General features: G+C 43.5%; 5 protein-coding genes across 13 annotated transcripts in view; 1 reads left to right on the top strand and 4 right to left on the bottom strand.

The window, feature by feature from the left end:
- The window catches only part of LOC135556527 (transcription factor E2-alpha-like), a 31,748-nt gene extending 818 nt beyond the window's left edge, over nt 1–30,930 (bottom strand). Inside the window, exons 1-21 of one of the 9 annotated variants that reach the window (XM_064989805.1) lie at nt 30,391–30,930; nt 27,070–27,171; nt 25,546–25,618; nt 16,771–16,844; nt 16,233–16,305; nt 15,600–15,640; nt 15,200–15,335; nt 13,129–13,175; nt 7,808–7,907; nt 7,503–7,660; nt 7,223–7,364; nt 6,973–7,031; nt 6,779–6,857; nt 6,524–6,600; nt 6,208–6,414; nt 5,934–6,045; nt 5,623–5,764; nt 5,266–5,328; nt 4,463–4,698; nt 4,044–4,195; nt 1–3,952 (exon numbers count right to left, since the gene is read on the bottom strand). The exon at nt 1–3,952 is cut by the window's left edge and continues 818 nt beyond it. In XM_064989805.1, coding sequence (XP_064845877.1) covers nt 4,050–4,195; nt 4,463–4,698; nt 5,266–5,328; nt 5,623–5,764; nt 5,934–6,045; nt 6,208–6,414; nt 6,524–6,600; nt 6,779–6,857; nt 6,973–7,031; nt 7,223–7,364; nt 7,503–7,660; nt 7,808–7,907; nt 13,129–13,175; nt 15,200–15,335; nt 15,600–15,640; nt 16,233–16,305; nt 16,771–16,844; nt 25,546–25,618; nt 27,070–27,150 — 2,046 coding nt within the window. In that variant the 5' untranslated portion in view covers nt 27,151–27,171; nt 30,391–30,930 and the 3' untranslated portion in view covers nt 1–3,952; nt 4,044–4,049. Of the gene's footprint in view, nt 3,953–4,043; nt 4,196–4,462; nt 4,699–5,265; nt 5,329–5,622; nt 5,765–5,933; nt 6,046–6,207; nt 6,418–6,523; nt 6,601–6,778; nt 6,858–6,972; nt 7,032–7,222; nt 7,365–7,502; nt 7,661–7,807; nt 7,908–13,128; nt 13,176–15,199; nt 15,336–15,599; nt 15,641–16,232; nt 16,306–16,770; nt 16,845–25,545; nt 25,619–26,207; nt 26,264–27,069; nt 27,172–30,390 lie in introns of those variants that run through there. The other 8 variants (XM_064989804.1, XM_064989807.1, XM_064989806.1 and 5 more) reach the window with 8 other exon arrangements.
- Nucleotides 30,931–45,284: 14,354 nt separating this feature from the next.
- On the bottom strand, nt 45,285–68,333 carry LOC135556526 (zinc finger and BTB domain-containing protein 7A-like). Its single transcript, XM_064989802.1, is given in 6 exon segments — nt 45,285–49,243; nt 54,753–54,947; nt 54,949–55,679; nt 56,370–56,921; nt 62,654–62,709; nt 68,182–68,333. Coding segments are annotated over 5 exon segments (1,917 nt in total). The 5' UTR covers nt 62,675–62,709; nt 68,182–68,333; the 3' UTR covers nt 45,285–48,825.
- Nucleotides 68,334–70,104: 1,771 nt separating this feature from the next.
- Nucleotides 70,105–82,394, bottom strand: LOC135556525 (dual specificity mitogen-activated protein kinase kinase 2-like). Its single transcript, XM_064989801.1, has 11 exons — nt 81,560–82,394; nt 81,074–81,284; nt 80,799–80,945; nt 80,315–80,392; nt 77,907–77,958; nt 77,026–77,150; nt 76,612–76,831; nt 76,356–76,420; nt 76,194–76,255; nt 75,748–75,793; nt 70,105–71,419 (listed from the first exon to the last, which is right to left on the bottom strand). Exons 1-11 carry the CDS (start codon nt 81,646–81,648, stop codon nt 71,309–71,311), a joined length of 1,206 nt encoding a protein of 401 aa, XP_064845873.1. The 5' UTR covers nt 81,649–82,394; the 3' UTR covers nt 70,105–71,308.
- Nucleotides 82,395–90,780: 8,386 nt separating this feature from the next.
- LOC135556524 (E3 SUMO-protein ligase PIAS4-A-like) lies at nt 90,781–102,072 on the bottom strand. Its single transcript, XM_064989800.1, has 11 exons — nt 101,971–102,072; nt 100,605–100,983; nt 98,807–98,891; nt 98,664–98,705; nt 96,101–96,191; nt 95,858–95,986; nt 95,578–95,683; nt 95,388–95,461; nt 94,817–94,977; nt 94,074–94,219; nt 90,781–93,893 (listed from the first exon to the last, which is right to left on the bottom strand). The coding sequence occupies exons 1-11, from the start codon at nt 101,995–101,997 to the stop codon at nt 93,652–93,654; spliced, it is 1,482 nt and encodes a 493-aa protein (XP_064845872.1). The 5' UTR covers nt 101,998–102,072; the 3' UTR covers nt 90,781–93,651.
- A 2,336-nt stretch (nt 102,073–104,408) lies between these two features.
- Nucleotides 104,409–106,153, top strand: LOC135556885 (forkhead box protein A1-B-like). The gene is made up of 2 exons (XM_064990299.1): nt 104,409–104,843; nt 105,791–106,153. Exons 1-2 carry the CDS (start codon nt 104,409–104,411, stop codon nt 106,151–106,153), a joined length of 798 nt encoding a protein of 265 aa, XP_064846371.1.
- The last annotated feature ends 38,026 nt before the right edge of the window (nt 106,154–144,179 follow it).

Here is a 144,179-nt window from a genome sequence, read left to right as displayed (position 1 = left end):
TCTTTTACACAGAAATGGTAGTTCTAGTGACAAAAAGCTCCAGTTGTCATGGCTCAAAATAACACAGCCCCCCCACTTCAAAGTTGAAGCCATATATATATATATATATATATTGACAGTTTGAGGTGCTTCGAAAAGCAGATCACAAGGGCAGAACCCATCATATCTTAGAACCCAGTAGTGTTGAGTGGTTTATCAATAGGGGGGCAAACAGACAAACAAAACCAGGACTTGAACCTACAGCCACAACATAACAGTAGTATGGTCAAATCCAGTTGAATAAAAAAATTAAAATAACAAGAGATCTACATAAAGTTCAAATGTTTATTTATCTAGATACATAAATGTTTTTTTGTTTTTTTTAATGTTCAACTTCTTCCTGAAAAGTGAAAAGGGAGGGGTGGGGTGGTTCATCAGATGTACCTCTAATCTTCGCGATACATGAAATGTTATGGTTTAAAAAAAGAACTGTCTTTATAGTTAATGAAAATACAAGTTCAGGCACTGATAAGGCATCACTCTCCAGTAATGACATCTTTAGTCTTGAGAATGAAAAGGCCACACTATTGATTTGAAACTGTCTTTTTCTTTTCTTTTCCTCACTTTCTACAAAGTAAACTTAAATCCTTCTCAATACTATGACCAACAAGTAACAATGTACATTTCTGCCTCTGTGGTTAGAGGTCGGTGCTATACCATGTCTGAAGCCATGATATTAACTTACAACAGGAATTAACACTTGTTTTTTCAGACCATCCAAACACAAACTCCAAAATAACATGTCAGGACAATGTAGCTGCACATTGACGACCACTTGGACGAATGCAGAGTATAGAATGGAACGTTTGAAATGAAGAGAAAATAATAACATTGAACCAACGGACAAAACCTGGATATGTACTTGAAAATGAAGGCAATCCACATTTGAATGTTACATTCAAAACCAGTTGCATAATTACTGTTCGAGACAGTGCCCGTCTTCATAGACTTTGCTTTGTGAAGCCACATGACCATTCAGTAAGAACACTTCAATTGGACAGTCAGTGGCATAAATTCCATCCACACGTTCCCATTTGAAAAGAAATAATGAATCTGGGTAATGAACAAAAACTTCCTTACTCATATATATATATATATATATAAAAAAACAGGAACAATATCAATATTTTAGGCCACTGTACCCCTTTGTCAAATGTTTCAATCTCATCAAAATGGGATGCACCAAAGACTGACAGCTTAATGGCCACTAAATACATAATGATAATTAAGCCTACAACTGACCCCATCGGTCTTCGTTTCTTTTTCTGAGCCTGTGTTCTTGTTTAAGTTAAGCTTTCCTCTCTCATGGCAAATCTGACAGTCCAATTTGAGTTCATTTTGAAAATACATTAAGATTTAATATCAGCTCTTAATTCTGCTCAACTACGATACACTCTAAACTTCAAACTAACATTGTCATGGATTTAAAATCTACAATGTATAGACAAATATATTTATATGCATTTAATTTTGCTCCATTTGAAACAATATCCTTAGTTGAATGTATGCTTGAGGTGGATTTACAAATCAGATTGTCTCATTATGCAGACATTTTAACAATATAGTCAAGACAGCATGAGCTCTTACTACACTACATCGCCAAAAGTATGTGGACACCTGCTCAACGAACATTTAATTCCAAAATCATGGGCATTAATATGGAGTTGGTCCGCCCTTTGCTACTAGAACTGCCTCCACTCTTCTGGGAAGGCTTTCCACTAGATGTTGGAACATTGCTGCAGGGACTTGCTTCCATTCAGCTAGAAGAGCATTAGTGAGGTTGGGCACTGATGTTGTGCGATCAGGTCTGGTGTTCGATGGGGTTGCGGTCAGGGTTCAGTGCAGGCCAATGAAGTTCGTCCACACCGATCTCAACAAATAATTGATTCCAGACTTTATCACAACCAAGCATTATTGGGAGTCCCATAGGGCTGCACACAATTTCCCAGCGACATCCGGGGTAAGCCGTCATTGTAAATAAGAATTTGTTCTCAACTGACTTGCCTAGTTAAATAAAAAAAGGTCAAATAAAATAAATGCTGAAGCATTAAGATTTCCCTTCACTGGAACTAGCGGGCCTAGCCCGAACCTTGAAAAACAGCCCCCAGACCAGTATTCCACCAATGCACTATGCATTCAAGCTGGTAGCTTTCTCCTGGCATCCACCAAATCCAGATTGGTGAAGCTTCACTCCAGAGAATGCTTTTCCATTGCTCTAGCCCAATGGCAGCGAGCTTTACACCACTCCAGCTGACGCTTGGCATTGTACATGATCTTAGGCTTGTGTGTGGCTGCTTGGCCATGGAAACCTATTTAATGAAGCTCCCGATGAACAGTTTCTGTGCTGACGTTGCTTCCGGAGTTTGGAACTCGGTAGTCAGTGTTACAACCCGAGGACAGAATATTTTTATGCACTACATCATCCTGTTCTGTAAGCAAATACGGCCTACTTCACAGCTGAGCCGTTGTTGCTCCTAGACGTTTCCCCTTCACAATAACAGCCCTTACAGTTGACCGGGGAAGAAATTTGATGAACTGACTTGTTGGAAATGTGGCATCCTATGACAGTGCCACATTGAAAGTCACTGAGCCTTTCAGTAAAGGCCATTCTACTGCCAATGTTTGTCTATGGAGATTGCATGGCTGTGTGCTCAATTTATATATGTCAGTAACGGGTGTAGCTGAAATAACTGAATCCACACACTTTTGGCCATGTGGTGTAGTTCATTGGGAATGCTCAATGCTTCAATTTTAAGAATAGACAACTGAACTTCTAATAAATTGCTTGTCTGGTATTAAGAGGATATTTCATTCCATTAGGGGTATCAATGGTTGATCCTGCAAATGCACATTGGCGCCTAGTGTTAGTTTTTTAAGAATGACAATGCATGGGGCATGAGTTCAGGGTCAATTGATTTTAAACTCAAGGGTGGCACTACACAATATGGCCATAAGATGCCCATCAGAGTATTCCAAACCAAGCCTCCAGTCTCATGACTAGACGGAACAGAGTGGCTGGTTAACGCCACAAGCTTTCCAGAAAGCTTCTCTAGTTTCTGATGGCATCAATAGTAACCAATGGGTGAGACGCAGGATGAAAAATTACTGTTAAACTGCTTTTCTACCCCTGGCCAGGTGTCTCCCAATTAACCTACACCGAGGGGATGCTGAAACAATACTGGAGTCTGAAATACTATTATTTTGTTTATGGCAGGGAAGAAAAGCCTTGGAGTCTTCTACAAAAAAGCCTTCTACAACCCTGAACATGACAACTCGGCAGGTGAGGTTCCTCCCCCTTCTGCCTCATCTCATGTTGGGCCCAGGGCCCACAGAGCTGGGGTGGGACTGCAACTCTGTCCCACGATGCAGGTCAACTGCCCTCTCTATCACATGGATTTGGTTACATAACATATGTAAGACTGTACCATTAAGTTGGGAATGACAAATCTACACTTGCTTATACATACAAGCAACCCCGAAACAAAAAGTTCCACACATTTGCTTAAATGTTTCATAAAACATGTAACAATTAGGCACAAATCCTTTTGTAAATTTGTAGTTTGTTATGCTTCTGTCTTTCACAGAGCACCTCTCGGCAGTGTTTTAAGTCCCATTTGTGGCCGGACACTAGTACTCCGGTGATCCATCATGTTACGGAAGCAAACAAAAACATGTATAAAATAAAAAGTACAAGGTTCTTCACATTTGCGCTGGTAGTCATGGTCAGGAGTGCGGCAAATTGGCTGTGTCAGTTTTGGCAGTATGCATGTGTGGATAAGGGTGTGTGAATGTGTGTCTTGAAACTGAATTATGACAATACACAGACACATCAGTATATGTACACACTGAGAAGAATGGGTGGAAGAAGAGATCAAGGCCACATCTTCCGAGAACCAAAGGAATTCCACCAGATCTGCAAAGGAAAATACAATAGTGTCAGTCTTCTAAACTTGAAAGCACTACAATTACTGACAAAGATGAAATATGGATGAAGAAATACCTACCTGGTATTACATATGGCTGACTGGGTTATGGCCATCTCCCCCCATGCCGGGGTGGCCTCCTGAGAGCTGCATGGGGGACTCCCCCACCACCCCAGAGACTTTCTCCTCCTCCCGTCGCTTCAGACACGCTGCTTTAGGGTTCAGGTTGCGTTCTGACAAGAGGGGATAGCAGGGAATATGAGTTTACATTGCATACAAGTCATTTATCCAACCTTCCACTGTGCTATAAAAACTCAATCCTTTATTAAAAAGACACATAAAACAGATTTTTCTGGTGTGAAAAATAGCTGGATGAAATATTCGGGATGGTTCTCGATGGTCCACTGAGAAAAGAATATACACAGGGGACAAAGTAATACAGAGGTCAACATGTAAAAAGGGACAATACAAGAGATATGGCCACAGTAGCCCTGCGTTACCTCTGACTTGCTGCTCCAGGTTGAGAATGACGTTGACAGCTTGATGCAGGATGAGCAGTTTGGTCTGAGGTTTGTCGTTGCTGAGGTGCAGCTGGCACATGCGGCCCAGCTCCTTGAAAGCCTCGTTGATGTCTCGCACTCGCAGCCGCTCGCGGGCGTTGTTGGCCACTCGCCGCTCTTTCTCACGCTCTACCTTTACCTCAGGAGGAAGGTCCTCGTCATCCTCATCCTCTTGACTAGAAGGCGGAAGACACGGAGAGGAATGAAGCCACGGGAGGACGGCACTCACAAACCAAGCAACTAGACTTTCAAAGAGTTGGGCCGCATGTGCCAGCTGCACCTCAGCAAAACATGCGAAGCAGCATAGACACCTAAGCATTTAGCTGTCATTCTAAAAGAATCCTGGGTAGCACCAGGAAGTTATGTAGTTCTGAAAGTAAATGTATTAAAAGGAAGCTCCAGATACATTGTTAAGTCATACAATTGATCAGAATAGAAACATTTAATTTAGTCAAGACTAGGAAAATAAGTTACCAATTGCAGTGAAACGCATTATAAAGACTATTTGGTAAAAATACTAAACAATAATGATTTATCCCACATGGGTTGGAAATGTTGTTATCTTTTACCATTATGCTATTCAATGTTGCTTTGTTTTCCAACTTACATCTATTACCATCAAACCAAATGAAAATGTATGTGCTAGGCTTTGCAGAACGGTAGACTTTGATATACAGTATTGGCTCCCCAATTGTGTGCTTTCAGCACACAAAGCACTATGGCCTATGGATGGAGAGACTTACTCATCTCCCGGGTCTGACAGGCCTGAGAGGCCAGAGAGGATCTGGAGGGTCAACGCCTCCTTTCTGAAAACAATGGGACATGAGGGGAGGGCATTATACAACTAGCTACCAATGCAATTAGTGACCAACTCAACTAACACAGCTAACTAGCAGTTGAAATTGTGCATCTAAATCAGGGCTAATGTTATGCATTCCTCCTCATATTTCTTTCACTAAGATAATTTTACAACATTTCCACCTATGTGGGATAAAATTGTCTACAGTCTGTTCATCAACCAATGGTAATACACAGGAATGCATTATCTGACAGTTGCCAGTGTCAATCGTCGGGGTGGGAGACGGTTGGTGATCACCAACCTTGCTCTGATGCGTTTGGTTTCTTTCTTCTCGTCCTCAGACTTGTCAGCGATGGAGGAGTTCTCGTCATCCTCCTTGTCCTCCCGCTTGATGTCCGAGCCGCTGGACGAGTGTGTGGAGCGGGCCACACTTCCTGGCAGACCTGTGTTGCAGCACAGAAACGCACCTTCAGTACGTCCGATTTAGAGAACAATTAAGTAGCCCCATTATCTTAACGGCTTGCCATGTTTTATACATTAAATCAGGGAACAGGAGTAAAGGTCACAGGTCATGTGGGGGATGAGCAGTGAATCAGAGTGTGTGTGACTCACTGGTGAAGCCCTCTGGTTGTCCAGTGGACTGTGGGGGTCCGGAGGCGTGGTGACCGTGAAGCAGGGTACTGCTGGGAGGAAGGCCTGTGGGCTCCTCCTGGTGGTTCCCTCCCTGGAGAACAGTAACAAAACATGAGACATCAAACACAACATGCAACGCGATGGCAAAAGCTTTATTAAATCTATTGCTTGGAAAGTTCAATACAAATCATCATCATAATCTCTAATGTAAGACAACAGGGGGCGAAGTCTTGGCGTCAGAGGGTGTGTTCACCATGGTAGGGTGTCTGTTGCTGAGGGCAAGGCCAGCATTGGAGAAGGCCTGAGAGAGACCTCCCAGGCCACCGTTGTGTACAGAGGACACAGCGCTCAGCAGGCTGTGCATGTCAGAGTGGGCTCCTCCTCCCAGGCCGGGAGGGCCTTGGACAGCGTGGCTACGCAGCACGTGGATGGCCTCCTCCAGGCGGTCCTCCATTTTGTTCTGCTGCAAGGAGACAGATGTACAGGGCAAATCTCAGTCACTATGTTGACTACTATACGATCACGTCAAATAATAGATTTTGGAATTATTTGGAGTGAAGAGGGCGCACCAGGGCATGCAGTTGCCCTTCATAGTTGGGTGACAGGGCAGACTGCCCTGAAGGTCTTGGCCATTGAGATGCAGCTCCTGCAGAGAGAGAATAGAAGAAGTTCCATATTTACACAGAAAATCCTGTTGAACAAAATGACAGCTCTGATTTCCAACAGTAGATGGAGCTCCAGAACCATTTTCAGGGCTCCAGAGATCCAGTCAAACCCTTTACTAATACAAGCTACCAGATGCAGATATAATCCAGTATGTATACCTGCAATTCCCTGGGGTGAGCCCACTGGGGTGGAGGGTGTGGAGGAGAAGTTGTTACTGTTGTGGTCCGAGGGGTAGATCTAACCCACACAGGACAAAGTGTCTTTAGACAGTGAACAGCAGAACACTGAAAGAACACAATGCAGTTCAATCAAAAGGTCTGTAGGATTTTTTGTTGTTGAGAGGATTACTCACTGAAGCAAGAGCCTTCCCAATCTCATCCCCTGAGCTCCCTGCAGTGGTGCCTCTATTGGCTGTGGAGAAATGACAGCTTATTGACCTCACCCATTATTTAAAAGGCAGCAACTACTATATAAGAGGTCTCCAATAAGCTAGTGAGACCACTTTAAAGACAATGTTAAACCGAGGGGCAACACAACATGTTTATCAGGAGAAGGACAAGGTAATTAACAAAATGCAGTTGTCATGTGAGCCTTTATTGTACCCATGATGCTGTCTGCGCCATTGATGGAGGATGTGTGGTTGTAGCTCCCAGACCCAGAGTGGAAGCCGGGTGCGAGACTGCCGTTCACCTCACTGCCGTGGAGAGGGTAGTTCTGTGGGGACAGAGGCAGGGGTTGACGCTTCTAGAGGGAAGACAGAACAGCTTGGGTTAGAGCAACTTGTATGGAAGTTGGATTCGTCAGAGAGTAGAAATAGCATTAAAAAAAGAACACAGAACTCAATACAACAGTTACTTGAATGTAAATTATATGAATTATTACATAGTGTGGGGTTGTCCTCACCATCCTGTCCTGTGGGTTGATGGCAGAGAAGGATCCGGGCTGGCCGATGTGGGGAGAGTTCCCCAGCATGGCAGAGTAGCCAGACTGACCCAAAGGTCCTGAGGAGGCCCAAGGGTCAGAGGAGGGGTGGAGTCCCTCTGTTAACAACAACAGGGTTAGGCAATGGACATACTCACTCCAGTGCATTTGAACTCAAAACACATTTTCATATACCTTTAAATCATTAAGTTATAAAAAAAAAAGAGGTTAGACTGTGTCATCACTCCAGCGCTTAACATAGTTACCTTGCATGTAAAAAGAGCCTGGGTAGACAGAGCCAGGTTTGGTGCCAGGATATCCTCCGTTATCACGGGCATACTCATCCCCGGAGGAGGAGGCATACACCTAATGGGTCAAACAAATTTCCCATTAGCCGTCATTTCAACAAAACACAAAGCACACTTGTGCCATGATATAGACCTACAGTCAGCCTCCCCTAAAATAAAAGGTGTCTGCACCTTACATCTACAATTGCCAAGATAACAAATGCACAACTGCCACTAATCAATGGTTTTAACGTTTAGCTAACAGTTGCAGCACTAAGCAGCCAGGAGGTGGCGAGGGTGAGGCTGGCATGCCTCCCTTGCCTATGCCGTATGCGAGAGCGGCACAGTATGGCCATGCCATGCTGGGCACAGTGACGGTTACAATCCCACAGCACAGCCAGCACTTCCTCTCTCCCAGGAGCCCAGTGACATAGCAGGGTTAGTGCCTGCAGCGCCTGCCCTCAAGCTATCCTTTCACCAGCAGCTCACACACTGAGATATGCACAAACGCACAACATTGTCCAGCCCATTACTTCAAATAAGCAAGGGAATCACATTTAAATAATTTCTCCGATTTCTATTGTACCAAGACCGTGGGTTTGAACTGAAGGGGCATAGATAATACGCATGTATTGAATTAGGGGTGATATGGGTCCGTGACCCAATACTCTAATAGCCATTTGGTTAAACGGCCCTTCAAGGGTCCTATCAAGTTTTTCCGAACCACAATGAATGCTACATTGAAAATGGCAAGCCATTCCAAACCTTTTTTCCCCTGCATGTGTCGGAAACGTCAAATCACTCCCCTAAAATTCAAATGGACACAAAGATCCCAGCTTCCTGACACTATAACCCATCACTCACGCTTTCTGGCATGTACGGGGTGAAAGAGGGAAGAGAGGGGCTATGCTGCAAAGAATGCTAAACCAGAAAACAGATTTTTTTTCTGTAATTTGATTTAACAGAGAGAAGTGGAAAGGGAATGGAGAGATGCACTTCTAATTACAGAGCCATCTGCCTGTTCCTGGACCTGGTCCAACTCCACAGGCAGCTGGGCTGAGGAGAGCCGAGGAGAGGGAGAGGGCTGAGAGAGGCGGGGCTGGGTGCCAGTCAGTGAGAGAGAGCGAGGTTGCAATGGAGGGGGCGGGGGCAAAGAGTAGGGAGTGTGGGGGGGGGGGGGGGGGGGGAATTAAGGCGCTGATGATTTATGAAATAGGCAGAGATAAGGCTGGGGTGGGGGACAGAATAAGGTAATCTAAATGACTTAAACAAAGCATGATATGGCCAGGGAGTCAGTGTGTGTGTGAATAGGGGCTTTACTACCATCACGGCTAATTTGAGAGAACAAGGCGGAGATGGCTTCATTTAACAATAGGCTTGTCTTTCAGGGGAAACAATGTTGAGCAAATCCTCTGCTCTAGATAGATGTGTGGGGGAATGAAACAATGATTGCGGGTGGATAATTGTGTTCTTAGGAAGAAAGAATTTGAATTTCTGTGGAAAATTCTCACTAATGGGGGTTTAATGTAATTCAGGTTCTGACTGTGTGAGCATTTGTAAAACAAGTGATATATGACAATAGAATGGACCTAGTAGAAAGCAATATCAACTTAGAGAAAATATCCTCTACATTAATAATACAACCACTGTAGGTCTGTATTATTACCACTGTGTGGCGCAGCGGTCTAAGGCACTGCATCTCAGTGCTCGAGGCATCACTACAGACCATGGTTCGATCCCTGGCTGTATCACAGTGATCGGGAGTCCCATAGCGCGGCACAAAATTGGCCCAGCTTTGTCCGGGTTCGGGAAGGGTTTGGCCGGGGTAGGCAGTCATTGTAAAATAAGAATTTGTTCTTAACCGACTTGCCTAGTTAAATAAAAGGTTAAATTACGGTTTCCCAAACTCGGTCCTCGGGACCCTAAGGGGTGCAAGTTTTGGTTTTTGCCCTAGCACGCCATAGCCGATTCAAATAATCAACTAAACCAAAACATGCACCCCTTGGGGTCCCAAGGACAGACTTTGGGAAACGCTGGTCTAAGGAACTACATATACACATAGCAACAGTCAAAGATTGACACACCTACTCATTCTAGCATTTCTCTTAATTTGTACCATTCTACATTGTAGAATAATAAAGATATAACACATAGGAAATCATGTAGTAATAAAATTTATTCTTATATCAAAATATATTTTACATTTGAGATTCTTCAAAGTAGCCACCATTTGCCATGGCGACAGCTTTGGACACCCTTGGCATTCTCTCAACCAGCTTCATGAGGTAGTCACCTGGAATGCATTTCAATTAACAGGTGTGCCTTGTTAAAAGTTCATTTGTGGAATTTCTTTCCTTCTTAATGCGTTGGAGCCATTCAGTTGTGTTGTGACAAGGTAGGGGTGGTATACAGAAGATAGGACTATTTGGTAAAAGACCAAATCCATATTATGGCAAGAACAGCTTTATTTAACTAGGCAAGTCAGTTAAGAACACATTTTTATTGACAATGACAGCCTAGGAACAGTGGGTTAACTGCCTGATTCTGGGTCAGAATGATAGATTTTTACCTCATCAGCTCGGGGATTCGATCTAGCAACCTTTCAGTTACTGGCCCAACACTCTAACCACTAGGCTACCTGCCGCAAAGAGAAACAATAGTTCATCATTACTTTAAGATGTGAAGGTCAGTCAATCCGGACCACTACAGGAAAGGAAGACCCAGAGTTACCTCTGCTGCAGAGGATGAGTTCAATAGAGTCTCAGATATTGCAGCCCAAATAAATGCTTCAGAGTTTAAGTAACAGACATCTCAACATCAACTGTTCAGAGGAGACTGTGTGAATCAGGCCTTCATGATCGAATTGCTGCAAAGAAACCACTACTAAAGGACACCAATAATAAGAAGATACTTGCTTCGGCCAAGAAACACAAGCAATTGACATTAGACCGGTGGAAATATGGCCTCAGGTCTAATGAGTCCAAATTTGAGATTCTTGGTTCCAACCACCTTGTCTTTGTGAGACACAGTAGGTGAACGGATGATCTCTGGTGGTGTAATGGTGCTTTGCTGGTGACACTGTCTCCAATTTATTTAATAGTTGATGTCTTCACTATTATTCTACGATGTAGAAAACAGTAAAAAAGAAAGAAACCTACTCATTCAAGGGTTTGTCCAAACTTTTGACTGGTACTGTATGCATGTATTAAAGAACGTATGTGGACAACCCTTGAAATTAGTGGATTAGGTTATTTCAGCCACACCCGTTGCTGACAGGTGTATAAAAAAAATTGAGCACAGCCATCAATCTCATTAGATAAACATTGGCCTTACTGAAGAGCTCAGTGACTTTCAACGTGGCACCGTCATAGGATGCCACCTTTCAGTTTGTCAAATTTCTGCCCTGCTTGCTGCCCCGGTCAACTGGAAGTGTTATTGTGAAGTGGAAACGTCTAGGAGCAACAACGGCTCAGCCGCGAAGTGGTAGGCCACACAAGCTCACAGAACGGGACCGCCAAGTGCTGAAGAGCTTAGTGCGTAAAAATCACCTGTCCTCGGTTGCAACACTCACTACCGACTTCCTAACTGCCTCTGGAAGCAACGTCAGCACAATAACTGTTCGTCCCGGAGCTTGATGAAATGGATTTCCATGGCCGAGCAGTGACTCACAAGCCTAAGATCACCATGCGCAATGCCAAGCATCGACTGGAGTGGTGTAAAGCTCGCCACCATTGCACTCTGGAGCAGTGGAAACGCGCTTCGCCATCTGGCAGTCCGACAGACAAATCTGGGTCAGGCGGATGCCAGGAGAACGCTACCTGCCCCAATGCATAGTGACAACTAAGGTTTGGTGGAGGAGGAATAATAGTCTGGGGCCGTTTTTCATGGTTCAGGGCCCTTAGTTCCAGTGAAGGGTATTCTTAACACTACAGCATATGACAACATTTTATGATTTTGTGCTTCCTACTTTGTGGCAACAGTTTGGGTTAGGCCCCAGTGCACAAAGTGAGGTCCATAGAATTCACACCTTTGGGAATTGGCCTAATCGCCCAACATCAGTGCACGACCTCACTAATGCTTGTGGCTGAATGGAAGTAAGTCCCTGCAGAAATGCTCCAGCATCTAGTAGAAAGCCTTCCCAGGAGAGTGGAGGCTGTTATAGCAGTAAAGGGGGGGACCAACTCCATATTAATGTTGATGATTTTGGAATGAAATGTTCGACAAGCAGGTGTCCACATACTTTTCATGTAGTGTAGATGGCACCATATTAAGGGGTAACAATACGCCTGAGGAATGGCCTGTGTTGTGTGTGACATGGAGGTTAGGGGTTAGGGCAGGCCCTGATGTACAGGTATTGGAAGTTTAGTTGAGGGGTCTGGCAGTTGGGTTGGAGAGCTAGAACTAGGCTACCACAGAGCTGAGGGTACAAAGGGAGAGGGAGAGCAGGGTGAGAGAGCAGGGAGAGCAGGATCATCAGCAGTCATTAATCTGGGCTCAGACACAGGCTAAGAGGACTTGCGAGCACCACGCCTCACAACTGGGTCACTCATAGGGGGAGGCCTCCCAGACCATCGTGAGGCGAAGCGTAAGCGGACGGGTTGAGGGGGGCAACCAGGGGTTTTACATTAATTTACAGTAAAAACCACATGGCCATCGCTCAAACTGTGGGAGCGGCTGAGAGACGGGCCTCAAACCCAGGCGGTGTTTAATATTGCCTATGTGGTGCAGTCACGAACCCTGGCCACAGAGGTTTCACTATGACAGTCTTCGCTGCGCTGTCATATATGCATATATGAGAGCGCAGGAGAGTGAATGTGCCCATGGTTTGGGTTACAGAAAATGTTTGTGTAATGGCAATATATCATTTTAATGATCCCTGGCAGGGGGGCTTCCACTATTAGTTAAAAAGGAATCAGGCACCCTGAACCATCTTACAGGGCATGGTAAGCAAATACCACACGGCATGCAATCTCAAGCATTAGTTCAACAAAAACAACTCTACAGTGTTATTTACTACTGTTGGTTATCTGGAGGCTTGCTCAGCATCTGTAGCATTTGTCAGTGGAGCACAATGTAGACTAAAGTTATTCATTTGGTACTCCGTCAGTAGTCTGAGCCCAGTGTTGTAGAGACTAAATGTTTGTTTGGAAGCTCTCTCACACGCCTGCCAGTTGTTTGTCTGAGTGAGCAGAGGCCCTTTGGCCTTGCCTGTCTGTCTGTCAGAGAGCTTCTGGAGCAGACAGACAGAGTGGTAAGTGTTAGTGTGGAGAGAAGTGAAGGGGAGCAGAATGAACACTCACCGAGGAAGGCAGGCCAGGGGGTTTCCGGATCTTCTTCGGTTGGGTGTCTACAGGGAGACAGAAGGTAAATCAGATAGCACGCTTCATAAAGGTTGACTGTTATGGCTCTATTTTCGGCTGGTGTTAAGACAGCACAATTGTCAAACGCACGCTCGTTGGAAATTTTGACCCGTTAAATCCGGCGCTCTGCTATTTTCCAGCCCTTGCGCCAGGATTGGTAATTGAACTGTCTTACATGAGCTCGCTTGCGACAAGGTGGGAGGGGTGGCAATATCTGAGGCATGTTCTTAAAAACATGTGCCAAAGTTCCAATTTCAGACAGCGCTGGTGGGAATATTTAACAACCACCAAAACCTGGCCTTGATGGTAACGCTGCTAGTTATGGCATGGATTTTGACAGCGGAAGCACAGCCTGTCCAGGTGTGCCACACAGTTTCCTATGCACATGGTACAAGGAACATGTGTTTTTTCTTCCCGTAAACCTCGTATTGCGAGACATCAAAACAATATTTTCCCACTTGACTAAGGCATGTTTTTTTGTCTGTCCCAATGCATTCGCCAAGTAGTCAAGACCCTCGATAAAGGGTTAAGCTCGTGACACCACTTTGAAATAAATTTCAATCACCAAAGCTTTATTAAAAGAACACGTTCTGAAGCAGAAAAACAGTGAGCGGACATCCCCTTTGTATCTATGTACGTTATTTTAGCCAGCGCCTGTTATTATTTTGGATGTGTGTAAAAAAACACTCAATGTAGGCTACATGTCCATATGCCCATAATGGAATGAGAGCTGAGATGATGCCGGTGACCATTGTATTTAGAAACTTACAAGTTAATTTCCTGTAACAATTGCTTGTTTTCTCTTCCATTTGATAACAAAACAAGCAAAGTAGGAAACCCTTACCCTACTAGAATTAGAATAAGCTGTTTCAAAAGCAATTCACCAGGTGTTTTTCCTGGCCATGCATTAGCCAAGTAGCCTATCCATAAATTACTAAAACATTTACTCGTGATGCTTTTGCATTATTCACATAGACCTACCTGCAGTGAATACTCCATTCAGGTTGTATCCATCCTCATTTCCAAAGAGCACCTCGTCTAGTTACCAAAGAAGCCCATTTCCAAACGTATTCAAATTATTTTGGGGCCGGCAGGGTAGCTTAGTGGTTAGAGCATTGGACAAGTAACCGGAAGGTTGCAAGTTCAAACCCCCGAGCTGTCGTTCTGCCCCTAAACAGGCAGTTATAACCCACTGTTCCTAGGCAGTCATTGAATATAAGAATTTGTTCTTAACTGACTTGCCTAGTCAAATAAAGGTAAAATAAATAAATTCAGTCCTATAACGCCATATCAACGGTAGGCCAAGGATGTATCTTGCTTATTGAGAATGTGCCTCACACAGTACAATTTACAGTAGCGTAGTATTCTTTGTTTGAGAAGAAAGAGCGAGGCCTATACTTTCAACACTCCAAACACAATGTTTTTTTTACAAGTATTACCAGTTTCTGTAGCCTATGCTATTTAATAAACTGTAGCATCAATCCACAATGGGCTAGGAGGAGAATATTCCTGCCCCCAGCTAAATTGAACAACAACGCAAAGACCATCAATAACCTACAGAATTTGAGACAATGGCATGCAGTATTAAGCCATGAAACACGTCAATTGGCCAGTGAGTGGCCAAGCCCTTGTCACACCTACAATTAATTTATTCATCAAAACCCAGTCCTTTCGCAGCACCGCCAGTTAATGCGCTCATAATTCCTGCTGTCAAAATAGTACAAATATTTCTGGCACACCCCAGACCTATAGCGCTACCGCCAGCACTAATATTTGCCATTGTGTTAGGTTTATTAAACTTAGAGCCGTTAGTGGTCTTGTTTGAAAATAAAATATTATTTGACCATATTAACAGTATTATTGTGTATTGTTAGCGTTTTTCACCCAGTTAAAAAGGTTAAAGCTACACATATTTGGCTGAGACAACTTGTTCTATAATCTGACATAAAAAGGCAAGAGCCTGAAAAACATTTCTACAAAGAAAAGCTTTTCACGAATCCATCTCTCTTACCTAGCTGGCCATCGGGAGGCCTCCTCCTGGGGTTGTTGGGGTACGATCCGGGGTAGAACTGAGAGGCAGACTTTAGCCCAGAGGGGGACATGGAATCTGGACTGGGCATGGCGATGTCACTGGGTAGGAAGCCAGGCTGGCAGAACACCACAAAGAGCAAGGGGTTAACAAACAACACATGCAGGAATGCATACAAAAACACATGAATGCACAGTTCTGGGAAATCCAGAATGCTTTAATTCAATGTGTTTCGGATGAAAGGAGAAGTGAGAAAACAGGGTCTTCCTTATACTGAAACTTGACTATGAATTTTGCTCAAGTCAAGTTAGAATTGGTGATGTGTGCAACCTAAACTATGATCATAACAGGGTCTAAGCAAAGGGGTCAGCAGTACTCTTACCTGGCCTCCAAACGAAGAGTATGGTACCCTCTCATTTTTACCTGCAAGACGAAATGTACAATTAGCGGGTTCGTTATGGAATGGAAGTTACACATTGGGTATACAGAGTAATTTTTCACAATGACAAAGTAAAAACTTCTTAGTAGCCATTTAAAATACAAAAGTAGTGATAAAAGCGGGCTCCCCCTTTCAGAGCGCTCAGCTGCTAGCCAGACAAACCCCAAGGGAGCGTTTCTGCTTCCGTGCTCTTAACATCCCCAGCACCCACTAAATACACATTACACACACAGTTTCTGGCACTTTGTCACTCAGATAACAATTTCATGGCCATAACAAAATATGTACACACCAACAGCAACCGCCACTACTTATTTACAACCAATCCCCATTACAACAGTGGATCCCAACCAGGGGTATTAGGACCCCTGGTGGTACTTGGCCTATCCACAGGGGGTACTTGAAGACTTATGAGACCACAGCCCTACTGGTAAAAATGTACAAGGGGTAACTTCAGGGGTATCCGGGCAGAGCAAAATTCAGTTGGTGGTACAGTAACTGAAAAAGGTTGGGAACCACTTCATTACAACAGTGATAGACACAAAGAGACAAGCCAGCAGACTGAGTGTAGCCTACCTCCGATTCCTGAACTGAGGAAGGGAGATGACAAGCCCTCATGCTCATTGTAGTGGGAGCCATCTCCGTAGCCCTGTGGGAAAACAGGAAGAACACATGAGGACTGGAGTCCAAGTCAGCAGAGTTCACTGAAGTCCTTCCATGCCATGGCCAGTGCACTGGTTCATCCCAGTCTGTAAACTGTCATGCGAGCTCAGGAAATGTGCAGAATCCAGGCTCTAGAAATGTCTTAATCATCAAGTTGTGGTAATCAGTAATCACAGTTTGCTGCAGCCAATCTTCACCCCCTATACCCCGTTCCTGAAATTTACACCGAAATGAGCCAAGACAGTTACCGTGGCTGTGAAGCTGCAATTACCGTTGGGCTTCCACAGATGTAAAGTTTAGCGCAGAGCTTGCCAACACCTGACACTGATCCAAGACATTAGGTACAAAGTAAAAACTACCAGTCTGAATCTAAAGTTTGCCAACACACTCAGCTGTTATCGTGTATGAGTGAGAGTTTGAGAGCCTGTGAGGAGTCCCTGGTAATGCTTACCCGTCCTTGGTTGAAGGAGGGGCTGTTCTGTTCTCCAGGGCCCCAGGATCCAGAGCTACTGCGCTCGTCCAGAGCTGGATGAGAGAAACGGCGGGGTTACTCACTGACTGGTATAGATAGACAGCTTTAAAAACACACATTAGGTTGGGTGGACCATGGAAGAAACAACTTCCATTAAACTATTAGATCCGGACAAATTATACTAAGACCAGCAAGATACTAGCTGGTACTAGCGCAAGTGTTCATTTGGTGTAAGCAGTGGGATCGAGTGGCAGCAGGGCAATACCGTCGACCAACAGTGAAGTTAGGGGTAGGGTCCTATAGCTCAAACCTATCTGTAAGCATGTAGCCATAATACAAGCTAGCACCCATCACTCAGGTAAACTTGTCAGCAGTACAGGGCCCTGAGCCAATGTATGTCATTCACAAGAGTTAACTGGTTTAAAGGCAAAGCCACTGGGACAACAGGTCATCTTTAAGAGAATCTGCCATTGTTGCATTAAAGGGATAGTTAACCCAATTTACAACATGGCATTGGTTTCTTCAACTTGTAAGCAGTCCAGAGACAAGGTATGATGGAAATCCATGCAATATCGGACCCCTGGCACATTTTCTCCATACAAACATTTTCACATTTGTGGCACAAATCCCATTTAGGTCAGGGGACCAATATTAGCATTTTTAGCACCTCATTTCCAAATAATCCGAAAGTATTAAAAATTGACTGTGAAGCTCAAAGTCACCTAGAGGTTTTGAACATAATGCTAAAAGGTTAGCATTTGTGCCACAAATGCTAAAATGTTAGGGAAACTAAATAAAAGCATGGATTGCTGTCTTACCTTGTCCATAGACAGTTTTCCACAAACAATGTAAACAATCCCAAAGATCTAGGCAGAGACTAAGGTAGGGTAAGTAAATCAATATGCATTTGTACATTTGGGTGAACTACCCCTTTGAGGAAAAATTCCATATATATCCATGTGAAAACATCAAAGTGAAAAATCAGTCTAATAGAGGGGTCATTTCACTGATTGGCTGAGAAAGCAAACTATAAAACAGAATGCGTCATTGTCCAGCTTCTCATTGAAATTCATTCCACAGCAGTTTTGCAGATGCCATCATACGCTAAGCCATAAAACAACCAATAACATACATATTCAGTACACAAAATGTATATGAATATGTTAAATTATTTCACAAGTGGTGGCTGTGGCATAGGAAAAACAAGAATTCTAAAGATTGGCGGAGCAGAAATTCCAAATACCCCCTTCTCCCATAGTCTTATCCGTTAATGCTACCAAGCCTCTCTGGAGACACAGGGCTTAATTGCATACTAATTTGCATAATTGTGCATATTAATGTAGTTGCCTTATGAATATTCATATTTCTCCTTTGATTTTTGCCTAATTAAAAAAATGTGTGCTTGAGAGGGAGAGTGTGAGGAGAGGGAGGGAGAGGGTCTGGGTGAGATGAGCGACTGACGGGTGAAAATGACTGATTAGGCTAACAGAGTGGTGCAAGCACCTACACACGCTATGACAGCCATGATCTATGGAGCTGATGCCACTGGCATGGAGAAGCAGGGGAGCAGGACCTCCAAAGATCAGCCTTACTCAGTCACTGTCAGTGGGCTGAAAGGCCACACTCCTAACACAGCTACATATAGTCACAACAGCACACAGGAGTGATGGGCAACGAAATATGTAAGACAGGCTTTGCATGGACACCACTTCATCTAAAACAGCCTTGCTGGCAGAGTTAGTTTACTCAACACTGAGACACGATCAAATAAGAGGAACCCCAGGTCTATAAAACAAGCTTTTCCATTATCCAGTGTCTACAATGGCTTTGGTCCAGCAGCCACTCAATAATAGTATTTGGTGCCCACCTAGACCTACGCCACTTAAAAAGGCCTCCATTTGAGGGGTGACGCAGTGGTCTACGGCACTGCATCGCAGCGCTAGCTGTGCCACCAGAGACCCTGGGTTCGCGCCCAGGCTCTGTCGCAGCCGGGAGGTCCATGGGGCGACGCACAATTGGCCTAGTGTCGTCCGGGTTAGGGAGGGTTTGGCCGGTAGGGATATCCTGGTCTCGTCGCGCACCAGCGACTCCCGTGGCGGGCCGGGCGCAGTGCGTGCTAACCAAGGTAGCCAGGTGCACGGTGTTTCCTCCGACACATTGGTGCAGCTGGCTTCCGGGTTGTATGCGCGATGTGTTAATAAGCAGTGCGACTTGGTTGGGTTGTGTTGTGTTTCGGAGGAAGCATGGCTCTCGACCTTCGTCCCTCCCGACCCAGTATGGGAGTTGTAGCGATGAGACAAGATAGTAATTACTAACAATTGGATACCACGAAATTGGGGAGAAAATGTAACAATTACAATTTTTTAAAAGGCCTCCATTTGACGAGTGAGTAGTGTCTGAGATAGAATCGCCTTACTGAGGACAACTCTGACAACATTGTTCACACTTTGTGGAGTAATTAACTCAAAAGCAATTAAACAAGGTGGGGAGCTGCTGAGATGGCAATGACACAGCCAGCCATGTTAAGAAGTGGGAGCCAAACACTGAGCCTACTGCCACAATGGAGGAAGGGAGGACAGGGGTAAAGAACTGAAGGAAAGGAGGAGAGGGAGTAAAAGGCACAGGGAGGAGAGAAGGACAGGGGTGAACGACTGGAGGAACAGAGGGAGTAAAAGGCACAGGGAGGAGAGAAGGACAGGGGTGAACGACTGGAGGAACAGAGGGAGTAAAAGGCGCAGGGAGGAGAGAAGGACAGGGGTGAACGACTGGAGGAACAGAGGGAGTAAAAGGCACAGGGAGGAGAGAAGGACAGGGGTGAACGACTGGAGGAACAGAGGGAGTAAAAGGCGCAGGGAGGAGAGAAGGACAGGGGTGAACGACTGGAGGAACAGAGGGAGTAAAAGGCACAGGGAGGAGAGAAGGACAGGGGTGTGAGACGAGAGGACAGACTTCATTGTTCCATGTTCACTCGCCATTCTTTTGAAAATATTAATTTAATTGTTTGTGTAATGCTGTTATAAGTGTGAGTGCATTTTATTCTCACTTTCTACCTGTTGAAACGTTGCGCCTCGACTTTATAACCCGATTCAGTAATGAGAATCTAGTGAAGGCCATGAGGGCAATTCTAACACTGCACAGGAGCAGCCAGCCACTGAATAATCATATTTTGAGGCACAAAACCTTCTCACATGGCAAAATCTAATATGCCACCAAAAGGCAGCCTGGATCGTTTCTTGCGTATGTCTTAACAACAAGATATAGACCTAGTAGAGCAGCCATTTTCTGGTGTCAGCAGTATAGGGCATATCAGAACACCCCATGACAATCATCTGAAAAAATATTAGTGTGGGGGTGTGTGCACGAGCATTTGTCTGTGCGTGTGAACGGGGGTTGTTTGTTGTGGTTGGGGGGGGGGGGCTGTCCTGGGTGGGTGACGGGGGCCAGCAGCTGCAGAGGTGAGTGAGGGGACGCCTGATAGAGCTCCCTTTGCAATTAGTACCCCTCTGAGTACTTTTGTGTTGGTGAATAGCTCTGCTTTTGCCTTTCCCGCGCTGTGTCATCTACTAGTAGAGGCACACTGAAGCCATGATGTCACGGGATACAGTTGGCCCAGGCAAACAGGAAGTTGACGCAAGTTACCAGGAGAACAATAAAGAACAAAACAGGCTGCTCTTTGTTATGGCCCTGTGATCCTATCATAATGGAGAAGGGAAGAAATGAAAAAAAAAGTAAAATATTTTTTTTCCTCAACAGTACACACAAGTGACTCCATGCAACTTTATGAGACTTGTTAAGCAAATTTTCACTCCTGCACTTATTTAGGCTTGCCATAACAAAGAGGTTGAATACCTCAAGACAATTCAGGTAAAAACAAATGTAATACATTTTTTTTAACATTTCTAAAAACATCCCACTTTGACATTAAGGTATTGTGTGTAGGCCCGCCTCTACATATCCTAATAAATCTAATCAAGTTGTCATTTCAGGACAAAGTGGAAGAGGTGGGGAAATATCATGGGGAAAAAAGTTAACATGAATCACAAACATTGCCTACTTCAATAGAAGTCCACTGTCAGGAGGAAAAACTGATGTAAAACTGCTAAAGTTTGTAATTTTATCCCTGTATTGAGGCTACTCCCTTTTGTATAGTGCCTTCAGAAAGTATCCCACCCCTTGACTTTAACATTTTGTTGTGTTAGAGTCTGAATTTAAAAATGCATTACATTTAAATGTTTTGACACTGGCCTATACATAATACCCCATAATGTCAAAGTGGAATAATGTTTTTAGATTTTTTTTTTTTTTTTTTTTTTTACAAATGTCTTGAGTCAATAAGTATTCAACCCCTTAATTATGGCAAGCTTAAATATGTTCAGGAGTAAAAATGTGCTTAAGTCGCATAATAAGTTGCATGGACTCACTCATGTGCAATAGTGTTAATAACATGATTTTTTTAATGACTTCTCTAACCCACAGTTCCCTCAGTCAAGCAGTGATTTTCAAACAGATTCAACAACAAATACCAGCAAGGTTTTTCAATGCCTCGCAAAAGGGCACATATTGGTATACTCGTTAAAAAACGCTGACCATGAATATCCCACTGAATATGGTGAAGTTATTAATTACATTTTGAATGGTGTATCAATGCACCCAGTCACCGCAAAGACAGAGGCATCCTTCCTTACTCAGTTGCCGGAGAGGAAGGAAACTGCTCAAGGATTTCACCATGAGGCCAAAGGTGACTTTACAACATGTTCCAGAGTTTAATGGCTGTGATAGGAGACATTGTAGTTACTGTATAATACTAACCTAACAGACAGAAAAGGAGCCTGTACCGAATACAAATATTCCAAAACATGCATCCTGTTTACACCAAGGCACAAAGTGATCCTGTAACAAATTACATTTATTTTATGTCCTGAATACAAAGAGTTATGTTTTGGGCAAATCCAACACATCACTGAGCACCACTCTCCATATTTTCAAGCATAGTGGTGGCTGCATCATGTTATGTGTATGCTTGTAATTGTTAAGGACTGGGGAGTCACTAAGCACAGGCAAAACCTGGATCAGTCTGCTTTCCACCAGATTATGGGAGATTAATTCACCTTTCAGTAGGACAATAACCTAAAACACAAGGCCAAATCTACACAGGAGTTGCTTACCAAGACAGTGAATGTTCCCGAGTTAGTTTGAACTTCAATCTACTTAAATCTATGGCAAAAATCTGAAAATGATGTCTAGCAATGATCAACAAACAATTTGACAAAGCTTGAAGAATTTTGAAAAGATGGGCAAATGTTGCACAATCCAGGCGTGGAAACCACTTAGACTTACCCAGAGAGACTCACAGCTGTAATCGCTGCCCATGGTGCTTCTACAAAGTATTGACTCAGGGGGGGTAGGGGGGGGGGGGTGTATATACAGTATCAGCCAAAGTTTGGACACACCTACTCTCATTCAAGGGTTTTTGTTTATTTTTATTACATTGTAGAATAATAGTGAATACATCAAAACTATGAAACAACACATAGGGAATAATGTAGTAAACAAACAAGTATTAAACAAATCTAAATATATTTGAGATTCTTCAAAGTAGCCAGCCTTTACCTTGATGACAGCTTTGCACACTCTTGGAATTCTCTCAACCAGCTTCATGAGGTAGTCACCTGGAACGCATTTCAATTAACAGGTGTGCCTTGTTAAAAGTTAAATTGTGGAATTTCTTTCCTTTTTAATGCATTTGAGCCAATCAGTTGTGTTGTGACATGGTAGGGGTGGTATAAAGACGATAGCCATATTTGGGAAAAGACCAAGTCCATATGATGGCAAGAACAGCTCAAATAAGCAAAGAGAAACGACAGTCCATCATTACTTTAACCTTTAAGACATGAAGGTCAGTCAATGTGGAAAATTAAGAACTTTGAACGTTTTTTTTTTTTTTACAAGTGCAGTCTCAACCATCAAGCACTATGATGAAACTGGCTCTCATGAGGACCGCCGCAGGAAAGGAAGACCCAGAGTTACCTCTACTGCAGAGGATGAGTTCAATAGGAGTTAACAGCCTCAGAAAATGCAGCCCAAATAAATGCTTCAGAGTTCAAGTAACAAACACATCTCAACATCAACTGTCACTGCGTGAATCAGGCCTTCATGGTCAAATTTCTGCAAAGAAACCACTACTAAAGGACACCAATAAGAAGAGACTTGCTTGAGCCAAGAAAGACGAGCAATAGACATTAGACCGGTGAAAATCTGTCCTTTGGTCTAATGAGTCCAAATTTGAGATTCTTGGTTCCAACCGCTGTGTCTGAGACACAGAAGATGAACGGATGATCCACTGTCAAGCATGGAGGAGGTGGTGGTATGATGGTGCTTTACTGGTGACACTGATTTATTTAGAAATCAAGGCACACTTCAAAAGCATGGATACCACAGCATTCTGCAGCGATACGCCATCCCATCTGGTTTGCGCTTAGTGGGGCTATCATTTGTTTTCAACAGGACAATGACTCAACACACCTCCATGCTGCGTAAGGGCTATTTGACGAAGGAGAGTGATGCATCAGGTGACCTGGCCGCCACAATCCCCCGACCTCAACCCAATTGAGATGGTTTAGGATAAATTGGAGCGCAGAGTGAAGGAAAAGCATTCCAGGTGAAGCTGGTTGAGAGAATGCCAAGAGTTCACAAAGCTGTAATCAAGGCAAAGGGTGGATTCTTTGAAGAATATGAAATATAATTTGATTTGTTTAACACTTTGTTACTAAATGATTCCATGTGATATTTCATAGCTTATGTCTTCACTATTATTCTACAATGTAGAAAATAGTAAAAAGAAAAACCCTTGAATGGGTATGTGTCCAAACCTTTGACTGGTACTGTATGTAAATTAGATATTTCTGTATTTTATTTTCAATAAAATGTGGGGTATTGTGTGTAAATGGGTGAGAAATTCAGGCTGTAACAAATATGGAATAAGTCAAGGTGTACGAATACTTTCTGAAGGGATGAAAAAAAGAAAAAAAGACAGTAACACATCACAATATTATTGCGATACTTGACTCCAATTTGTAATTTTTTGGACGAGGTAGCATTAACTAGCGCTAATCAGCTGTAACTGCAACAAAACTACTTTTTCATCCTACAACTTGTGTTTCATCTTTTTAAATAGTGAGCCAACATGTTTTCAGCACTTATTTCCATGACTGATAAAAACATCAAAGTGCAATACTTTGCAGCTTACACACAAGCCTGAATTGTTGTTTATGGACACCCTGATTTTGCTCCATGGATTGATAGGCTTGTCTCAATCTCATATAGATTCTCTAGAGGTTGGCATCTATGGAGGTTTGTGCTGTGGCACTCAAATGCTATTACGAGATACCTGGAGTTCTCTGAAAGTTAAATGTGACAGCATGAAGTATCACATTCGAATGGTGTCAATGACCAAGGGGCACACTTAGGACGGGGGCAGGAATTAACTCCTCACTGCTAAGTAATTGCCTGCTGTAATAGAAACAAACACTGAGTCCTGCCACTGATCCCCATTCAGAGGGCTCCTACTCTAGCCAGCGCTCCATGCTGGGCCAGTTAAGTGCCCCAGAGCTGGGGGTGAGGGGCATTGTCTCAGGCTCAAGCCATTTCCTGTGAACCAGTGGGGGGAAAAGTCCTGTGCGGAGTTGGGGGAGGAGTGTTTTACACTTCGGGGTGGGGGAGTCGTTTCAAGTCCATAAGCCCTTTTCCGTCTTTGTTCCTCTGTGGCGGAGTTTTCACTCTGGGGGCCGCGCAGTGTGACTCCATTTCACACTGCAGGTTGGCAGGGTGACAGTGGGAAGGAACATGACTTACTAATAACATTCAGCAAAAGCTACTAGCTTACACAGGGGTTTCAGGTGTTTAAGGTGGGAAAATAGAAGCAAGTTTTTGTATATTGGTGCTAGAAAAAGATGCAATGAAAATAAAATATATAGATCTCATTTCCTAAATTGAGATATTGTCATCAATTAAAAGGGTTACCAAGATAGCTTGTTCATCACCCCATCAAAAAAAGATGGGTCTCATTCAACAACCATAAATGAAGACATTCTGCTGAACTCCAGAAAGCTTTTCTCTTAAGTGTCATCCAACAACACAGCGCTCAAAGGCACCAACAGTGTCCTGAAGTTTCAGCACAGATGAATAATCTTGGTTAGATCAAAGAGGGGAAATGTGAACACATGGAGAGACAGAGCAGGCTCTCACGTTTCCAGAGGAGAACTCGGATCAAAGTAACTAGATCTGGCCAACTTACTACCAGCACTAAAAGGTGATGAAATAGTGTCCGCACACAGAGGATGTAAGAGGTCAATCCCCCAAAAAATCTATATTTTTATTTTACTAGGCAAGTCAGTTAAGAACTGCCTTGTTCAGGGGCAGAATTACAGATTTTTACCTTGTGAGCTCGGGGATTTGATTTTGCAACATTTCAGTTACTAGTTCAACGCTCAAACCAATAGGCTACCTGCCGCCCCATATACAGCATCTTTAATTATATAACCAAGTGAATGGGTGAAGGCATAGTGCAATAGAACCAAAGCACTAACCACTGCCCTAGTACTTCCAGCCAAAATATTTGTTGTTACATAACCATTCTCCATTACTTAATGACCTTATCAAAAAAACTAAAGCTTCATACAATACAGTTTAAGTATGGCCCTGCAGGATATTCAAGGCTCAGGATGACAGGATCTTGCATTCTGAATAGAATCTTACCTGATCCACCAAACTGACTGCTAGCGAGTGTCGTCGGTCTGTTCTTCCCATTAGCCACAGGTGGTGCAAACATCTAGAAGAGGTGGGAAATAAATTCATAAATACACCTTCATTGAACATACAGTAAAGCTAGATCATCTGTGATATGAAATGTGGGCTGGACACGGATAAGAGTGATGTATCCTAATCACTGGTTACAGTGGCTTTGTTTAACATGCCATCTCATGAGCCACTGTATGTTTCTGCCTCTTTGGCATCTGGGCCAGCGACAGCTATACTGCAGCATTTTCAGCCAATCCTGGCATAGCACGGCACGGTACATACACACACACACACACACCTTTGTCTCTAGTGGGTTTAGATTCCTTCCCTAGCTACTACTTATAGAACCATGGACGCGTTTATGATTTGAGTGGTGGCTACACAAATGATGTGCATAGCAAACCAAGGTCTTGATTGAGGGCATGATAGTTGATACTCCACACACTAGTGGCCCATTAACTGACAGGAAACAGAACCAATGGAATTTCCCAATGTTACACATCATAAGGCTAAAATAATGGAGAGGAAATCAAATACATGGGCAGATCACATTAGTAAGCTGTGGTTAGTGGAGAGATATCAATTAATGTGGGACATCAAGTCTGATGACAAGCATTTACCTTAATTAGAATTCCTGGTCTTGAATCCATGAATGTCCCCCGTATAAGGTAATTTTCTATAACAATGGATTTACTAAGGATATTACATTTGTTTAGAGAGAAATACTGACATGAATGTCAACTCAAAAGCCCAAGACAGAAATCATATGGTAAAAATGAATGGGGGAAAAAAAAAAACAGGCCGATGCCAGCAAGTGGATAAAAATCCTAACCAAAATCCCATTCATCTGACCATTTATAAAGACCTGCTATTCAAGAGACACAAATGACAGGGCTACCCCATTTCACACGGCATGTATTGAGTTGAATATGATGTAAGGTTTTTCAGCTGTGTATACTTTGAGAGTGCCAGAACCACTCAAGAGTATGGAGCATCCCTTTAAAAGTCCTGGAACTTATCAGCAATCAAACTATTGCAAGGTTGTGCACAAAATAAGATAAACCAAACTCGGAGCAAAATATAAACATAACTGCAAACATAGGAATAAAATGCATCTAGTCTAAATAAATCTTCAGCATTCAGGTCAACCCAAACCATAAATCAACCTTACTGCAGATTATGTTCTCTCATGTTCAAAGACTGATTTAAAACCCAATGAATAAACACCTTGGACTTGTGTTGTATTCAGGTGACCTTACTTTGATGTGGGATGGGGTAAAACACATTTTTTCCCCCCAAACGACATCTGGGGGGAAATTAAGCTACTTCTGCCATGCAGGAGTTAAAGTATAAACAAAAGCATGAGGTGAGCGATGTAACGGGCCCGTCCCTCCCCATTCATCTCTCTCGTCCACCCTACCGTCCACCCGGCCCAGCAGCCCTTATGACCTGGCCCCAGACCCCTAGACCACTCTCTCTTACCGCACTGAAATCCAGGAGGTCGTTGAGTTCCTTGTCTTGTGTTCCCACTGCAGCCATTCTCTGCTGCGGCTGCTCGTTCATGCCCCTCAGTCTCTAACAACCCTACGAGAGAGATTCGCAAATAGGATAGACTGACTTTTAATGGAACCAGACTAGAGAGTACAAACACATTGAATGTGACTGAGAAAAAAAATATCACACTAGATATTACTGGCTGATATTACTAAAGAATTCATGAGTTCTATCACTTGTGAAAATGAGTGAACATACAGACGGTAACATACTGCTTTTTCGGCCTTGTCATTGACCCTTATCTACCACTATCTATGGACACAGATGAGTAAAGAGTTGGCGGAAGTTGAGTACCCAGACTAATAGTTAAAGATCCTTCCCCTCTTACTAAATGATTTCCCAGAAGCCCTACAACCTTAACACTGCCGCCTGATCGCCTCTGACTTTTTCATGGTAATAATTGTCGTCAGACGTGGGTGATGAGTCAAGGCTATTTTGGCATATGGGACACGGTTGTTCAAACAATAGACCGGAAAAATGGGAAACACTTCTGTTGTAACAGAGTTAAAAGTTAGGCCAGTGCATTCATTAATTGGTAATAATAACATATGAACAACTACAACCTAAAGAACAACCAGAGAATGTCAACTCCTTTGGGCATGACCAAATAAGCTACTAGTGAGGCTCACTACACAGGCTGCAAAGAAGAGAATCAGACGTTCTATGTGAAACATATAGGCCTGTTTAGTTTTTGTATCCCTTATCCAACCTTTAGCAAGAATAATCACACTTCTGAGACCATGTCTTCCTTTCTGATGCTTCCACAACAAATCACACGCACGTCAATCATCCAATTCTATATGAAAGTAAAGTATATTAGGTTTACAATTAGACATAATTGGGACCATTGTTTGCACTGGGTAATAGGGGTGAAAGGCAGAGCTAATGGGTGTATGCAAACATGTCATTACCAAATTACCATATGTCAGCACAGAGGAACCTTGTCAAATGAAAAAAATATATATAAAAAATAAGCATGAATACTGGATTTACCCTGTGTTTTGCATTCCAACATGCGCCTGAGGCACAAAGGGTAGAGCTTGGATGCTCAGCAGCAGCAGTACATGCCACAAAAACACTGCCAGTGTAACTGGAAAGAAGCACTAGGGCACCAACAGGTGGTGTACTTTTACCACATTCTTTGTAATCCATTACTAGTGCAATTTGCTTTAATCAACAATATAGGAAAATTATCGCAACTTCTCAGAAGTAAAAGGTAAAAGACCAGATTAGTAACAATAAATCAATTTCAAAATGAAAGCTATTCTTACTTTCTTCTTATTTGTCACACATAGGGCATAGTTCCTTAGAGCTAAGACCACACTGTGGGATCAAGGAATTTATGTGTTTGGAGTTTCAGACAATGATGCTTCAGCATATTGAAACTTGAATATATTCTTTGAAGGCTGAGAATACCTGTGTCAAGAAAGATTCAAAAGGAGATCAAATTTGACCATACAAATGGCTATATACCATGCAAAGGATCCATCAAGAATAGGCCTTTGTATTAAAAGTGAAGGCAGTTTAGGCCTACATAACCTAACCTTGAATAAAACGAATTTAATGCCCTAATATAACACTAGGCCCAAGCGTAAATAAACCTAATGTTGTTTTGCCAGACTTTCAGATAAGGTGGTAGGCCAAGGATACACAAACCTTGCCAAACATAAACCATAAAAACATTTACTGTTCCAAAATGTTGTGGGTATGTCTTGATAGTTAAAAGGACTTTGTGGATACACACATTTTGTAATGCAGAATTGCATATTTTGCTACTGACCGTACAAACAATATTCGGTTGCAACAGATTACGTCTACGGTTGCCTTGTACACATGCGAGACAGACAAGGAAAGAAGTCCTCCAAGTGCAAAACTAGGCCTATAGAATGTATTTCTAAAGGGAACACGTTTTTCTAAAAATGATTAAATATAAATATATACACACGTTCGATAAAACGGACCTAATAGCCCTCAAATATTTGAGATCTAACAGCAAAATAAAATCCATTGGGATAATGTACTTCGCAAAATATTCGAGCAAATTGAAGCCAAATCACCAACTAGAATGTGAGCTTTGGACAGTTGTGTTAATATCATAAATTGCGTATGTTTGAGTTTAAATAAATAAAATTAAACTGTTGCTTCTTAGAAACAGAATATATAATGTCAATGTAGCCAACCAGAATGTAACATCGACAGAAATCGAAGCAAGCAGTGTGGACATCATGATCAAATGTATAAAAACAAATCTGCTCAGTCCAACGATAGTTCGTTACAATACATTTTACCCCACATTGTTCCGCGTAGTTTCCAAGACTGAAACAACGTAAATATTTATTCCAGATTATAAACTCTTCTAAACAGTCAGCTTTCCGTTTCCAATGATAACAGGCCACATCTAGGTCCTATACAGCTATACTGAAAAGGGATGCTTTTCAGCCGGAGGATATTCAGGTTCAAAATGCTCTATGTAGTGGAATATCCAGCTACACAAAGTTTAAAATAATGAATTACCTTTATGAAAAGGGCTTCTGAAAGATACTGAAAAAAAGTGGCCTCTGAATAACTGCGAAAGACCTTGAAATAATGCAATAAATATGTTGCTTCTTTTGAAATATTACAAAATACAACTCAAGGTTAGTTTGCATTTGAGTTCGTTCAGAGAGATGGTGGGGGCATAAGGAATTTCCTGCCAAATGTGCAATAAAATAAATTAATGTCTAGCCTGTGAACAGCCGCTTAACCACTGTCATTAAATTAAGGGGTGGTGGTTTTGTGTATTATTGGTTATAGAAAGGTTTGTTACTTGCTTTACATTTGTTATGAACCTTTAAAATGGCAGGGTGAACCAATGAAAGCAGAAGTTTATAATGCCCCTCAACATTATTTAGGCTACAATCAATTCGTTTTTCGTCATAACCACATAACAGGATTCTTTATTGGAAAATTGAGACTGGCAAACGCATCAAAATTAGTCATATTCAGAATAACCTTACAATATATTTATGGTGAACAAAGGACTAATTTCCCTCACTACACGGTTGGTGCGGAGACCATCACACACTTGATGGCTGAACTCGCCACCTTACTAGAAACCAGACAAAAACTTACACCCCCCTGCTCCAACCACACATTCCCAAAACTTTTGATAATTGTAGAGTCATACGTTCTACAATTGGCCTACATTAGGTACAATGAATTCGTGCATTTTAACGACTACATGCGAGTGTGAAACAGAAACATTTTTACCTTTAATCTTCAAATGTCTGGCATCCAACAGTAAAAAGAAAGGCTGAGTATCGCAGGGGGAAAAAACATAAAACTTCAAGAGAATTTCAACCTCAGCGCGTGAAACACATTGGATCGCTGTAGATGTCTTCCTTATTCCTCTTGAACCTTGCTCTGTTACACTACCCACATCATTAGTACAACGTAACCAGTCCGAATCCAAACAATATCTAGTTATTAATCTCACGTCTTCCTTTTTGTTGTTACAATTAAGATGATTTCATTCTTCTAGTAGACATCTTAACCACCTCCGTCCACATTGTCAAAAGCAACAACGTATCCCTACGCATGAAATGAGGGCCCCAACGCCAGCGGTGTCCGATTTCAAACGCCTATAGAAAGACAACCTATTTGCTCATAGGACAATAAAAAATATTAGATATAACGATCTACATTGATGTAACAACCGCATATGTTAGTTCGTTGGTCAACAGTTCAAGGTGTCCTCTTCAAAATAAAAGAGATCTAAAGGACTACGCCTTTCAGCGGAAGGTTATTGTAGGAAAGTTCACTGTGATTACACAGCAGTTTCCCGAGATGGATTGATAAATCCGTAAGAGCATAGCCAATAGAAAAGCAGGTATGAGTGACAAGCAGACACAGAAGCCAATAGCCGTCCGGAAATACATTTTGGAACCTCCCTCTTCTTGACGCTTGCTTTTGCTGTGTGATAATGAAGGCTGTGAGGGGGGCTACAGTGTAAACTCTGACATCATTTTAATGCTGTGGTTATCGTTTTTTTCTCGCTCTACATTTTGAAAGCTTAGCCCTAGCCTACTCTAAGCGGATGGGTGAAATGGTCAAATAAATAACATTCATTGCCTATGTCAACCACACACTATACTAGTTGTATTGGTTTATAGGCTATGTGCACCGTAGTTTAACCAAATTGTTATGTCAGACCTTATGATCTAGCCTTTAATCAAATGAAATTCTATTGGTCACACACATATTTACCAGATATTATTGTGGGTGTATTGCAATGCTTTCTCAGAGTAATAGGCTGTTCTACATTATTATAATTTTTGTCTTTCTTTTTTAAGGTCAGATAGACACCACATGTCTAACAGTATTACAACGTTAGAACCATTTTTCGTTTGACAATTTTCTTACCTAAATCAATTGTTTCCCTCTCAATTCTCACCTTAAAACTGCTCACACCATTGATAAGCCTATCTATCCCGTTTTTGCTAAATGTTTCCCAATCAATGAATAATATATTTTTTAAAGATAATAGATAACTATGTTATTATTGGGCCTGAGTTTATTATTGGACCTGGTGATATGAACAGAGAAAACTCTCTAGACACTAAATAATGTTGATTGATTACGTGCTATTTTCACTGTGGACACAATATTTATTGACAAAAGCTGAACCTTAACCATAAAACTAAACTTCCTTGGTCTTCTCCACTGAGAGAGGAGGGAAAGAAAAGAGTATGGGATCACAGAGTACAGGATTTTAACAGAGCATGAATGTGGGGGGAGGGGAGGAGGTCTGGCTGCAGAGAGAGCGCGCGCGAGAGAGAGAGAGAGAGAGAGAGAGAGAGAGAGAGAGAGAATGTGTTGAGAGACGAAGAGGCATATATTGAAGTCTACGTTTTGGTGATTAAGACGTTAAGAAAAAAAAAAGATATGACTTAATAGCTAGGTAGTTAGATTATATCTTTCTATAAATTACCACAAAAGATACACAGCTTTGGAATGTCAATTACTTTAAATCAACCTCACTTCCCCTAATAAAACAAAACAAAATGTTTTTACACTGAAGGGCAATATATATGTAAACTCTAAGCGCATCACACACTATTGGAAATATATGTTTTAATCAGCTTATATGTTTCTTATAGCATGTCTTATGCGTTGAGACCAGCTGACCAACTCCAGCTGGTCTTATGTTATTCTAATGGCTGCTTTATAACTAATGTCAGAGGCTCCGCCTTAAACCTTGTCATAACAGGGTTCTTCAACCCTGCTCCTGGAAAGCTACCATTCTGTAGGTTTTTGCTCCAACCCTAATCTAGCACACCTGATTCTAATATTTAGCCAGTTGATAAGCTGAGTCAGGTCAGTTTCAACTGGGGTTGGAGCGAAACAGTAGGGTAGCTTTCCAGGAACAGGGTTGGAGAGCATTGCGTGTAGAAACTACAAACCCTTTAGATCAACCATGAGGCAAGGATGCGATAAGGAATGCAATGACCAACATCAAGTTCAGACTGGCTAATGGGTAGATAAACATGTGATGATGATGTTTATGATGAGGATGATGACAACCATTTGTCTTTGTGGTCCAAGTTGTGGCCAAAGTTTTCAGTTGGAAGCAAAGATTTTGTATGGAAATTATTAAAAGCATCAACTAAATATCTAACTGTCCATTCACTTAGGATAGCCAGGAGAGAATGAGGGATTGGCTGCCAATAGAATATATAGGTAAATAATCACGGTGTCCCCTGGGTAGGAGAGTCTCGGCAGCACAGTGCATTAATTAGTCCCAGGGACCATCTGTGGAATGGAATGGGGTTATTGCCTACAAATGCACATATGGGCCATAAATACCTTTACTAACACACTGAACATATTGACGGAAGGCAGGGAGAAAAAACACAGAAAATGATCCCTGCTGTCAAAAAAGGACATCTGATTCACTTATCTGACAGCCACTTGAAAAATCCAGAATTAAGGTATCTATTCATCAAAAATAAAAATTTGAACAGATGGAAACATCTGTTTGAAAAGGAATTGGCAGAAGAAAAAATATATTTGTTCCACTATTGGGCCCTTGGTAAGAATTTTGCTGTTGTCAGTGTTAGCAATGAGGCTTGTAAACTCTCCAAGTAGTTTGTATTAACAGCTGGGCCTGACATGGAGAGCATGTACAAGGGCAGCCAGAGTGAAGAGGGGGGGGAATAAAACAATTGTCTGAAAACCTTTAACTAAAGGATCAAAGACATGAATTCATAGAAAATTGGAGTGGGTAGTGAACTCCAATAAATAAAGGTGGAGTGGAAGATAAAAAAAATGGACATACATAAAATGGAGTATTGATTTAAGTGTACCTGTAAATGTTGTATCAATAATGTGTGTGCCAGGGAAATAGACAAGTAAGATTTAAAATCACATAATTTAACCATCCGTCATATTGCAATGGTTGTTTATGATTAACAGGTTGCAGAATGGTAGCCTGGCAGCCCCAGATCATGATAATCATATATCATTGTCACTGGAAGAACAAATGGATACCAAAATACTGTATATTTAATATACAATCTTCAAATGCATTAATAGTACAATAGACAAGACAGAATGTATTTGGAGCGAGAAACTGACATATTTGCCCTCATTACTTCCTTCAAGCCATTCCCTGCCTCCTCTCTGTAATTAACCCCAGATGCACGTAGAAGAATTAACATATATTTTGCACATTGCCGCTAATCGGTCATATATTTGGGCACGTATAAAATATTCAAATGTATACAAATCTTTGAATATAGACCAATTCATGTAAGTAATAATTGTGTACTAAGTGTACAAATAATGCAATATTAGATGTATTTATCAAATTAATTATGTAAAGAACAGAAACAAATAAACAAAGGGGGATTCACCACTCCTGGGAGAACAAGGAAAAAAGCTTTGTGGGCCAATGTTCTCTTATTTCCATTTTACACTGAACAAATGGCATCATGTACCTTTCCTCTTTATGTTTTGTGGTTTGGTGCTACCTGTCTCAACAGTCTCTTACATCTTTTTTTCAAATCCAGCCCTCCTCCCCAGCATCCTCTCTGTTCAGTCTATAGAAAGCCACTCATGCAAACCACATCACCAGGTTATATCACACAGCAGTGAGACAAGCTGCTCACTACACTGAGCCCCTAACAGTCAATGACTGAGTAATGGTAGAGGCTTTGGATTGGTTGTGGGGGAAGGGCAGAGGTGCATAGGATTCTGATCACACAAGAAACTAGGCCAAGACCGACAACACTTCAAACGCTAGCCCCTCCCATCACTGCAACTTGTTACAGGATCAAGACAATCCCTTGAGAGAATGTCATTAACCAGACATAAAAAAGCATTTGGTCCACAACATGTGTATTTAGAGAATAAACCTTATGTATCTGGGCAATGATTCATATTTCCGTACCCCTTGAAAACATTGTTCCAATGAAAGGGGCTGAAGGTAGCAGGGGATAGATTGATAGCGTTGGCTGGATGCCTGTATTTTGAGTCTATCTCTGCAGAAGTAAAGGGGGAGGGGAGGAGGACCTATCTGTTGTGCTCTCTGTACTCATGGTAAACTGACCCCCACAGAGCAGAAACTATCCAAGCTCAGATGCCCACCTGTGTAATATCAGCAAGGTGCACAGAGAAGAGTGTTTAACAAGCTACAAGGCCAGCTAGCTATGAGGAAAGACAAGTTTAAGACTGTATGTGATGTGAAGACACCTCAAATTCAAATAATTCATAGATAACCTCATGGTACATAAAGTACCCTTATGGTACACAAAGAATAAGTTAAATGTGAATACAAATGTGTTCTGTATTAAACTTCCAATATAGTATATTGCATTTGACTGAAACTGTAATTCCCAAAGAGCTTTCTGGATTGACTTTAAAATGAATCTCACAACCATCCCAAAGCTAAAATGAACACAATGCTGAATGTCACAGACAAAATCAAATCAACTGTGTATTAACAAAGCCCAACAAACCCTATTGTCCCATTTTAACATGAGGTGGATTCCTGACCACTACCGTTCTCTTGTGATTTTTGACACCCCTCCTGCCATCTTGAAATCCCATTATTGCGCAGTAATTCCATGGGTAGCCCCTGTTCTGCAACCCACACTTCAGGTACGGTGAACAGAACACTGTCAGGCAAGCACATTAGAACCCCCACCACGGAACAGACTTGCGGTCCCATGAGTGAGAAGGAGAGCAAAAATGTGGTAGTGCAACAAAAGACGGATAAAGAGACAGAGAGAGAGAGAGAGAGGTCCCTGGCAATATCAACACTTCCCAATCTTTGGTCGCTTGACATTTTGTAAATATAATGTAATAGTCACATACTGAGTAGGAAGTGTGGGAGGGCAAATTCATATGATTACAATCAGATCAAGGTTTGAATTGACTCTAAATCAATTGGAGCAGGCATGTCAGGCAGATCCAGGACAGGAGGAGGAAAAGAAGGAGAGAAAGGGAGATAGATGGGAGTGAGTGGGGGAGGGAGACAGAGATTGTTGGTGTCTTGGGAGCACTGGAACAACAATAACAGCAGTGTGTGTGTGTCTGTGTGAGTGAGTGCCTGTGTGTGTGTGTGTGTCCGTGTGTGCATGTGTCTGAGCAAGAGCATAGAAGAGGGGGGTGTTATTGCTTGCAAACGTGATGAAATGACATCTCCTCTACTCCACAACACAGCTGCTGAAGCAGTAGAACATATTCTGCCAAGATACCTGACCTTTTTCTGTTTTCTCACTGACACACATCAGGCCATAAGTGTGTTTATCCGTGTGTTCTAATCTGCTTCAGTATGTCTAACGTTCTCCCGTTACACTGATACACTATTGTTTACCACAACCCTTTCTGTTCAAAACATTATCTCTCTTTAGGTAAAAATTACATCAGCAAAATATAACAATAATGCCTAGACTATATTTCTTTATTTTGAAAAGAATCAAGTATATATTGCTATTCTCCCAAAATGTTTGTGACCTATATCTACCATTTTGTTATTGGCTGAAATGACTAGGGTCATTTTTAAGCATATGACCTCAGGTAATAACTTTGATTTCTAAAGTTATGAATGTAAGAAATTCAGGTATTGGACCCTCTTTCATTATATCTCTATATTCTTCCATCCTTTTTTGCATCCCCTCCCCCTTTCTTTGCAGATTAGAATTAATTAGCAATCAAAGAGCCTCCAGAGAGCTCAGGCTCTTAATTACCTCCTCATTTGCATTTTTGCATATTAATGACTGCAGAGTTTTGGTAGGGTTTTTGCCGCAGTGGTTTAAATGCACCTCAGTCCTCTCCTCTAGGGAGGGGAATGGCCAGCGGCGAGGCTCCAAGCCTCCCCGTCCCCCAAAATACTTCCTGGTGGGAGTTGGGCAGAGTGGGGGTAGATGCAGAGGGTGGCAGGGTTCAGGGGTCAAGGGTCACTGTCCCTGATCAACATAAGAAAGAACACATGTCTTCTGTGTGCGTTCATTGTGAAAACAGCAGGGTGCCCAACTACCTCAGGTCATAACGAAGACGACACACACACAAAGTGGTCACCAGAGACGGTAGACAACAGCTCCCAGGCATGTCTTACCCCCCCAGTGTTACTGTGCATCTTATCCAATATGTTTAGACTACAACACATGGGCCTAAAGCTGGAAAATAACACCACATCCTACTGTGTCGGAGATACCGAACACATTTATTCATTGTGTCAAGCTTAAAGACATTCTGCACTTCACTGTAGTCATGTATAATGTAGGTGTTCTCCATTCATGATGTTTTGTTGTTTGAAAATAGATTGTTAGCTTCAAGTATTCACCAAAAATACTAGATTCATTATACTCAAACATGCACAAATAGACGTTATCTCAGTGAAGATGAAGAATAAGTGGAGATTTGGACACTTTCCCGACAGTATGCCTTCTCATCACAGGCTGAGCTAGGAAACATTTATAACCACATGGATAACACACGAGAGAGCACCCACACACACCATTTGTGGGAATATGCAACTCACACAGTGGACTCTTAGTCTGCTTAACTGTCATTAGTGGAGGATTAGATGTGTGTGTGTGTGTGGGGTGGGAGGGGGGGGGGGGGGTGGTGGGAGGGGGCAGGCTGAGCAGGTCCTGAAGTGAGGGGAGTGGAGGGAGCCGTCACGTGACTCCGTTCACCCCACAGGACACCCTGAGGGAATCAGACGTGCGCACACACACACACACACACACAACTGTGTAAGTGGACACGGCAGAGTACAAGACCTTAGCAAAAATGGAGGAATTAAAGTTAAGAGTCAAAGTGCACACATTTCAGAGTAGGTAAGAAAGCATCAAGAAGCATAATGGTGGTGTGTTTATGAATTTGCTTAAGTGGGTAAAAAAAATATAGTACTGTTCTTGAATGTTCAGCATGGTCTGCTTAGCATCTATAGCTAACCATGTGTACTGGACCAATAACAATGTATTTGATTTGATGGCTGGGCCGGCTTCCGCTGTGGTGGATTCAGCAGAATGAATAGCAGCAAGTTTGTGTGTGCAGTAGCAAGTTACTACTGGGAGGTAGCTTCAGTATTCAGGTCATTCTAGAAAGGATACTGCCATCTTGAGGCGGAACTGATGTCCTGAGTACTGCATGTGGAAAATATATAGTTGAGGTGGGAGCTCTTAATACCAGAATATCCTATTTATTTTTCAATTGTTCATTTATTTGTATTTTTTTCTTCTTTTGACTAAGTACAACACAAAATCATACAACCACTTTTTTCACCTAATTTAACCTCTATGGGATCAGTGTCCAGTTGAGCTAACATAGGCTAATGTGACGAGCATGAGGTTGTAAGTAACAAGAACATTTCCCAGGACATATACATATCTGATATAGGCAGAAAGTTCAAATTCTTGTTAATCTAACTGCACTGTCCAATTTACAGTAGCTATTACAGTGAAATAATACCATGCTATTGTTTGAGGAGAGTGCACAGTTATGAACTTGAACATGTAGTCATAAACTAATTAGGCACATTTGGGCAGTCTTGATACAACATTTTGAACAGAAATGCAATGGTTCATTGAATCAGTCTAAAAAGTCTAAAAAGTTGCACAAAGACTAGTGGCCAGAATCTAAATGGCGCCTAACCTGGAATAGTATATTATGGCCTTTCTCTTGCATTATCTTTTATCAGATCGAATGTGTTATGTTCTCCTAAATTCATTTCACATTTCCACAAATTTCAAAGCGTTTCCTTTCAAATGGTATCAAGAATATGCATATCTGTGCTTCAGGTTCTGAGCAATAGGCAGTTCGATTTGGGTATGAGATTTAGGCAAAAATTAAGAGTCCAATCCTTAATTAATCAGTGTTTCGTCTAGGAATACATGTTTTACATTGCAATACATTTTCATATAAAATGATTACCTTTTACAATGCAATGCTCATTTTACTTTTGATGATTCTCTTCTCATTTGTTAAAATAAATGTTACTATTACTTAACCGCTTGGTGACCCTATTTTAAACCGGTTTGTCTACTAAAGATTTTGAGAAGTACATAATGAAAATGTAGGTCTGTAAAGTAGAAACATATAAAGTGTGATATATATACTGTAATGTTCTATTATGAGGATTATTATAATTTTACTTCACAGTAAATTAAAATAAATCTGATATTGACAAGGTCAGAGATGTACTGTATGTAACAATGCATCCCCAATACAGTAAACATGTATCCAAAATTAAGCTCCTGGGGTGTGATTCACACTGCTTTACTATAAAATTGCATTGGCCAATACAGTCCTGTAATGCCATTTACATAGCAGATGCTTTTAGTGTGAATCCCACCCCAGCAACTTCCTTTTGGATACATGTTTACTGTATAAGGGGTGCATTGTTACATGAAGTGCATATCTGATGTTGTCAATATCAGACTTTTTAAAACTTACTGTGAATTAAAATAATAATAGTTATCACCATAATAAGCACATTACTATATATAGCATCATTTCGTTACCAAAAAATGGTTTAACAAATTAAAACATATTTTAGATTCTTCAAAGTAGCCACCCTTTGCCTTGATGACAGCTTTGCACACTCTTGGCATTCACTCAACCAGCTTCACCTGGAATGCTTTTCAACAGTTTTGGAGTTCCCACATATGCTGAGCACTTGGCTGCTTTCCTTCATTCTGCGGTCCAACTCATCCCAAACTATCTCAATTGGGTTGAGGTCAGGTGATTGTGGAGACCAGGTCAGCTGATGCAGCACTCAATCACTCTCCTTCTTGGTCATATAGCCCTTCCACAGCCTGGAGGTGTGTTGGGTCATTGTCCTGTTGAAAAACAAATGATAGTCCCACTAAGCACAAACCAGATGGGGTGGTGTATCGCTGTAGAATGCGGTAGCTATGCTGGTTAAGCTGGTCAAGCCATGCTGGTTAATGTCTTTCGGCACTGTATATACAGTGACTTCAGAAAGTATTCAGACCCCTTGACTTTTTCCACATTTTGTTAGGTTACAGCCTCATTCTAAAATTGATTAAATTGTTTCCTCCCCCGTCAATCTAAACACAAGATTTTTTTTTTTTTAATTTAACTAGGCAAGTCAGTTAAGAACAAATTCTTATTTTCAATGACGGCCTAGGAACAGTGGGTTAACTGCCTGTTCAGGGGCAGAACGACAGATTTGTACCTTGTCAGCTCGGGGGTTCGAACTTGCAACCTTCCGGTTACTAGTCCAATGCTCTAACCACTAGGCTACCCTGCCGCTTCCCATAATGACAAAACAAAAACAGATTTTTTTAAACATTTTTGCTGATTTATAAAAAACACATAAAAAAGTACATAAGTATTCAGACCCTTTACTCAGTACTTTGTTGAAACATCTTCGGCAGCAATTACAGCCTTGAGTATTTCACTACAAGCTTGGCACACCTGTATTTGGGGAGTTTCTCCCATTCTTCACTGCAGATCCTCTCAAGCTCTGTCAGGTTGGATGGGGAGCGTTGCTGCACAGCTATTTTCAGGTCTCTCAAGAGATGTTCGATTGGGTTCAAGTCCGGGCTCTGGCTGGGCATTCAGAGACTTGTCCCGAAGCCACTCTTGCGTTGTCTTGGCTGTGTGCTTGGGGTCTTTGTCTTGTTGGAAGGTGAACCTTCTCCCCAGTCTGAGGTCCTGATCGCTCTGGAGCAGGTTTTCATTAAGGATCTCTCTGCTCCATTCATTTTTGCTTCCTGACTAGTCTCCCAGTCCCTGCAACTGGAAAACATCCCAACAGCATAATGCTGCCACCACCATGCTTCACCGTAGGGATAGTGCCAGCTTTCCTCCAGACATGAAGCTTGGCATTCAGGCCAAAGAGTTCAATCTTGGTTTTATCAGACCAGAGAATCTTGTTTCTCATGGTCTGAGAGTCTTTAGGTGCCTTTTGGCCCTTTTCCAAGCGGGCTGTCATGTGCCCTTTACAGAGTGGCTTACGTCTGGCCACTCTACCATAAAGGCCTGATTGATGGAGTGCTGCAGAGATTGTTGTCCTTCTGGAAGGTTCTCCCATCTCCACAAAGGAACACCAGAGCTCTGTCAGAGTGACCATCGGGTCCTTGGTCACCTTCCTGACCAATGACCTTCTCTCCTGATTGCTCAGTTTGGCCGGATGGCCAGCTCTAGGAAGTGTTTTGGTGGTTCCAAACTTCTTCCATTTAAGAATGATGGAGGCCACTGTGTTCAATTTAGTGATTATCAATTAAGAGCTAACAGATTAAGTAATAAAATGTATTTTAACAAATGAGAAAATAATCATTTATTTATTTTACTATGCAAGTCAGTTAAGAACAAATTCTTATTTTCAATGACGGCCTAGGAACAGTGGGTTAACTGCCTGTTCAGGTAGATTTATACCTTGTCAGCTCGGGGGTTTGAACTTGCAACCTTTTGGTTACAAGTCCAACGCTCTAACCACTAGGCTACCCTGCCGCCCCAATAATAACAAAAGTAATGTGAGCATTGCATTGTAAAAGGCAATTACCTTTTTTGAACATGTATTGCAATGTGAAAACTGTATTTCTAGGTCAATTTTGTACAATAGTTCTGAAAACTGACCACATACTTGTGAAAATTGCACAAAAGCGATTGAAAAAAACAAACTTGTTAAAAGAAGAAAAACATTTGAGAAGATATCATTGTTTTATGCTCATGGTATTCCACAGTAAATTTATATTTTGGTTCAATAGTGAAAAAGTTTTGAATATGAGACTTGCTGCATTACAAGTGTTACCAGTTTGGAGTTTTGTACTAAGAGTTTTGATAATACACAACATACGTGTGAAAATAGCACCAAAGCGATTTGAAAAATATTAATTGCTGTATTTTTCAGTGGGACGATTTTAAAGTGAAGCAGATTTAGACTAAATAATGAAATACAAAACATTCTGAATGTACAAATACATATTCATTAACTATGCAAACTATTGCAGTACTATTAGCTGTTTTTAGATAATAATTGATGAGAAACTTATACTTGGGAAGGCTATCTGATGTGGTTTTAGTGTGTGGGCAAAATAATAGAGACAGAAACCATTTGCCTGACATTCAAAATGACAATCGCCAGAGGCTTGCTCTTGAATCATTTGCTCGTGTCCATGCTTAGTTAAAAACAAACATGTGCAGACAAAAAAGTCACAACCATTGTTTTTTTTTAATAGAAAGTTCGTATTTTCTTTCAACCAAGGACGCAGACATTTTGGGATATATTACAAAGAGAAAAACAGAACAAAACAAATGGAATTATATGGTTTAGACGGTGTGGATTTAGTGGTCTCATATACAATACAATTTATTTTTGTAGCCAAAAGTGCAAATTCTCCAGAACCACCTATCCCCTGCATAGCCCTGCATAGCCCTGCATAGCCCTGCATAGCCCTGCATAGCTTCCAAAATACACTGACAGACTATGTTAATGAAAATGACTTTTCTGAAGAGGACAGGGTTTTTAGCATCCAAGCCTGACAGACAGGGAATACTCTGCTGCCCCAGCGTTTTAAACTAGAATGGATGGATAGTGATTTTTTACAGTTAGAAATCAATCTACAATGGATAAGTCACTCTCTTCTCCCTCACACTTCTGCTACATGTCTGCATACTACTCTATTTTGCTAAAACAAATTTTGATTTGACTGAAAAATTTGGTCGTTCCTATTTTCATGTCTCAGAATGATTTGAGGATACCAGATCCAGCAATTTAGTCTAGCTACACAAGGGGCACTATTGTACAGCAAAGAGACACCACATACATTAATGAACCAGTATGTGTAAGTGACGTGAGAGATACAAATAAATGAGCTTTAAACCTACAAAGTAATGCATGTTTGACATTAAGTAGAACTACCCAGTTAGCCTTCTCAGAAAGCTTCTCAACTGTTATGGAAGTTTCTGTGCAGCGCAACTCTCCCAATGAGATTATATGACTTGTTTTCCAAAGAGATTGTATGTGGAGATGAAGGAGACCTTGCCTTAAAACCCTTTCACTCCGAGTGTATCCCCACTGAGCTGCATCTATTAGCTTAGACTGTGTGTATGCCAGAGGTGTATGTATGGCCTAGTGGGGCGGTAGCTCGAATGGACTTCAACCCAAATATCAAATATTCAAGTTCTCATTTTCATGTAGCTTTGCATTTAAATAAAATCCATAATGAAATAAAAAATATCAACAAGAATAAACAATAATAACAATAGTAATAACCCCCAAAAAACAGCAAACAATATTCTGGATGGCCTTTCGCAAAGTGCTTTGTTACAATCGCAGAAGCTGAGACATTCAGGCAGTCGGACGGCCAAGCCTCGAGAGGCCGAGCTCACTGCCTGCCTGTCTGTCTGTCTGTCTGTCTGTCTGTCTGTCTGTCTGTCTGTCAGACTGGGGGTGGTAGGAGGTGGAATGGACAGATTGAAACACTCGGCTGTAAAACGCTGACTGTTCCTCTCCCTCCACCCCCTCCGTCTCCCCACGCCAAGACTCAAAAGCGGGAATTACTGTATGAAGTTATGGAATGTATCCTCTATTGGTTGGTGGCTTTAAACCACAAGTGAGTCTCTTTTTCCCTCCCTCCCTCAGCTTCCCCTGCTGAGGGCCTGTGATCTCTAATCAAAGGCCTGTCTTTAGAGATATGGAAACCAGGGTCTGGAGAGAGAACCCACCCTTCTCCCCTCCCCTCTGTGCTTCTCATACCCAGATACTTTTATGCATGTTTCAACCTGATTAACACAGACTTCTCAACACTCTCCCTCCCACAGACAAACCATTGAATCAACATTAGGTAAAGCAATAGGGGTCACAGTCACATGGCAATGGGGAACCAACTGTTTCCCCGCTCTGCGTTCTGGGAACCATTTTGTTAAACATTGGTACAATTTGGCAATTGTACAAATGGATGTTACTGGGGTCAAATCACAAACTGAACAGAAACAGAAATTGAAACGCAATGCACTGCAGTGTTGCTTTCCACCTGAGAAGCACTAACAGAAAAGTAGATAATCAACATTCCCCTGTAATTTCCCCATCACCAGTTCTGTGACTCCCCTATATCGTCCACCATTTTGCTACATCATATAATTCCCAGTGAAACACAACAAGAAGGGGCAACCTGAACCATTGCACAGCACAACTTCCCTGATCTGGTCTCTCCCACTTTTTGCAAACCATTGTACCCCACTGACGTAGATAGTGACTCCCACCGTAAACTGGCCGACCAACCAGCCAATAGCCTCTGATAGGCCCCAGGGATAGCTGTGCCAGTGCCACGCTGTGCATTGTGCCATACTACATATGTCATCCTCAGCTTGCTGTGCTTCACCAGCCTGGACATTCAGGTGTGCAGCACCACTAACAAAACATATCCTCCACCACCATTACCCACTCCTGTTCTATGATTATTACAGTTATAATTGTTATCAAATGTTTTGCGTAGTTTTTAATGCTTTCAGACATGTTCTTTTCTTTTTCTTAATAACTTAGGAACAAAACATCAGGACGATTTGGATAAACACCAACAATAAGTCTTCTTGAAGGAGTTGTGAGACTACTTGTCAGTGTAGCGTGTGTCGGAGTAACAGAGGTCAGGGGCTGAGCCTGGGAGGTCTCACCAGGAGTGGGAACATAGGGCAAGGAAGTAGCTGAGAACTACACCACAACATCAACCAGTAGAACAATTAGTTCATAGGTTCACCTCTTCTTACATTTATAAGTAAGTCATAGTAGTTTGATCAAACAATACATTGGGAGTTTGATTGAGAGTGGCTCACCAGAGATTTTCAGCCACACTCCTCAACATCCACATGTTTTAACTAACCATTAGGAAGTTAGATTAAGGTGTTCTACAATTAAAAAGAGGGAGGGGTACTTGCTTTCCTTCTGTTTTAAGTCACGTTCTCACCCATGTCCCATGTCCACCTGGCGAGACAGACAAACCGAGCCCCAGACTGCTACTCGACCCATTAAACAAAGCTTAGTCCTCAGACAAGGCCACAGAGTCCCAGAGAACACTCACTCTACCTAAAGGACACCTGAATTTATCTAGACACTGCTGCTGAACACACTGCTCAGAGGGTTGTCATACTACCTCCCAGAGGTAGCTATATAAGTTATATATAGGGTCTGAATGTTTACAACATTTCAAACATAGAGGGAGAGTTTCAGATTCGCTGTAGTTACATTACTTTAGTCTCCTCTGTGTGAACTATTCTACAACTTTCAAAGCACCTTCAGGCTTTGCTGTATACATTCAACATGATAAGACAGCTGAAATGTGCAATGACTTATCAAAGTCTTTTTCTGCTTTGGTTTGGTTAATTAATGTTGGTATACTTCTCAGAAGAACCTTTACATGATCAAGTCTGCTGGTTAGGGGAATGGATGACCTCTGTGTGGTGGACCGCTGAGTGTGTAACACTCTGTGCTCATGGAAACTCAAGGGCCTTGCTGAGGTCTCATGCCCTCCTACCCTTAGCAGGGCAAGGACATGACTTTAGTGCAAACTCTTGTTGTCTCAGCTATAGCACTATTTCCAGTGCTATCAGGCTTTATATCCCCAACCCCACCCAAAACACCCCTCTGCCCGACCTCATAAAATACCCCACCCTCCCTAAACCACATCCCATACCCTGACCCCCACCCACACAAAAACAGCCATAAAGTTGGTTAGAAAAAGAAGGAATGCTGTAGCAGAACCTTTAAGATGTTTTTTTTTTACATAAAGACATAAAGGACAAGCTATTCCATCTCCACCATTGTAAAGTCCACAGAAATAAAGGGAGAAATGTGAACTCAAGTAAATGTTGTGTATGATTTCACACAATTTCCTGCATACATATTGAGGGGGTGGGCTTCATTGGTGTGTGGCTTGGTCAGAGGCGGTGTCATTCTAGATATAATGTCTGGGATTACTTTCATACCCTCATATTATACACCAGACATGAAGAGCAACTAGGGCATATCTCTATAAGAGTGTCCTATGCGCAATCTGGGTCAATTTTGGCTTAGCCAAAGAATACAGAAATAAAATAGGAATACAACTTGAAATCACAATACTAAGGCCCAAGAATGTCACCTGTTTAAATGGTTACATATGCTTGGGAGGGGTAACTTAGAAGCCTAACACCTTACCGAACTATGGCTTTCATCAGACCTGTGCATATACATGACCCTACACCGAGCTCCTGGCATTCAGGCTATACATATCAACCACCCCTTACTACCTCCTAGTATTTGACTTGATCATTGTAGATGTCCACACTGACAGACTAATGAATACATTCATCTAAAAGGAGTCAAACTGCTCAATAACAAATCCCAGGGAAATAAAGATTGCAACAGAATACAAAGCGGTGAAAAGCTATGGAAAAGATGGTTTAGGGTGTGTGGATGTTTCAAGTATACTCACACACACACCCCTTAGTTAGCCACTACTTGGAAAATAGTATGTGTATGATGGAACTGCCGTGCAGTTGGAGTTGGTGTCTGACTGTGTTTTCTTCCCTGCGATAATATGTGGAGCTATGAGAGGGGAGCTGGTGAACAGATGGGTGGAGATAGTTTGTTTATCCAGGCTTGCCCTGAGACCCTCCAGCCATGCACAACCACTCACACACACACACTCCGGCCCCACCCCCTCCACTCGTCCCCTGCTCTGCATTAAGACATGAATATAGACTATATATATATATATTTTTTTAACCAAAACTTAACTTCAAGTGCAATCAGTTACATGGGGTTATTTTGTATTTTTAAAAGTTTGTATGGTCACAAAACCCAACATGTTAATTTCTGAACCTGCCTGAATTCTCTTAAGAGATCCAAAACGCACATACATTTCTTTCTTTTTTGGCAGCTTGTCGTCAAAAACTGAACAAAACCAGAAAACAAGCTTAACGGCAGCACTTGCGTTGGGGATATTAAGCTCATTCGCCTTACTTTGTTTCAAAGTACCCGTTTCTTTGACAAAAGTGCCCTTCTCAGTAACAAAGTGCATTCAGAACCTGCTTCTTTCCCATTAAGGTGTGCAAAGGACTGATACTCAGGACACCGCATTGCAGCAATGGCAGGGAATTGGATCTAAGTCACTGGCACGGCACCCTCTCCTCTGTGTGGTTAAGAGTGTACTGACCAAGACAAACATGTCCAGATGTATATGAGCCAGTGGCCCATACCGAACACACGTCATAAGTCTGTAGAGCAACACCTAGTGGCTGCCCTCGTGTTTTTCGCCCACTTTAGTGTCTGCCTGGTTTTTAGTGCGCCAGCAGTTTGGGGAGCGTGTTTGAACGTGCCCACAACTGGAGGAGCTGCTGACACTCCCAGCCCGTCTGTGAGTGAGTCACACTGCACTGATGTGGCCAGAGAAAAGACCCTGGCTGCCACACACACAAACACCCAGCAGCAGTCCAGTCAGCCACTGAGTAGACCTTCTCTACCCAGGGCTCTATAATACCCTGCACTCCACAGGCTGGTTTTGGGGCATTGGAGGACTAAAGTGGGAGAGAGGAGGCCTGATTTGAACCCGTTCTGCCTGGAAACATGGCTGTGCCGAGGAGATTATATTTTGGAATGCAACAGACATTGTGAAATCCCCCTCCACTCACCCTCCCCTCGCCACCCATCCCCCAACACCCAGCTGCGCACTTATTTGGCCTCCCAACTTGGACAGGTATTTATTGCTCTCTTCACCACACAGGTTGCCTCGTGGTTTTCGTGGTCCCCAGGACAAAAAAAAGATTGGAATACGCACTATTACACACCTCCTTTCCCTGACGACCCCCTTTAAATATACATCTCTCTGTTGGATATCTTTAGTAAAGCTGTGCAAACGTATAAAAAAGGTGCTCATCTCATCTGTCTATCCCTGCTTTTGGTCTCTTTCAACCTGCTGTTGGTTAGACACTGCCCTCTCTCCTCACACCAGGGAAGATTCTGTCAGAACTGCACAAAGCAGTTAGCTAGTAACTCTTCTTTCTTTGGGCAGCAACTCTATACATCTCAATCAAGTGTTAAGTTTAGGACCAATGGGTTTCTCAATTCAATATACTCTAACATTCATACAGTTTCTTTTCTCTTTCACCCACAAGCTTCACTCTGTGAGAAATCTGACATCAAGCTGAAGGAAACCCCAATTGGTAGGCTAATATTACTCAGCATTAAAAAGGGACCAATATAATCACCGCCTAACGTATCTACATGTATACAAATGTAAAGTGTCAAGTACCCAAAGCAGTCAACTCAAACAAGAAACAAACAACGGGAAAAAATTAAGACAAATCAAAAAGAAAATAGAAAGGCTGAAATGTCAGGGTTGTGATTGGTAGTCAACGACCTGGTCACCTGGCAACATGACCATAGTAGTGCTTTAGAAACACACCCCCTGCTCTTGCGGTCCTTACCCCTGCAATGGAAGAGCCCCCCCAAACATGGATTCAACTCGACATTTAACATTTTAAAAAGATGAACCATAGATTTAAAAATATATTTTAAAGAGTAAGTGACACTTAAATAAAATCCTTGTCTGATTCTTTCTGGAGCATTTGAAAACAATGATTATTTCTGCATCAGAGGTGTGGTTGAGTTAATCTTGCATATATTGTCATATTCTGACAATACTACTATTTCTATAGTAACTGTACATTGTAGAAATGCAAAAGAATAGAAAAAGATTGGTTGCTCTCCATCTGAATATGAGAGATCACACTCCGTTCACCAATGCAGCAGCCAATAGATGTGGGACACCTCAAAGTTTGAAGGCTATGAAGTCCAAACCAATAGAATCTATTTTAACTGCATAGTTTCTCAGGTTTTTCTGTTGTTTGGTTATACATAAGCTTAAGCACTTTTGCCAAATGTACAGAAACCCAGATGAGACAGAAATGACCCAGAAAGGAGACATCATGGAGGTGTGATTTGAAGCGTTCTTTGCTCTTCAACAGAACGCTGACTCGTGTGTGTGTGTCTACTCTGTTTCCTAAAGCAAAGGGATAAAATAAACTGAAAATATTAGATTGGTGACACCCTGATTTGGTATATAGAGGAATAGTTAGTTGTTGTGTTTATTTTGTTTGCCGTTGTTCATAGCGTGTTGTTTTCTCCCTTGGTTTCGGTGGCGGCCTCTCTGGGTCCCAGTATGAATATGGCGTCCAGCGTCCCTCCCTGTCTCAGTCCCCCGGCTCCCCTGCCATCTCCTGGGACTGAGGACTGTGTACATGGGCCCTGGAGGCCCCCTCCACCGCCGCAGCTGAAGCCGCCTCCATGCGCCGTTTCCCCCTGCCACTCCGAGGGCCGGGGCCCGCCAGCCCCACAGGGACCTCCAGGAGCCCGGGGTCCCGCACACGAGGTTTGCGGCCGCGGCGGGAGGGGATGCCGTTGCAGCCATCCTTCTTGAGGTGGCGGTGCAGGTGGTCTGAACGCACAAAAGTCTTAAAGCAGCTGGAGCACTGGTAGGGCCGCAGGCCTGTGTGCACGCGCATGTGGTTCTTCAGGTCGTAGTTGTGGGCGAACGCAGCACCGCACTGCGTACACAGGTAAGGCTTCTCTCCCGTATGCTTACGCATGTGAACCTTGAGCTTGTCCTGCCTGCGGAGGAAGAACACAGAGGCTCAGTACAGAAAAACAACAGAATTGATTAGTACAGTAGGAACTCCGATAGCAACAAGGGTCGTTAAAATAAGAAGCAAACTACAACCATTAACCAAACAATAGGCTAAGAATCACAATCTTGAAAAATTACAATTTAAAACATGTCTGTATTGACATTGAAACAAAATAGAAAATGTTCCACTACTTTGCAACATAGGCTACAGTACATATTGTTAGTTGATCTTAAAGGTGTTTGTCCAGGGTGAATGTGCTTATGGAGGCTGTTTGTCTCCCTGTGTCTATCTCCTTCACTATAACACCTAATGGACCTCTTCCAGGTTGTTTACTCTGCCATGGCAGCAAGGTCATTTGAGGACAGGCCATGAATAAATACAAAAGTTTGGAAAATAATAGTAGTGGTCACACGGTCTTAAGTGTGGATATTGTGGAAGAAAGGCCTTGTAAAGTTCCAGCCATGCTGGAATTGACGATTCTTTGCTTGTAGAACTATTTTTTACTTTACTTTTTTCCTTCACTTTTCACTTACAGTTATCTACACCATTTCTCAAAGTACATGTAGAGACCTGGCCCGGAGCTCAACGCTCACAGACAGTGTGGCTGGGTTCAGGGGAAATCTATTTCTGGTGCCGCTACCTTCAAAGAATATCACATATAACACTGGAAAGTGGAAATAAACTCAATTAAACAAAAATGCTTGTGAACGAAACTGTATATTTTTTTATTGAACCTTTATTTTAGATTAAGGGTTGCAGAAGCGTTAGTTTCTCTTGTCACTTTTTTGGACAAACACCTTACTAGTGCCAAGTTCAGGCCCCTCTACTTTATTAATTGAGGCTTCCCCCACAGGAGACTGAAAAGATTTGGCATGGGTCCCCAGATCCTGAAAAAGGATGACAGCTGTACCATCGAGAGCATTCTGACTGGTTGCATCACCGCCTGGTATGGCAACTGCTCAGCATCCGACCGTAAGGCACTACAGAGGGTAGTGTGTATGACCCAGTACATCACTGGGGCCAAGCTTCCTGACATCCAGGACTTCCATACCAGGCGGTATCAGAGGAAGGCCCTAAAAATTGTCAAAGACTCCAGTCACCCAAGTCATAGACTGTTTTCTCTGCTACCGCACGGCAAGCGGTACCGGAGTGCCAAGTCTAGGACCAAAAGGCTTCTAAATAGCTTCTACCCCCAAGCCATAAGACCACTGAACAATTAATCAAATGGCCACCGGACTATTTACATTGACCCCCCCTTTGTTTTTACACTGTTGCTACTTACTGTTTATTATCTATGCATAGTCACTTTACCCCTAACTATATATACAAATTACCTCGACTAACCTGTACCCCCCCACATTGACACGATACCGGTAACCCTGTATACGTATAGCCATGTTATTGTTATTTTATTTTTTACTTTCGTTTCTAAACTCTATTTCTTGAACAGCATTGTAAGCATTTCACAGTAACGTCTAAACCTGTTGTATTCAGCGCATGTGACAATAAAACATTTGATTTTAATCAGTCCTTCAGCTTCCCTCACCTACCCACCCAGTCATAATATCTGTCTCTCTGCCATCCAGCCCTTTAGCACCCAGAGTGCACCTAAACAAACCTCCGGAGTTAAGATAACTACTTAGCACCCACACAAGCCACATAGGGGCACTACTGCTACCATGGTTACACACATACAGTGACACAGGGTGAAATATTTAAAGGACAGGAGTGGTTTATTACAGTGCATAAGCAGCACACTCGTAACCCTGATCAAATAGGATTAAGATTACAACACCCGCCTCCCACTTCACTGCCGATAGGCTGCATTTAGAAGCAAGCACATTTAGATCAGGCTCGCCCGCCTGCGCAAAGGGTATATAAAAATATGTATATATAAAGGATATTTCATGTGGAAACCCTCATATTAAATGCTAAGGTGATGGATTATATTCAGAATAATGTATTACAGCTTTGTCATTCTTCTGTATTTATTTAAAAAATATATTTTACATGTGATAAGGCCACACAAGAGAGCCAGAGATAATTACACACACCTGTGATAATCTGAAGTACCCCAAAAGCCCACTAGATGTCATTTGATAAAATTCAATATATTCTTTGAAAGTTACCAACATTCTGGTATCTTTCTGGTAAACTTCAAACATTTCCAGTAATATACCCTCCCTTTGCAACCCTAGTCCTGGGTATTTCCAGTGTGCATCTATTTCCAATGCAAGTCCATTGACTCATTCATTAAGAAGATAGATTCAAGGAAGAGGTAGTGCTCTTAAAATACAGGGAGACCAGCGACACAGCGCGCTAATCTAGCAGTCCACCCTGGCCTGTAGCTAGCTGGGCAGCCTGACTGTGAGCAGACAGATTTCATTAGCTGGCTAAGGACTGGGAGAGGGAGGTGAGAGAGAGGGAGAGGGCTGGTCGGTTGGGAGGGAGATAGAGGGAGGGGGCTGGTCGGTTGGGAGGGGAGAGAGAAGGAGAGGGCTGGTCGGTTGGGAGGGAGATAGAGGGAGGGGGCTGGTCGGTTGGGAGGGGAGAGAGAAGGAGAGGGCTGGTCGGTTGGGAGGGGAGAGAGAAGGAGAGGGCTGGTCGGTTGGGAGGTGAGAGAGAAGGAGAGGGCTGGTCGGTTGGGAGGGGAGAGAGACGGAGAGGGCTGGTCGGTTGGGAGGGGAGAGAGAAGGAGAGGGCTGGTCGGTTGGGAGGGGAGAGAGAAGGAGAGGGCTGGTCGGTTGGGAGGGGAGAGAGCAGGAGAGGGCTACTCGGTTGGGAGGGGAGAGAGAAGGAGAGGGCTGGTCGGTTGGGAGGGGAGAGAGAAGGAGAGGGCTGGTCGGTTGGGAGGGGAGAGAGAAGGAGAGGGCTGGTCGGTTGGGAGGGGGAGAGAGAAGGAGAGGGCTGGTCGGTTGGGAGGGGAGAGAGAAGGAGAGGGCTGGTCGGTTGGGAGGGGAGAGAGCAGGAGAGGGCTGGTCGGTTGGGAGGGGAGAGAGAAGGAGAGGGCTGGTCGGTTGGGAGGGGGAGAGAGAAGGAGAGGGCTGGTCGGTTGGGAGGGGAGAGAGCAGGAGAGGGCTGGTCGGTTGGGAGGGGGGAGAGAGAAGGAGAGGGCTGGTCGGTTGGGAGGGGAGAGAGAAGGAGAGGGCTGGTCGGTTGGGAGGGGAGAGAGCAGGAGAGGGCTGGTCGGTTGGGAGGGGAGAGAGAAGGAGAGGGCTGGTCGGTTGGGAGGGGAGAGAGAAGGAGAGGGCTGGTCGGTTGGGAGGGGAGAGAGAAGGAGAGGGCTGGTCGGTTGGGAGGGGAGAGAGAAGGAGAGGGCTGGTCGGTTGGGAGGGGAGAGAGAAGGAGAGGGCTGGTCGGTTGGGAGGGGAGAGAGAAGGAGAGGGCTGGTCGGTTGGGAGGGGAGAGAGAAGGAGAGGGCTGGTCGGTTGGGAGGGGAGAGAGAAGGAGAGGGCTGGTCGGTTGGGAGGGGAGAGAGAGGGGGAGGGCTGGTCGGTTGGGAGGGGAGAGAGAAGGAGAGGGCTGGTCGGTTGGGAGGGGAGAGAGAAGGAGAGGGCTGGTCGGTTGGGAGGGAGAGAGAGGGGGAGGGCTGGTCGGTTGGGAGGGGAGAGAGAGGGGGAGGGCTGGTCGGTTGGGAGGGGAGAGAGAGGGCTGGTCGGTTGGGAGGGGAGAGAGAAGGAGAGGGCTACTCGGTTGGGAGGGGAGAGAGAAGGAGAGGGCTGGTCGGTTGGGAGGGGAGAGAGAAGGAGAGGGCTGGTCGGTTGGGAGGGGAGAGAAGGAGAGGGCTGGTCGGTTGGGAGGGGAGAGAGAAGGAGAGGGCTGGTCGGTTGGGAGGGGAGAGAGAAGGAGAGGGCTGGTCGGTTGGGAGGGGAGAGAGCAGGAGAGGGCTGGTCGGTTGGGAGGGGGAGAGAGAAGGAGAGGGCTGGTCGGTTGGGAGGGGAGAGAGAAGGAGAGGGCTGGTCGGTTGGGAGGGGAGAGAGCAGGAGAGGGCTGGTCGGTTGGGAGGGGAGAGAGAAGGAGAGGGCTGGTCGGTTGGGAGGGGAGAGAGAAGGAGAGGGCTGGTCGGTTGGGAGGGGAGAGAGCAGGAGAGGGCTGGTCGGTTGGGAGGGGAGAGAGAAGGAGAGGGCTGGTCGGTTGGGAGGGGAGAGAGAAGGAGAGGGCTGGTCGGTTGGGAGGGGAGAGAGAAGGAGAGGGCTGGTCGGTTGGGAGGGGAGAGAGAAGGAGAGGGCTGGTCGGTTGGGAGGGGAGAGAGAAGGAGAGGGCTGGTCGGTTGGGAGGGGAGAGAGAAGGAGAGGGCTGGTCGGTTGGGAGGGGAGAGAGAAGGAGAGGGCTGGTCGGTTGGGAGGGGAGAGAGAAGGAGAGGGCTGGTCGGTTGGGAGGGGAGAGAGAGGGGGAGGGCTGGTCGGTTGGGGGGGAGAGAGAAGGAGAGGGCTGGTCGGTTGGGAGGGGAGAGAGAAGGAGAGGGCTGGTCGGTTGGGAGGGGAGAGAGAGGGGGAGGGCTGGTCGGTTGGGAGGGGAGAGAGAGGGGGAGGGCTGGTCGGTTGGGAGGGGAGAGAGAGGGCTGGTCGGTTGGGAGGGGAGAGAGAAGGAGAGGGCTGGTCGGTTGGGAGGGGAGAGAGAAGGAGAGGGCTGGTCAGTTGGGAGAGGAGAGAGAAGGAGAGGGCTGGTCGGTTGGGAGGGGAAAGAGAAGGAGAGGGCTGGTCGGTTGGGAGAGGAGAGAGAGGTCCAGTCAGTTTTGTCGTGGGCAATAATCAACAAAACCAGGAATCACAAGTTCAAATTCCGGCATTGGCACAGATAGGGCACCGCTCGGCTTGTAACCCCCGTCAGTATCAGAACAGAAACCTTTACAGCAGCTTCCTCCTAGATAACGTGTCACAACCCTCTTTTATACCACCTGTTAACATTCCAGGACTTTGCCATGAGCCATGTCTTTATAAAACACGTCTTCATCACACCCTGATTACCTCCACTAGATGAAATATCAAACATGTTAATCTCTGATTAACATTTTCCAGAAAGGTTTTGGCAAAATGATTTACATTACCACATAGATAGGGGACATCAGAGCGGCAGGCAGCCTAGTGGATAGAGCATTGGACTAGTAACCGAAAGGTTACAAGATAGAATCCCCGAGCTGACAAGGTAAAAATCTGTTGTTCTGCCCCTGAACAAGGCAGTTAACTCACTGTTCCTAGGCCGTCATTGAAAATAAGAATTTGTTCTTAACTGACTTGCCTAGTTAAATAAAAAAATTGTTTACTATGCTTTCAGCTATGTTTCTCACTTTAATTTCAGGATAGTACATTAATTAGTACATTAGTAAATTAATTAATTGACAGAGAGCAAACATTTGGCTAAGCTAACATAGCTCATGCTAAGTAAGACTGTCCTTGACTGTAGGACAACAGTGGTCTTGTTTTTGCTCCATCACTCCTCCTCAACCATGAGTAGATGTGACATGGGTGGTCAATGCATTAATTAGGGCGTACCTGGTGAAGCGCACTTTGCAGATGGCGCACTCATAGGGCTTCTCTCCCGTGTGCGTGCGGATGTGGCGGGGTAGCTTGCCTGCACCCTGGATGACCTTGGAGCAGATGGGGCACTTCTGGAAGGCCTTGGAGCGCATCTTCCTCTCCCCTCCGCCCCCTCTCTCTTCTCCTCCCTTTCCTCCCCTCTCTCCTCCCCCTCTCTCGGCTAGAGCCGCCCCGTGCCGTCCAGAGGGGCAGCAGTCCCTGTGAGACGGCGGCATCTTCGTGCTGCGTGCTGTTAAAGTAATTCAAGTAAAACTCCACGTCCGGGTCCTCTCCCTCCCCCAGCTCCTCCCCGGCCGCGGCCCCTCCCTCCCCCAGCTCCTCCCCGGCCGCGGCCCGCTCCTTCTGCCTCTCGATGGAGTCCATCATCTTCTGCAGGAGGGCGCTGGCCGAGCCCCTCTCTCCATCCCGCCCCCCCTCTTCCTCCCCCTCTTCCTCCGTCTCCAGTTTGGGCTTCGTTGGCAGGTAAAAATGTCCGTTCTGGGCTGGGACGTAGAAAGAGGCCCCTGGACCCCCTCCGTTACCCCTGGCCCAGGCCAGCATGTCCCTGCCACTTTCAGAGTGCTCCACTTCCCCTTCGTCCTCCTCATCCTCATCATCTTCAGGGTCCTGTGTGGGGGCCTGGGTCAGGGCGAGGTCCAGGGGAGAGTAGTACTCTCTGGGGCCCCCGGGGGCCCCGTTGCTTCGGGCCCCATTGCCATGATTAAAGTGCAGGTTTGTGGGCATGTCCCTGAGCTCTGGCGTGCTGCAGCTGCTGCTCCAGTGGGCCCCTCTCTGGAAGTACTGTAGATACTCCTGGGCCCGCAGCCGATTCCCCTGCTCCACCTCTCCTCCTCCACCTTCCCCATCCTCCTCATCCTCTTCTTCTCCTCGCTCACTGCCCGCCTACGAAAAAATCAACAGGATTCCATTACACTCATACAATGTCTAATAGAATGTGAGTGGACACATGCATATCATATTCACACAACAGAAACATATATGACTATGAACATGGCCATGCTACTGCTATTCTACACGCTCCCCGCCATGCAAATGTTGTAGCTTAACTGCGATAGGTTTTGTAGGTTTCTGTAGAATGCAGCTTGTGAAAGCGCACCCTGTCCTGACTCAGAGACTGGTGGTGGCTTAGCATGGGTAAATGTTTTGAGGTCAGTGTTATTGTGACCCCAGGGTGTGGATGTGTGTTTGGCAGTGTGTGAGAGAGACACTAATAAAGAGCATGATGTGATGGCCAGACAAAGACCGATGACTGAGTGTTAGTTTGTTAGCGTGACGCGATGAGGTTGTGTGGTACGTGGTCTGTGGTGGCGCATTGGGATGGAGCTCCAGAATGGCACTTGCAACACAATAGTTTTAACAACTCAAAACAAGAGTGGTTCGACTGGTTCCCACAGAGGCCATACTGAATACATGTATTTTAACTTTCAGAAACTTTGGATAAGAAGATTTGTTAAGTGACCATATTTTGATGCGAAGCCTGTGATGTAATGGTAAAACAGAGACTGTTAATGGTAAGACAGAGACTGCTGACGGAGTGTTGGTAAGTTAGCGTTGTCATGATGACCAGCATACCGGCGGGGAGAGCACTTTGGTGTCCAGCAGGTGAGTGCAGACTTCCTGAACCGGCGAGATCTCCAGCAGGTGGGCAGCGGCCAGGATGTCTCCCACGGAGCTGTGGCTGACGGTCAGCGTGGCTGTGTAGGCAAAGTCCAGCAAGGCGCCTAGGGCCTCAGCCACCACAAAGTCGATGGAGTAGACATGCTGCTGGTCGGCAGTTGGACCAGAGGTGAACAGCTTGTAGAAGTAGGGGCTGCAGGAGGCCAGGACCGAGCGGTGGGCGGGGAACTCCTTCTCCTGGTTGACCAGGAGCACGTCACACAGCAGGCCGCTGAGGCGCTGCTTGTTCAGGCTGCCCAGGATGTCTGCGCTGTGCTCGGGGAAGGGGATGCCTACCAGGCCCTCCTCCGCCACCTCCCCTCTCCCTCCTCCTCCACCACCAGTGCCCCTGAGCCGCCGCCCGCCCCTTCCGCCGGCTCCCAACGACATCTTCCACCAGCCTGCCGCAGAGCCGCCAATCACAGCCGCCGCCCGCGTGTCCGTCCTGCCGTCTGTCCGTCTGCCTGTCTGAGGGAGGAAGAAGAGGGGGAGAAAAGGAGGGGAGAATCAGTTCTCAGTCTTTAAAACACAATACACAGATGCCCAATTCAATTCCTAGCCCAAAGTCCTAGGGATTTGGTAGGTATTACAGTAGCAATATAGTAATAGCACCACGTACATGGCCATAACTACAAACATTTGAGGACACCGAGGTCCGGACCACTGTATTTTTTTCGAATTTGAAGAAAAGTTTAATAATACAAATATATATTTTGTACACAAAGGAAATCAATCTAATTTTGCTCAAAGCTCAGAACATTTCTATTCTTCATAGGACTGAGTTCTAATCGCGCCTGCTTGTTTGCAAAAGAATGGAATCATGAACAGTGGTTTGCTCGTTATGTTTGCCTGCGCCCCCGGATTTGCCATTTTAGCAGCACATGGGGTTTATAGTTTACCCATAATTTTTTACCACCACATCGCTGATATTAATACAGAATCGTAAATAATATTATATTTGTTGACCCCATTTTCTCCCCAATTTCATGATATCCAATTGGTAGTTACAGTCATGTCCAATCGCTGCAACTCCAGTATGGATTCGGGAGAGGCCTAGGTCGAGAGCCATGCATCCTCTGAAACACGACCCTGCCAAGCCGCACTGCTTCTTGACACTTTTCGCTTAACCTGGAAGCCAGTAGCAACAATGTGTCAGAGGAAACACTGTGCAACTGAAGTCAGCGTGCATGCACCCGGCACGCCACAAGGAGTCGCTAGACTGAGATGGGACAAGGACCTCTCGGCCGGCTTCACCCTCCCCTAACAATTGTGTGCCACCTCATGGGTCTCCCGGTCATAACCGTCTGGGACACAGTCTGGGATCGAACCCAGGTCTGTAGCGACTACTCTAGACCACGCCGCCACTTTGGAGGCCCCGTAAGTAATAGTCTAATAATTGATACGATCATCTATGTGCTCCATTGATGTCTGTCTGTGCGGAGCTTGATTAGTAATGGCTCGGAATACAAATATGAACGCTACGTAATTTGAGAAAAGAGATATATATGTAAAGAGTTGATGATTTTATGCAATTCATTATGACAACTGACTGAACAGTCGCTGATGCTAGGTGTCAGTGTGATTCAGTTCTCATATTTACCCCATTTCAGATGTAACATCACAGTGGTGTTTACGGACATATTCAATCAATCCCTATCCCAGTCTGCTGTTCCCACATGCTTCAAGAGGGCCACCATTGTTCCTGTTCCCAAGAAAGCTAAGGTAACTGAGCTAAACGACTACCGCCCCGTAGCACTCACTTCCGTCATCATGAAGTGCTTTGAGAGACTAGTCAAGGACCATATCACCTCCACCCTACCTGACACCCTAGACCCACTCCAATTTGCTTACCGCCCAAATAGGTCCACAGACGAGGGCAATCTCAACCACACTGCACACTGCCCTAACTCATCTGGACAAGAGGAATACCTATGTGAGAATGCTGTTCATTGACGACAGCTCGGCATTTAACACCATAGTACCCTCCAAGCTCGTCATCAAGCTCGAGACCCTGGGTCTCAATCCCGCACTGCGCAACTGGGTACTGGACTTCCTGACGGGCCGCCCCCAGGTGGTGAGGGTAGGCAACAACATCTCCACCCCGCTGATCCTCAACACTGGGGCCCCACAAGGGTGCGTTCTGAGCCCTCTCCTGTACCCCCTGTTCACCCACGACTGCGTGGCCACACGCCTCCAACTCAATCATCAAGTTTGCGGACGACACAACAGTGGTAGGCTTGATTACCAACAACGACGAGACGGCCTACAGGGAGGAGGTGAGGGCCCTCGGAGTGTGGTGTCAGGAAAATAATCTCACACTCAACGTCAACAAAACTAAGGAGATGATTGTGGACTTCAGGAAACAGCAGAGGGAACACCCCCCTATCCACATCGATGGAACAGTAGTGGAGAGGGTAGTAAGTTTTAAGTTCCTCGGCATACACATCACAAACAAACTGAATTGGTCCACCCACACAGACAGCATCGTGAAGAGGGCGCAGCAGCGCCTCTTCAACCTCAGGAGGCTGAAGAAATTTGGCTTGTCACCAAAAGCACTCACAAACTTCTACAGATGCACAATCGAGAGCATCCTGGCGGGCTGTATCACCGCCTGGTATGGCAACTGCTCCGCCCACAACCGTAAGGCTCTCCAGAGGGTAGTGAGGTCTGCACAACGCATCACCGGGGGCAAACTACCTGCCCTCCAGGACACCTACACCAGCCGATGTTACAGGAAGGCCATAAAGATCATCACCCACCCGAGCCACTGCCTGTTCACCCCGCTATCATCCTGAAGGCGAGGTCAGTACAGGTGCATCAAAGCTGGGACCGAGAGACTGAAAAACAGCTTCTATCTCAAGGCCATCAGACTGTTAAACAGCCACCACTAACATTGAGTGGCTGCTGCCAACACACTGACTCAACTCCAGCCACTTTAATAATGGGAATTGATGGGAAATGATGTAAAATATATCACTAGCCACTTTAAACAATGCTACCTAATATAATGTTTACATACCCTACATTATTCATCTCATATGTATACGTATATACTGTACTCTATATCATCTACTGCATCCTTATGTAATACATGTATCACTAGCCACTTTAACTATGCCACTTTGTTTACATACTCATCTCACATGTATATACTGTACTCGATACCATCTACTGTATCTTGCCTATGCTGCTCTGTACCATCACTCATTCATATATCTTTATGTACATATTCTTTATCCCCTTACACGTGTGTGTATAAGACAGTAGTTTAGGAATTGTTTGTTAGATTACTTGTTGGTTATTACTGCATTGTCGGAACTAGAAGCACAAGCATTTCGCTACACTCGCATTAACATCTGCTAACCATGTGTATGTGACAAATAAAATTTGATTTGATTTGGGTATAGCTAATAGCTGGTGGGATGAGCTATAGGGGGACGGGCTCATTGTGATGGCTGGAATTTAATTACTGGAACAGAGTCTACAATGTGGTTTCCATATGTTTGATACCATTCCATCTATGCCATTCCAGTCTTTACAATGAGTCCATGATCCTATAGCTCCTCCCACCATGCCTGCTCTCCTAATAGGCTGTGTGTTTCCAGATGGACTGAGGTGAATGAACCTACACTAGCTTGTTTTTGCTGTTCTCTAAACAGCATTTGAACTTTTTTTTCTCCTTATATAGAAATGCAGTAAATGATCTTTAAATGACCTTCTTAAATGATCTTTTTTCTGTAATTTTTCCATCCACCCAGATATATAAGAAGTACCTCAGGGTAAGGGCTGGTGGTTATTCAGAAATTGTGTAAGAAAGTAATTTAAAGTGCCTTCACACCTGAGAGTATACATGAAAATAATATTGTGTTGAAATTTTGCTCACTAATGCCACAGTAATGTGGCATGCCATTAATACCCACTGGGCACACACTGGTTGAATTAGTGTTTATTCCACGTCCTTTCAATTAAATTACGTTGAACTAACTAGGTCCGGAACGATACCAGTATTGCGATGCTCGTTTATGTGTAATGGCAAAGAACTTTTTAAGAAAAAAAAACCTAATGTTGGAAACAAACATCATTATGTTGTCATCCAGAGTCAGATTAATTATTTTCCAAACTATAGCCCACAAAATGTTTTTAAAATTACCAAAGAGTGAACTGCTTCGTGTTTTCATTTTTGCCATGGAAAAAACATTACGATGCTGGTATCTTCACAGCCCTAGAACCAACGTGGTATAAAAGTTGATACTGTAGATCAATCACTATGAAATCATGTCAGTTCCTATTGGCCAGTTTAGCTGAGAACTGAAAGTTTTCAAAACGGCTGATTTCTCTTGCCAATAGCCCATCACTACAGTCCTCTACAACACCAGGCCCCAGAGTTCATTAAAGAGCCTGAAGGGCCTGGAGGTGAGCCATGTTGTAACATCACCACCATACAAACGCTACAGATACCATTGATTTCACTGACAAACAGCTACAGGCCGACATACTGGCTTCACAGACCAATCTAATAGAAACTACAGTATAGCTATGGCATACATCCGTTTTGGCCAACATCTCCCATACATAGTGTTGAAATAGCTGTCATCCATGCTGTATCTGTAATGCTGGATGTATTGGCCCACTGCTGAACCTATTACCATGAGAGAGAGTGAAGGGCAGTTTGAGGGAGAGCAGGGAGGATCAGAGTGCATGCTGGGAGGAGGAGCAGGGCCGGGACTGTACAGCAGCCTGTGCGTCGCTCTGTGTCAGTTAGGAAAGGGGGAGGAGTGGGGCGGGGGTTACAGACCCCGTGGAAAAACCTCACTGGAGGAGGAGGACACGCACAAGCTGCGAGGGAAAGGTATTAAAAAGGGAGGTTGTCAATCCGGTCTGAGCCGGTTACCCCACCCATTACTGTGTGCCAAGTTTCAGGAAGGCTGTCCCCTCGCTCACGTGTGTGTGTGTGTGTGTGTGGGGGGGGTGGGGGGTGGGTAAGATTAAAATGATCGACTGCAGCTTGCAATGCGCGGGGGAGGGGGGCTCGGCAACGCAAGTCCTTCCTGATTTGTCCATTTACAAACACACTTACACAAGCACAGACAAACACACACACACACACATTAAATAAAGCCCCCCCACCCTTCTCCATCTGCCAGGGAGACCCAGCAGGGGGTGAGGCAAGTGGGATTATTCTCTATAAGAGCAACGCATTCAAATGACATTCCTTCAGATTAAGCCTCTTGGTATATACACTAGCTGTGCTCAACCTGGCTGCCTCTCCTCTCCCCTGCTTGGCTCTCTCCCACACCTCCTCACAAAGCAACGCCTCTCTCCACACCTAGAGATCTGGCACCGCAGCAACACTAATCACAGGTCATACTCCGGTAACGCTCTCTGAAAAGTCATCTCTGGGTAGTGCTAGAAACCTAATTGCACTTTCTCTGATGTTAACTCCACTCCTTCAACAAAGAGGAAAAATCCTTAACAAGACCTGTCAATCATGCCACCTCATAATGTGTGACATTTAAATGCTTTACTATGGTAAACCGGTACATCTGTCTTGTGGTAATCTTAAAACAAACAAGCTTGCAAATGGAAATAATACTGTCCCACTTGGTTCCATGTGGAGTAGTTTGTGTCTTTTATTCATGACACAATGCCCTTTCATTTCGGCTCAAGCCAAGTTAGAGCACTTTCTTTCTCCTTTAACCCCCTACTATTTTGTATGCACCTGACCACACCGCCACTACAACTTCTCCCATTGTTTTTCTGATAAAACTGCCCTGTCTGACGTGGGAACATTTGATTATCCTCCACCTCTCATTTGAATATGCTGAGGGAGGGGAGCGAGGACAGAGATGAGAGAGACACGAGAGAGAGAGACACACGAGAGAGAGAGACACGAGAGAGAGAGAGAGAGAGAGAGAGAGAGAGAGAGAGAGAGAGAGAGAGAGAGAGAGAGTCGGAGAAGGCAACCACAGGGTTAACGGTCATGTCCTTCACAGTGTGGAAATAGATCCTGGGTGAGCCCACAGAGACCTCAGCCAAGTCAACCTGCTCTCACTGATGCTGCTGCTTACTGCACCAAGCTGCTGGGCTGGCCCCTGGTGCAAACCTGCTTACACATTATCCTCAGGACATACACGCCCGACCCTGGGTCACACGCAGATCTGTGGAGGCTGAGAGAAGTTAAAAACAGTCTCATAGGCTACCTCATACAGCCCAGTCACCATTGAGGCTTGCAGGTGTCCTGTCCCGTACACAGGAGCTAGGGGGAGAGGAGAAGAGGCAGGGGCCAGGATGAACCTACAGAGAGAAAGAGGAGGAAACAACCGTGCAAACAAACCTGATCCTGACACCTACTCACGGCTTGAAACATTCCTTATCACTTATTCATGGCTGTGGGTGACAGCGGCCACAGTGCCACACGGTGTCCCCAACGTCTCAGTTCCCAGGGCCACCACCGATCCAGCGTTGCCTGCCTAGTTCACTAGATCCTGCTCTGCACGCACAGGGTGCTGCTTTGCAAGTCAAACCACTACTTACTGCTGCATACAACCCCCCCCCCACCACCACCATGCGTGCCCAGCAAACGTGGAGAACAGCTATCAAGATTAGATTTCGGGGACGATCCCATGCAAGACACTCTGAGCTGAACATCGACTTTGTTTCAGTTCTATTGAACTTTGTCTATTTGGCTTTTAACACCTGACTGTGATAAATGGGCTTCTGTCCTAGATAGAACCCTTCTTATTTAATGACCAATACAGTGACACCGTGTGGTTATACTGGTAGTTATAAAACCTGTAATACACTGGGTGGTGCGTTATATTGGAAATATAATCTCAGGTCAACTGGGACCAGGATCAAAGAAGCTACAGTCTTTGTCTGACACATACAGTTCATTCCTGGAGTAAAATGACTATCATCCTTACCCACGACAAGCTCAGCTGTTCCTTACATGACCAAAATGAAAGTCGCTGAAACTGAGTGTTTTGCTATGATGCTTTTGAAGAGCAGTCAACCGCACACTTCTTTGTTTCCCTGCTGAAGGGAGCAACACAGAAACCAGAAAACAAGCATCCTTAGCAGAACAAGCAGTGCAGGTGTGTTGGGGATCAGTGGTATATCTGTGAATAATTTAACTCCAACCACACTGGAACAATTACAGTAGACTAGGGTATAACTCATAGAAGCATAGGGTGGGTGATATAGTGAGACAGCAGAGTGCAAACAGGTTGTCTTTCCCTGGCTGACTGTCACGGGCTAAGACCAGCCCCCTGTTGATTGAGCCCAGAGAAAGGGAATCACTGGACCGGGGTCACGAAGGTTCAAGGTCATGTTACAGAGGATATTACAGGATAATCAGAAATACTATGGGGATGAGGGGGGCAGGGGCTGGCCAGTTCCAAGAAGAACATGATTCTGACTGAGGCTGAGCCTGGCCTAGTGTGGCTGTGTGAATCATTACTGCCAGGCTCCCTGAGCAGGAAGAGGGCGAACAACTGATAAAACTGGAGGTGGGGCTGTGCTGCTCAACTTGAAACACGGCAGACGGCTGCCAAGAATCAGACACAATGCCCCTGACTGAAAGGTAGTGGGCGAGGCAATCTTAAACAAACTCACAACCTTGACATCAGCCCAAGGAATACTGTAAATTTAATGCACTTTGAAAGTGTCAGACTTGAGAAACCTTTTCTTAGCCCCTGTAAGAAACTAACACTTCACACTGCAGGAGGGGTTAGACACCATTATATAAAGTCCTTATATCATGTTTGTCAATAAAGGTTAAGAGGAAGAGGGAGATTTTTATGATTTCATATCAAAGGTCTAAGTTCTTTAAGGGTACCATTACCCCAGAGATCAAGAGATAGCTGGAGAGCCACTGTCGGGAATCAATAACTGACTATTGTATGGGTTTACAGTACCATCCCCCTTCTCCTAGCAAAGTAAAGTAAACCAAAGTGAAGGCTCTACTTGGCTTTCCTTGCCTCCCTCCTCCAGCCTGAGCTAGCTGGTCCAGAAACAGACTTGCAAATCTGGCAGCACCGTTTCAAACAGAGACACAACCTCTTCTACTGCTGGAACTATACTTCCCCAACGCTGCCATGCTGTCCGTCAGGAAGTAGTGGATCCAAACTCACAGTAGCACAAAAATCAGCTGCACCCCTAGTAGAGCCAGGCCCAGCAGCAGTATCCCTCAGCCCTGCGCCATTCTGTGCAGGCGGCTGTGCATTGTGTGCAGAGGACTTCCTGTGTGTCTGTGACAGGCGTGTAACAGAACCCGCTCTGTTATCAGATGACCATCCCTCTCTCTTCCAGACACTGCACTGCGCTGTGCCCCTGCTGGCCAACCACATCGCCCACATCCCCTTCAGCCTGCTGAGAGGGCTAGAACAACGTCTGGAAATGAGACAGGAACTCACCAGCCATGAGATTGTCATATGCTACCCTCTGATCACAGGAGACTTAAGCGAACACTCCTCTCTCCATACGTAGTACCAAGGTCAACATGGGATTTCTCAGACAATAGATTACTCAGACAAAAATGTGTGACATCTTGGAGACAACCCACCTCGTAAAAGGAAAGTGTAAAAAGTGAAGTCCCACTCACAACACAACAGCCTATTCTTACCCTAGCTGCATCTCAGCCTCTAATTTGATCAGGTTATGTGAGCTGCTTCATAACCCAGCAGGCCCAGGACAGCCCCTATCACTCCCCCCAGACTCCACAACAACAACACAACAGACAGAGCCATGTCTGTGTGCCTGTCTACTTGGGACAAGAACAGTGAGACATTTTGCTGCTGACAAGGGGAGTTCCCCCTTAATAAATGGGGCAGATTATAGTTCAGTGCACCACCCAAAAGCAACATTACCCCAAAATGAGGCCTTCCAAAGACTGTCAGTAAGCATGCATGCAACCTGTCTCCTCCTGTCACTGTGGACCTGCTAGTTTGGGGCATTATGGTGCACAACATACAAGAATATCAAACTGTATTCAACATGCTCACCGCCAAATTGATGGGTGGTGTCTAGGGCCTACCCACAGCCACTGAAGTCCCCTGCAATTCCCCTGGATGCTATTGTGGGTAACATGGAGCGTCCCGACTTAACCTCTTAGTGGAATTTATTCAGGCTGAAAGTAAGTGCAGCCTTTTGCAATTGGTACTCAGGGGTAGCAAAAGTAACATCAGAACACTTTGACATTTGACAGATGAACAATTTCAAAAACACTGCCTCTGAAAGCTATCTAAACACCTCTCAGTTGTGGGTGTCTTTATTACAATACAATATGCCCCTTCCTCTCTCTCTTACCCACACACTTAAAACAAGTCCAACAAGTCTGGGTTGCCAGAAATATGCATCCGTGAATTAGAATGAGTTATGTTTCCTGCAACGTCTTTAGACAGGCAGACAGACAGACAGACAGAAGGCTAAAATACATTGTGACACAAATCACACAATGCCAAGAAGGCTACTTGAGGTGAGTCGGGGAGAAGAACAACTGAAGGAGGGTGTGGGCAGCCGGGGAGAAGAACAACTGAAGGAAGGTGTGGGCAGCCGGGGAGAAGAACAACTGAAGGAGGGTGTGGGCAGCCGAGGAGAAGAACAACTGAAGGAAGGTGTGGGCAGCCGGGGAGAAGAACAACTGAAGGAGGGTGTGGGCAGCCGAGGAGAAGAACAACTGAAGGAGGGTGTGGGCAGCCGGGGAGAAGAACAACTGAAGGAGGGTGTGGGCAGCCGGGGAGAAGAACAACTGAAGGAGGGTGTGGGCAGCCGGGGAGAAGAACAACTGAAGGAGGGTGTGGGCAGCCGAGGAGAAGAACAACTGAAGGAGGGTGTGGGCAGCCGGGGAGAAGAACAACTGAAGGAGGGTGTGGGCAGCCGGGGAGAAGAACAACTGAAGGAAGGTGTGGGCAGCCGGGGAGAAGAACAACTGAAAGTTAATAAACTAATACAGGAGTTCCCAAGGGCAGTGGGCAAAGTTTCCAGTGACGGCTCATTCTCTACACTTCACTAATGAGGGAAAATTGTCCACAAGAGGTGTCACATTTTCTTCCATCATGTCACAGCTGTGCCTGAGGGTAAGGAGGGAGATATCATCTGTAGCAGACTCACTTATTATATTAATAACACCATTAATAACCATTACACCATTAATAACCACTAACATTACACACAATCACATTATTTTAGATCATCCTCATTTTAAATCATCCCAGCAAGTAAAGTGTTAAAATGTCACAGTGTGTATTCCCAAATCTTTAAGACAACAGTCTCTATAAACATGATGTGATCTACCTGCTCTGAACAGTGCCCTATTTACCATCTTTTCATTATTTTTTTATCTGCAAGTGGGTCAGGAGCTCTGAAGCCCCATCCCACTCTCTCTCTCTCACACACACACACACACACACACACACACACACACACACACACACACACACACACACACACACACACACACACACAGAGAGAGAGAACCTGGTATTTATTTCCTCAGCTCTCCTCCTCCTTTCTCTTTCCTCAGTGTCAGGGGAGAGAGTGCAGTTTGAGCTCTTACCAGCTGGGCAGAAGCACGTGTCCCTTCCCCAGGCCCTGTCCGGCTCTCCTGTCTCCGTGTCTGGGTAGGGCCCTGCCTGCTGCCTCAGTACTGGAGCTTTTGCAGACAGGAAACTTCCGAGTGGCCCTAGTCATACAGGCAAGCCCTTGCCTGATTCCACACAAGCAGACACCTACTCCCCCCCTCTATTTTCAGCCCACTGCTCTTGCATTTCTTCCTCGTCTGTGATTGGCTTGACAGCTGCTCACTTATCACACCTCCTTGCTGGGATAGGCTGGCAGCTGTTCCCTTTTCTGTATGGCCAAGGGCAAGGCACTCTGGGATGTAGAGTCCTTAAATGCTATTTGACCTGCTACACAGCCCAAGCTGTGAACTACGAGTCCCAGCTTTCCGTCCCTCGCCACCCCCACTGCTCCAAGCCTGTTCCAACGTAAGCACTCAGGGCAGAATTATACACTACAGTATGTTGCTAGCAGGATGCCAGGTATTAAAAGTACAGATCAGCCATCAAACAGGGCCGTGCTGCATACTAACAAAAGGCTCTCGGCCAGAACCGTCACAGCCAAACACTATATTCAGTGAGACTACCCCTCTGCCTACGTTTTAAACACACTTCAAGAGGCCTGACCAAATTAAAGACTCATTTCTATTCCGATCAATTCCAAACCAGGAGGAAAGGACCAACCCAGCAAAAATATATTTAAACACATTGCTCGTAACTTCTCCCTCCAAGCATGATTTCCTAGTGAATGACAAATTCTGAAAGGTTGTCACTTGCTTGTCATCGTACCTTGTTCTACATAATTATTTTTGGTTCCTCCTTTCGCTTGTTCAGAACCCCCCCCCCGAACATCCCATCCACCTCATCCTCTAAGTGCTTCCACCTGCCCAAAAAGTTAATGCCTCAAACACACCAAATAAAACTGAATCATCCCCAAAAAGGTAAAAGCAGGAATCAGATAAGTATTTTACCAAGAATAAAAACATATCCATAACTACTGTCTGCGACAACCCCCCACCCCCCTCCCCTCCCCTCCCCTCTTGCTCTCTCCTCTCTCTCTCCCTGTCCCCCTCCCTCATTCCTTTCTCCTCTCCTTCTGTGCCTGCTCCCTCCGGTCGACAGGCCCTGGGCGGACAGCGGGGTGTAAGCAAGCGGGGGTGCTTTTAGCTCACCTGCGATGGCCGTGGTGGTGCTTGTTATGGGTCAGCCCTCCTCTCCCTCCCTCTCTCTCTAACTGTCGTGCTGCTCAAAGCCCCGTATGCGCTAACCAAGCGCCAGCAGATCAACTCAATTCCCTTCCTGGTTTCTGGAGGGCAAAGAGGTCCCTCCCTTTCTCGCTCTCTCTCACCCTCTCTCTCTCTTAAAGAAACAGCATTCCACTAGATGTTTCTCTTGCTCTCTTCTCTGGGGAGAAAAATAAGAGAGATTTGTCTGCGATCAAGAATGGACATTTGTCATCTCAATGACATAATTCAAAATGAGCACTTGACTTCATCGTCTTGCTGTGGGTTTAGTTGACAACAGAGTCCATATTAATTGGGCATGAACTGATTGTAGTTCTCACCTTAGTCTTCTCTTCTACCAAATTGCACCCACCCATCCCATAGCCTGAGGTCATAGTGTCCCACCCCAAAAACAAGCCTTGGTACATTCCAGGACACAGGGGCTGCCAGTAACCCCCTAGACTCTCAATCTCTCCCTCCCCCTTCTCACGTTGTACTAGAATACCTGTACCTTTTACAGGTAAGACTACAGAACATGCCTCACCTCGTCATACTAATCCCACTTTCACCAACGCTTCTTAGGTGGCGTGTAAGACACCAGTCAAAATAAAATCGTTCGGCTTTATATATCTCTTATAAGGACAACGCATTTTGACTGATTTCTAAGATGCCTACGCACTTTTTAAATGTTCTACACTGCACACCTGGACAGTCAGTCAGATTGGGATGGAGATCTTCCATACTCTAAACAGGCATCACACGGAGTATGAACACGTTATCATGTATGAAGTGAAATAGCTTACCTTATGTATTGTGATGAAACAGCTAGCCATGACCGGTATCTCCTTGGTCTGACTGGAATCTGTTGCACCCCACACAGTGTGGCATGGCTTGGCACTGTGAGAAGAACTAGGCTAGGCATGCTGTGACAGCATGGGGGAGGCAGTAACACACACCCAGCCTAGAGGGCAGTGTCAGCACTACAGCAGGTAGCAGAGGTAGTTCACAATCAGACAAAACACAGAATATAAAAAATATATACATCCCTCAAACTCAACTCTGGACCTTGAAGGGTGTTCCACTGGATTTGTTCCATTTTAAATCAGGGACAGATTTAGACCTGGGACACCAGGTGGGTGCACCCCATTATCAGGTAGAACAGAAAACCAGCAGGTTTTTGAATAACCATGCTATATGGACAATTAATATAAACTATTTACACTAGAATAACAGCTAGAAATCAATAAATTAATCTATGCCAACAGTACTGCAGTTTAACATCCAATACATTGTACATCTGAACGATTGAACTATACCGTTTTCATACAAGTCTAAAATAATTAGCGAACCATCAGACTGATTCATTTTCCCTTCTGGTTGGCAGGTTAGATGACGTCAGCCATTTTTATTACAATACAGTCCAATATAAACTAGCCTTACCCACCACAAACACCCACCAGCAACTCTGTTTTTGTCATTTGTGGCTGAGTCATGGTTGACTTAATTCAGGCCAAATGCGAGAAATTTTAATCAAACACTTAAGAGCAATATGGAATGTATCTCCTAAAGTGTTTTGGTTTTAAAATAAGTATCCAGAGTATAGTTTAACGGGGAGCTGTGTTATAGCTACAGTACGTGACTCGAGAGTTGAAGACTCCTTGGATATGTGTAGCATGTCATAACCTGGGTCAAGAGCATCATTTGGCACTTACCTCCCGTCTTTCCTCCGTAAGTATCAGGTAGTGTCCAGTTTCTAAAGGAACGCTCCTGCAAGAGGGCAAAGCCATTCAGTTCGCCCAATAGAAAGCACTATTTATCATTTGTTCCATAACTAACCACAAAACTCTCCCCACATAAAACAAAATTGCCATATACATTCACAAATACGTTTTATTTTTTACATTATAACAATATCCAACACATTTTCTTTAGATAAAACGAAATGTCTTACATTTCTGTCTAAACGAGTCAAAATAGCACTTGCGTACAGTTTATATAGCTTTATACACATACAGGCGACAAAGAATTAACTTTGTTAGCAACGAATGCAAGTCTATTGGAAATTGTAAAGGTCAGCCAGAAGCAGATTATATATACACAGGGGCTCTTACAGACGACAGGCTAATTAATACATGCTACCCCAACCCCCACCAGAGCCAGTAACCACGGATTCACCAAAAGAAAGCTTGGCGTGTAGGTTACACTTACTCACGCAAAGCAGAACAGTGCGAGCAGAACCAAAAACACTTGGGGGAATAAATTGAATCGACTGGCAAATATCGGAACATTTCAGAGCGTCTCTAGTCAAGGTGTTCTACGTATCTGACTTGACACAGATGTGCGTTTCAGGCAGTTGATTCAGATACAAGTAAAAAACAACAACAAAAACATGATATTGAGTGTCTGGAAAATATATAAGATAGCAAATTATGTCATTTTGTAAAATGAGCACATTTGATAACTACGTAATTACTATTATAGTCAAATAAAAATGTCAACATTCAAAGTACTCCTCTCTCAAAACTGTACTGGTTATGAATGTACAAAACGAAGTACTTTGATAAGGCATTAAATGCAAAACATTAGTATTCACGATGAGTACCTTCTTTGGTTTGCTGTCCTGTGAATACAAAGCACTTGACTCCAGTGATTTCTGTCATGGACACTTTTTCTTTGTCAAATATGGCCCCTCTACAGCCTTCACTAATATGCAGTTGCACAAACCATTAACAACTCTTGTCAATATTAATACAGAATTTATCAATACAAATGTGGTAAGATGATATCAATGACAATTCATTAAATTATAACCTGGCAGCCCTTTCATGCCTTGTACCTTCTCTTTAATATGATGATTGGAGAAAAATATCATGACTAGTGTGTAGATCTACCCTGCCACTGGTATGGAAAATCTGTGGTCATACATTGAGTCAATTGGCCCTGTTGATGATATGTACTTTAGAGAGAGTGCTGAAACCTTTTTTAAAGAGCAAGACGAAAAGGGTGCCAAAGTGTGTGTGTGTGACAGTGAGACACCATGGATCCTTATGTGGGAAGCGGTTTGGCGTTGGGCTGTTCATTCTGTGATGCGGGTGGGGGTGCTGGGTTGGTTGAGGCACATGGTTTTACACATCCAGCCAGCAAAGTCCACCTCCTCCACCTCAGCACGCTTGATAAACGTGTGGTTCTAAACAATAACAAAACAGCAAACGCAAGTTAGTTAATACATCAGAATTAGTTCATGGCTAATATAGAAAGGGCATTTACAGTAGATAGGTAACATAGCCACAGTGGTTGCTTTAAAGCAGAATTTACGCGTTTTTCCACTCAATTATTTTATTGCTGCCTATTGTCAAAGTAGATCTGAAATGCTTCTTATTGTAATTTCTGCTCGGCTTCAGATTAATTTTGTGATTCAGTTGCACCAGATGAGAAATCTTTGCTCTCATCATCAGACCAATCAAATCCCTGCATTCTCGAACAGGCATTCCATCAGTTGACAGTGCTTTGACTGATGTGAAGCTACTTTTATCTAGTACCTTTCTCTTATTTTTCTCTGGTAAAATGATAGATTAATTTAAAGCAAAACATTAGAATGTAGCCAGCTAAAATGTCCTATGACAAACATTAGATATGATGGCCATGATTCATTTTTGCATTTAAATTATTATTATTATTTTTTTTTAAATAACTTGCTTTTTCCATTGTAAACTAATTTTCTTGTGTGGCTCCTAGCCAAAATAGCATTGCACTTCTGTTGTCATCTAATGAAAATTAAGCAATTTTCTGCAGAATCTGTTGCACTAACGTATTTTGTGCAGGGTTGGGTAGGTTACTTTCTAAATGTAATCCATTACAGTTACCTATCCAACATTGTAATCAGTAATGTAACTTTTAGATTACCCAAACTCAGTGACATAATCTAATAACATTCCATTACTTTTAGATTACTTTCCCCTTAAGAGAGTAATTAGAAGAAGACAAATGTGTTTCAATTGGTAACATATACATCTATTGCAGGATAAATCAATGTTCAAGTTTACAAGGCTGGCCACATGTTACATTTTACTTTATGGGTTGGTTATGTAGGATTCTTCTAACCCATCGCTTTCTACTACATATAATAATACGATTAAATTATATCTTTACATTAAAAACCCGTCCATCAGAATTCCAGTCATTCCAAAATAAATGTTATACCCCTTGATCTTCAAGAATAGGACTTGGAAATATAGATTAGCCAAATTGTTTTACCTGAGCTTAACCCCAAAACTAAGGACTTATTAGCCAGCCCTACTCTGTTGTTTATGATTTTGTCATGGAGGACTAATTGGGCTCATTAATTTGAGTTGAAAAATAAATGCTGCGCTCATGGAATGGCATGCTTTGAACACTACTGCAAAGTGCTATTTACATGTGAAAAATTAATGCTGCATTTGCTATAGGCCTATTTAACTTTTGTTGGTGTTTTGGTAAAAAGCTGAGGGATGGGCCTGGAGATATGTTACCAATCTCAAATTAATAGACAGAGCTATGGATGCAAGGGCTGACCATCCATTATATCAAAATGATTGTTTTAACCATGTTATGAAGCTATATAGTGGTTGTTTACATTTACAATGTTTACAATCATTGGAGAAAAACAAGCTTATATTTTGGGTTCTCGCGGAGTGTAACAGTTGAGCTAAGCTCATGAGTCAATTATGAGTTATATTCTTCAAGAATCAATCTATGGATGGATATATATATATATAATTTACAAGTCCAAAAATGGATGCAGCAACTACAGATTGCCCCTTTAAGTCTATCAAAAGTGTGTGAGTTGGAAAATGTGTCCGTTAAGCCAATGAATTACATTTTTTTATCAGCATGAATTAAATTGAGCAATGAAATCCCCACTTTTATTCCATAGGCTGGGATCCTCACTGTGCAGCTGTTGCAAGAGCGCATTTTTCACAGACTGTCCACTGGTTTAAAAACGATGATTGATAAGCAGCTTAAACTTCTTGAATTCAACCATTATTGGGTTCAAATACACATTTAGATTTGTGAACAGCAATCCACAACAACCACAATCCGTAAGGCGCAAATAGCTAAATGAGAGCGCAGCAGTGTGATTCAAATGTAGATATCAATAATAAGTGATATCCGTATCGCCGTAGACTACACTGCTGTCATCCTTACCTCCAAAGATTATCCAACTTGAATATCAAATCAAATTTTATTTGTCACATACACATGGTTAGCAGATGTTAATGCAAGTGTAGCGAAATGCTTGTGCTTCTAGTTCCGACAATGCAGTAATAACCAACAAGTAATCTAACTAACAATTCCTAATCTACTGTCTTATACACAGTGTAAGGGGATAAAGAATATGTACATAAGGATATATGAATGAGTGATGGTACAGAGCAGCATAGGCAAGATACAGTAGATGGTATCGAGTACAGTATATACATGTGAGATGAGTATGTAAACAAAGTGGCATAGTTAAAGTGGCTAGTGATACATGTATTACATAAGGATGCAGTCGATGATATAGAGTACAGTATATAGGTATGCATATGAGATGAATAATGTAGGGTAAGTAACATTATATAAGGTAGCATTGTTTAAAGTGGCTAGTGATATATTTACAACATTTCCCATCAATTCCCATTATTAAAGTGGCTGGAGTTGAGTCAGTGTCAGTGTGTAGGCAGCAGCCACTCAATGTTAGTGGTGGCTGTTTAACAGTCTGATGGCCTTGAGATAGAAGCTGTTTTTCAGTCTCTCGGTCCCAGCTTTGATGCACCTGTACTGACCTCGCCTTCTGGATGATAGCGGGGTGAACAGGCAGTGGCTCGGGTGGTAGATGTCCTTGATGATCTTTATGGCCTTCCTGTAACATCGGGTGGTGTAGGTGTCCTGGAGGGCAGGTAGTTTGCCCCCGGTGATGCGTTGTGCAGACCTCACTACCCTCTGGAGAGCCTTACGGTTGTGGGCGGAGCAGTTGCCGTACCAGACGGTGATACAGCCCGCCAGGATGCTCTCGATTGTGCCTCTGTAGAAGTTTGTGAGTGCTTTTGGTGACAAGCCGAATTTCTTCAGCCTCCTGAGGTTGAAGAGGCGCTGCTGCGCCTTCTTCACGGTGCTGTCTGTGTGAGTGGACCAATTCAGTTTGTCTGTGATGTGTATGCCGAGGAACTTAAAACTTGCTACTCTCTCCACTACTGTTCCATCGATGTGGATAGGGGGGTGTTCCCTCTGCTGTTTCCTGAAGTCCACAATCATCTCCTTAGTTTTGTTGACGTTGAGTGTGAGGTTATTTTCCTGACACCACACTCCGAGGGCCCTCACCTCCTCCCTGTAGGCCGTCTCGTCGTTGTTGGTAATCAAGCCTACCACTGTTGTGTCGTCCGCAAACTTGATGATTGAGTTGGAGGCGTGCGTGGCCACGCAGTCGTGGGTGAACAGGGAGTACAGGAGAGGGCTCAGAACGCACCCTTGTGGGGCCCCAGTGTTGAGGATCAGCGGGGAGGAGATGTTGTTACCAACCCTCACCACCTGGGGCGGCCCGTCAGGAAGTCCAGTACCCAGTTGCACAGGGCGGGGTCGAGACCCAGGGTCTCGAGCTTGATGACGAGCTTGGAGGGTACTATGGTGTTGAATGCCGAGCTGTAGTCGATGAACAGCATTCTCACATAGGTATTCCTCTTGTCCAGATGGGTTAGGTCAGTGTGCAGTGTGGTTGAGATTGCATCGTCTGTGGACCTATTTGAGCGGTAAGCAAATTGGAGTGGGTCTAGGGAGTCAGGTAGGGTGGAGGTGATATGGTCCTTGACTAGTCTCTCAAAGCACTTCATGATGACGGAAGTGAGTGCTACGGGGCGGTAGTCGTTTAGCTCAGTTACCTTAGCTTTCTTGGGAACAGGAACGATGGTGGCCCTCTTGAATAAACGCTTGGATGCAGACAACAGTTGTACCATTGGAAGACATAGGATTTTTTAGGCTACAGTCCAAACTATTCCTGTTCTTTTGCTGTGGTCCATCAAACACATTTGGTGTGACATCAGTGTTCTCTGACTTTCTGACTTGTGGTCAGACACACTCAGGTGGAACAAACTTAAACTTGCGCCTTTTTTCAATGCTGATTTGAATGTCATTGAGAAAACAGAAATGTGAAATATTTTTCTTTGCAAACATTTCTGAATTTAAAAGTAATCCTCGAAGAAATGATCTAGTTATTCCGAAGTATCTGTAATCTGATTATAATATTTTTGCTGGTAACGTAACGGTTTACAGTTACCATTTTTGTTATCCCTTACATGTAAGCCGTTACACCCCAACCCTGATTGTAGTTGCATGCCCCTGATCACTTTATTGAAAAAAAAAATGAAAAAAGACTTGACTTTCAATATGAAACGTATGTGAAGCGGTTTAAAACGCATATTTTTTTGAACGTCTGCCGTCTTTTGAAAAATGCAGACTTCTGAAAGCTAATAGGACTCCTGAGCCAATTTGAAAACTACATACCATCAGCATCTTCAGGTCAGCTCTCTCCGCTGGATTCTTGATCAGACTATTAACACAAACAGTTGATCATCTCTATGACTCCCGAGAAATCATTAGAAAACTCAGCAAAGAGAAATGAAAGGAAAGCTTTCTCCACTATGAAAGATGTTTCTCTCTAAATCCTCCAGAAGTTCTTGGAGTAGGTTAGTAGCACAGGGAAATCACAATAAGTATTTTGCTGACTTTACCTAATATAAAGTGATTCTCTAGAGGTGAGAATCTAAGTTTGTTCCATATTGCTCTAGGCTCTGCCTAGTGTATACAATAATTCACAAGATGTGGAGAGTCCACACACAGCCACCAAACAATCATAGTAAACCAACTGGGAATTCTGTCTGAATGCTGACAATAAAAGGTGCTGAGGTAATAATAGGCAGTATTATTATATGATGAATGTTTGGGCTCACCATTTTGTCACAAACTCCTGGAAATCGTTGGTGAAGACACCGAGTGGAAGCCTGGGAGGAGGCTGGGAATGAGGAGAAGGTACGCAAGACAAAAAACTCATTTAAAATAACCAGAGCACACGAACAAGGAGAATATATTGTGGAGTCAGCAGTTCATCTGACCTCATTGACAATGTAGTCCAGTAGCTCAAATATAGCCATGGCAGGTCGACTGTCCATCCCATGTCCTGAGGAAGAGGACAATATGGAGAGGTATTTAGATATTATAAATAAAACATAACATTTTTTTTGTAATTATACATTTTTTTCTTCCAGAATACCTTTTATTGAAAAGCAAAAATAAATCTGTTTGAAAACCAGTTATATAATCGGTGTTGTAATATTGTGCAAGAAGAAAGGGCTTCAGGTGTGTTCTAACCGCTGACTGGTCGTCCTCCTGGTGGTCTGGGGAGGCGGTTGGAGGGGGCCTGTGGTTCCCCCTCAGCTCCATCCTGTACTGGCCGGCCAAAGATGGCTTCCAGCTCCTTGGCGTCAGGCGGGGGGATGGGGTAGCGGCCGATGGCCAGCTCCACCAGGGACAGGCCCATGCTCCACACGTCTGACTGCACAGAGTAGTGTGTGCCCTGCAGTCTCTCCGGCTGTTGAGGAATACACGCACGTCACACCCAGAGTGGGCCAAGTGGGCGGGCAGCTCTGTGCATCGCTCCCTCCAGGTGTCTGGGGGAAGGGGACAGGGCTGGCAGCGGCTGCCTCCGTGTGACACAGCCCTCTACTGGGTACGGCCTCGGCTCTTGGCAAGGCGGCTTGGGCAGGGGAGGGAGAGCTGACTCACCGACATGTAGGAGCGCGTTCCCACGAAGGAGTTGGCCATGGAGTCGATGAGCTGGCCACTCACGCCAAAGTCACACAGCTTGATCTCCCCGCGCGAGTTCACCAGGATGTTGGAGGGCTTGACGTCTGCGTGGCAGAGCAGGGAGGGAGGACAGTTGAGTTGTCAGAGAGCGAGAGAGGGCTGGAGGCCCAGACCCAGCAGCCCCTTCCCTACTTCTCTTTGTCCCTGTCCCCTCTACCATGCCAGACACCTCACCACTGACATTTCATAAAGCCACTGATTCTGCTAGCTAGCATGGACCGCAACATTTACATTTGAGACCATACAAACAAGCCAAATCCTCCTCAATCCCTCTAGTCTGGAAAAATTCTCAATAATGGGGTGTAGTAGACCTGCTATCCATCCTCTGTGGTGACCCCTCCCACTTCAGAGGAGACAGAGGGGCAAGTATGAGAGGTGGCGTGACAGAGGGAGGGGGCTGCAGGGTGTGGCTGCCATGTAATCACATCGGAGAGTGTGTAATTACCGACTGGGCTCCTAGACAGCTCTGCCTTCAGCCATGCTTCTGAACACCACCACACCCCAATACACTGTGGCGCTCAGCTCCGCCTCTAACTACAACCCAGAGCCCACCCCATCGGCTCCACATACACCAGTGCCCTCAACTTAAAAAAATAAAATACTGTACACCACAACGCTCAGCTCAAAACACTTCACCACCGCCCTCAACTTCAGAACACTAGACACCAGAACTCCTCAGCTTCAGATACACCCAAACACACTAATTCATCCCATCCAAATCAAACACTATCCAGGGTCTCACATCATATCGTTAATATGCACAAAAACACACACATTCTATATGGAGAGCTGTCACTTACCTCTGTGCATGATCTGGTGTTTTTCCCGCAGATAGGCAAGTCCTCTGAGTACCTTTAAAAGTGAGATGCAAACATTTTATTTAACACAACATATATTAACCCACACTTCCTGGACCTGAAATCATACAAAGACCAGCTCTGAGTCCATAGATACATCCATACAGGATATCACATCAAAAACACACACACAGTGTGAACAGTGAGAACAGCAATGTAAAAACAAAGGGGGGGGGGGGGGGGTTGAAGCTGTTAAGGAGCCTTTTGGTCCTTGACTTGGCGCTCTGGTACCGCTTGCCATGCAGTAGCAGAGAGAACAGTCTGACTTGGGTGACTAGAGTCTTTGACAATTTTTAGGGCCTTCCTCTGACACCGCCTGGTATGTAAGTCCTGGATGTCAGGGAGCTTCTCCCCAGTGATGTACTGGGCCGTACGCACTACCTTCTGCAGCGACTTGCGGTAAAATGCCGAGCAGTTGCCATACCAGCCGGTGATGCAACCGGTCAGGATGCTTTCGACAGTGCAGCTGTATAACTTTGACGATCTGGGGACGCATGCCAAATCTTTTCAGTCTCATAAGGGGGAAAAGGTGTTGTCGTACCCTCTTCATAACTGCCTTGGTGTGTTTGGACCATGATAGTTTGTTGGGGATGTGGACGTGGACATCAAGAAACTTGAAACTCTCGACCCGTTTCACTACAGCCCTGTCGATGTTAATGGGGGCCAGTCCGGCCTTCCTTTTCCTATAATCCATGATCAGCTCCGTTGTCTTGCTCACATTGGGGCGGCAGGGTAGCTTAGTGGTGAGAGCGTTGGACTAGTAACCGGAAGGTTGCAAGTTCAAACCCCCGAGCTAACAAGGTACAAATCTGTCGTTCTGCCCCTGAACAGGCAGTTAACCCACTGTTCCTAGGCCGTCATTGAAAATAAGAATTTGTTCTTAACTGACTTGCCTAGTTAAATAAAAGGTTAAAAAAAGAAAAACACTGCCAGGTTTCTGACCGTCTCATCGTTTTCAGTGATAAGGCGGTTGTGTCATCAGCAAACTTAATGATGGTGTTGGAGTTGTGCTTGGGTGAACAGCGAGTACAGGAGCACACACCCCTGAGGGTCCCAGGTGTTGAGGATCAGCGTGGCAAATGTGTTGTCCATCCTTACCATCTGGGGTCGGCCCGTCAGGAAGTCCAGGATCCAGTTGCAGAGGTCTTTAGTCCCAGGTTGATGAGCTTTGTGTGCACTATGGTGCTGAACTGTAGTCAATGAATAGCTTTCTCACATAAGTGTTACTTTTGTCCAGGTGGGAAAGGGCAGTGTGGGGTGCGATTGAGATTGCGCCATCTGTGGATCTGTTGGGGCGTTATGCGAATTTGAGTGGGTCTAGGGTTTCCGGCATGGTGTTGTTGATGTGAGCCATGACCAGCCTTTCAAAGCACTTCATGGCTACAGACGTGAGTGCTACAGAACGGTAATCCTTTAGGCAGGTTACCTTCACTTTTTTGGGCACAGGGACTATGGTGGTATGTTTGAAGCATTTTGGTATTACAGACTCAGGTCAGGGAGAGGTTGAAAATGTCAGTGAAGACACTTGACAGTTGATACGCGCATACTTTGAGTACACGTCCTGGTAATCAATCTGGCCCTGCGGCTTTGTGAATGTTGACCTGTTTAAAAGGTCTTGCTCACATTGGCTACGGAGATCATGATCACACAGTCGTCCGGAACAACTGGTGCTCTCATGCATGCTTCAGTGTTGCTGGCCTTGAAGCCAGCATAAAAGGCTAAATGTTTGCTAAAAGGCTATTATGGAAAAGTATTACAGTAATGTAGTAATTGTTACCCAGAAATTATTTGATAATAATTGCATCAGGCCTTTAACCACATGGGAAGGGAGCAGAGTGCATTTGATCACAGTTGTGACATACTGTGAAGTTGTTATGTTTAGAGCACGGATGGGCAACTGGCCCGCGGATCAATTCCCCCACAAGGTGCAATTTTGAAATGTAGTTGTGCATTAGTAGTTTATGTCTTGTTATGTCAGTTACTCAATTGGCCTGTGTCAGCTAAAAAAATTTAGTTTGGTAATTTATGTTATGGCCAGCTATCTAAACTTGTAGGAATCATGGTTGAATTACCGACCGTAGGGCTCTCATTGCTTTTGTTAGTCACTCCGGTCATCATATTAAAAACGGCAAACATTTGTCTCCACCCTATGGCAACATGTGTAGAATTGCAGGAAATGTGGTGTAAGACTGATGATTTTTTTCTCCACTCCATGGCAAAATATATAGAATTGCAGGAAACTTGCTTTAAAATTTACATAAATCTAGACATCTACAAAATAACCGCAAGTACCACTGAATGAAGCACAGATAATACACAAATAAATCTTCATTATGTAGTGTAATACTCACTGCTATGCTGACTTTGCCCAGGATTTCCTCAGGGATTCTCCTGGCTTCCTTCAGTACCTGATCCAGAGAGCCTCCATCCTGTACCCAACAGGCCACAGCTTAATGTCTGACACACACTGCTACTGTACACGGTCTGCATTTTGTATTGTTTTGTCATACAGTAATACACAATAGCTCCAGGTGCAATGGCAGGGTATATCATAACAACCATTGCAACACATCAATTTGTTAAAACAAAGTTACAAATGGTTTGTTAGTGTTATACCACAGGTCCTATTATAAGCACCATTGCCGTCTCAAAACCACACACAAATGTTCATACTCTCAGCTAAAAAAATGAGAGTTCACACATCTGCCTATTTGCCATGAACCCCCCCCCATTGTCTTCCAGCAAGCTGCATCATTCCAGCGTAATGTTAGTTCAATGACTGAGGTAAATCAGACACTCCCCCTCAACTCAAACCTCAGTCTCTCTCACTCTTACCATGTGCTCCATACAGATACTGATCTCGCCATCGCTGTAGAAGGCCCCGTAGAAGCCCACGATGTAGGGAGAGTTACACTCATGGAGCACCTGCAGCTCTCTGATGATCTGGTTCCTGATGGCAGGCTTAATCTCCAGGTGGATGAGCTGTGGAGTAGAGAGATCAGATAAACATTCGAATAATCTACTGCTCATCTAGAATAACTAACAGTTTCAGAGTCAAAAACTCTGGATTTGGAGAAAAATGTCAAAAGTACATACAAGGTTAGACTCACCTTCCGGGCCATGACCAGTCTGGAGGGTTTGTGGCGGACCTTGTTGACCACTCCACCGTTGCCAGCGCCCAGCTCACATATGGGGTGGAAATCGTCATCTTTCAGTTCGCCCACTTGGGCTTTCTGGGTGAGGAAAGCCTCCAGACGTTTCCTCTGCTGTTCATCCAAATCTAGCTCGCCTAGCTTCTTCTGTAAGGCCTCCAGATTGGCTCTAAGAAGGAGATATGCATGGAGTGAGCATGGCATAGATCAATATTAAACAACCATATTCTTGACCATTTTCCTGGGGACACATTTGTGTTCTAGCCGAGCAGTACCAGATACAACTGATCACTGAGCCCATGATTGGTTTGCATCAGGTGTATTAGGCTAGTGTTACGTAGGTTAGTTTTGGCCTGGAACTAAATTGTGCAACTACAGTTCCCGGAATCAACATTTGCCTAATATCAGTATAGCACATGCCCTCAGCCCTCCTTGAACACTCACTCGGACGCAGCATCGATGGTCGTGGAGATGGACTGCCCCTCTCCAATGGGCGTGATATTTAGGGGAACGGGTCTTCTCTTCGGAGCCATTTCGAAATATTTGACAGTGCACTGGACGACTTTCCAAAGCAAATCAGTACAATAATTAACTGATATTTCAAAGTTGTTTTAAAACAGCAACAGGGGTAAATGTTGCTGGCGGTCTGTGACTTAACGTTACTTTGCGATCATGGCAGATAACTGTACGGACAATCCCTAATGCACGTCACCTACAGGTCAGGTGCATTTGACTAACGTTATTTAGATAACTAGTTAACGAGTACAGAATATTTCACAAACAAACTAGCTAGCTATAACAGTAACGTTACGCTAGGAGTATTTCTTACACAACACATGAACGTTACTGTTCCTTTCGATTATTGCCTAGCTAGCAAGCTAGCTGCTAGGCGATAACTAGAACCAGCTCCCCTACGAAAATCGTGTGCTGCGTTCCTCAAATTGGAGCGGCCCTCGCCACTCAGATCTCACGGAAAGGACAGCGGCGGTGGTTGACAGGACTGGTCACTGACCGAGGATGGTTGGCCTTCGAAGGTTTGGGGGGGGGGTGCCGCGGTGGACCTTCCCTATGCAGCCGGGTGTGAAGCTTGGTTGCGGAGAAGGGTTTCGGCAGAGACTCAAAAGGAAGCGAGACACCCCACTCGCAGTTGTTTTCTTCTGGTTTAATGGACCCAGCTGCTATTGTATTGGTGTCTATGGGAGACACACCCAGTTAAGTAGACCGGAACTGACTTATTTTTTCCAATGGTAAACGGCATGAGTGAACTATCTTTGCTTATGGGGTTTCTGTACAGGAAACAGAAACATGTTCGTCACTAGTTACCAAAGCCACAAAGTCATAAACCCTGCCTATAAACTAAAATGTATCTTCATAAATATTGATTTTTAAACCTAACCTTAACCACACTGTTGACTTTTAATCCTAACCTTAAATTAAGATGTAGACAATTTTGACTATGTGGCTGTGCTATCTAGTGTAAACCCAGCAACGTGGAGTCTTCCAAAAATCGCGAGACTGAGCTATCATGGGCATGGCAATTGAACTATGGCCAGGTCTCTCATGATTAGCGACCTCCAATGGAAGGTTGTAGAAATTACAATCAAGCCGTTTTCTTCAACTTGCTACTCAAATACTTCAGTTCAGACTACAAACTTACTTAACTTTTCAAAAGGTTTGCTTAGATTTTTGTTTCATTTTAGTATTTCACCTCTGAAAGTCTAAGCCTCTGGAGTTTTTTTTACTAAGCTAATATATGGCATTATTTTAAGATGGTCATACCATGGATCATTTAGCTATCTGATTTTGAATTTTAGGACCCCTGTGGGTATAAAAACATTTGAAGTTGGAAGTTTACATACACTTTAGCCAAATACATTTAAACTCAGTTTCACAATTCCTTACATGTAATCCTAGTAAAAATTCCCTGTCTTACGTCAGTTAGGGTCACCACTTTATTTTAAGAATGAAATGTCAGAATAATAGTAGAGAGAATGATTTATTTCAGCTGTTATTTCTTTCATCACATTCCCAGTGGGTCAGAAGTTTACATACACTCAATTAGTATTTGGTAGCATTGCCTTTAAATAGTTTAACTTGGGTCAAACGTTTTGGGTAGCCTTCCACAAGCTTTCCACAATAATTTGGGTGAATTCTGGACCATTCCTCCTGACAGAGCTGTAACGGAGTCAGGTTTGTAGGCCTCCTTGCTCTCACACGCTTTTTCAGTTCTGCCCACAAATGTTCTATAGGTTTGAGGTCAGGGCTTTGTGATGGCCACTCCAATATCTTGACTTTGTTGTCCTTAAGCCATTTTGCCACAACTTTGGAAGTATGCTTGGGGTTATTGTCCATTTGGAAGACCCATTTGCGACCAATATTTAATTTCCTGATTGATGTCTTGAGATGTTTCTTCAGTATATCCACATAATTTGACTACTCATGATGCCATCTATTTTGTGAAGTGCACCAGTCCCTCCTGTAGCAAAGTACCCCCACAACATGATGCTGCCACCCCCGTGCTTCACGGTTGGGATGGCATTCTTCGGCTTGCAAGCCACCCCCTTTCTCCTCCAAACATAACAATGGTCATTATGGCCAAACAGTTCTATTTTTGTTTCATCAGACCAGAGGACATTTCTCCAAAAAGTGCAATCTTTGTTCCCATGTGCAGTTGCAAGCGTAGTCTGGCAATTTTATGGCGTTTTTGGAACAGTGGTTTCTTCCTTGCTGAGCAGCCTTTCAGGTTATGTTGATATAGGACTCGTTTTACCGTGGATATACAGTGGGGCAAAAAAGTATTTAGTATTTAGTAAATTGTGCAAGTTCTCCCACTTACAAAGATGAGAGATGCCTGTAATTTTCATCATAGGTACACTTCAACTATGACAGACAAAATGAGAGAACATTTTAGAACAAAGTATTGAGAAACTTTTGTTATTGACCAAATACTTATTTTTCACCATAATTTGCAAATAAATTCATTAAAAATCCTACAATGTGATTTTCTGGATTTCTTTTCTCATTTTGTCTATCAAAGTTTTTTAAAGTTATTTTTTTTACCTTTATTTATTGTCTATCATAGTTGAAGTGTACCTATGATAAATTACAGGCCTCTCTCATCTTTTTAAGTGGGAGAACTTGCACAATTGGTGGCTGACTAAATACTTTTTTGCCCCACTGGAGATACTTTTGTACAGATTTCCTCCAGCATCTTCGCAAGGTCCTTTGTTGTTGTTGATCTGGGATTGATTTGCACTTTTCGCACCAAAGTATGTTCATCTCTAGGAGACAGAACACGTCTCCTTCCTGAGCGGTAAGATGGCTGTGTCGTCCCAAGGTGTTTATACTTGTACTGTTGTTTGTACAGATGAATGTGGTACCTTCAGGCATTTGGAAATTGCTCCCAAGGATGAACCAGACTTGTGGAGGTCTACAATTGTTTTTGTGAGATCTTGGCTGATTTCTTTTGATTTTCCCATGATGTCAAGCAAAGAGGCACTGAGTTTGAAGGTAGGCCTTGAAATATATCATTAGCCTATCAGAGGCTTCTAAAGCCATGACATCATTTTCTGTAATTTTCCAAGCTGTTTCAAGGCACAGTCAACTTAGTGTATGTAAACTTGGCTACCCGGACTATTTGCATTGTGTGCCCACAACCCCTCTTTAACGCTGCTGCGACTCTCTGTTCATCATATATGCACAGTCACTTTAACCATATCTACATGTACATACTACCTAAATCAGCCGGACTAACCAGTGTCTGTATGTTGCCTCGCTACTGTATATAGCCTCGCTACTGTATATAGCCTCGCTCCTGTTATTTTCACTGTTTTATTTCTTTACCTACTTATTGTTCACCTAATACCTTTTTTGCACTATTGGTTAGAGCCTTTAAGTAAGCATTTCACTGTAAGGTTTACACCTGTTGTATTCCGTGCACGTGACAAAAACTCTGATTTGACTTCTGACCCACTGGAATTGTGATACATAGCGAATTATAAGTGAAATAATCTGTCTGTAAACAATTTGAAAAATTGTGTCATGCACAAAGGACATGTCCTATCCGACTTGCCAAAACTATAGTTTGTTAACAAATTTGTGGAGGGGTTGAAAAATGAGTTTATGACTCCAGCTAAGTGTATGTAAACTTCCTACTTCACCTGTATACAGTACCAGTCAAAAGTTTGTACACACCTACTCATTCCAGGGTTTTTCTTTATTTTACTAATTTCTACATTGTAGAATAATAGTGAAGACATCAAAACTATGAAATAACAGATATAGAATCATGTAGTAACCAAAAAAAAACCCCACAAGCAATGGATATTAGACTGTTGAAAATCTGTCCTTTGGTCTGATGAGTCCAAATTTGAAATGTTTGTCTTTGTGAGATGCAGAGTAGGTGAACGGATGATCTCTGCATGTGTGGTTCCCACCGTGAAGCATGGATGAGGTGGTGTAATGGTGCTCTGCTGTAAGACTGTGATTTATTTAGAATTCAAGGCACACTTAACCAGCATGGCTACCACATTCTGCAACAATACGCCATTCTATCTGGTTTGTGATTAGTGGGACTATCATTTGTTTTTCAACAGGACAATGACCCAACACACCTCCAGGCTGTGTAAGGGCTATTTGATCAAGAAGGAGAGAGATGGAGTGCTGCATCAGATGTCCTGACCTCCACAATCACCTGACCTCAACCTAATCGATATGGTTTGGGATGAGTTGGACAGCAGAGTGAAGGAAAAGCAGCCAACAAGTGCTCAGTATATGTGGGAACTCCTTCAAGACTGTTGGAAAAGCTTTCCAGTTGAAGCTGGTTGAGAGAATGCCAAGAGTGTGCAAAGCTGTCAACAAGGCAAAGGGTTGCTACTTTGGAGAATCTAAAATCTATTTTGATTTGTTTAACACTTGTTTGGTTACTACATGATTCTGTGTTATTTCATAGTTTTGATGTCGTCACTGAGGACGGCTCACCTCTCACAGTCCTGGGCGACTTTAACCTCCCCACGTCTACCTTTGACTCATTCCTCTCTGCCTCCTTCTTTCCACTCCTCTCTTTTGACCTCACCCTCTCACCTTCCCCCCCTACTCACAAGGCAGGCAATACGCTCGACCTCATCTTTACTAGATGCTGTTCTTCCACTAACCTCATTGCAACTCCCCTCCAAGTCTCCGACCACTACCTTGTATCCTTTTCCCTCTCGCTCTCATCCAACGCTTCCCACACTGCCCCTACTCGGATGGTATCGCGCCGTCCCAACCTTCGCTCTCTCTCCTCTTCCATCCTATCATCTCTTCCCTCTGCTCATACCTTCTCCAACCTATCTCCTGATTCTGCCTCCTCAACCCTCCTCTCTTCCCTTTCTGCATCCTTTGACTCTCTATGTCCCCTATCCTCCAGGCCGGCTCGGTCCTCCCCTCCCGCTCCGTGGCTCGACGACTCATTGCGAGCTCACAGAACAGTGCTCCGGGCAGCCGAGCGGAAATGGAGGAAAACTCGCCTCCCTGCGGACCTGGCATCCTTTCACTCCCTCCTCTCTACATTTTCCTCCTCTGTCTCTGCTGCTAAAGCCACTTTCTTCCACTCTAAATTCCAAGCATCTGCCTCTAACCCTAGGAAGCTCTTTGCCACCTTCTCCTCCCTTCTGAATCCTCCTCCCCCTCCCCCCCTCCTCCTCTCTGCAGATGACTTCGTCAACCATTTTGAAAAGAAGGTCAACGACATCCGATCCTCGTTTGCTAAGTCAAACGACACCGCTGGTTCTGCTCACACTGCCCTACCCTGTGCTCTGACCTCTTTCTCCCTCTCTCTCCAGATGAAATCTCGCTTCTTGTGACGGCCGGCCGCCCAACAACCTGCCCGCTTGACCCTATCCCCTCCTCTCTTCTCCAGACCATTTCCGGAGACCTTCTCCCTTACCTCACCTCGCTCATCAACTCATCCCTGACCGCTGGCTACGTCCCTTCCGTCTTCAAGAGAGCGAGAGTTGCACCCCTTCTGAAAAAACCTACACTCGATCCCTCCGATGTCAACAACTACAGACCAGTATCCCTTCTTTCTTTTCTCTCCAAAACTCTTGAACGTGCCGTCCTTGGCCAGCTCTCCCGCTATCTCTCTCAGAATGACCTTCTTGATCCAAATCAGTCAGGTTTCAAGACTAGTCATTCAACTGAGACTGCTCTTCTCTGTATCACGGAGGCGCTCCGCACTGCTAAAGCTAACTCTCTCTCCTCTGCTCTCATCCTTCTAGACCTATCGGCTGCCTTCGACACTGTGAACCATCAGATCCTCCTCTCCACCCTCTCCGAGTTGGGCATCTCCGGTGCGGCCCACGCTTGGATTGCGTCCTACCTGACAGGTCGCTCCTACCAGGTGGCGTGGCGAGAATCTGTCTCCTCGCCACGCGCTCTCACCACTGGTGTCCCCCAGGGCTCTGTTCTAGGCCCTCTCCTATTCTCGCTATACACCAAGTCACTTGGCTCTGTCATAACCTCACATGGTCTCTCCTATCATTGCTATGCAGACGACACACAATTAATCTTCTCCTTTCCCCTTCTGATGACCAGGTGGCGAATCGCATCTCTGCATGTCTGGCAGACATATCAGTGTGGATGACGGATCACCACCTCAAGCTGAACCTCGGCAAGACGGAGCTGCTCTTCCTCCCGGGGAAGGACTGCCCGTTCCATGATCTCGCCATCACGGTTGACAACTCCATTGTTTCCTCCTCCCAGAGCGCTAAGAACCTTGGCGTGATCCTGGACAACACCCTGTCGTTCTCAACTAACATCAAGGCGGTGGCCTGTTCCTGTAGGTTCATGCTCTACAACATCCGCAGAGTACGCCCCTGCCTCACACAGGAAGCGGCGCAGGTCCTAATCCAGGCACTTGTCATCTCTCGTCTGGATTACTGCAACTCGCTGTTGGCTGGGCTCCCTGCCTGTGCCATTAAACCCCTACAACTCATCCAGAACGCCGCAGCCCATCTGGTGTTCAACCTTCCCAAGTTCTCTCACGTCACCCCGCTCCTCCGCTCTCTCCACTGGCTTCCAGTTGAAGCTCGCATCCGCTACAAGACCATGGTGCTTGCCTACGGAGCTGTGAGGGGAACGGCACCGCAGTACCTCCAGGCTCTGATCAGGCCCTACACCCAAACAAGGGCACTGCGTTCATCCACCTCTGGCCTGCTCGCCTCCCTACCACTGAGGAAGTACAGTTCCCGCTCAGCCCAGTCAAAACTGTTCGCTGCTCTGGCCCCCCAATGGTGGAACAAACTCCCTCACGACGCCAGGACAGCGGAGTCAATCACCACCTTCCGGAGACACCTGAAACCCCACCTCTTCAAGGAATACCTAGGATAGGATAAAGCAATCCTTCTCACCCCCCCCTTAAATGATTTAGATGCACTATTGTAAAGTGGCTGTTCCACTGATGTCAGAAGGTGAATTCACCAATTTGTAAGTCGCTCTGGATAAGAGCGTCTGCTAAATGACTTAAATGTAAATGTAAATGTAATTATTCTACAATGTAAAAAATAAAGACAATTCATTGAATGAGTAGGTGGGTCCAAACCTTTGACTGGTACTCTATATACAACAATTTTGACCACTATCGTCCATAGAAGCACACTGAAAAACACTTGTAAATGGCAGAACACAGAAGAAAAAAAGTGTTTTTACTATATCTAGGAGATAAGAAAGCTAAGGAAATATTATTTTTTGGACACAACAACCTCCATAACTTAAAAAACAATAACAGTACCGATTACCTTCAGACAAGTCCTGTGACACTTGTGGGGGTCGTAAAGCAAAACGGAGAACATAGTGTTTATGAGAATCTCCCCTTTCCATAGTGGGGTGATATTAGTTTGTAACCCAAATGGTTCGGACGCTACAGACGTTTTCATGAGAAGATTGATTTTAGGGATGCTTCATGGCCTAACATCGCTGTAGCTCGGCCACCTTCCAGAAGGCAGAAGGCCGACATAGCCGGATGCGGTGGATGGAGAACATATTTTTCTTAAACCGACAGATTTTGATGGGGATTTTTTTAGTATGTTACCTAGACACGTGCATCAAGAGACTATTAAAGGCTTAAATTTAGGATGGAAAACTTCACTTAGCGTTCAACACCATAGTGCCCTCCAAGTTCATCACTAAGCTGAGGACCCTGGGACTGGAACACCTCCCTCTGCAACTGGTTCCTGGATTTTCTGACGGGACACCCCCAGGTGGTGAGAGTAGGTAAACACATCCGCCACGCTGACCCTCAAAACAGGGGCCCCTCAAGGGTGCGTTCTTAGTCCCCTCCTGTCCTCCCTGTTCACCCACGACTGTGTGGCCGGGCACCACTCCAACACCATTATTAAGTTTGCTGATGACAAAAGGGTGGTAGGCCTGATCACAGACGACGATAAAACAACCTACAGGGAGATCAGAAACCTAGCAGTCTGCTGCCAGAACAATCTCTTCCTCAATGTCAGCAAGACAAAGGAGCTGATCGTGGACTACAGGAAATGGAGGGCCGAGCACAGCCTCATTCACATAGAACGGGCTGAAGTGGAGCAGATTGAGAGCTTCAAGTTCTTCGGTGTACATATCCCTAAGGATCTATTATGGTCCAAACATACCAACAGTCGTGAAGAGGGCTTGACACATTTTCCTCCTCAGGAGGCTAAAAAGATTTGGCATTCACCCTCAGATCATCAAAAGGTTATACAACTGTACCATTGGGAGCATCTTGACTGGCTGCATCACCGCTTGGTACTGCAACTGCTTGGCATCCGACTGCAAAGAGCTACAGAGTGTAGTGCATACGGCACAGTACATCACTGGGGCAGAGCTACCCGCCATCCAGGACCTCTATACCAGGCGATGTCAGAGGAAGGCCCTAACAATTGTCAAAGACTCCAGACACCCAAGTCATATACGATTCTCTCTGCTACTGCACGGAAAGCAGTACCGATGCACAGTCTGGAACCAACATGATCTTGAACAGCTTCTACCCCCAAGCCATGAAAGACTGATCATTAAGCCATTATTTATTTTGCACTAACTTTGACTCATCACCAACACTGCTGCTACCGTTTACTATGTCACTTTATTCCTAGTTATATGTATATACTCATCTACCTCAATTACCTCGTACCTCTGCACATCGACTTGGTACCCCTTGTACATAGCCAAGTTAGCGTTACTCATTGGTCATTACTATGCATTTTACTTTTCTATTTTCTTTCTCTGTATTTTTTGGAAGGGCCTATACGTAAGCATTTCACTGTTAGTCCACACCCGTTTACGAAGCATGTGACAAATACAATTTCATTACCTATGGGAAAACTGGCAAAAGTCATTTGATCATGATTAAATGTTTGTTTTAAATCACTTTTTCCAGAAGGAACTTCAGTTAAGTAATTTTAGCTTTAAAAGTATCTAAGACAATTATATTTTAAAATGTTTTAATTAGTTCCACACATCAATAACAGGTGTTTGAATACGATTATTTAGAATTTTAGTTCTTTTTGAACAGGAGACAAATGTGTCAGGTACAGGACATCACACCAAGCTACACCTCAACCACCTCTCTTACACTTAAAGTGGCATCAGTTCCAACACTGGTATTTGTGATTTTATTGGACTTTTGGAACAACTGGAGGCAATTCAAAGCTTAATAAAATATTTTAATTGTATTGTCTTTTAATATGAACATATAAAAAGACAAACAAAACATTTACATCATGGATTGCAAGCCACTGCTCATGCTACCTTAAGCATTATTATAATTGAATTCCTTAGAAACAACATGTACTTCACCTCTCTCGCCTTGCCCACGATATGAAAAAGCTTGAGGAAATCTTATCTGTGCAGCGATGTTCTTCTACACTTCTGCACCTGTAAATTTAAACAATGTGATTTAAATCTGTAAAGTAATTTCTGTTAGTTGAAGATTAAATTCTGCAAGATGTATTAACATGTTGCTTAAATGCATAAAGTTGTACAACGACTGTCATATTCAGGGACACGGCACTTTCTGTAAAAGAAACTCAAACCGTAGCCATCAATCATTGCGGGTTTCCCATGTTTACAGGACTCACCAATTGGTATAACAATCCGCAAGCTATATGGACATGTCATGAGTACTGCAGAATATTGGAAGACCAGAGCCCATAAGTTTCCTCAGGTCGTTACCATCTCATTATTAGATTAGGTATACTACTAAACTTTGGACAAAATGTCTACGCAAGTCTGAATTCAGGATGATCACAAAATATCAATATGCTATAGTCAAATGCATGCATCAATACCATTTGAGACATTTTTGGAATTCAGAACACACAGTTCTATAAAAACAGAAATGCCATCTCTACAGTTCTGAATGAAAACAGGGACTATTTTGGGATGAGGAATCTAATGACCTGGAAAGTAAATAAAAGTGAGAGGATATTTAAACTCATACCCTCCATGTAGCCAAATTCTCTCAACAACATCAAAAGATGAACAGTTTATTACAATTTTAACTGTGCCTGTGGAAGAAGCTATTACGGATGTAGAGGACATTCATCTAGGATCTATGTGATAATAAATGCTGATTTCTGAGGGTAATATCTTTGAACTGGGAGGAGGCAGAATGTGTCATTGGTTAGAACTGTTAAGTTTCCTCAGAGGAAAAGGAATGGAACCTGTCTAACAATGGCAGTGCTTCATGCCACAATCATTCACTCTTCCACAAAAAGTCCAAGCTTCATAAGTGTTCTGCTATCCCTTACTGAAACCGTCTACAGATCAGAGCTGTATATAAAATGCTCTGGTAAAGCACTCTTTCCATTGAGACATATGTACATTTTAATATAAACTGCCATTAAAATAAAATACGTGAAGCAATCAATTATCAATAAATAAAATACTTAAGACGAAGAAAATTAAGTCAAAAAGGATGACGACACTAACAAATTAATCCCATTCCAGATCTGAAGATACATCCCTCAAGTCCTCCACTCCAGGGAAAAGAAAAAAAAATAAGTTAATTAATTTTCTTACTGAGCCTTCCTGTGTAGACCAGCTCAAGTAGCCAAACAACTGTGGGCTCCAGCCTCCACCAATCTTAAAACAAAAAGGCACCCAAATCTGACCTAACAAGAGATAACTGACCCAAATCTGTTTGGCACAATTGCCTTAACATGATCTTGACCAATTGTGTGGATACTAATATTTGTGACATGATCATTCTTTAGTTAGAGCCTTGTTCAATAAAAAAAAACAGAAAGAAAAACTCTAGTCCAGTTCAAAACCCTGCAAAGCTCTCAGGATATCAGGGGAAGGTTGAATGCGGCAGTCGTCAGTCTCTAGACTATCCAACTGTTGAAAACTGACATGAAATAGGCAAGTGAAAAGAATACATCCTGCATTTGTTTCCTTGATCAATATGAACAACACTGGCAAAACAGAACACTGGGAAGAATCTGAAAAGAGCATGTTCCAAAACCTCAAATGATAACTGCTTGTTTTTGCAAACTCTCCACAAAGACAATTGCTTGTCATATGAATTCAGCCACCAAATCAAATCGTAGATTTCAATGCAGTCAGGGGTATATACAAGAACTTGTCAAAGACACAGCATTCCTGGGTCGTATTCAGTAGGCACAAATTGGAACAAAAATGCTCTAATGGAGTTAAACAGGTACAGTACCAACTGTACTTGTCCAATAAGAAATGCTCATTTTCTGCAACATGTGCCCGAATAAACACGACCCTGATTCCAATAACCCATTCCTTAGAAAGGCCATACATAAATTGTTTTGAAAAGTGAGGCGAGTGAGTGAAAAAGTTAGACAAAAAAAAAAAAAAAAATAGACCCTCTTGTTAAATACTATAGCAACCTTAGTTCAGGTGCTACTCTCTCTGGTCAAGTAAGTTTGCTGTGTGTGACTGAGGTAGGTTGTCAGCATTTAAAGACAATAAAAATGGGGAAAGGTTTTGTTAGAGCTAATTTATTTTCATTGTCTGAATAAATTAAACAGAAAGAAAAAGTAGGGGTGTTGTTCAATTTAATCATATTCCAGAAAAATCTAGTCTGTTGTTCGTGTCCCAAATTATTAATTGAAGTTATTTTGACCTCTTACCACTGAACTACGGAGGAGGCTCCATATCTCCCACTGCCTGCAATCACAAAAAGTGACGAAATTCTGAGACGCAAACACCAAATGCTTGTGGCTTTGAGAGCCTTAAGTTCAAGTCAAATACAAAGTACAAGAAGATGGAGGGATAAATAGTTCAGGAGGTTACTCTTTTCAATGGTCTTTATGATGGAGGATACAGAATTTGAATGCTGGGAGGGTGTCAGGAAGCTGCTTTTTCCAGTGGTGTATTGAGGAAGCCTAACCACTCCAGAGGTTGACAGTGCATGTATGTGCATGTGTCTGTGTGAATATATCCTAGATTAGGGGTGGTGGGTGATGTAGTAGGGACTAATGATTTCTAGTCCTCCAACTCAGCCCAACCCTCTCTCCCAGTCTGTGGGGTCAGTCCACCAGTCAGTACGCTGTGACCAGGTCCTTGTCATAGTCGTATCGGCCCCTCTTGGGGGCGGGGCTGTCCTGGCTGTCCTCGGTGTCGTCGCTGTCTCCTCCAGCCCCTCCCCCCTCCTCCTCAGAGTCTAGAGTCAGATCAACCACCAATCCTCCTCCCGCCCCCCCCACCGTGGACCCAGCTCCTGACTTCCCCGTCTGGCTGGTGCTGCTGTGGGCCGGGGAGTGGCCATTTACCTCAGGAACACCTGAGAAGAAGGAACAGGTTCACACACTATTACAAACCAATGCTGTTTAAAAAAGATAAAACAGACATGACCTACACAGCATGCCGTCTTAAATTAATTTTGAAAACGTAAATTAAAAATCAAAACGTTAGTCTGCAATTGTCAAAAAGGCAATAATGGCAATATTTGACATGCACTTACATATATCCAGAACAGGGTAGTCAGGCGTGTTGCTGCGTTCCCTCTCCCTCTCCTTCTCATCTCGGATGGGTCTCCATGAACCGTCAGTCAGATATTCAATCTCCTCAATATCCTCATGGGTCTCTTTTAAGATCTCAGATGCCAGCCTGAAACATGAGACAAACAGTCAGTAAGAGATGTACATATCATATCAGGACACACAAGAAGGGATCGATCAGATGTGTCCCACAACACACATTATCAACTTTCAAATCTTAGATAGGAAGTGTGGAATTTTATTTATCTAGGCAAGTCAGTCAAAAATCAATTCTTACTTACAATGACAGCCTACCCCGACCAAACCCTAACGACACTGGGCCAATTGTGTACCACCCTATAGGACTCCCAATCACAGCCAGTTGTGATATAGCCTGGAATCGAACCTGGGTCTGTAGTGACACCTCCAGCACTGAGATTTAGTTCCTTAGACCACTGCACCACTCGGGAGCCCAATGGAAATGGTTTGATATTTCTACTATTCTACTCTGTTCCACAATAGAACAGGGAGAGGCAACAGCCTTATTGAAAATTTAGCCCAGTATAGGTAAGCCATTGCAGGTTTTAACAGGAGTCTACAAATTGCTCAAAAAATGCAAAATGTTTGTTTCCAAGGTTGAACAAGCAATGACCCATGCAAAGAGGAAGCGTGGTTCTCAAATTCCTGTGAGTGGTAGTGCCAGTAAGTCTCAACGTGCCTTACTTACCCATCAATGGTGAGCAGCTCAAAGGGAGCCTGCTTGTCACACACAGGGCAGGTCCATGTGGGCTTCTTCTCATTCATTTGCAGGAAGAAGATTGCGTCAAAACACTGCAGGTGGGCACAGGTGATCACCCGACATGGAACACCTATCCGCATCTTCACCAGCTGAGAGGAGGAAAGGGAGAAATGCCATTACTTCGACTATCCTGTAACCCCGCACATTGACTCAGTACCGGTACCCCCTGTATATAGCTTAGTTATTGTTATTTACATTTATTGTGTTACTTTGATTGATTCTATTTTTAGTTTAGTTTATTTAGTAAATATTTTATTAACTATTTATTGAACTGCAATGTTGGTTAAGGGCTTGTAAGTAAGCATTTCACGGTAAGGTCTACAACTGTTGTATTCTGCGCATGTGACGAATGCACTTTGATTTGATTATTAAGCTGTGGACAAATGGTGGGTTGTAACCTGTTTGTCTTGAGTTCTCTTTTTTTGGTCAGAAACAACTGAAAGGTTTGTGACTTCCTCTCTTGGGTGAATATGGATTAGGGTGGGAGCCAGATACTCACAGGACAGATGAGGGACACCCGTAGCCCTGTGGTAGCGATCTCGCTCTCTGGATCAAAGCGTAGCTTGTCCTGGACTGGACACAGCAGAGAGAAACTAGTTGAACATCACACAGCATTACACAGTGAACATCACTAAAATGCAAGAAGCATGAAAAACAGGGAGAAAGAGAAAAATGTTGAGGCCACTTACTGCGTTCACGACAGCGTTCTGCACTCTCCACTGAGCAGTGTTTGAGTTGGCCGAAGAGCTCTGCTGATGTGAAGACCCTCACTAAATCCACTGCCACAGAGTAGCGCTGCACACAGAACGAGAGCAGTGAGCAGAATGAACACTGGAAAGCAGCAGATATGAAGTTCTACAGAAAACAAACCACACCATTTCAAAAACTTGTCATAAAAATTAATCAAAACAAATTTGGAATACAGCAGCGAGGTTTTCAATTACAGAACAGTGTCAACCAGAGACTGACCTTGCCGAAGTTGCCCCATGTGACAGTGACCCGGTTGGTGGCAGTGGAGAGTTGTAACCAAGGTGTGATGTTGACTGGGCGACAGGGCCGACGCGGCTCCACACCTGGCTTATTAGAAGGGTAGTAACCCTGTACAGAACAAATATAGACATGTTAAGCCTCTAATATTTAGGCCTAGGCATTTTCTTCTGATTAGTTAGTTGGTTTGTATGCCTGATGCGATTCCCCATCTTGAATACTCACCGGTACATGACAGTAAGACTGGTTGACTTTGACAGCAATATTGGGAGGGTACTGATCTTCCTGGACACCGATGGAGTCTGTGTAACAGATTCTGTAAAGCATCGTAAAAACAGCATAGGAGGTTCATTGGTTAGCAGTGTTAGATAAGTGGCAACATTTATGAATGGTTGAGGTGGTCAGATTTGTCATTCAATACACACATTTCAAATTGTACTCCATTTTTTTTTTTTTTTTTTTTTTTTTTTTTTTTACTTTCACTGTTGACAAAACGAGGACACGGGAGAAGAAAACTTTCCAAATGTCAACAGAACAAAGTACCATCATCTCAAAGTAAAATGTAGAATCTTGCGTGGTTCTCCCATGACTTAGAAAAGTATGTGCACTGCAGTTTATTAGGCTACAGATAAAATAATTGATGAACTTCACAGGGTGGGAAAGTGCCCAGTGATGATCTTGATGCTCCTTTCCAGTAAATATTGAGGCTCTTAGTTTGACGCTAGTGACATGATGATCAATGCTTGGCTGTCAATTGACAAATAAAAGTGATCTTGTTCTTATCCAAAATGTCATCATGAAGCCTACCCTCTGCACGGCATCTGCGAGCTGTTGGCTAGAGCACACGTGCTAAGACCAGTGGGCACATTTACCGTTTATTGCAGACTTCTTGTGCCAAAACCAATGGCAGAGTTAAAAACTGGATGGAAACACATTGTACTTGTTTTGTTTTGGTAAATGAAAAGTTTTACGACAAAGTGCTTTTTATGTGCATGTCATTCCGCACAGCTTTTAATAAACAAGGCAGTTTGATGGAAAACGACCACTGCTTGTGAAATTTGCATATTTTAAGCAAATATTTGCATGAAAATCTAAAATTGCTGTAAACCTAGATACTGATATGGCATAGGCTATAGCTGCATACTTGAGTTTTACAAATCAACTGTATGTACCTAACATGTACAGTACTTGTCAAAAGTTTGGACACACTCATTCAAGGGTTTTTCTTTATTTCTACTATTTTCTTCATTGTAGAATATTAGTGAAGACATCAAAACTATGAAACAAACAGAATCATGTAGTAACCCCCCCCCCCCCCCCAAAAAAGAGATGTTAAGTCAAAATATATTTGAAATTCTTCAAAGTAGCCAGCCTTTGCCTTGATGACAGCTTTGCACACTCTTGGCATCCTCTCAACCAGCTTCATGAGGTAGTCACCTGGAATGCTTTCAATTAACAGGTGTGCCTCGTTAAAAGTTAATTTGTGGAATTTCTATGTTAATGCATTTGAGCCAATCAGTTGTGTTGTAACAAGGTAGGAGGGTATACAGAAGATAGCAATATTTTGGCCATATGGCAAGACCAGCTCAAATAAGCAAAGAGAAACGACAGTCCATCATTAATTTAACACATGAAGGTCAGTCAATACGGAACACTTCAAGAACGTTGAAAGTTTCTTCAAATGCAGTCGCAAAAACCATCAAGCACTGTGATGAAACTAGCTCTCATGAGGACCACCATAGGAAAGGAAGACCCAGAGTTCTCTGCTTCAGAGGATACGTTCATTAGAGTTACCAGCCTCAGAAACTGCAGCCCAAATAAATGTTTCAGAGTTCAATAACAGACACATTGCAACATCAACTGTTCAGAGGAGACTGTGTGAATCAGGCCTTCATAGTCTAATTGCCGCAAAGAAACCACTACTAAAGGACACCAATAATAAGAAGAGACTTGCTTGTGCCAAGAAACACAAGCAATGGACATTAGACTGGTGGAAATCTGTCCTTTGGTCTGGAGTTCAAACTGGAGATTTTTGGTTCCAACCGTATCTTTGAGAGACGCAGAGTAGGTGATCAAATGATCTCCGCATGTGAAGTTCCCCTTGTGAAGCATGGAGGTGGTGTGATGGTGCTTTCCTGGTGACACTGTCAGTGATTTATTTAGAATTCAAGGCACACTTAATAAGCATATGTACCACAGCATTTTTCAGCGATACGCCAACTAGGCACAAACATCTGGTTTGTGCCTAGTTGGCCCATCATTTGTTTTTCAACAGGACAATGACCCAACACACCTCCAGGCTATATAAGGGCTATTTGACTAAGGAGGAGATTGGTGGAGTGCTGCATCAGATGACCTGACCTCAGCCCAATTGAGATGGTTTGGGATGAGTTGGACCGCAGAGTGAAAAGTAGCCAACAAGTGCTCAGCATATGTTGGAAGTCCTTCAAGACTGTTGGAAAAGCATTCCAGGTGAAGCTGGTTGAGATAATGCCAAGAGTGTGCAAAGCTGTCAAGGCAAAGGGTGCCTACTTTGAAGAATCTCAAATATAAAATGTATTTTGATTTGTTTAACACTTTTTTGGTTACTACACGATTCCATGTGTTATTTCATAGTTGATGTCTTCACTATTATGCTACAATGTAGAAAATAGTAAAAAATAATGAAAAACCCTTGAATGAGTAGGTGTGTCCACACTTTTGACTGGTACTGTATGTATCATCTATGCAATTATATTAACAGTGGGATTGGTGGGCTGCTGTGTGTAAAACAGACATCTTAACTCACCTAAGAACCACCTGGATTGCCTTCATTCCTGGCCGAAGCTCACTGAAACAACAAGAGGGAAAAATGATGGTACCCTCAGTGCTCATTCAAAGTCACAAGCAGTAGGATAGACAGTTAACTTTTAATAAAAGTGTTATACTCACGTTGAGTTTCTGACTTGGTCCGCTTGGCTCTGTGTTAACTCAAATACACATTGACTGTCCTGCAGTTTCTCACTGTTCTGGGCAACTACAAGGACAGGTGCAGAAAAATAGATCATACACATTACGAAGCATAGTGATGTTGTGCAATGTCCTTAGTACTTCTAATTTTAATGTCATGGCAAGTTTCTATCAGTAATATACAGTGCATTCGGGAAAGTATTCAGACCCCTTGACTTTTTCCACATTTTGTTATCTTACAGCCTTATTCTAAAATTGATTAAAAAAATACATTTGTCCTCATTCTACACACAATACCCCATAATGACAGAACAAAAACAGGTTTTTAGAAATGCTTGCAAATGTATTAAACAAACAGAAATACCATATTTACATAAGTATTCAGACCCTTTACTATGCACACTCAAAATTGAGCTCAGGTGCATCCTGTTTCTATTGATCATCCTTGAGATGCTTCTACAACATGATTGAAGCCCATCTGTTGTAAATTCAATTGATTGGACATGATTTGGAAAGGCACACACCTGTCTATATAAGGTTCCACAGTTGACAGTGCATGTCAGAGAAAAAACCAAGCCATGTCGAAGGAATTGTCTGTAAACCTCGAGACATGATTGTGTCGAGGCACCGATTTGGGGAAGGGTACTGAAAAATGTTCTGCAGCATTGAAGGACCCCAAGAACACAGTGACTTCCATCATTCTTAAATGGAAGAAATCTGGAATCACCAAGACTCTTCCTAGAGCTGGCCACCCAGCCAAACTGAGCAATTAGGGGAGGAAGGGCCTTGATCAGGGAGGTGGTCACGGACAGAGCTCCAGAGCTCCTCTGTGGAGATGGGAGAACCTTCCAGAAGGACAACCATCTCCGCAGCACTCCACCAATCTGGCCTTTATGGTAGAGCGGCACGTCTAGAGGAAACCTGGCACCATCCCTACGGTGAAGCATGGTTGTGGCATCATCATGTTTGGGGATGTTTTTCAGCGGCAAGGTCTTGAGACTTGTCAGGATCGAGGGAAAGATGAACGGAGCAAGGTAGAGAGAGATCATTGATGAAAACCTGCTCCAGAGCATTCAGGGCCTCAGACTAAGGGCGAATGTTCACCTTCCAACAGGACAACAACCCTAAGCACACTGCCAAGACAACGCAGGAGTGGCTTCGGGACAAGTCTCTGAATGCCCTCGAGTGGCCCAGCCAGAGCCCGGACTTGAATCCGATCAAACATCTCTGGAGAGACCTGAAAATAGCTGTGCAGCTCCCCATCCAGCCTGACAGAGCTTGAGAGGATCTGCAGAGATGGATGTGAGAAACTACCCAAATACAGGTGTGCCAAGCTTGTAGCTTCAAACCCAAGAAGACTCAAGGCTGTAAATCCCTGCCAAAGGTGCTTCAACAAAGTACTGACTAAAGGGGCTGAATGTGATATCAGTTTATTTTTATATATAAATTAGCAAACATTTCCAAAAACGTTTTTGCCTTGTCATTATTGGGTAGTGTGTGTAGATTGAGGGGGACATAAAAGAAGAAAAAAAATCAATTTTAGAATAAGGCTGTAATGTAACAAAATCTGGTAAAAGTCAAGGGGTCCGAATACTTCCCGAATGCACTGTATGTGTAGGGCCAGGGTCCAATTGCCAGGGGGGTTTCTGACCACAAGACCTGACCAGGAAGTATTCTTCTGAGCTTTATTGTTTGAGCAGTAAAAAGTTTTGGGCCTCTCTACAAAGACTAGCCTGACATGTCACTGCGAGTAAAAAATAATAATACAAAAATCACTCACTCAGCTCCGTTGGCAGCAACAGCTTCTCCAGAGTTTGGTAAAAGGGCAGTGACACCAGCTTGACCTCAGTTGCTGGTGTGGAGGACAGCTTGGGGATGCCGTTGAGGTAGTCTGTGCCCTGTGTGCCAGTGGGTGAGGAGCTGAGGGAGGAGTAGGCCACAGAGACCCCCTCCGGGCGCCGGGCAGCCAGCCAACCCGACGCCTTGGGGAAGCGTGACTCATAGAGCTGCCGCACGTTCTTCAGCAGCTCTGGGCTGCACTCTGTTTGCACCAGCCTCAGCGCCCGTCCCACCAGGTCCTGCTTCAGACCACTTTTACTGCGGCCCATGGAGGCCAGCAGCGTCTGTAGGTCAGACACCCGAAAATTCTTCACCATGTTCTGGAGGGAAGACAGTGGAGAGAGGGACAGGAAGAAGAGGGGAGGTTTTGGGATTACCATCTTTGATTCTGGCTTACAATCTTTGGATTCCTTGACCTAGGCAAGTCCCAATAAGAAAAATAGCCTACACAAAGAGATGGGCACAGGTGTCTTAAAAAAGTTTTTTTTAAAGTGTATACTCAGGTCATTCCAACCAATTTTTTTGCTGGGTTGAAATATCAGTGTCAGTATTTGCTTGGAGCAATATTTCCCATCCTTACCCTCTAGAATTCAGTAACGTGACCTATGAACCCCTTCTGTTCCTAACGCCATACATGTATTTCCTGCAAGCAAAACCTAGACTGGTCCCTCATTTAACTACTATAGGACACAACACCGGTACAGTCGAAGACCCAGAAATGCATGGAACGTTAGCTAGCTATTTAGTTAATAAGAAAATGACCTTACAAGTTAGCTACATCAGTCAATCTCATCAACTGACTTAATTTCTACAGTTCGTACATAAGCCTCAGTGACATGCTTGCTGTTTTGTCCAGACAGCGGCATTGAGCAATTGCCTTGTCTGACAGAGGCTAGGCTATTGGTTACATAAGCTAACTCCACTTGTTCTGTTGTCACCCCCAACACTGAAAATACATCCGAAAATACATCCGCTGTCCATTTGACAAGTCAAATGGACAACGGATGGCCCGAATGCTTAATGCAATATCTTGCTTAAACACTGAATGGTACAATTTCACGCCGACTCCCTGCTGGCGAATGTTTATGGTCTCATCACTTTGCCATGTCCCTGCTAACTAGACGCACTTAGCAGCGCACGGAAACCAGTTTCAATATACCAATTAATCAACCATCACTAAGTAGCTAAGTTAAACCATTTTAGACAGTATTCATGACACACCCTTACAGTTTCCCAGCCTAGCAGGCCATCCCCCACGCTACGGCAGACCCTTTTCTATCAACCCAGACGAGCGGAGCTCTGCTTACCATCGCTTCCACCAGTTCCGCCGCCATCTTCGTACAGCAGCCCCGCGAGAGCCAGAGCCGAAAGATAGTCCTTCGCCAATGAGAGACAGAGGGGTCGCTGGTCGACGGTTCTCCGCATCCAATCACAGCGCAACTACATCACGAGCCTCAAGGAGTGTGTTGAAAGTAGGCGTGCCAGCATTGTTTTAAAGTGACAGTACAACTTTTTTTTAAACACTAAAAGACAGGCCTCCCCTACATGTTAGGCCTCAATTATAAGAAAACATAACCAGCCTACAAATAGCTGAACGTTGGTGTTTGCTGAGTTTTATACTATCGAGACAAAGATAATATGCGTTGTGGAAATAATTCAAATTCAACACAAGAGGAAAGCATGACTTGTTAAATGGGGAGAGGCACATGGCCAAATCAACTCCTGACCGAGTGAAAAGCTCCACTTCGGGATTTGCAATGAACTATTAGCTATCAACTGTAAATGCTTTGTATATATTTTTTTAAACATAAAACCTAAATAAACACAGGGAGTCAAGTCAAAATGCAGTACACAGATGTAGCATACTGAAGTCACGTTCTGATGAGAGGTTATATTTGATTTTCAATTTGAAAATGCAGTGCATTGAATTAGAGCAGTCATAAGTTAAATAAATCCCGATTTCACACTCTCTATTGAAGATCCATTTCTGGATTTCCAAACTTTGTGATTTGTGCTGAAGAACAGAAATGGTACAAATTGATTCATAAAATCTAATTAAAGATTATATACGCTGTCATATATCATCAATACATAGTAGTCTAACTCTGCTCTAGGTCTTAATTGAAATAAGAAAAGAAAAACGCAGACACTAGGCCCTCCATGGAATGAGTTTGACTGCTGGATAGCCTCAAAACTAATTAAAACTATACTTTTGATATTATGGATGGTCAGTCCTTGCATCCATATCTCTGTCTATATATTTGAGAGTGGTTACATTTCTCCTCAGCTTTTTACCAATACACAGGTGGATGTAACCTTTTTGTTATTCGTTCAATGAAGGATTCTAGCTTTAATTAATTACACATTTTACCACATGGCTCACTCTTTATACTTGGATAGTACTGTATATGCTGTAGTAGTAGTTTCACAACTCGGACAGACGAGGGCGATATATTCCACTGGTGGTCCTTCATGCCTCTCATTCTTTGGCCAGTGTGAGACGGTTTGCACGCCCTACCTTGTTCTAATGCAGCATTACAACTTAGCTTTCTTTACTGATGCTAGGGACATTCCTGGAAAGTAGAACTTTGAATGAAATATAATTGAGGATAATACATTTTATAGCAAGATTATGTACAGAACAGGGCTTTAGGCAGGGCTATTGTAGTTTAACTCTAGAATAGCACAAGTGCAACACTTTTTTAGTGTTATAATTGTTACAAATAGTCAGCAGCATTAAAGCTTTTTACATAGAACAATTAAATATTTCATATTCTGTTTGGAACCTAGCAACTGTGACAAGACCTATGCGAGAAATAGTCGAATATTCGTAAAATAATGAAGTTGAGATAGTTCTGCTCTTGATTTGGCACTCAACATCTGCAACCAAATTATTGAATTTAGATCAAGTAGATAAACTCAAGCAGTGTAGTTTGAGTTATTATGTCTAGCCTCTTGGCTATTGTCATTGTGCCAAAGGAGTTGGATTTTAGCATATCATTTATGATAAATGATTTAATGTTTTATAACAGAAAGGCTTACAGTAAGCCTAACTCTAATGATGTGCACTATGCAGCGCATCCTCTGTTCGAAAACCATTTAAGTAGGGATAACGCTGTTTAAATGCCTTTTGGTGCTGCTGAAGCACCCTCTGAACACCATGTTCTACTAAATCAGAGTGTTTAATCTCCCGTAATTACAAAGATTTGCTGTGGTTAATAAAATTAATCTGCTTCGATTAGACCCCCTACCTCTGCTTCTCCTGTCTCTATTGCCCCTCACTGTGAAGGATAAATTCACGGACATTTAAATAGTGGTGCCTTCACAACAGTGATCCATTCTGATCTAGTGTACACAAGATACAGTTGAGCACTGCATAGATTGTAAAAATATACTGTTTTCTTCTCTAACCTATCTATTTGGTCTAACAAATTAGATTTTTCTAAACTTATTCAAGCTTTGGCATCACATTGAGTTTGAGTCACCAAACAATTAGAGTACGTTGGGAGGATCCCTTTTAATTGTCCTAACTTGATCTTGTGACCAGAGACTTAACTTACTTAGCCCAAAGGACATTGAAGAGAGGCATCCTACCTGATGGAGAGCACATCAGTGTCCTAGACCAGCATCTTTAAATTAAGAAACAAAAACACCTGTGAAAGAATCTGAGGATTGCCTTTTGTGGTGGTTATAGATCATCTACATTGAAAGTATTAGTAACTGCCTTAAAAGTCTAAGAAGAACCATGGAGGACAGAAGCAGCTGCAACAATGACCGGGAGCGCTTGGGAATACGCTTCACCATAGACTACCTGCTGTACAACAAGGACAGTAAGTGTATGAGAGAAGAGCAAAATATTCCCGCAGTGGAGCAGACCCCTCATAGTCTACTGGAGGGCCAGAGTCCTGACATCCTCTCAGTGAGGAAAATTATCAAACCTGGGAGCCCTGAGAAGGGGCCAGAGGGAGAAGAGGGGTCAGAGGAGGAGAATGAAGAGGAGGAGGAGATCAAAGGGGGGAAAGATGAAGAGGAAACCACTCCAGACAGTCCACAGGACAAGCCTTCCCAGTCCTACATCTCCCTTATCTCCATGGCCATACTTGCTTCAGAGGAGAAGAAGCTCTTGCTGTGTGACATCTACCAGTGGATCATGGATAACTACCCCTACTTCAAGAGCAAGGTATGTTCAAGTGATTCATTTCAGGGTTAATTTCAAGTTGAGAATTTGTCTGAATTAGGGTTGGGGCCAGTTTCATTTCAATTCAGGAGATACAGTACATTCCAATTCAATAATTTAAAAGAGTTCCATTTATTTAGAAAGCAGATTTTTTAAATGATTGAAATGCAATTTCAATTAATTTAATATATGGACTGAATTGAATTGACATTGCCAACCCTGTATAGCCAATAGCCAATTACTGATATTCCTATCAATTTAACTGAATAACAGTAGACCTTTGCAAAGTTCTTTGGTCAAGCAATGACTAGTGTGTGGAAAGTTTCCAAAACTTAAAGTACTATACTGGGACATTACGCACTTCCTCCACTGTAGTCATAAGGCAGCATCTGAAAATAAAGAGCTTGAAAAAAGTTGATCTATAATTTTAAATGTTCACTATTCCTATTGTAAGATGTAGAAATAAAGTGGTCTGACTCAGTAATGAGTATAATTGCTGCATGCAGGACCCTGGCTCGGCTGATGCTGTTGTTGCATGGAAGGTCTAACTGAGTCATCTCAAGGCTATAGGTAAACCTGTTGATAGCTGCAACAGGCTAAAAACTAAAACTAGGTCTTTAACAGGTGTAACAGCAAGTTTACCTCATGATTGGGGGAGTTTGACAAAGTGAACATGATGGTTTCGTCTGGCAGCCAACTGAAACGTCATTGACCAAAGGTCACCATGAACCCTTCACATGAACTTGGCACCAATGAAATGAAAGCAAGAGCAAATTGCCATATTCTCGGTACAGTGTATCAATGTATATACTGGGGATTCAGCTGTGAGGGAAAACGATTATTAGTTTCTAAATAAGATACTTTCTGTTCCAGGGCCACATACAACACTTCATTCACTACTCAACTTTATACTTCATGTCTCATATGTGAACATTATTGTTGTCCTACAGGATAAGAACTGGAGGAACAGCGTCAGACACAACCTGTCCCTGAACGAGTGCTTTGTGAAGGCTGGTCGGAGTGACAATGGTAAAGGCCATTTCTGGGCCATCCACCCTACTAACTTCCAGGACTTCTCCAATGGAAACTACCATCGCCGCCGGGCTCGCCGCAGGATCCGCAGAGTAACAGGACAGCTCCCCTACGCCCTGCACACACCCTATTACCCCCTCCATAGGCCCAGGGGGGTGTGGTGCTGGTGCTGTCCCCCAGCCCACCCTCTGTCCTACGTCTCAGCCAGGATCTATTGGAGCTGGGCCAGCCTGCACACCAGACGACACCCATCCTCGCTTCGGTTCAATAGCACCACATAGAATTGGATGCATGTTGGATGTTGGTATGTTCTTTATATGACAGGTGGCTGAGAGAGATGTATTGAGTATGATTGTGAAATCTGTGGCTGGCTGGCACAAATAAGAGTACCAAAGCACCAAAGTACAATATTGCACAATTTTTGATTGAAATGCAATACACCAGATTTGTACTGTGATAGTATACATGTATATTGTATTTGATGAATTCTGTATATGAAGAAAATTAATTGTAAATATACCAATGAAGATATTGCAATATTTTATATATCTTGCACAATTTCAAATAAATAAACAAAAAACTCACCCAGCAAAGTGTCATTGATTTCTGTCAGATGAGAAAAGGCTTAAACTGAATGATAACTTTTTGAACTAGTAAATAAAGAACTTTAAAGTAACAAATCTGTACAGAATAATGGACCATACAGATGACTGTTCTGAGAAGACATATGGTACTCCGGGTAGTACAGTTCATCAACTGAGCATGTGTATGTGTGTGTGCGTGCATGTGTGTGTGCGTGCGAGTGAATACCTTTATGTGTCTGTGTGTCTTTTTGTGTGCCTGTGTATTCACGTGTGTGGTTGTATGTGGTTGTGCGTTCCTAATTGTGTCTGTGTGTGGTTGTATGTGGTTGTGTGTTCCTAATTGTATCTGTGTGTGGTTGTGCGTTCCTAATTGTGTCTGTGTGTGGTTGTATGTGGTTGTGTGTTCCTAATTGTGTCTGTGTGTGGTTGTATGTGGTTGTGCGTTCCTAATTGTGTCTGTGTGTGGTTGTGTGTGGTTGTATGTGGTTGTGAGTTCCTAATTGTGTCTGTGTGTGGTTGTATGTGGTTGTGCGTTCCTAATTGTGTCTGTGTGTGGTTGTATGTGGTTGTGCGTTCCTAATTGTGTCTGTGTGTGGTTGTATGTGGTTGTGCGTTCCTAATTGTGTCTGTGTGTGGTTGTGTGTAGATACAGGGTGTTAAAAGTGAGCCCACTCCAGCAGCCCAGGCGAGGTTTCAATGCTAATTAGTCAGTGCTGACAGGTTGCCAAATCTTGTGCCGTAAGAGAGACTAAAGCAGGCTTCCCAAAGCTGACTCCGGGGATAAGCACCTGGATAATCCCAGAGATCCCAAGGAGTTTCGAAAAAAATAGGAAGCTTATCACACAGTGTAATCTGTAACCGTTCCTGTGGTGAAGAGACACTGCGGGAGGTGAGGGAAGGGGGAGGGAGGTGAGGAAAGGAGGGAGGGAGGGAGATGAGAGGGGGAGGGGGAGGGGGAGTGGATGTCATGGAGGGGGCAAGGTGCAGGTGGAGGAGTGGACATGGATAGGCCAAGAGGACAAGGTCATTATCAAAGTCATCACAGGCAACAACAAGTAGAAGGTATATAGGTCCAATCAAACCCAACAGTCAATCAAACTCAACTGGAAATGTGAAAGAGTTATGATACAGTATACAATAATAATGATCTTTAAACAGATCTGAAAATGGATAGGGAACTGGCACCATATTTCTTTCCCAAAGGGCAAAACGTGTTAAAATATGCAGCAGCATGGTCAGAAAATCATATCTGGAGAACACAACAAGATTAAAAAGAAAAGTCAATCATCAGCTATCAGTTATTCCATTAATAGGAAATTCCTATGTGATTTCCAAAGGTTGACATTTAAATTCACAATACTTGAGTTGTTTTTTATAATGAATTATGCTGCTTGTTTATTGCAATTCAAGTGAGTTTTTTTCTTCAGATAAAGCAATAGATCTGACATGTAGATTAGATTACATTGTAGAAAGAAAATAGAATGAATCTATTAATGGGAAAGGGCTAAAATACAGGAGACAAACATCTCAATACCCAATTTCCATCTATGTTCATTAGAGCAATGACAAATCCATCTAATTAATTTTTGTTGACCAAATTACTCGATTTGTTGTGGACAAGCTAATTAGATCACTAATTTGTTTAATTCCCATGAATTGCACTCTGCATTAAATCCTCATCAATTTGTGAGCTTTAGGGCTTTAATTCTGTTGCATATGTTTGCTGCATGCTGGCAGGAAACAAGACTTTGAACAGGTTGCATCCACCACACACACATGCACACACACGCACACGCACACACACACACACACACACACACACACACACACACACACACACACACACACACACACACACACACACACACACACACACACACACACACACACACACACACACACACACACACACACACACACACAGTTAACTATTTGGTGGTTGTGAGGTATAAGGTTGAAGTTCACAGGAAAATTTTCAATGAACAATGGGAAAACTATCAGACAATGTAGAGCCCCTTGAATGACTTTAACGTGATACAACACATGTTGTCAAGTTGTTCAACTTTTAGTAATGATGTCTAATCCAAAATAGCATAATTGAAGGTTTAAAAAAATGTTGGGAATAGTCAAGCAATGTGCAATATTATTTTGGCCTCTGACATTGTAGATGTGCCATGCATTTTAGGAATATGTGAGTTGTCCATCGTCAAGAAACCTGATATCTCAATATTCCAAATAAACTCTCCATTCAATGTATGGTGGTCAGAAGTTAAAAGTGTTTACAGTAAGATGACTGACGTGGTCAGTGTGTGGTACACTTTAGCCCCAGCCTGTAGGGCCATTGCAGAGGGAGGTTGTCAGGTTGGGTGCTTTAACTTCTTAATCTAATAGGATAGGCTGAAGGGTTCAGGGGATAACTGTCCACGACTTGTGCCTGATTAACAGATCTGAGAGTGAGGTAAGAAGATGTGTCCTGCTGTGATGAAAACTCATGGCCATGTTCTAGTACATTAGTACATTACAGTATTCCAAAGCTATCTCTGATAGCTCTGTTGTAGTATCTCTTGGATTGATTATGGCTCAACACAAGACACAATATTGACAAATGTTGACCAAACATTGGCTGATGTCTGATTCCACAGAGCATCTGTAAAACAGAAGAAAATTACATAAAGCTGGGGTTTTTATGTGAATGACATTTGATAAGACAAGAAGCACAACTGCACCACCAAAACTTGGCATATAAAAATTATTATTTCAATAAACGTGTCAAATGTGTTAGATTATTTGAATTAGTCAATCCTTAAATTACCCAAATTTTGCCAATGGTTCACTGAGTTCAATGACCTGGGATGTACAACTAGGTTAACTAAATTCATAATGGAATATGTCTGTGTATTTTTTGTTATTCTCTATCAAGACAGAGTGTGAAAAATGTGTTTCTGAAATCTACTTGTTTTCTCATTTATTGTGTCAAAACTGGACATGGAATAACAGAAAACAAACGATATCAAAATATATTCAATTATTTTTCATACCTGGACATACACACCCCTCATAGAATATTCACAGGGATTACAGCCTAGGTTGGCAGCTGAAAGAAAGGATTAGACTGTGTGAGTGTGGCAGAAAGATAAGAATACTCATGTTAGCAAAGTTGCATAACTAATTATGATGTTAGCATGCCAACAGAACAAACTCAAAAACATTTGAACAAAGTTGGCTTGCACTAGCTTGCACTAGCTGGCTACAGAATAGCTAGCAGGCTGGCTAGTTAGCTCTACTTGGTTACTGGCTATAGTCATGCTAGCTAGTAGTAGATAATGGAAGTAAATTAGTCCCCTTTATTTAACTAGGCAAGTCTACTTCCGGCAGAAAGGTAGCTCGATCTTCTGTTGGCTGATGGTGTTTGTTGACTAAGTAATAATCAAATCAAATCAAATGTATTTATATAGCCCTTCGTACATCAGCTGATATCTCAAAGTGCTGTACAGAAACCCAGCCTAAAACCCCAAACTGCAAGCAATGCAGGTGTAGAAGCACGGTGGTTAGGAAAAACTCCCTCGAAAGGCCAAAACCTAGGAAGAAACCTAGAGAGGAACCAGGCTATGTGGGGCGGCCAGTCCTCTTCTGGCTGTGCCGGGTAGAGATTATAACAGAACATGGCCAAGATGTTCAAATGTTCATAAATGACCAGCATGGTCGAATAATAATAAGGCAGAACAGTTGAAACTGGAGCAGCAGCACGGCCAGGTGGACTGGGGACAGCAAGGAGTCATCATGTCAGGTAGTCCTGGGGCATGGTCCTAGGGCTCAGGTCCTCCGAGAGAGAGAAGGAGAGAATTAGAGAACGCACACTTAGATTCACACAGGACACCGAATTGGACAGGAGAAGTACTCCAGATATAACAAACTGACCCCAGCCCCCCGACACATAAACTACTGCAGCATAAATACTGGAGGCTGAGACAGGAGGGGTCAGGAGACACTGTGGCCCCATCCGAGGACACCCCCGGACAGGGCCAAACAGGAAGGATATAACCCCACCCACTTTGCCAAAGCACAGCCCCCACACCACTAGAGGGATATGTTCTGCAATTAATGAACTGCAATTACTGTAAATAGTTACCTATCTGGCACTTTGCACAGCTAACTTTGATATTGCTTATGTATACAATAATCTCCTTACTAAACTATAGTCAGTGCTGATGCGTGTGTGTTCTTATGTGTGTGTGTGTCTGTATGTGTGAGAGTTCTGAATGTCCCCGTAGGAGAAAAGTACAATATGGCATCTCAGCTGATCATCATGAACTTTAGTTACATCAAGTAATACAGCAGGTTAAAATAAGCCTTTTATTGGCATTAGTATACTTCACCAACATCCCTTCCTACTCACTGAAAGGCAGACCAAGGCTATACTCAGTACAAAACACTTCTCTGAATGTACACTGTGTAAAAAAACATTAAGGACACCTACTCTTTCCATGACATAGACTGGCCAGGTGAATCCAGGTGAAAGCTATGATCCCTTATTGATGTCACTTGTTAAATCCACTTCAATCGGTGTTGATAAAGGGGTTAAAGAAGGATTATTTTGTATCCTTGAGACAATTGAGGCATGGATTGTGTATGTGTGCCATTCAGAGGGGGAATGGGCAAAACCACATTTCTAAGTGCCTTTAAACAGGGTATGGTAGTAGGTTCTAGGCACACTGGTTTGTGTCAAGAACTGCAATGCTGCTGGGCTTTTCACGCTCAACAGTTTCCCGTGTGTATCAAGAATGTCCACCACCCAAAGGACATCCAGCCAACTTGACACAACTGTGGGAAGAATTGGAGTCAACATGGGCCAGAATGCCTGTGGAATACTTACGACACCTTGTAGAATCCATGCCCTGATGAATTGAGGCTGTTCTGAGGGCAAAAGGGGGGGGGGGGTGCAACTCAATATTCGGAAGGTGTCCTTAATGTTTTGTACAATCTGTGTATGCAGGAGTAGGATCTTAATTGATCACCCAACTGTTGCAAGCTTATAGCTTGTTTGAGGTTTAAAAAGGCTTCTATAGTTTGCCATTTCCACTTTAAAATGACTGACTTGATTTGCCCTAACTAAGAATTTATCAACCCTACAAAAGTATCAAAGAATTATAATCCACACAATAATTCACACACACACACACACACACACACACACACACACACACACACACACACACACACACACACACACACACACACACACACACACACACACACACACACACACACACACACACGCACACACACACACACACGGGACCATTCACACAGTTCAGTCAAACAGCCCTATCCAGTAGACATGATGCTCTCAAGGCCCTGCACTACCTTCTCCTACAACATCCTGATGGGAAACAATAATCCTGGCCCCAAGACTATAAGTCTGCCTATTTCTCTAACCCTGCTGTACCCTGCTGTGCTGAGTCAATGGGACTATAGAACAGTTATACACTATTTGAAATGGAATGCTCAACAGTGACTTTCTCTCTCTCTCTCTCAATTCAATTCAAATGTGCTTTATTGGCATGGGAAACATGACAATCCTCACAGTTCACTCACAGATGGTATGTAGGCTGATTGATGACACCTGCATGCCTGTTTGAGGGACAACTGGACAGAATATATAATAATTATTGGACATCAGCTGAGACCCTCCTGTTCTTCCCGGCAGAAGTAATCTAGAAATCGAACCTTACTGCAGCAGGTACAGTAGATCTGGCCAGGCAGCTTCATAGCAGGTTGAGGGACTAACTTACTTCCACTAGCTACTACTAGTTAGCATGACTTTAGCCAGTAACCAGGTCGGGCTAGCTAGCCAGCCTTGTAGCCAACTAGTGCAAACCAACTTTGTTCAATTGTTGTTGAGTTTGTTCTATTAGTGTGCTAACTTCATAATAGGTTCTACATCTTAGTCTAACATTAGTATTTTTATCTTCCTGTGACACTCACACGGTATAATCCTTTATTTGTGCTGCCAACCTAGACTGTAACACCCTCGCTAAACCCTGTGAATATTCTATGAGGGGGTGTGTACTTCCAGGCAGTGTCGGTTTCAGCATGTTAATCTTGATGAGGCAAACTCAAAAAAAGATGCATGCCAGCAAAGACACTACACAACACTAAACAATACATTAATTGCACTATAATGGCAACAAGCGGTGGCCACAAACTGTTAGGGCCTACATAAAGCTGTCCCAACGGCAGAGCTTTCTTTCCAGGACAATGGAGTGGATCCTTACCACCGCTACACCTCGCTATCAGCAGAGCCTTGTCTGGCAGCAAAACAATTCATTCAGCCTTGTTTACTGCCTTTTTTTTAAAACTTAGCTGATATGGCTGACTTGCTTAAACAAATCTGGTTTCTACTGACAATTGAGATGTACAAACAATGGCATAAGGGAACGATGAGCGGATAAGAGGTATTCCGTCATTTCGATGAAGACATTAATGAGTGAGCGACGACGGACGTAGTCAATATAACTATGTATTTAGCACTTTTGAAATGTACAGCGACAGAATGCAGAACATGGGCTGCTCTTACAGTATTTTCCCTGTACACCAAGTCAGAACTGTAAGATAAATAAAGGGGGCATATAAGCAGGCATTGAAACCTCTTACAATATCAGATGATGACATTTCTCAAAAACAGGTTATAGGCTACATGTGCACCACCACTGAGTCAGAACAGTAATGTTAGGCGAAATTAAGAGGTGAAAATATAACAAATTATTAGGGTGAGAGGCACATGGGCTACTAACAGCTTACTGCACAACATACATTTAGTATTACTTTCTTAGCTATAGTATGCATATCTCCCTTGCATATTACATAATTTATGTAGCAGCATACAATACATTTTTGGACTCACCTTGGCTTATGATGTGCTCACTTAAACATGAAGGTGGCACGGCGGTCTTTTGTGGGACAATTTTGTCCTCAAACGTTGTAATCATAGTCTGGCATTCTCTGGATTTATGGTGGGAACTCCATTGAATAGCAGGCTACTGGTTGCTTTGCAATTCTTGCAGTTAGGCACGGATTCCTTCCAAACAGCACATTGTTGAATTTGTGATTTCCAACTTGTTGTGTAATCTTTATGTCCAACGACAGATGAGCACGATAAATTTTATCTATAATTTCTCTTCATTATTTCTCTTCATATGACACGGATTAAAAAGGATTTGCCAGTAGATTGTCGACTTGATTCATGATGATGACTGTTAGGTAAGACTTTGAAAGTAAGATGTTGACATGTTCAGTCCAATAAAAGCTACTGTACATATAACGTGATTTGATGTCATTTTATCTGTCGTCAATGACTTTGAGCCTTCTTGGAAGGGCACTTGTAATATATACTCTATGGCAGGTCCCAAAGGGCTGAAATGTTGGATGTCTACCCTTACTAGGGACTTAAACTTGGCGATGACATAGTGTCCCCATGACTGACAAAACATTGAGCCAATCACGGCAGAATGTTCCTATTTTTTGCTGGCTAGCTCCAGCACCACAGAAAACACTGAGCTAGGCTGAAACACCTGCATTTTGGAGCTGCCTCACTCAAGAAAACAAAAAAGAGACCATGTGTGTTTGCGGCTTTACTAACTCAATGATATTTATATACATTTTTTACATTGTATGTAAACTGATATGTGACACATATTAATGCCAAAATAACATGCATAACAGGCAAGCCCCAAAAATATATAATTTGTCCATTAAAATAACATCAAATTGATCCGAAATACAGTGTAGACATCGTTAATGTTGTAAATGACTACTGTAGCTGGAAACGGAAAGAAAAACGAGTTTTTCTTTCAAAAACAAGGACATTTCTAAGTGACCCAAAATATTCGAATGGTAGTGTATATTTTATTTATGTTTTCGTTTTTTGTGTGTTTTTTGTGTTGCTAAAGATATGGCGCTCAAAACAGCCCCACCTGCCCTGAATGATGGGTTGCCACTGCTTCCATGTATGAACCAAATGAAAAACGGAGAGACAAAAATATATACATTTTGTTGTTATTTGTTTTTTGTTATTCCATGTCAAATCATGACACAATAAATAAGAACATATTTTTTATTATTGGTTATCAGAAACGAGAAACTAGACATTTTCAGTTTATCCACTCTTAGTTATGACTCGGGAAATCAAAATGAGGAAAGGTACACGGACCCATGGCAGATAGACTTGCATGAACTTGATGTTTTGGAGAAGGTCGAAACAAGGTATTGTAAAGCATATGAATAGATAGAAACAGGTAGACTATTTCGACGTCAGCATTATGCTGCACCTGAACCGTTATCTCCGTCGTGTACAGTTGTGTCACAGGAACAACAGCCTCAGCTGCCTGAGCATCAAAGGCCCCATAATAGTCAATCGATTATCATGAATGCGAGGCGCTATTCTACACATTACTGTTAACAATCATTTGCCTCCCAATGCACCGTTGCCATCTTTGAAGCAATGTTTTATTGCCTTTCTTTTCATCTGCATCTGTCATCCCTGAGGTACACTGTTTGATCTCTCCCCACAACCCCCTCTCTGTCCCCGGGGTCGCGTTGACCTGTTGATTGGCAGCTGGGCTTAGACATATGGTAGGACGAGGCATCGACCGGCGCTCCCGGGAGACGGAGGCAGACGGAGTGATTTTCTTTTGCAGGGGGAGCGGTGATGAGAGCGGAGAGGAGAAAGGACCAGTGGTGCCGCGGTGCGTAAAGAGCGATTTGGCATATAACCACTAGATGGCGCAAGACGTCAATAAATCCTCGACATTGTTTTGACCATTTGAAACAAATATTTCAGTTGGGCTCCAATTCGTCACACTTTATGGAAATTCTACACACGCAATACGTAGACTTTCATGTCACTTTCTGGGTACAAAATACAAGCAACAGATTAAGACAGGAAAGCAATACTTCACAGAACAAGACACTAATTAAAAAAAATTGTCAGACGAGAATCTCAAGAGATCAGCTCTTTCTCTCCTGGTGAGTATCAGATTTCTCATTATATTGAAAATATCATATTAACCTGATCATTATAATGTTCCCTTACTAGATGCCTTATGGTACGTTTCCTAAGATGTGGATGTCGATTAAGGCAACCCCCCTGCACCTCTTTGATTCAGAGGGGTCGGGTTAAATGCGGAAGACACATTTCAGTTGAAGGCATCCAGGAGTACAACTGACTAGATATCCCCCTTTCCCTCTCCTTTTACTGTAGGGCTAAGCAATACCACCGTATGCTAGTCCAATGTGTGCTAATAGGGGAAGCTGAATTCTCTAAAAGCAAGAGCGATGTGATACAGCCTCTGGTCAGGGGGAGATGGTGGATGTTAGAGTCCAGTGCCCTTTTCCCTTTCTCCCTCCCTGGGGACCACGGTTTCTATGGGGATGGGTCTCACCCAGCCAGCAGTGAACCCTGCTGACCCTTAACCTTTAGGCCATGGCCAGGGTCAAGAGGTCAGTGGTGGCCAGAGGGCTATGAGAGCACTTCCATGATTGGCACTCTGATGCTCACTCTATTTTATTTATTTAACTAGTCAGTTAAGAACAAATTCTTATTTACAATGACAGCCTACAGGAAAACTGCCTTGTTCAGCAGCGGAACAACAGATTTTTACCTTGTGAGCTCTGGGATTCGATCCAGCAACCCTTCAGTTACTGGCCCAACGCTTTAACCGCTAGGCTACCTGCCACCTCACTGCCCCCTCATCTGCAGTCCTCACCTTTCTCCCAGATTTCACCTCCCATTTGCATTTATATTGGAAACATTAGTGCATAACATTCCATATTTTAGCATTTTTGTTTCTGTAGGTGTTCTACACTTAAGGCACGTATGTGCGCTCAATAGTCTACACATTGCATTTGATTCTATACATCCTCATACATATATTGCCATATACACACGGATGGACATTCTATGTATTTTATGAGTTATCGGTAGGCTACGAGTAATGCACAATATTCAGCTCTAACCCCTGTATGAGGAAATTACGTTTATGACAGCAATAATGATCATCGGTATTCCCCACAGCGCCATGTAACCCACTGTAGGCTACGCGTTGATGTTTATAGACCAAAGTGTGAGTGTATGGAAGGGGGGAGGGGAATGCACCACTGGCCTACTCACAGGGAATAATTGCAGAATCGTGGGTCATGTGACCCTAGCCTTCCGCTCCCAAATAATTTATCCCCTGGCTGATAGCTCGTCAATATCAATTTATGAATTTAACAGCTCTGGACTGATAATAGGGACTGCACATGGGTAGTGTCCTGAAGCAGGGAATAAGGACACATTTTACAGTGAGGCTAGAGGATGGAGGGAGGTTAGAGGTGTGAGGAGAACGATAGCCGAGGGAGAGAGAGACTGGGGCTGTGGAGTGATCAATGATTACGTAGAGGGAGTGATGGAGTTTGTGGTGTAAAAGGGGGATATCATTGTTCATGACACAAAGCTGTTGATGAGAACATGTGAACATTTATTAAGACCTAATTTGATGACATTCAATGACACTAACATGTCTGGAAGGTTCAAGTTAAACTATGCTACCTAAAGACATCCTCTTTATGTGAAACATAATAATATTAATACTTCCCAAAAAACAACATCAATTTGAACCCTGACCCTCTTGACCTTTATGCCCTCACTTTGAATCCTAATAAAAAAATGGTCATAAATATACATCCTGCATAGTTCATATACAATCTCCTAGCTAGCACCCCCTCACTAAGCAAACCTGTCCCAAGCTATTACATACCATCCCCGAAGGAGGCTAAAGGGAATTTTAAGAACCCACTGCTCTGGGACTTTTTACCTTCCTCCACTGACCCTCTTCTGATTCCACCCCCTGACCCCACTTACACAGGCCAGTGACAGTACTGACACCCCTCTCTCACTTCCGTTGGTCAGCTGTACAGGAGAAGAACTTATTTGAATAAACAAATCGCTCCATCACTGACCCGTCAATCCATCTGTTTGTCATCCATCCATCTATCTATCCATCCATATCAAATCCATTTGCACAATGAATGAAAAATAAGAGTGAAGGTGACAGGCATGCAGCGAATGGTCATGGGAGCTGAAAGTCATTATACTTATATACAATTTAATCTTCTATAATCCATATTTTTACAGAACAAGTCATTTTCCGTTTTATTTTTCTTTGAGAAATTGTTCTTCTTCTTCATTGTAATATCCCAGGGGGTTCTGATATGTACAGTTCATACCATGCACAGGCTTTACTGTTCTGAACACTGTCTTTATGCTAACAACCCCTGTAGTGGACTCAGCCTTTGGAGAGGGCTGTATGCTGTACGGCGGTGGCAAGTGTCAATGGAGAGGCCGTGTCGGTGTGAGAGATGATAGACTGGGGTTAAGAGGTGTCAACACACAGCGAGAGAGCTTGAGGACTCTTCAACTGAGCTGCCTGACACTCTCCAGGCCTCTCCTTTGATTAACTGCACTAAAGACAGCCAATCATACACACACACACACGCACACACACACACACACACACACACACACACACACACACACACACACACACACACACACACACACACACACACACACACACACACACACACACACACACACACACACACACTGATCATATGACACAAACTCAGAGCCTCTCTCTCTCTTTCACTTCACACACTAACAATCCCCTCCTGAGGGAGGGGCGAACACATCACACTGCAGTGGCTAGCCTGTGTGTGTGGCTGACATACAGGAGGTGAGGATGTGTTCACAGAGGCTCTGTGATAGGTCCTCAAAGACCACAATGGATTTCTCACACATCCAATGTGAGGTATATGTCCGGTGGAGTGTGAAATACAATACTGTGGGGCTTTGCTCCTGTCAGACTGTGTCGAGCAACATACAAAGTATCATACAAGACACACTCTCTTTCCTTCTCTTTCCCACAGACACACATACTGAAGAAAATAATACACTTTAAAGAGCTTAAAACTCATTTGACTTATTTAAGTTTTTGTTGGTTAAAATTTAAAATAAGCAAGGCTGTTAACCCCAAATTTGTACCATATCAATAATTTGGTCAATAAATGTGCCTAATTTGTGTGAACCTGGGCCCTCTTATATTTCCCTTAACTAACGCTCCCTTTGAACATCTGTCATGTCATTTGGGGTGTATTGCTTTCTTTTCAGGTTACTTCTAACCACCCCTTATTTGTTCCTGTCATGACCGCTGACCTCAGACACGTGTGGTGGACTCTGCTCTGAGCGGATATTAGGCCGTCAAACCTTATTCCCCCCCTAGGTCTCCCTAAACAGCCGGAGAGGTCCCCTCTCCCTCCCCACCTCACCCACTGCTCCTGCAACTGTCCACTTTAAAACATACATTGGACGGAAATAGAGATACGAAATATAAACAAAAACATTCCTGAAGTCTAGATATTGCATATGTCAATAACTATATCAAGAGAATGCTAATGTGCAAAGATAGGCATATGACTCACAGCAGTAGCACTAAAGGTACTTCAAGGAGCAGATGAATGAATCTCAATAGCCAGAGATGAAAGCTGGCTAGAAATGAAATCAACACAGGGGCCTGAATAACGGGTATCAATTCATCACTCCCCTCTTTGCGTGAGCTGTGAGGTAGAAAATATGGAGATAAAGAGTAGTAGAGATGGAGTGGTACATGAAGGAGTGGTAGAGATGGAGTGGTAGATGAAGGAGGTAAGGGTCATAGAGAATGGTCCCTTTATGCTTTTCTTGGCCTTCCCTCTCAAATGTTATTTTATTAGCCCTGTCAGATTGGAATTTGCCCAACTGTAAACAGATAGAATGGGCTTAATTAAGAATTTTTGAACGGGGATACAGTCAAGTCCGGAAACATTAGAGAGATGCAACCGGGTGTCGTAAAGATTGATTGAGACAAAGAGGATGGAAGGACAGGGAGAAACAGTTGGTGGAGGAAGGGGGGTCAGGAGTGGTATATGATACAATGGAGGTATATTCTTCTGTTGCTCCGGGCAGGGCTCCGAAATGGGTTTGGAAAGATAGGGAGAAACGATTTTTAATGCATTAACAGCCTGCTTGTGTAGGGCAATAACAAGGACAAGATCCGCGCTAAAATGTTTGACATCCTGCACAGAGATCAATGGATCCCGGCTCTGCGCATTAACAGAGCACACACACCTAGGACCATGTATCTACCTGGGCTACCGGCTTAGATAACACGCACCTAGGACCATGTATCCGCCTGGGCTACCGGTTTAGATAACACACACACCTAGAACCATGTATCCACCTGGGCTACCGGCTTAGATAACACACACACCTAGGACCATGTATCCACCTGGGCTACCAGCCTAGATAACACACACACCTAGGACCATGTATCTGCCTGGGCTACCGGCCTAAATAACACAAACCTAAAACCATGTATCCGCCTGGGCTACCGGCCTAGATAACACACACACCTAGGACCATGTATCCGCCTGGGCTACCGGCCTAGATAACACACACCTAAAACCATGTATCCGCCTGGGCTACCGGCCTAGATAACACACACACCTAGGACCATGTATCCGCCTGGGCTACCGGCCTAGATAACATACACCTAAAACCATGTATCCGCCTGGGCTACCGGCCTAGATAACACACACACCTAGGACCATGTATCTGCCTCGGCTACTGGCCTAGATAACACACACCAAAAACCATGTATCCGCCTGGGCTACCGGCCTAGATAACACACACACCTAGGACCATCTATCCGCCTGGGCTACCGGCCTAGATAACACACACACGCAACCCAACCATGAGAGGGCAGAGAAACAAGTGGGTGCACAGGTGTATTGTATGCAAACTTGAGGATGAAATGGAAAAACAAGACTAGCCAAATCCATATCCACATGTAAAATGATATGTAGGCTGCTGAAATTACAATAAAGAATGGAGCTGGAAACCCATCAGTCTGAACCTGCACTGTATAAATAGGCAACAAAAAGAATAAGAGCCCATCTGTTGTTCCCTCTGGACCTTAAGTTTTCATTCAATACATTATTTACAGCTATATTTGTACTGAGGTATGGGGCCTTTCTCTCTCAGGGATACTTACTTATAGACCAGGGCTCTAACCACTTACAGTTGAAGACGGAAGTTTACATACACCTGAGCCAAATACATTTAAACTCAGTTTTTCACAATTCCTGACTTTTAATCCTTGTAAAAATTCCCTGTCTTAGGTAAATTAGGATCAACCACTTTATCTTAAGAATGTGAAATGTCAGAATAATAGGAAAGAGAATGATTTATTTCAGCTTATATTTCTTTCATCACATTCCCAGTGGGTCAGAAGTTTACATACACTCAATTAGTATTTGGTAGCATTGCCTTTAAATAGTTTAACTTGGGATAAACGTTTCGGGTAGCTTTCCACAAGCTTCCAACAATAAGTTTGGTGAATTTTGGCCCACTCCTCCTGACAGAGTTGGTGTAACTGAGTTAAGTTTGTAGGTCTCTTTGCTGACACATGCTTTTTCTGTTCTGCCCTCATATTTTCTATAGGATTGAGGTCAGGGATTTGTGATGGCCACTCCAATACCTTGACTTTGCTGTCCTGAAGCCATTCTGCCACAACTTTGGAAGTATGCTTGGGGTTATTGTCCATTTGGAAGACCCATTTGCGACCAAGCTTCAACTTCCTGACTGATGTCTTGAGATGTTGCTTCAATATATCCACATAATTTTCCTTCCTCAATATGCCATCTATTTTGTGAAGTGCAACAGTCCCTCCTGCAGCAAAGCACCTCCACAACATGATGCTGCCACCCCCGTGCTTCACGGTTGGGATGGTGTTCTTCGGCTTGCAAGCCTCCCCCTTTTTCCTCCAAACATAATGATGGTCATTATGGCCAGACAGTTCTATTTTTGTTTCATCAGACCAGAGGACATTTCTCAAAAAAGTACGATCTTTGTCCCCATGAGCAGTTGCAAACCGTAGTCTGGCTTTTTTATGGCGGTTTTGGAGCAGTGGCGTCTTCCTTGCTGAGCGTCCTTTCAGGTTATGTCGACATAGGACTCGTTTTACTGTGGATATAGCTACTTTTGTACTGGTTTCCTCCAGCATCTTCACAAGGTCCTTTGCTGTTGTTCTGGGATTGATCTGCACTTTTCGCACCAAAGTATGTTCATCTCTAGGAGACAGAACGCATCTCCTTCCTGAGCGGTATGACGGCTGTGTGGTCCCATGGTGTTTATACTTGCGTTCTATTGTTTGTAAAGATGAACGTGGTAACTTCAGGCATTTGGAAATTGCTCCCAAGGATGAACCAGACTTGAGGAGGTCTACATTTTTTTTCTAGGGTCTTGGCTGATTTCTTTTGATTTTCCCATGATGTCAAGCAAAGAGGCACTGAGTTTGAAGGCCAATACATCCACAGGCACACCTCCAATTGACTCAAATTATGTCAATTAGCCTATCAGAAGCTTCTAAAGCTTCCCAAGTGGTCATTCTCTCTCTCTCCCCTTACCCATCTATCTATCGCCTCCTTTGAATTCCATGCTGTCACAGTTACCAGCCCTTTCAAGCTTAACATTCTTATCATTTATCGCCCTCCAGGTTCCCTCGGAGAGTTCATCAATGAGCTTGATGCCTTGATAAGCTCCTTTCCTGAGGACGGCTCACCTCTCACAGTCCTGGGCGACTTTAACCTCCCCACGTCTACCTTTGACTCATTCCTCTCTGCCTCCTTCTTTCCACTCCTCTCCTCTTTTGACCTCACCCTCTCACCTTCCCCCTACTCACAAGGCAGGCAATACGCTCGACCTCATCTTTACTAGATGCTGTTCTTCCACTAACCTCACTGCAACTCCCCTCCAAGTCTCCGACCACTACCTTGTATCCTTTTCCCTCTCGCTCTCATCCAACACTTCCCACACTGCCCCTACTCGGATGGTATCGCGCCGTCCCAACCTTCGCTCTCTCTCCCCCGCTACTCTTTCCTCTTCCATCCTATCATCTCTTCCCTCTGCTCATACCTTCTCCAACCTTTCTCCTGACTCTGCCTCCTCAACCCTCCTCTCTTCCCTTTCTGCATCCTTTGACTCTCTATGTCCCCTATCCTCCAGGCCGGCTCGGTCCTCCCCTCCCGCTCCGTGGCTCGATGACTCATTGCGAGCTCACAGAACAGAGCTCCGGGCAGCCGAGCGGAAATGGAGGAAAACTCGCCTCCCTGCGGACCTGGCATCCTTTCACTCCCTCCTCTCTACATTTTCCTCCTCTGTCTCTGCTGCTAAAGCCACTTTCTACCACTCTAAATTCCAAGCATCTGCCTCTAACCCTAGGAAGCTCTTTGCCACCTTCTCCTCCCTCCTGAATCCTCCTCCCCCTCCCCCCTCCTCCCTCTCTGCAGATGACTTCGTCAACCATTTTGAAAAGAAGGTCGACGACATCCGATCCTCGTTTGCTAAGTCAAACGACACCGCTGGTTCTGCTCACACTGCCCTACCCTGTGATCTGACCTCTTTCTCCCCTCTCTCTCCAGATGAAATCTCGCTTCTTGTGACGGCCGGCCGCCCAACAACCTGCCCGCTCGACCCTATCCCCTCCTCTCTCCTCCAGACCATTTCCGGGGACCTTCTCCCTTACCTCACCTCGCTCATCAACTCATCCCTGACCGCTGGCTACGTCCCTTCCGTCTTCAAGAGAGTGAGAGTTGCACCCCTTCTGAAAAAACCTACACTCGATCCCTCCGATGTCAACAACTACAGACCAGTATCCCTTCTTTCTTTTCTCTCCAAAACTCTTGAACGTGCCGTCCTTGGCCAGCTCTCCCGCTATCTCTCTCAGAATGACCTTCTTGATCCAAATCAGTCAGGTTTCAAGACTAGTCATTCAACTGAGACTGCTCTTCTCTGCATCACGGAGGCGCTCCGCACTGCTAAAGCTAACTCTCTCTCCTCTGCTCTCATCCTTCTAGACCTATCGGCTGCCTTCGATACTGTGAACCATCAGATCCTCCTCTCCACCCTCTCCGAGTTGGGCATCTCCGGCGCGGCCCACGCTTGGATTGCGTCCTACCTGACAGGTCGCTCCTACCAGGTGGCGTGGCGAGAATCTGTCTCCTCGCCACGCGCTCTCACCACTGGTGTCCCCCAGGGCTCTGTTCTAGGCCCTCTCCTATTCTCGCTATACACCAAGTCACTTGGCTCTGTCATAACCTCACATGGTCTCTCCTATCATTGCTATGCAGACGACACACAATTAATCTTCTCCTTTCCCCCTTCTGATGACCAGGTGGCGAATCGCATCTCTGCATGTCTGGCAGACATATCAGTGTGGATGACGGATCACCACCTCAAGCTGAACCTCGGCAAGACGGAGCTGCTCTTCCTCCCGGGGAAGGACTGCCCGTTCCATGATCTCGCCATCACGGTTGACAACTCCATTGTGTCCTCCTCCCAGAGCGCTAAGAACCTTGGCGTGATCCTGGACAACACCCTGTCGTTCTCAACCAACATCATGGCGGTGGCCCGTTCCTGTAGGTTCATGCTCTACAACATCCGCAGAGTACGACCCTGCCTCACACAGGAAGCGGCGCAGGTCCTAATCCAGGCACTTGTCATCTCCCGTCTGGATTACTGCAACTCGCTGTTGGCTGGGCTCCCTGCCTGTGCCATTAAACCCCTACAACTCATCCAGAACGCCGCAGCCCGTCTGGTGTTCAACCTTCCCAAGTTCTCTCACGTCACCCCGCTCCTCCGCTCTCTCCACTGGCTTCCAGTTGAAGCTCGCATCCGCTACAAGACCATGGTGCTTGCCTACGGAGCTGTGAGGGGAACGGCACCGCAGTACCTCCAGGCTCTGATCAGGCCCTACACCCAAACAAGGACACTGCGTTCATCCACCTCTGGCCTGCTCGCCTCCCTACCATTGAGGAAGTACAGTTCCCGCTCAGCCCAGTCAAAACTGTTCGCTGCTCTGGCCCCCCAATGGTGGAACAAACTCCCTCACGACGCCAGGACAGCGGAGTCAATCACCACCTTCCGGAGACACCTGAAACCCCACCTCTTCAAGGAATACCTAGGATAGGATAAGTAATCCTTCTCACCACCCCCCTCCCCCTTAATGATTTAGATGCACTATTGTAAAGTGGCTGTTCCACTGGATGTCAGAAGGTGAATTCACCAATTTGTAAGTCGCTCTGGATAAGAGCGTCTGCTAAATGACTTAAATGTAATGTAAATGTAAAACCATTTAAAGGCAGAGTCAACTTAGTGTATGTAAACTTCTGACCCACTGGAATTGTGATACAGTAAGTTATAAGTGAAATAATCTGCCTGCTAACAATTGTTGAAAAAATTACTTGTGTCATGCACAAAGGAGATGTCCTAACCGACTTGCCAAACTATAGTTTGTTAACAAGACATTTGTGGAGTGGTTGAAAAACGAGTTTTAATGACTCAAACCTAAGTGTATGTAAACTTCCGACTTCAACTGTACCAGTGCCTTACCAATGGCTCCTGTGGACCTGGGTTACTCGCTGGTCCTGTCCACCACAGCTAGTATAGCTACTGAAACTGAGGAGGTAGCCTATATGCCCCCACAACGTTATCCATATGTATGGTAAAAATATGCTATTTTTTCCACACAAAATACATTTACCATCAGTGCCCCCTTTATAAAATGTTGATGTGTGATGCCTCCACTATCCACTCCTCCAGTGTTGGTTTGTATGGGTATAGCACCTCAATCAGAGCCTGTGTTCTGTGTGTATAAATATTACCCAAGTACTGTGTGTCTCTGTGTCTCCTGGGGTTCCAGACACTCTTGCACCCTGGATAGAACAAAGTACAAATCACTAAACTGTATGTGCTTGCAGTGCTTTAAAACACTGCTGGATGGCTCTGAAAGCCTTTAAAACAGAGATCCCCACACACAAGCTGCTGTGGCCTTAAAAGCCTCCATCGCTTTGTAGTAGATTCAGCTCAGATTCAAGAGACAACTTCTGGGAAGCCCAGTCTGTCCGATGACTGTTCAGAAAGAGCGCATACTGGAAAGAGACACTTTGGCTCCTCCATTCTCCCTTCACTTCAAACAGGCTATATGTCATCTCTAAAATAAAGCATTTTAAAAATTCAACTTGCAGCCAACCCCCACCCCAACTCGCTCCTATTCTCACTCTCAATTCCCCAGACTACGGCCAGCTGCGATCAATATACTATTGATCAGCTCTCTCCATTTCCATTACACACAAGTGCCAAAAGAGCCAACCATTCACTGATCTAAAACATATTCGGTGAGCACTTGCCATGTATGGCCAAATGTTCTTTCATATCTTCAAATACATGTAGACAGTAGGCTGTACTAGTACCTATACATGTAATCACTCCCTGTGCTGTAGACCAGTACAACAACAAAAACGTAACCGACAAAGTGGGGTTATTATTGTGCTGTAATGTATGTTGCAACTGGGTTAAGTCCAGTAATACAGAAGGTGAGAGCTTAAACAGACATAGACTGATCCTTTCCTTATTTTCCTGCGAGTTCATTTCTCTCCCCCTTCACTCTCCCTCTCTCTTTCTCCTCTCCCTATCCATAGACAATGCTACAGGCAAAATCAATACTTTCCAGAAAGAAAAAGGCATATTTTTAGCCCGTTATTATATGAGCTGTGAGACGAAAGCATGTTTGTGGGAAAGGCAGAAACAGCAAAGTGACTGATAAGAGAGACTAGGAGAGACAAGAAGAGAGAGACAAAAGAAGGAGAAGAAGAGTGCTAGTGGATGGAAATTATAGTCTAATGGAGATTAATCAAATGGAGGGGATAAGAGGAGGCGACTGGGAGAAAATGGCCGGTGCCCCGACCAGACCAGAGAATTGGCTGCATGGGAGGAGGAGCGTATGGGCTGACTGAGAGAAGAAAGGAAGGAACAGCGACTAATGTGATACTTGATATGATATTGTGATAGGTTTACAGTCACCAAGTGATACTTGATATGATATTGTGATAGGTTTACAGTCACCAAGTGATACTTGATGTGATTTTGTGATAGGTTTACAGTCACCAAGTGATACTTGATGTGATTTTGTGATAGGTTTACAGTCACCAAGTGATACTTGATGTGATTTTGTGATAGGTTTACAGTGACCAAGTGATACTTGATATGATATTGTGATAGGTTTACAGTCACCAAGTGATACTTGATGTGATTTTGTGATAGGTTTACAGTCACCAAGTGATACTTGATGTGATTTTGTGATAGGTTTACAGTCACCAAGTGATACTTGATGTGATTTTGTGATAGGTTTACAGTCACCAAGTGATACTTGATGTGATTTTGTGATAGGTTTACAGTGACTCTAAAGATGGTATGCCGTGTGTTTTGTGATATCAATTGACTCAACAAACACATTTATTCCTATTAGATTTATGTGAATACTGTATCAACTAGTCATTTTTCTCCAACCATAGATGCCTTCTTATACAGTAGTTTCCCACTACAGTTTTGCCAGGATTACACAGGGCACTCTGTAGCTCTGTGGATTTAGCACTAATTCTATTCAATCCAACTCAGGAACAATTCTCCTGCCAATGGCTTTCTGATTGGCTCTCCCCTGGCCATAGTAGGGCTAACCTCCATTATGCTGTCTGTCAGTCTCCCTCCCACCTGCCTCCCCATTGGCCACGGAGCCTCTGTTGATCAAAAAATAAGCCCTCCAATTGGACAGAGGAGCTCAAGGGGAAGGCAGGAATGGATTTATTTGTGGTATTAGGGGATCAATTAATCCCCATTGTGTGTGCCAGCACAGATAGTCGGTGGTGTCTTATTTGGTAGGGCTTGTTTTCTGCTCAGCCAAGATAAGAGTCTCCAATCACTTCCTTCTATGAACATCATCAAATCAAATCAAATGGAATGGTGGGATGACGGCATGCAGCAGGTCCTCCCCAGGGCAGCTTGGGTAGTCACAATAAGGAAATCCCATCAATAACAAATTCTTCCTCAGAGAACAAATGCCTCTCATTCCCAGGCTGAAATGTCAGTGACTGGATGATGGAAATTGGATGATGGAAACTATCTCACTGTACTGTACATATAAACCCTGAATATTTATTTTGTATTATGCGCAGATCAGAATCACATATGACAAATAATGATTCTCAGGAGATATTAGTGTTTGATGGGTAAGTTGCATATTTTTTAGTAACATGCAGAAATCTGAAATCTCTCTCTTACATGACTGAAACTCATTATGATCTTGGTATGAAATCCACCTCACTCTCTCACCTCACTCTCTCTCTCTTACTCTCTCGTTCTCTCTTGCACAGACACACAAACAGCACCACAATCATTGCCAACACACACAGAGCAACAGAGTGGGTGGGGGGGAGTAAGTAAAATGTGGATGAGAACAAAGAGAAAGCCAGTAAAGGAGGAATGGGTTTCAGTGATGTGTTGACATCCTGGAGAGGAGGGTGAAAAGGATGGGGAAGGAGTAACTGGAAGGGAGTGAGTGCTAATTCCTGCTTTTCAGTTTAAATAAAGATTGGAGCTGGATAAAAGCCATTAAGGGAGAAATCAGACAGGGTATGCTAGGTAGGACAAGAGCTGACTGCAGGGAGGTGAGTGGAGGGATCGATACTCAGTCGATGCGCTCAACACCTAGCTCTGCACAGACACACACACACACTGGGGGAGATGTGCTACTGCTGTGTGATTGTGTGTGTGTGTGTGTGTGTGTGTGTGTGTGTGTGTGTGTGTGTGTGTGTGTGTGTGTGTGTGTGTGTGTGTGTGTGTGTGTGTGTGTGTGTGTGTGTGTGTGTGTGTGTGTGTGTGTGTGATAGAGAGTGAAAGTATAAAATATAAAATGTAAAATTATAAACTCTCTTGAATTGGTTAACATTCCACATGGGGAGGGTGAACAGATTATAATGTGTAGTGAACAAGATATTTAAGTGGAATATATTTGGACAGAGATTGAGAGTTCTAGAGATGGATATATTTGCAAAGGCAAGATACCGTTAACAAAGATATATCTTTCATAAGATCATCTCTAACCCCTCTCCACTACTCTGCATTCTGCCTTTCCCTCCTCCCCTCCTCTCACCATCTCCCCCTCGACCCTCCTCTTTCTCTGGGTCACTCTCTCTTTGCTCTCCTACTCCCGCTGTAGAATTGATCGACTATGCCTTCTCAATCCATCTCTCCCTCTGTCGCTTAGCAACCAGTGCACTATCAGTGTGTGGAGGTTGGGTATTTTAGAATGGGTGGGGGGTTGGAGGGGGAGGGGAGCAACAGCTTATTGTACATTGGTGAGCATGTTTATATTGATGAATATTGGGAAAGCCTTTCTAATTTCCTGATTTCATGGAATAGCCTTATTTGAAAAGCCTTTATTTGAGAGGTTTTTCATGATGCCATGTACATTTACACAACTGACATAACAATACCAAATGTATACTGTACATTACAGGGGAACTTTAAAGGCATAATGAGTGACAACTTGTGTGATGTGACTGTGAACCAACAATCAAAATCCTTGAACTATGTCCAGCTTATGGTTGCAAAAGTCAGGTAATTGTCCCAAAATTCCCAGGTTTTTGAGGAATGCTGGTTGGAGGATTCTTGGATTTCCTGCTTATTCCCTCCTGATTCCAAAAATCTTCCAGAGTTCCAGGAAAACCTGGGAACTTTGGAAAAGTTACTGGAATTTTGTCCAGCTCTAACATACAAGTCTTAATTACAGTTTCTATCTTACTTAAGCTTATATCCAGCAAGTATTTAGGATGTGGTAAATAGGAGTGTATAAGAGTGTGAAAAGCTGTGTGGTACAAATGTAGGATCTTAATTTGAGCCAGTTTGCTACAGCAGGAAAATAATTCTGCAGCAACAGGAAATGTGAATTATTATGTGGATTATAATTTATGATAAGCAGCCGTCTGCGGTCCTCACCACTACTTAGTGTTGGTTCCAGGTGCATGTGAGTCAAAATAAGAATACTGAAAGATAAGAATTTACACACGTGTTTGTAGGGGTTGATACATTTTTCATTAGAGCAAATCAAGTCTGAAATTTCTATGGGTAAAATCCAAACTTTGGAAGCCTTTTAAAACTCAAATACACAAGTTGCATTTCCTTCTGCGCAGGAAAATTCTCAGCAACAAAGAGTGATCAAATAAAAAATTCTACATCTGTATGAAGGGGACTGGAATAGAGAGAACATTCTATGAGAATTAATCTCAGGAACTGCGCACTATCAGCTGACTGACTGAGATATTTACAATGACAGCCTACACCAGCCAAACCCGGGCGATGCTGGGCCAATTGTGCGCCGCCTTATGGGACTCCCAATCACAGCCGGTTGTGATTCAGCCTAGAATCGAACGAGGGTGTCTGTAGTGATGCCTCTAGCACTGAGATACAGTGCCTTAGATCGCTGCACCACTCGGGAGCCAAAAAAAGAAAAACTACTCTAATTGTTAGCAAACTAATGTCTCAATCCTCACTATTCACTTGTGAGATATAACCCTCTAATGTCATCATACACAACATTATGCTAGAATGTGTCCATTGTACAATTGTTATAAACTGATGCAGCATCCCGTTTAATTTCCTTGTAAGCTTTATAGTGACATCATTTTGATACAAAACCACCTGAAAGAGTTAAATACTGAATAGGGATTTACCAAAAAGCTACATTTTGCACCCACAAAAAGAGGCCAATTTGGGAGTTATGCAATAATCTGGAGTTGTAGTTTCAACCTGGAATATAGGATAATGTCTTCCTTCACGCAGTTCATAAAGCCCATAACATAACCCTTTGTAAAGAATGGAACATCTGATCACACAATCCCAATAACTCTGACACCGTATCGCCTATCATGTGCAGTGATTTCAAAACAGGACTGTTGTTTTTTCTTTATTTTTACTATTTTCTACATGGTAGAATAATAGTGAAGACATCAAAACTATGAAATAACACATATGGAATCATGTAGTAACCAAAAATATGTTAAACAAATCAAAATATATGTTATATTTGAGATTCTTCGAAGTAGCCACCCTTTGCCTTGATGGCAACTTTGCACACACTTGGAATCCTCTCAACCAGCTTCACCTGGAATGCTTTTCAAATCAAATCAAAGTTAATTTGTCACGTGCGCCGAATACAACAGGTGTTGACCTTACAGTGGAATGCTTACTTACAGGCTCTAACCAATAGTGCAAAAAAGGTATTAGGTGAACAACCGGTAAGTAAAGAAATAAAACAACAGTAAAAAGACAGGCTATATGTAGTAGCGAGGCCATAAAAGTAGTGAGGCTACATACAGACATCGGTTAGTCAGGCTGATTGAGGTAGTATGTACATGTAGATATGGTTAAAGGGACTGTCACGTTTTTTCAAAATCGAACCCAGAAGCAGACCAGGACAAGGAGAGTAGGAAGAAGGTGAGTATTTATTTACAAGTGAATGTGAATGGGTAGATATATCCAGGTGGCGTAGCGGGCAGCGGTGGTGAGTTGATGGGAGTAAATAGGTGGATCCAATGGGGTAGCGGAATCCTCCGACGACCAGGCGGTAATGGGGTAAATGATCCGGGTGAGTAACTGAAGACAGAACAAACGGAGGTAAGTTTAAGGCAAGCAATGCGTTAAAAAAAAATCCAACTTGAGGCTGATACTATGGCACAACATACTGTTCATGGCTAACGATCCGGCAGGGAATGGATGTCAGGTCCGGGCTTATGAAGAGGAGAGATGATGATCAGGACCAGGTGTGCAGATAGCTGATGGGATACAGGTGCGGGTAATCAGAACTCCCAACTGGCTACCTTGCCCGGCAACCAGACAGGGTGCGTTCCAGGACGCCGGAAAAAACACTCCAGGACAGAACACAGGCAAAAAACAGACTCAGGAAACGGGATTCGTGACACTATGCATATATGATGAACAGAGAGTAGCAGTAGCGTAAAAAGAGGGGTTGGGGGGGCACACAATGCAAATAGTCTGCGTAGCCATTTGATTACCTGTTCAGGAGGTAAGGATGCTCTCAATGTTCTAGCTGTAGAACCTTTTGAGGATCTCAGGACCCATGCCAAATCTTTTTAGTTTCGTGCCCTCTTCTAGTATGTTTCGTGCCCTCTTCTGCTGCGCCTTCTTCACGATGCTGTCTGTGTGAGTGGACCAATTCAGTTTGTCTGTGATGTGTATGCCGAGGAACTTAAAACTTGCTACTCTCTCCACTACTGTTCCATCGATGTGGATAGGGGGGTGTTCCCTCTGCTGTTTCCTGAAGTCCACAATCATCTCCTTAGTTTTGTTGACGTTGAGTGTGAGGTTATTTTCCTGACACCACACTCCGAGGGCCCTCACCTCCTCCCTGTAGGCCATCTCGTCGTTGTTGGTAATCAAGCCTACCACTGTTGTGTCGTCCGCAAACTTGATGATTGAGTTGGAGGCGTGCGTGGCCACGCAGTCATGGGTGAACAGGGAGTACAGGAGAGGGCTCAGAACGCACCCTTGTGGGGCCCCAGTGTTGAGGATCAGCGGGGAGGAGATGTTGTTACCTACCCTCACCACCTGGGGGCGGCCCGTCAGGAAGTCCAGTACCCAGTTGCACAGGGCGGGGTCGAGACCCAGGGTCTCGAGCTTGATGATGAGATTGGAGGGTACTATGGTGTTGAATGCCGAGCTGTAGTCGATGAACAGCATTCTCACATAGGTATTCCTCTTGTCCAGATGGGTTAGGGCAGTGTGCAGTGTGGTTGAGATTGCATCGTCTGTGGACCTATTTGAGCGGTAAGCAAATTGGAGTGGGTCTAGGGTGTCAGGTAGGGTGGAGGTGATATGGTCCTTGACTAGTCTCTCAAAGCACTTCATGATGACGGAAGTGAGTGCTACGGGGCGGTAGTCGTTTAGCTCAGTTACCTTAGCTTTCTTGGGAACAGGAACAATGGTGGCCATCTTGAAGCATGTGGGAACAGCAGACTGGTATAGGGATTGAATGAATATGTCCGTAAACACATCAGCCAGCTGGTCTGCGCATGCTCTGAGGGCACGGCTGGGGATGCCGTCTGGGCCTGCAGCCTTGCGAGGGTTAACACGTTTAAATGTTTTACTCACCTCGGCTGCAGTGAAGGAGAGAACGCATTTTTCCGTTGCAGGCAGTGTCAGTGGCACTGTATTGTCCTCAAAGCGGGCAAAAAAGTTATTTAGTCTGCCTGGGAGCAAGACATCCTGGTCCGTGACTGGGCTGGATTTCTTCCTGTAGTCCGTGATTGACTGTAGTCCCTGCAACATGCCTCTTGTGTCTGAGCCGTTGAATTGGGAATCTACTTTGTCTCTGTACTGACGCTTAGCTTGTTTGATAGCCTTACGGAGGGAATAGCTGCATTGTTTGTATTCAGTCATGTTACCAGACACCTTGCCCTGAATGAAAGCAGTTGTTCGCGCTTTCAGTTTCACGCGAATGCTGCCATCAATCCAAGGTTTCTGGTTAGGGAATGTTTTAATCGTTGCTAAGGGAACGACATCTTCAACGTTCGTTCTAATGAACTCGCACACCGAATCAGCGCATTCGTCAATGTTGTTATCTGACGCAATACGAAACATGTCCCAGTCCACGTGATGGAAGCAGTCTTGGAGTGTGGAGTCAGCTTGGTCGGACCAGCGTTGGACAGACCTCAGCGTGGGAGCTTCTTTTTTTAGCTTTTGTCTGTAGGCAGGTATCAGCAAAATGGAGTTGTGGTCAGCTTTTCCGAAAGGGGGGCGGGGCAGGGCCTTATATGCGTCGCGGAAGTTAGAGTAACAGTGATCCAAGGTTTTTCCGCCCCTGGTTGCGCAATCGATATGCTGATAAAATTTAGGGAGTCTTGTTTTCAGATTAGCCTTGTTAAAATCCCCAGCAACAATGAATGCAGCCTCCGGATAAATGGTTTCCAGTTTGCAAAGAGTTAAATAAAGTTTGTTCAGAGCCATCGATGTGTCTGCTTGGGGGGATATATACGGCTGTGATTATAATCGAAGAGAATTCTCTTGGTAGATAATGCGGTCTACATTTGATTGTGAGGAATTCTAAATCAGGTGAACAGAAGGATTTGAGTTCCTGTATGTTTCTTTCATCGCACCATGCCTCATTAGCCATAAGGCATACACCCCCACCCCTCTTCTTACCAGAAAGGTGTTTGTTTCTGTCGGCGCGATGCGTGGAGAAACCCGTTGGCTGCACCGCTTCGTATAGCGTCTCTCCAGTGAGCCATGTTTCCGTGAAGCACAGAACGTTACAGTCTCTGATGTCCCTCTGGAATGCTACCCTTGCTCGGATTTCATCAACCTTGTTGTCAAGAGACTGGACATTGGCAAGAAGAATGCTAGGAAGTGGGGCACGATGTGCCCGTCTCCGTAGTCTGACCAGAAGACCGCCACGTTTCCCTCTTTTTCGGAGTCGTTTTTTTTGGGTCGCTGCATGCGATCCATTCCGTTGTCCTGTTTGTAAGGCAGAACACAGGATCCGCGTCGTGAAAAATATATTATTGGTCGTACTGATGGTGAGTTGATGCTGATCTTATATACAGTAGTTCTTCTCGACTGTATGTAATGAAACCTAAGATGACCTGGGGTACTAATGTAAGAAATAACACGTAAAAAAACAAAAAACTGCATAGTTTCCTAGGAACGCGAAGCGAGGCGGCCATCTCTGTCGGCGCCGGAAATGCTTTCCAGGTGAATACCTCATGTAGCTGGTTGAGATAATGCCAAGGCTGTGCAAAGCTCTCATCAAGGCAAAGGGTGGCTACTAAGGGTGGTCATACAGGCGGGTGGAGGCCACACACACTACTGAGCCTCATTTTGACTTGTTTTAAGGACATTACATCAAAGTTGGATCAGCCTGTAGTGTGGTTTTCCGCTTTAATTTTGAATGTGACTCCAAATCCAGACCTCCATGGGTTGATAAATTTGATTTCCATTGATAATTTTTGTGTGATTTTGTTGTCAGCACATTCAGCTATGTAAAGAAAAAAGTATTTAATAAGAATATTTCATTCATTCAGATCTAGGATGTGTTATTTTAGTGTTCCCTTTATTTTTTGAGCAGTGTATATTTATTAAACCGAGAACACTAAACAAAATAACAAAGGAGAAATGAAACGAAACAGTTCTGAAAGGTGACATACACATAACAGAAAATAATCACCCACGAAACACAAGTGGGAAAAGGCTACCTAAGTATGATTCTCAATCAGAGACAACTAACGACACCTGCCTCTGATTGAGAACCATACCAAAACACAACATAGAAAAAGGAACATAGACAACCCACCCACCCTGCTAAAGCTGACCCGTTCAACTGTAACTGCTGGCATTGTGAAAATATCCTGCTGGAAACGTCTAGGAGCAACAACGGCTCAGCCGTGAAGTGGTAGGCCACAGAAGCTCACAGACAGGGACGTTGAGTGCTGAAGTGCGTAGTGCATAAAAGTCGTCTGTCCTCAGTTGCAACACTCACTACCGAGTTTCAAACTTCCTCTGAAAGCAACGTCAGCACAAGAACAGTTTGTCTGGAGCTTCATGAAATGGGTTTCCAAGGCCGAGCATCCGCAATCAAGACTAAGCATCGACTGGAGTGGTTTAAAGCTTGCCGCAATTGGACTCTGGAGCAGTCGAATGCGTTCTCTGGAGTGATGAGTCACGCTTCACCATCTGGCAGTCCAATCAACGAATCTGGGTTTGGCGGATGTCAAGAGGACGCTGCCTATCCCAATATATAGTGCCAACTGTAAAGTTTGGTGGAGGAGGAATAATGGTCTGGGGCTGTTTTTCATGGTTCAGGCCCCTTAGTTCCAGTGACAGGAAATCTTAATGCTACAGCATACAGTGACATTCTATACAATTCCGTCATTCCAACTTTTCCTTTTCCTGTATAAGCATGAAAATGCCCCAGTGCACAAAGCGAGGTCCATACAGAAATGGTTTGTCAAGATCGGTGTGAAAGAAATTGATTGGCCTGCACAGAGCCCCGATCTCTAACCCATCGAACACCTATTGGGATTCATTGGAAAGCTGACTGCTAGCCAGGCCTAATCGCCAAACATCAGTGCCCGATCCCACTAATGCTGTTGTAGCTGAACGGAAGCAAATCTCCGCAGCAATGTTCCAACGTCTAGTGGAATGTCACGAATCTCGCCGAGGATGGTGCCTCTTCCTGTTCAGGCGGGGCTCTGCGGTCGTCGTCTCCGGCCTATTAGCTGCCATCGATTCCCTTTCCGTTTGTTTTTGGTTATTGGTTAATTGGGTACACCTGTTTTGTATTAGAGTTTGTTTGTAGGGTATTTAAGGGCACTAGGCCCGCTGGGTATTTGTGCGGGCTTGTTCTTTGTTACTCTGTGTTGGATGGTGTTATTTTTTGTTCATATCTTTATTCGCCGGACTATTTCTGTCGTATTGTTTGGACTGGCAACTTATATACGCCCTGTGTGTTGGCGTAACCGTTTTTGTTGCGCTGGGGAATAAACTTGACAAAACGACTGAACCCTGCTCTCTGCGCCTGATTCCACCCACCACTCCTAGTTATCGTAACATGGAAAGCCTTCCCAGAAGAATGGAGGCTGTTATAGCAGTAAAGGGGGTATCAACTCCATATTAATGCCCATGATTTTGGAATGAGGTGTTCAATGAGCGTGTGTCTACATACTTTTGGTCATAGAGAGTATATATACAGGACCAGTCAAAAGTTAAGACACATGTACTCATTCAAGGGTTTTCTTTATTTTTGCTATTTTCTACATTGTAGAACAATAGTGAAGCCATCAAAACTATACAATAACACATATAGAATCATGTTGTAACCAAAAAAAGTGTTTAACAAATCAATATATATTTTATGTTTGAGATTCTTCAAAGTAGCCATCCATTGTATTCATGACAGCTTTGCACATGCTTGGCATTCTCTCAACCAGCTTAATTAGGTAGGTTCCTTGAATGCATTTTAATTAACAATAAAGAAAATTTCAAGAACTTTAAAATCTCCTTATAGTGCTGTCGCAAAAACCATCAAGCGCTATGATGAAACTGGCTCTCATGAGAAAGGAAAAGATGATCCAGAGTTACCTCTGCTGCAGAGGATAAGTTCTTTAGAGTTACCAGCCTCAGAAATTGCAGCCCAAATAAATGCTTACCAGAGTTCAAGTAACAGACACATCTCAACATCAACTATTCAGAGGAGACTGCGTGAACCAGGACTTCATGGTTGAATTGATATAAAAGTGATCACTACATACGGACATCAATAATAAGAGACTTGCTTGGGCCAAGAAACACGAGCAATGGACATTAGACCGGTGGAAATCGATGTCCGCGTGTGTGTGGTTCCCACCGTGAAGCATGGAGGAGGAGGTGTGACGGTGTAGGGTGCTTTGCTGGTGACATTCTAAGTGATTTATTTAGAATTCAAGGCACACTTAACCAGCATGGCTACCACAGAATTCTGCAGCAATATACCATGCAATCTGGTTTGCGCTTAGTGGGACTATCATTTGTTTTTCAACAGGACAATGACCCAACACACCTCCAGGCTGTTTAAGGGCTATTTGCCAAGAAGGACAGTGGTGGACTGCTGTATCAGATGACCTGGACTCCACAGTCACCCAACCTCAAGCCAATTGAGATGGTTTTGGATGAGTTGGACCGCAGAGTGAAGGAAAAGCAGCCAACGAGTGCTCAGCATATGTGGGAACTCCTTCAAGACTGTTGGAAAAGCATTCCTCATGAATCTGGTTGAGAGAATGGCAAGAGTGTGCAGGGCTGTCATCAAGGCAAAGGGTGGCTACTTTGAAGAATATCAAATATAAAAAATATTTTGATTTATTTTATGCTTTTTTGGTTACTACATGATTCCATATGTATTATTTCATAGTTTGCATGTCTTCACTGTTATGTTTACAATGTAGAAAATAGAAAAATAAAGAAAACCACTTCAATGAGTAGGTGTGTCCAAGAATTTGACTGGTACGGTGTACATATATATATATATATATATATTTGAAGTCGGACGTTTACATACACCTTAGCCAAATAAATTTAAACTCAGTTTTTCACAATTCCTGACATTTAATCCTCGTAAATGACCTGTCTTAGATAGATAGGATCACCACTTTATTTTAAGAATGTCAGCGATTGGGTGCAGAGTGAAAGCGGAGTCAGGCGCAGGACACAGATATAGAGTATTCCAACTGAGTTTACTCAAAGAATAAAGCAAAATTCCAAATAGGAACATACAACACAACTCTAACACAAACACAACCACTAACGACATGAACAATCACGGACAGAACAGAAATGTATGTCAGATGGTTAAATAGGGAATGTAATGAGGGAATGTAAAACACGTGTGTGTGTAATCAGACAAAACAGGATCGGTATTGACTAGAATGCCGGTGACGTTGACCGCCGAACACCACCCGAACAAGGAGAAGGGCCGACTTCGGCGGAAGTCGTGACATAGAATGTGAAATGTCAGAATAATAGTAGAAACTGAGTCAGGTTTGTAGAACTCCTTGCGAACACAAGCTTTTTCAGTTCTGCCCACAAATGTTCTATAGGATTGAGGTCAGGGCTTTGTGATGGCCACTCCAATACTGTGACTTTGCTGTCCTTAAGCCATTTTGCCACAACTTTGGAAGTAAGCTTGGTGGGTGTCATTGTCTATTTGGATGACCCATTTGCGACCAAGCTTTAACTTCCTGACTGACGTCTTGAGATGTTGCTTCAATATATCCACATCATTTTCCTCCCTCATGATGCCATCTATTTTGTGATGTGCACCGGTCCCTTCAGCAGCAAAGTACGTCCAAAACATGATTCTGCCACCCCCGTGGGATGGTGTTCTTCGGCTTTTAAGCCTCCCCCTTTTTCCTCCAAACATAACGATGGTCATTATGGCCAAACAGTTATATTTTTGTTTCATCAGACCAGAGGACATTTCTCCAAAAAGTATAATCTTTGGCCCCACGTGCAGTTGCAAAGCGTAGTCTGGCTATTTTATGGCGGTTTTGGAGCAGTGGCTTCTTCCTTGCTGAGCGGCCTTTCAGGTTATGTCGACATAGGACTTATTTTACTGTGCATATAGATACTTTTGTACCTGTTTCCTCCAGCATCTTCACAAGGTCCTTTGCTGTTGTTCTGGGTTTGATCTACACTTTCGCACCAAAGTACATTCAATTCTAGGAGACAGAACGCATCTCCTTCCTGAGCGTTATGACGGCTGCGTGGTCCCATGGTGTTTATACTTGCGTACTATTGTTTGTACAGATGAACGTGGTACCTTCAGGCGTTTGGAAATTGCTCCCAAGGATGAACCAGACTTGTGGAGGTCTACAATATTTTTCTGAGGTCTTCACTGATTTATTTTGATTTTCTCATAATGTCAAGCAAAGAGGCACTGGGTTTGAAGGTTGGCCTTGAAATACATCCACAGGTACACCTCCAATTGACTCAAATTGTGTCAATTATCATATCAGAAGCTTCTAAAGTCGTGATATAATTTTCTGGAATTTCCCAAGCTGTTTAAAGCCACAGTCAACTTAATGTATGTAAACTTCTAACACACTGAAATTGTGATACAGTGAATTATAAGTGAAATAATCTGTCTGTAAACAATTATAAATAAACATATATATACAAATAGGTTTTGTTTGTATAAAATAATATATTTTAAAAAGTATAGTCAGATATGCATGTGTTGGCCTGCATGTAGCCTTATAAGCATAGCACAGATTGTTTTGAGTGCATTCAAAACTGCATGTTTGATTTTCAGTGGCTCAATCTTAAACTCATATGCATAGCATAAGTGCCAAAATAGTCAAACATGCCATATTTTTCTAAATGGCTTACATCGCTGAAACAGAATATGTCTGAAGTGTCGATAAGTGACTGAACATTGGTTCGATAGATCATCAGTGATTATAGTAAACAGTCAGTAGTAAACAGTAACATTCAATAGTAAGACACCATCAGGATATGACACCTCTATTTGGAGAATGACAGCATGTTCATGTCATAGGTCTAGCCCTTTCGTACATGCACTTCACAAACTCGAATGAAATCAACGATCAGATTGACAAACATCGATGATTTAAAAGCATTCAGTTTTAGCTAATGTCATCGATATATGTATTTCTATACGCATATTAGTATGTATGCTTATGTATTATCTATATTATATAATAAACGACTCCCTTGTAAATTGCAATGTTTGACAAACTACAGCAAAGGGAAAAATGCTACATATTGATTATTACACCGTTATAAAGTGTTATTTGTGTTATTATCAAATTAAGTAGATTGTTTATATTATTCGTATTTAGATCATTTGCCATCGTACAATTTGCCATTAAATACGAATTAAGAAAGGAACGCAAAAAACATTGTTGCATAATGAAAATGTTTTATTTCAGGTTGTATTTTATTTGACAATATTATAGTCTACCACACAGTGAATGTTTATGTTTTCTTCCAAGCATTTAATCTTAAAAGTGAAACCACTCTCTGATGTTGGTGATTAATACGATGCCAATAAACATCCCTGGCATGGCTAAATATATTGATTATCGATAGATTCACAGCCATAAAGGATGATGACTACTCTAGTTGTTTTTGGGGCAACCGAAAACTTTTACTACCCCACATTACATTATACATGTTAGGCTACATCATAGAAATAAATTATGCATATATGTAAAAACCAAGTTGTGTATATTAATTCGAGTAAACCTGCAATAGTGTCCCTACGCATTCTAGGCCCAATTCTACCTTGTCAATCGATCCGAATGCGGATAGATCGATTGGGCACCAGTGCTATTGATCACTGCAAGTCCTCTTATGCCCAGGATGCTTTCAAATGCAAACGTCCCTAAATAATAATCCATGGCAACACAGTAATATATTTTAACAAACTGCAGGCAAACGCTTTACAAAAACGGAGATTCGATGAGAGCACGTATATCTTTCACACATTTACAAAATCAACTATTATGCAGTCATAGAAGTGTTTCAAACCGAGCTATGTTCAAGATATGTTCCTTTAAGTCAAATGTTTAAAAAAACAGCATTACTTTTTTTAAAGACTTTAGCGTCACAATGTTATAAAGCTTATAGGCAGGACTATGCATTACTTGAATGTCCCTACACCAGCGTTGGTACAGGCCTCTGTGTCCAGTAGACTTATGTGTGAAATGAACAGAATTACAAAAAACAGAGAGAAAGTTATGTGAGGAAGCAGTTGTCAATGTGTTTCAGCTGTCGCTCGTCGAGATATGAGGACATTCCAACACAATACAGACATGCAAGAGAAAGCTACTGGTAGTTTGAAATAATACATTTATAGCCAACTTCAATAAACTACTATAGAGCTGGTTATGACGTTTTTAATAAGGAAACTGAAAGCTGAATGCTAAGCATATGAGCCTACGAGATCATTGTAATGCATATGAGAAATAGGAAACATAGTGGAGGTGGTGATAGTCTGACAAACACACACACACACATACACACACACGCACACACACACACAAGTTTCATATAGACACACACGGACTTACTTAAAGTAGAGCTCGTCAAACAAGCGAGTTTCCGAGTTTCTCACACCCAAGACCATCCAGCATCTGGGGCTCTGTGGCATTGCAGAGTGCTCCATCCCGCTGACTTGCTCAGAGGCCTCTGATGAATGCGACATTACTAAACACGGGTACTTAACTTTTGCCAATAGCCAGATTCAAGTAAATATACTTTAGAATACATTAACCGTGATGCATCAGCGACGGAGTCATTCAAGAAGCCATGAAAAGATTATTCTGTCTCTGTCGAGTGATCTCTTTCAAGACTTGAAAAATATAGCTTGTGTAAGGGCTTCACTTTGCTTGGTACGAATTCAATTTCATTGGTTCACGCTGTGAGACGACAGGCAGCTTATGTGGTCTGGAATTTTTGGTAATACATACTGCAAGAATAACATGTTCATACTACATACATATCTCTTCGAGGACTTCCAAAAACCTTACTCAAGATGAACTTTCGTACTATTGATTTGTGTATAAAAAAACTATATTCCAATATTCAACCATGTCTCCCAACAACATTGAGAGAAAACTTTGAAACGAATTATTCTAACATTGTTATTAAAAATAAAACGTTTATAGAAGCACTATGTCGTTTGTGAATAGAGAAATCAATAATCCATAGACCTAAATAGGCATAATAATAATAATATAAAATAATAATATTAATCATTAATATAAAGTGGTTGATATTAACATCAGCGCAAAGTTTAAATACATAAAATAAAAATGATGTTTTGGCCTACAAAAAAAAATAATGTAGATTCAGATTTCTCAGATTTGTGGTTTATCAGAGAGCCAGACAATAAGTTAATTATTGATAAAGAAACGCGTTTGTTGTTGCTGCTATTCTACTTATTAACAACAGGTGCTACAAAAAAAGTGATTAGTTAAGGTGTGAAAAGCTTGGTAAGGCACGGTGCATATCTCACTTCAAGTGTGTGTGGGGGGGGGGGGGGTTTATGTTTCCTACCAGATTGTATCTCCCTGTTATTTTGGTGACCCGATGCTTCGGAGTAAGTAGGTGGTAGTAGCACCAGGGTGGCTGAGGAAAGTCGATGGTGCTGAATCCGTCGAACCACCCGCTGTTAATAACGTGAAATAAATATCTGAGCCTCAGCGGCATCGCCCCTCTTACACCGCAGATATCGACAACGTTAATATTTTATATTGTTGGCCTGTTCACCACAGGATACGCGTATTTGGACATTCGAAAACAGTAGGCCTACAGTGAAATTCGAATTAAAAAACAGCTATAGGCTAATATATTTATTTTTAAGAATGTGTGTGTGTGTGTCCAGTAGATCAGTCGATTATATTACAACGCTCAATAAGCTACTATGGCCCAGTGCACCGTGTTTCCAACAGTTTTTGAAAGTCAAACTACAACAACAACCAAGTTTAACATCGATTTGAAACGAGACGTTATAACAAACAAATAAAGGGCTAGTGTTATGTCGACAAATATAGTTTTGATGATAAGGCAACAGGTAGGACTATAGCCTACCAAGCAACCTTCTGCTGTATGCAACCTTCTGCACCATTCACAGTGGCATTATACAAACTTTTAACAACCCATTTTCTGTGTAGTAAACCCGTGTGAATTAGCAGCGAAGAAGGATGAAAGTTAACATCCATCACAGAGCTGACCAATAGGTTCGCTGCGCGGAGATGACAGATTAGCTGCTGGGTAGAGTAATTCATTTTGGATAGCAGTGGTCTCGGGGATCAATAGAGGGACATTAACCCGGGCGGACACTGTTGTTTCCCTGATGCCACCAGTACCATCCTCCATTGGCTAACAACAAGGCACCATTTTACAATCAGGGGACCCATAAAATGGGGTTAGATACCTAGGCCTACATAGCACCTTTTCATAATTGGAATGCAGCCTAACTTGGGTAGACTTAGCCTTAATTAAGTTGTCACAAAATCAATTCTGAGTAAATTCTGTAGTGTATGCAAATATATCACATCCTTATTCACTCAATGAGCATAGGCTTAATAAGAGCGTAAGAGCTTTGGACCAGTAACCGAAAAGTCGTTGGCTCGAATCCCCAAGCCGACTATGTGAAAAATCTGTCGATGTGCCCTTGAGCGAGACAATTAACCCTAATATCTCCGGTTAATCACACTGGATAAAAGCGTCTGCTAAATGACTAAATGTACATCTGAAATGAGGACCATATTCCAAGTGGGCACTTTCTGCTGCTTTTAAATCTCATTCAACTGGAAATTGTAATTGGAACAGTAAGTAGCAAGAAGCGATCAACAAACATAGGCTTGTCCCAAGACATTGCGGGTCACATACACGGAACTCTTAATTTTATGGCGATTTTCCGTGTTTTAACCCACAGGCTTTCATGTCATAAAGCCTATTACACGTATTTTCACGTGGTGTGTGTGCAGAGAGATAATAATGCTGTCCTCGATGGTTTCCTCTGTTATGGGCTATTGAAGACCTAGGACAGACCCATGTCTTGATTGCAACATTAAACTTAGATAAGTTAGATAAGCTACTGGGCCTTAGTTTTGTGGTGCAAATACAATGTAAAATAGGTCCAATACTAAATTACTTAACATATTATAAATATAGGCCTATACAGGTTTGTACATGAAAGGCATATATATATACAACTAGAATAGACTACACACACATTTTACGCATGCAAAATAGTATTTTGAAACTGATGCTCTTTAAAAAATGACAAATACATACTGTACAAACCAGGCTAAGAAAACAATACAAATAGGCCACATAATAAATGATTGTACATATTTTGAGGTAACCACCTGACAGGATAAATTCCAAACTGAAATGGAACTACGAGTTAAATCTCCTCATGGTTTGGACCTACCCAAAAAGCTTTTTCCACAACCCCATATATCTGAGGTGTCTCGTGATCAAATGAAGCACCTATGGCTTCTGTATATTTTGCTGCTGCAGTATCGATGAATCGCCCACTGATCTATACATCCATTGACACTGATGAATTAGGAGTGCTGACCTGGATTGACGTCAGCAGGCAGCGAGCTTTAACACGGGTCATGACAAGTCAGAAGTTGGGAAATTGTGAAGGAAAATTAGACTGAAAATGAG

The sequence above is a fragment of the Oncorhynchus masou genome, chromosome 15, assembly GCF_036934945.1.
Source record: "Oncorhynchus masou masou isolate Uvic2021 chromosome 15, UVic_Omas_1.1, whole genome shotgun sequence".
Lineage (NCBI taxonomy): Eukaryota > Metazoa > Chordata > Actinopteri > Salmoniformes > Salmonidae > Oncorhynchus > Oncorhynchus masou.
Note: the sequence above shows the minus strand (reverse complement) of the source record. Positions and strands in the feature narration are given on the sequence as shown.

Bases quoted from the DNA above. Each gene is read 5' to 3' on its own strand.
- LOC135556525 (XM_064989801.1), bottom strand. From the start codon at position 81,648: ATGGCTCCGAAGAGAAGACCCGTTCCCCTAAATATCACGCCCATTGGA. The intron at 77,151-77,906 runs GTAAGTGACAGC...TCTGCCACGCAG, and splicing joins ACACCAGATCATGCACAGAG to ACGTCAAGCCCTCCAACATC. The intron at 76,832-77,025 runs GTGAGTCAGCTC...ATTCCTCAACAG, and splicing joins GAACGCGCTCCTACATGTCG to CCGGAGAGACTGCAGGGCAC.
- LOC135556885 (XM_064990299.1), top strand. From the start codon at position 104,409: ATGGAGGACAGAAGCAGCTGCAACAATGACCGGGAGCGCTTGGGAATA. The intron at 104,844-105,790 runs GTATGTTCAAGT...GTTGTCCTACAG, and splicing joins ACCCCTACTTCAAGAGCAAG to GATAAGAACTGGAGGAACAG.
- LOC135556524 (XM_064989800.1), bottom strand. From the start codon at position 101,997: ATGGCGGCGGAACTGGTGGAAGCGATG. The intron at 96,192-98,663 runs GTGAGTTAAGAT...GATGCTTTACAG, and splicing joins GCAATCCAGGTGGTTCTTAG to AATCTGTTACACAGACTCCA. The intron at 95,987-96,100 runs GTGAGTATTCAA...TGTTCTGTACAG, and splicing joins AGTCTTACTGTCATGTACCG to GGTTACTACCCTTCTAATAA.